Source organism: Chiloscyllium plagiosum, unplaced genomic scaffold, assembly GCF_037043375.1.
Source record: "Chiloscyllium plagiosum isolate Xiang-an unplaced genomic scaffold, Cpla_swu_hap1 HiC_scaffold_39, whole genome shotgun sequence".
NCBI classification, from domain to species: Eukaryota; Metazoa; Chordata; class Chondrichthyes; order Orectolobiformes; family Hemiscylliidae; genus Chiloscyllium; species Chiloscyllium plagiosum.
Window position 1 is genome coordinate 84,653,096 of NW_028270177.1, and position 144,179 is coordinate 84,797,274.

Genomic DNA, 144,179 nt, shown 5'->3' on the forward strand with positions numbered 1-144,179 from the left:
AAGAATTCAGAGGGGGTTTACACTTTGGAATTTGATGCCAGAGACACAATGGAGATCTGTCATTGAGTCTGTTAAAGGTGAAGATTTTAAGATTTCTACAGATGAAAAACAAAATGAAATGTTCATTTGTTAGTGAAGGCAAATGTTGAAATTGTATATTTCAACAATCTACCCATCTTTGCAATGAGTCGCTCACCACTTTCCTCACTCGGGGTCAGAATCACTGGTGAAGATGATCGTATAATCCCCCCGTTACTTGCCATGGAATGAGAGAAACTCGGTTTCCCAAACGTTCAGGTACAACTAGGAATGTGGAGGTAAGCATTAATGTGTTGCTCCTCTGCTGCAGGTGACCAGTGCACGGTATCTCTGTTCGAGTATAGTGGGCTGTGCTGTGCTGAAGTTTTAAGTTTGAGCCTCACATGGAGCAGCTTCAATTTGTCGTCGTCTTGAGGGGTACGGATAGAAGGTGATATTGAGCAAGTCAATTTTATGGGAAAATACCCGTGTTTGTGGATTGAGAAACGACCTTTTCTGGATAATAATTCCTTGATCAACAACATACTGCAAGTATCTAAAACGTGAAGAGACATGTGTGGAGAGAGAGAGCCAAAGGTGATTTTTCAGTAGGTAGATAACATTTCCCATGCGCACTGCATTAAATTCCGGGAAAACTCATGTTACGCAGTTTGTTACAAACTCACAAAGGTTATTGCAATAATAAAAAAAATCACATAGGATCGTTTGAATATTGTATTGAATTGAATTTTGTGCTGAGCATATTCTATCTTCAATGGCGTGCTGCAGAGAAGTACAGAGGGTTAACAACACAAAAGGACAGAGTCTTCTTGGTGCATTTCTTGGGTGGAGTTAAGAATGTATGAAATATTCATAACATCATGTGAATGTGGTCAAATCTTTAAAGTGAGTGTTGCGTCTCCAAGTGACGATTCAATGCCTACTCATTAGGATATAACTTCTGTCTGCAGTTATTTTAGGACATCAGCTACATTTACAGAGTTTCACCTTCAATAATACGCCACACCTTACGAATCCATGAACTTTTCTACTCAATCTTATTCAGTTGTACGTGTTCATGAATGTCTTTATGTCTGAAGACAACCAAATTCGAAATTGTTACGCAACCACACTGACTTTCACTCAGTGGTAAATTCCGTCCTTGTACGTTTGTTCGTGTATCTTGTAAAACACTCTTGAAGTCAGCTTCTACGTGTTATTTCTGGAAAGTCGTTCACGATTTAAATAACTCTATTGAATGGAAGAAACTCTCATCCAAACTTTTCTTAGTCATTCACTGATAGTTTTGAAGCTCTAACGACAGTTATTGATTCACTCGAAAGAGGGAATTTCCCCGATTTAATCTTTCAAACCTCGCGTTATGTGAAAATCTAATTTGTTTACTTCAAACTTGCGTATTTCTGCTCCAGCATTTCCAAATCTCGTGAATAAACTCCTTCATTATCTCTATCATCCCGATGAACCGGTTGTATCTTTTCTGATATTATTATGTCTCAGTAAACAACGTCACTTGGTTTTCTAATATCTTGCTATCCAGGAAACAGCGTCTGTGTCCTTTCTAACTTGTTTACATGTTTTTGGTGGAGAATGAGGACAAGGATGACACACAATACTCCCACTGAGGGTGACCTAAAGATTTCACAGTTACACAATGAACTCTTTGCTTTTTAAATATGACGTCTCTATATATAAACTCCAATAAGGTAACTTATTATCTATCCAGTTCATGAACATCGTCTCCATGGAGACTAAAATTATCTATCACTTCCTTTATTCTTCCACGGAATGTCTGAAAGGTTTGTAAGGCCAACATCTCTAAATCCCCGTGCCCTGAGTCAGTCTGAGCTATTTCTAAAGGCGACTGAAATTAAAATACTTCATAGTGTGTCTCCCATCATTCCAGTGCAGACTGGTTCTGGACAGTAAATGCCATCTCCAAAGGCCACCGTGAATCTGAAATCAACAGTTTTCACAGAGTAATTGTCGTAGCTATTGTCTATCGTATGTCAATGCTCTTGTTCAATTTGTTCATCATTTCATGGGTCCCTGTATTGAATTCTACTGAATGATTAATTTGTGAATGGAGACATTCCCTCCACCACTCATTCGAAACTCCATGGAACATTTTACTCATACGCTTTCAGAGGACAGTCATGCCATTACTGGGATGAATCAGTGAACATTCCCCACGTATCCTCGAAGGCAAGGAATTCCTTTTCCATTTTAAGAGATCATTACAGCACTGAACCCCATGTGTGCGTTCATTAAAACCAAAACAGTTGCAGCAAGACTTTAAAACTAATATTTTGTAATCTGCTTGCATTGGTTGTCTTAAAAATTACAGTCCACATTATGGTATATTTGTGGATGAAAGCACTTTCTGAATCTTGAGCAATTATATTTCAATTTTGGCAAAAAATTATCATTCGCTGTTCTCTTTCCCTTTCAGTTTCCCGTTTTATATCCCGTATTTAATCAGTTTATCTTACGTTTTCAACAATTTCAATCAATCTCGCTCCTGATTACCAATCCGAGCGAATTCCACAATTTTGACAATTTATATGCAGTGCAGCTCTAGGGCGCGGTGACCAAGTGAAAAGGCATTGGTCACCTGAACCAAATAACAGTAGCGGTCTGGTGGAATCTGGCCGTTCCATCGTAGTCATATTTAAAACATTTAACATAATCTTGAGCCAAATCATATTGGCAGAAAATAAGAAAACAAAAATGAAAAAAAAAATCGCCGATGTTGAAAATCAAACAAAAACAGACGTTGCTGGAAAATTTCAGGACGTCTGTCTGCATCAGTGGAGAGACGGACCCAATGGATGTGAAACGTTAACTGTGATTCATCTGCACAGATGCTGCCAGCACACCTGTAATTTTACAGCAATTGCTGTTTTTGTTTCAGATTGGCAGATTTTGTCACAGTTTATGAGAACAGTGCTCACTAGAATCAGACAGACAGCACGGACCTGGTAGTGTGAAATGAGACAATAATATTAAATGAGTCGAGAGTGTTATACTGGAAAAGCACAGCAGGTTAGGCAACATCCGAGGAGCAGGAGAATGGACGATTTAGGCATAAGCCATTCATCAGGAATTAGGCTAGTGAGTCGGATAGAGGGACAAAGCTGAAACCAGGCACCTTTCCTACAGACACCGATCACAAACTCTCCTCCCCTCACCAAACCATCATCTCCAAGACCATCCACAATATCATAACCTCTGGGGATCTCCCATCCACAACCTCCAACCTCATTGTCCGTGAACCGCACACTCCCCAATTCTACCTCCTTCCTAAGATTCACAAACCTGACTGCCCCAGTCGACCTATTGTCTCAGCCTGCGCCTGTCCCATCCGAATAATCTCTTCCTACCTCGACACAATCCTCCCTCCCTAGTCCAGGAAATGCCCACTTACATTCGTGACACCCCTATGCACTTCACCTCCTCCAAGAATTTCGTTTCCCTAGCCCCCAACGCGTTATCTTCACCATGGATATCCAGTCCCTGTACAAACCCATCTGCCATGATAGAAGTCTGCAAGCCTTCCATTTCTTAATCTCACACCATCCCAACCAATGCCTTTCCACCGACATCCTCATCCACCTGGTTGAACGAGTACTCACCATCAACAACTTTTCTTTCCAATCTTACCACTTCCTCCATCGAAACGGGTAGCCATGGGCACCCGCATAGGACCTAGCTATGCCTGCCTGTTTGTCAGACACACGAAACTCTCCATCTTTCACAGTTACACAGGCACCATCCTCCACCTGTTCCTCTGCTACATTGATGAATGTATTGGCGCCACTTGGTGCTCCAACGAGGAGGTTGAATAGCTCACCAACTTTACCAACAGCTTCTACCCCGACCTCAACTTTACCCGAATCAACTTGGCAACTTCCCTCACCTTCCTGGACCTCTCCATCACTGTCTCTAGCGACTGACTAATTACAGCCATGTACTACAAGCCCACCGACTCCCACAGGTATCTAGACTACATCTCCTCCAACCCTATCTCGTGTAAAAACGCCATTCCTTATTCCCAATTCCTCCGCCTCCACCACATCTGTTCCCAGGATGGCGAATTACACCTCAGAAAGACCCAGTTGGTCTCTTTCTTCCACGGTCACAAATTGCCTTCCCACCTGGTTGACAATGCATTCCAGTGCATCTCCTCCACCACCACCCTTGAACCCGACGCCTCTCAAACGCAATGAGGACAGAACCTCCTGGTCCTCACCTTACACCCCACTAACCTCCGCATAAAACGCATCATATTCTGCCACTGGTACCACCTCCAAACAGAGACCACCACCAGAGATATATTTCGCGACCCAGCCCTGCCAGCATTCCGAAAAAAACCACTCCCTCTACGACCCCCTCTTCATGTCCACACATCCTCCCACCAGCCCACAACCCTCTCCTGGCACCATTCACTGCCACCAAAGGAGGGGTGAAACTAGCACCCACACCACTCCCCTCATCTCCAACCAAGGTCCGAAGGGATCATTCCACATCAGTTAGAAATTCACCTGTACAGCAACCAATGTCCTCTACTGCATCCGTTGCGCCCAGTGTGGTCTCCCCTACATCAGGGAGACAGGACACCTTCCTGCAGATCATTTCAGAGAACATCTCTAAGACACCCGCACCCACCAACTTCACCGTCTCGTAGCTGAACACTTCAACTCCCCCTCCTACCCCATCAAAGACATGCAGGTCCTGGACCTCCTCCACTGCCAAACTGTTACCAACCAACGCCTGGAGGAGGAACGCCACACCTTCCGGCTTGGGACCCGAACAGCACACGGGATAAATGTGAATTCGAACAGCTTCCTCATTTCCCCTCCCCCAAGCAGAAGCCTTCAACTCGCCACCGCCGTCTCGACCCATTCCATCACTGCTATTTCTGACCTATTTTCTTCTCCCTCCTATTCATCCAGCTATTGCTTTCCAGCTATTTCTCGTCAACCCCACACCACTTCCATTTATCTCTCAGCCCCGACTCATAAGCCTTATTCCTGATGAAGGGCTTAAGCCTGAAACGTGAATTCTCCTGCTCCTCGGATGCTACCTGATCTGCTGTGCTTTTCCAGCATCACACTACCAACTTTGATCTCCAGCATCTGCAGCCCTAACTTTATGCTTGGAATTATCAATGACCTTGAGTGAAGATATCCCTCGATTGCAGTGATCACAGTGTGACTGAGTTTTCCATTTATTTTGAGTGAGGGCATGCTGGATCTGAGACGAGCGCTTAACACCTAAACAAAGGGAATGGTATCAGATAGCGAGGTTAGGGCGGGCTGAAGTGAAGTGGAAACTTCTGTCAGAGGATGGGTCAATACAACTGCCCCACATCACCCAGATTGTAAAAGACACGCAGAAAGAGCAAAGCACCTTCAGTGCAGGCACAATGACAGGTAAAGTGGAAAGGAGACAATACAACACACTGAGGTGTGGTGGAGTTATTTATGTGAAAGAATTCGATATATAAGCTACACCTTTACATATGGACTGACCTCACATTGGAAAAAGGAATTTCCTGCAGCGTAACGGCGAAATTTGCCTGTGACATCACAATGTTGAGAGACACCGACAAAGCTTCTTCTGTAGCAGCGTGGCCTAGTGAAAGCATGATCGGCCAATCAACCAGAATTCAATACTTCAAAGCTCTCCTCTGCACTGTACAACTTATTTACTGCTCCTGTAGTCAGATCTCAATCGCTTCTTCAGATTCCTGCTTCACGGAAACACTTGAAACGTGAACAAATCACGAGTGTTTCCACTTTCATCAATCTTTTGCAGCTCCCGAGTTGGCACAGGTATGAGTGACCGATTGGCCTTCTCGAGGGCTCTCACTCTGGTATAATCTGAATGATAAAGTGCACTGTGTCTGATCTGCAGAATGTCCCCACGCGGAGACATTCTGCAGATCAGACACAGTGCACTTTATCCCATACCCGGGGATGAGCTGTCTCTATTGTCAGAGTATTCAGCAATTTCCCTCCACTTGCAGGCATTACGAGGAGATGTAAATGCGGATATCCTCTGAAGTTTCCTTTCACGGGCACAGCCAGGTGCAAGAGCGCCGCTGGAACTTAGCAACTTTGATTGTGAACTTCCTCCAAATATCATTTATTTGAGAGAGAGAGAGAAAGATGCTGAGCTGGTGGGAAAGAGAGAAATGGGTTGTGGACTCTCTTCCCTCAGTAAAGTTCCATTAAGTGCATTTTTGTGCTGCCCATTTGATGTTCTGAATCAATCTTCGCAGAACTATCCTGCAGAAAGCCTTTTATTTCAGAGGTGGCGGCTTCTTTGCTGCAATCGGGCATCAGTTAACATCTGAGTCCCAACTGGCTCAGATGAAGCGACTCCAAATGAAACCCTCACTCACTGAGAACCATCCCCACAGCCAGGAGCTGCAGGGCCTGCAGGCAGTCCAAAGCACAAGGGAGGATTAAAAACGAGCCATTATTTTTCCCTCAGCCACTCTGTCACAGAGACAGGCAGAGGGACGGCAGAGACGTGTGACGTCATTCACGTGCCGACAGAAGCCGTTCAGCCCATCGAGTCCATGGCAAATCTCTATCGCTTGCTTCTCTCTGAGATTATTCATCATCCGTGGTGCTTGTTCTAATAATAGGGAACTGTATCTGTCTCACAATGCTGCCTTCAACATACTGATCCAAATGTCATTCACGGCTGTTCATTTCACCAGAGGACTCTGCTGTGTGACACAGCGTGGGGAATAACTGCAAGGCGTCAGGGGCATGTTCACACACCACAACTGATTTCTCTCACCTTCGCCAGTGTATTCCTAGGTCAGGCAAGTGACTTTTCGAATCAGGTCATAACAGACCGACAGAGAACAGCACAGAAAAATCTTCCATAACTTCAAACATATGTTTCCACAAATGTAAAAATGTGGCGGGTGTATCTATTTCAGATACTAGTGAGCGACAGGACGCAGAAGGTTCATCAATATGTATTGCGAAGAACGAAGCACTGTTATAGCGAAACTGTGGCAGTGACGGTACACACACTGAAAGCTGGAATTTTAATCGAGCAGAGGATGCTTTTCACCCATTAATTTCTGGATTATGCGCCCACCTCGATTCCCCTGGGCCGCTCTGTTAGCGCTGACCACAGCAGTTTCACGCAGTCTTCAGGTTTTTGTCGCATGTACCTTCGAGGATGATGTCAAAGGATCTTCACTGTTATTGTGTGATACACTGTAGCACAGATGTGTCCTGGCTGTGTGAATGTAACCACCCTGTAACTTCCCCAATTCTGCTGTTTTAATTGCAAATGCAATCAGAATCAAAAATCTGAGACCATGCCGCCCACCTTCGCTATGCTGGCTCCACGCAGTGAGGAAATGACTGTGCTTTGATTAATTGATCATCACATGGTTGTGGATTAGTGGTGCTGGAAGAGCACAGCAGTTCAGGCAGCATCCAAAGTGCAGCCAAATCGACATTTCGGGCAAAAGCCCTTCATCAGGAATAAAGGCAGTTAACCTGAAGCGTGGAGAGATAAGCTGGAGAAGGGTGGGGGTGGGGAGAAAGTAGCATAGAGTACAATATGTTTCCTCCTCTCTCTACAAGAATGCCAGGGAGTCCCTCTCCCACTGCAACTCCCAGGTCATTTCCTCTGCCCTGAAGCTCTTCAACCATGTCGTGAAACAAAGTCGCCACTCACCTATGGTACTCTATGCTACTTCCAGCACCACTAATCCAGAATCTGGTTTCCAGCATCTGCAGTCATTGTTTTTACCTACTTGATTATCACATGGACCTAAGTACAGTGGAAAGCGTTGTTTGCGATTGGTAAAGGCAGATCATAGTAATCAAGGACATGCAGATAACACCGTGAGAAAAGCAAAATTTGACCAGACTCAGGAATTCAGGTTACTAAGTATAGGACGTGCGCTCAGCAAAATCCACATTGGTAAGATCAGCATTATTACAAGTTAAACAATCAATTTCTCAGAGCAGCAACGGCCGAGAAGAAGCGGTTCTTGAACTTGCTTGTGTATGTTTTCAAGCTTTGGAATCTTTATCTGACCCCGATCTCATCGAAATCATATCTTCTCAGTCAAAAATGAAGTAAAGTACAAATTTCCAAGGCTCATCCGCAATGTGAACTAATGACTGCTCGCACGTATGTCACCTGTCTGAGGCAAGATCACACCCGAGACAAACGAGCCAGAACGGCGCCAGATGTGGTAACCATTATTCAGGTGAGTTTTTTGGTTAACTAAGGCTATGTCTGTTGTTTCAGAGTGAAAGAAGCACAGAGTTTTAAGAACAGCTCTTTTACATTCTGACTCGCTTCTCCCAGGAGGCTGTGCTAGCTGCTTTCTCGGAACAGGGCGGTCTTGATTGGTAACTGGACGAACTCATCTTCTATTGTCACGCAGTGTTGATGGAGAGCAGCTTGAACACGATCTTCAGCTCCCTATCAAATACGGGTTTGTGGAGCGGGGTAGGGGTCTGGCAGGAGTGGGAAGTATGGAAGTTCTGGAAATGTGTAGAAAAGGGAGATCGTGCATGCAGAACAAATCATTTTCTTTTGGGAACCCTTGTCCAAATAATGCCATCTGAGAAAGATAGAAAATGCAGAACTGCGAGGAAAGAGTGAATCTCTCCCCATTATTCGGGAACAGTGTCTGTGCTTCTCGAACTCACAGGGAGGCTTCTGCTGTCTGAATCAGCATGGGTTGTCACTGCAGCGAGTCCCGTCTCTCACGCAGCTGATGTGTGTACATTTTTCCACGTAGCCTCCAGTTCAGATCATAGATTTCACAGCTCACATCATCCCAGAGTGACAGGGAAGAGAAGGAAGCGATTCCGACCATCATCTTAACACAACCTGGGGATAACTTGGATGTGGGAGAGCCGATACTTTCGACTGATTCCAGCATTAACAATCTAGGTCCGTGTGGCAACAAAAGCAGGAACCAGGAACTGTTTATCTTGCTTCTTAAAATAGGTGAGTACATTTTGAAGAGCATAGATATTTCTCCCTGTTGTTCATAAAATAATCAAGAGCAGAGTACGTTTCCCTGAGTATGGTCTGACTTATGGTTTATGGGCCCAGGGCACTCTCACTGTGATATTCTGTTCACAAGATCTGACCACATGGAAAGAAATGACAGTGAAAAGATCTATTGAATCGGATTCCGTGAAAAACTGAAGCCGATGGAATGAAAAGAGCCATGAGGGCGGGAATGTAACATTATCTGGGAGGAAGTTGTTTTCCAGACTCGAGGAGAGCGCACAGTGCTGTTTCCAGGGGTCTTTACATTTTTTTTTACATTACATTAGAGTGTGGAAACAGGCCCTTCGGTCCAACAAGTCCACACCGACACGCCACCCACCCATACCCGTACATTTACCCCTTACCTAACACTACGGGCAATTTAACATGGCCAATTCACCTGACCTGCACATCTTTGGACTGTGGGAGGAAACCGGAGCACCCGGAGGAAACCCACACAGTCAGTCTCCTGAGGCGGGAATTGAACCCAGGTCTCTGGCGCTGTGAGGCAGCAATGCTACACACTGTGCCACCGTGCTGCCCACAATGTACAATGTTGCAAAAGCACGGGCCTTTTGTATAGAGGGGACAACTTCAAAATCCTCAATGATGCAAAGCACACAAATGAGGTGAATAACAAAGCAACCGCAGAAACTCGTGTTACGTCATGGGGTAAAATCCCCTGCTCAAATTCGTTCTCTGTCAAATTCCTGAGCCTGAGATTCGAACAGTGAATGGTCTATGTTAATAAAAACTGCTCTGGTCTCACAACTTCAGTATTTAATACGCCCCTACATGTATGTGTGACAACAGTAATTGATCCCTCACTGTGTTACTTCAGCGCACGTAGAGAAGAAATAAATATAAGAACAACACTCATGTATGTGACTGGGATTTGGCCCGATGCTGCTGCAGACAATCGATTCAGCTGTAATTGAAATTGCTTCCATCTTTCCTGTGCTGGAAATAAGATTGCATAGCTTAGTGGTGAGTTTTCATTCGTTGCATTGGACCCAGTATTCTTTCTCAGGTTGAAATTTACTGGGATATAAAAACATGGTGAAAGACAGTGTAGTGTTTACGGGAAGGATACGTTAGGAAGGATACGGTTGAGTTCACTTGATACAAAGTCGATAGAAACGACAGACATGACGCTTTCTTTGAGATAAAACCACTAGAAAAGGAAAGAGCAGATTTAATGGGAAGTTGGGATAGATAAAGAATCATGTAGGAGAAATCAGGAAAGACTTAGTTGTGTCTGAAGGGAGGTTATCCAGCTGATGTAACGTTGGTAAGAGTAAATCTGAGGGAAATTCCTTCGTTTAGGTGAGTGGAAATTAGAAGTTGGAGTTTCAGAACCAACTGGGAATGATGAAGAAGTTTGGAGCAGACTTTGTTTATTCTGAGAATTATTGAAATCGGAGATGAATTTTCAGAAATAAAAACATTTTAGGATCTGGTTCCATTGTATTTCAAAAGTCGTGTGCAGACACACAGGGAGTGAATTTAACAGCGACAGAGATTCTTGGCTCCCCGGATGGCGAGGCAAAAGGGACATACTCTCGAAGTGGATAACATTCATCGGAAAGAAATTGCATAACCTGCAACTGAAAATGTTAAGTATCAGAAGAGCTGCTGGCGTTGATAGAGGTTGCATCTCATTCTACATGAAATATTATATATTGTAAATACACTGTTCGGTTTAGCTCTGCATTGAATGGAAGTCGGTTAGCTCAGTCCGCTGACTAACTAGTTATGAGAAAAGTGAGACCAACAGCATGGGATTAATTCTCTCACTGTCTCAGGTTTGCATAAGGATCATCATCTATCCCGCTCACCTGATCTGTAATACTATGTTGCCTCTCCTGAGTAAGATTTTGCCTGTAAATATAAAACATCATTATCATTACCATCTGTTGCCTTGAACATTTGGTCACAATCACTCGAAAGAAGAGTGAGTCCATTTAATACTCACTGACCTCCGCTTCAAAAATCCTGTGACAAGACTCGACCTTATCCCAGTTGCACCCTCTGCTCCTCCCAACAGAAAAAAACTACTTGTTATGCCTTTGCCAGATTTACTGACAACATTCAAACTCCCCAAAGAGATAAATTTAATACTTTCGATTAGATAATGAGCTTTGCGTGTTTGCAGGAAATGGAATGATATGAAATTAGTGAACAGACTTTCCCAGAATGTAATCCAGTGCAGGGAGAGTGATTTGAGAAAGGTCATTAAACTAAAATTTCACCTCTTTTTCCCTATCCACAGATGGATATTCACCGGGGGAATATTTGCAGCTTTTCAGATAATAATTGACACAAATGTGAAACTGGAGTTTTCAAATAAATGTTACTTTACTCAACATTGATTTCAATTGTGTTTTAGTATGATGCGCTAATTATCCGTTGTCAATGTCAGTAACAGCATCTTTAGATAAGCATTGAACTAAGAACCGTGTCATTTTACGCACCGTTAAGTAGCAGGCGCTAAAGAATTGCGCGACTGAAGCCGCAGACAGCAAGCTGGTCACATATCCTACTCACACCTTAGGAACGTTAACTGAACTGCTCTACTTTTGCTGTGGTTCTGAAATTAAAGGTAATGCAGACGAGGTGAAATTGACATGGACCTGTGATTATTGAAGTATCAGGTTCAGGAAAGGGACACATAAAAATATGCAAATTAGAATTGGTTGAAAAATGGGTTTCCTTTGGTTCCTGCATTGTTTACAGACAATGTTACATTGCCGCTGTCGCCAGGCCTTTCCTTCGATCGGCTTCAATTCGAATCAATAAAATTTCACAACTTCCTTCTGAAAGTTCATACTGGTAACATGAAACATACTGCATTTATCAATAATCTTCACCATTCCTACATCCATGAACACGTTTCACGGTTTCCATGAATACTTAAGATGTAAGAATGTGATGCAAGAATAAATTCAAATCCAGTTTAAATTGTAAAGTAGGAAGAATGCCCAGTGAGACTCAGAATGTCAGAAATTCATGTACGTCTCCATGTCCAGAACTGCAGCAAAACAGAGGTGTAATTTGTCCCTGAATCTCCACGTTTGCTTGCTCCATGTGTCCAGTTGGAAACCTGTGTGAAGGAGCATGCAGTCTGACAGAGCGCTTGGGAGAATCCTCGATTGTCTGATCTAAACCTTGTCTGATTTCCATTCTGGCTGTGGGAACGGTGGGGTAAACGGGAGGACCTTGATATTCCGTAGTGTAGATTCACATTCCAACATATTATTGTTGAAAACCCTCTGTCAGAAACAGCACTGACAAAGAGGAACAGGAGGACGCTATTCCAAACACTGGTCCTACCCCGCCATTTGACATCGTCATGACTGACCAAATACATCAATATCTTTCCCCCGTCCATCCACAACAGACTGTCGCCGAAAGGGAAAAAAGATATTTAAGCAATCGATAATGCCTGTGCAACTATTGGTGGGGAATGCGTTTAGAGTCATTGGGTTTCTGCACGAAGTTTGTAGGTATCCTGGGTTAGCAGTTGATTCTGGTCTGATCATGCTTCAAATGATATGACTCCGTCAAAACTCACCAACAAGGGAGTAAGGAATTTTCTGTGGTAAACAGCAATTTCGAGAACCCCAGACGATGGGAATTAACGATGTATCAGCAGAATAATAATTGATTCAGCTGAAATCTGAACTCCGATTCTGGTGGAGCCCAAAACAACAAACTTTGTATGGCAATGTTAACAATGCTATCGAAATCTAACGCGCTTTTCATTGCACCACCGAGCTGCGGTAGCCACAATTTTACTGTACCCAAAGTTGTGGTTGTTCTGGAGAAAATGTAATCAATCTCCAGGAGATGCGGGGAGTTCTTCAAGGAGTAGATCGTTTATTAGCAGTCAAAAAACTGTGACACTCAGAAAGCAAATTCTTGAACGACCCCGAAACTCAGGATCCATGGCTCTTTATACCCTTTCTTGAATTATATTTTTGTTAGCTTACCAGGATGCGCAACTGTGTTGGTCAGAATTAACTCACTCCAGGTATACAATAAACCATTATCGCTCTACTTCTGCCAAAAGGGTTTTTCTATTGTCATGATTATGTATTTTACTGCCACCTCTGCTGCAATGATCTTCCAGCCCAGACTAACCTTTCATGATTAGATTTTTAGATACCCCATCTACCACAATGTTTTCCTGTCCCAAGCTGATTAGATATTTAATGTATTTTTTACTGCTACAAGGGTTTCAAGCAGGCTGACTCTACTAACTATCAATTAAACATTTAAAGTCAAGTCCTAAATATTTATTGTTATGACTTGTCCCAACCAGCCGTGATGCTATTTAGCTGGCAAGGCTGACGATACTAATTGCTATTATCTCAGCCTGTCACAGCAACCGTTCAGCCCAAGTCTGACTCTGTTAATTGGTGGACGAGCATTCCACTATGATTATCCAATCCAGCCACAGTGGCCCCATCCTGTCACTGTGACCTTTTGACTCGTGCAGAATTCCACAGATACCTTGTAACAGATCAACAGTAGTATCCATGCTTTTACCCTTCCCATGCTTTCATGCTCCGTATTTTCCATACGGTGTGCGGATCTTTGATCAGATATTTGTTTGTCTTCGTCCCACTTTCCAGTATCCATAGTCCTTATCCATGTGTGCTCTAGCTTCTCAAGTTTTCGGCTAAATACTCCTGAAGCGTTTTGATGATTCATACTTTTTTACCACCCGTTCAAACGGTGAGTTTCAATTATACAACACTCTCAGAATGAAAATGTTCTTCCTATATCTTCTCTGACTATCCTCCCCCTTGCGTTTAACGTAAATCTATGATTGTAAATATTTCCCAGAAGAAATTTATTCCTATAACATGTATCTATCTCCTTCTTGTATACCTTCATCTCTTCCTCAATCACTCCTCTCCGCTCTCAGAGAAAGAGCCTGAGCTAAGCTAATTTATCTTCACCATGACGAGATTGCCGTGCTGGAAAAGTACAGCAGGTCAGCCAGCATCCGAGAAGCAGGAGAACCGACGCTTCTGGCAATAATCTTTCATCAGGGATGAGACGTGTGGGTGGGGGCGGAGAGATAAATGGGCGGCAGTTGGGGTTGGGTGGAAGGTAGCTGGGAAAGCGATAATTGGATGGAGGCGGGGGAGAAAGTGATAAGTCAGAGGGGGAAAAGATTAATAGGTCCGGAGTGTGGTGCCGAGTTGGATGCTTCGGGCTGTGATAATGTGGGGGGAGGGGAATTGAGGAAGATGTTGAAATCCACATTTATCCCGTATGGTTGCAGGGTCCCAAGGCAGAATATGAGGCGTTCCTCTTGCAGGCAGCGGGTGGTAACGGTTTGGCGGTGGCTTATGCCCGAAAAGTCGATTGTTCTGTTCTGCAAACCACATTTCAGGGGAGATGTGAAATACCAAAGACTAAAAGAAGAACAAAGACTTATAGAATCAGAGTTAATGGAATTCGACACAAAGCAGACAGAATCCATTTGGCTAATTGAGTCTGCTCTGTGCCGCCGAAGAGATTCACACTCCCTCACCCGATCTTTCTAAACCCGCACTATTGATCCACCTACAAAAATAGAAATGAGTTCAAAAGCTCAGCGGGTCAGGCAGCATCGGTGGAGAGAAATCAGAGTTAACATTGCGAATCAAAAACTGTTCCAAGGAATGAGCTGTTTACCCCAAATGGTCATTCTGTTTTCCCTGAACTGCAACTCCAACTTTTGTCTTTGATTTTGTCTTTGATTATACAGTCCATTCAGGGTTTTTCTGCCATCTACCTGAAGTGCACACCTTTGGACAGTGAGAAGGAATCGAAGCAGCCAGAGGAAACCCACATGGAAGAGAGAGAAAAGGATCGTGCAAATTCCAGACAGTCAGTCACATAAGTCTGGAATCGAATGCGGGTTTCTGGCCTCTTAGCCCTCCCAAGCTGCAAGCACCCGTCCCAGATGCGAATTGAACCCAATCTCACGCTGTGACAGGCAGTGGTATTATCCTGGAGTTCTATGCAAAAACATGCCTATGCATCAGTACTGAATCAATAATCGATTAACTATCCGAACTCTTTTTTTAAAATCACTTGACCGTCAGCCTTGTAAGTCTTGTCATGAAAGATTCATATCTGAATACTTCTGAAAGTTATGAGGATTTCTGCCTCTCCAACCTTTGCATGCACTGAGTTCCAGATTTCAACCACTCGCCGTTTCAAAGCGTTTGTCTGCGCATTCACTCACATCTTTCCTCCTCTGTTCTTAAATCTAGTACCCCGTGAGTGTTCTCTCCATTATAGGGAAAAGTTTATTTCAGTCTACGCCATCCGTATCCCTGATTATTTTGTATATCTCAATCATGTCTCCTCTCGATCTCTTCTGCTCTAAGTCTATCCAATCTCTCTACATAACAGGAGCTCTTCTACCCAGACACTATTCTGGTAAATCACCCCTGCATCATTTCCAGTGCTAATGCGATTGCAGAACTGCACACAATAGTCTAGATAGAGCCGAATGAGCAAATGAAATAAATGATGTGGAAGTCCGCAGTAAGAACTGTTTTTTGATCACATCATCCTCTTACTCCCAGCAAACACTCCAGTACAGCGTACATCAGTTTCATTCCGACACAGCCACATGTCATATTCTCACTCCCTCTGAGATGATTGGAATTGCCAATGTCATGCTCTGAGATGGAGCAACGTAGCATTGAGATGGTAGTGTAGTGAACAAAGAAGAACAAAGAACACAGAACATTTATAGCCCAGGAACAGGCCCTTTGGATCTCCAAGCCTGGGCTGAACCAAATCAACTGTATAAACCTATCACTCAATTAATCAGCATCTGTTTCCATCTGCTCCCCACTTAGTCACGCATCTATCAAGGCGCACCTTGAATGAAACGACCGTGCCTGCCTCTACTACCTCTGCTAGCAGGCACCTACCACCCTCTGTGAAAATATTTTCTACATCTATCCTCCTTATACGTTTCATCTCTCAACTTGAAGGCATGACCTCTCATTATTGAATCCCTCACTTTGGGAAAAAGCATATCTGTATACACCTGGTCCGTACCCTTCAAGATTTTGTAGACCTGAATCAGGACCCCTCAATCTCGTTTTTTCTACTGAAAACAATCATAAACATCTTAACCTCTCTTCACATCAAGCATCTTCCATACCAGCAACATTCTCGTAAACCTTCTCTGCACGCTCTCCTAAATGTCCACTTCCTTTTGGTAACTTAACCAGAACTGTGCACAGTATTCTAAACGCGGCTGAACCAAAATCTTGTACAATTTTAGCATGACATGCCAGCTCTTACACTCAAAACCCGGTCCTATGACGACAAGCATGCCAAATGCTTACTTGACCACTCTATCTACCTGTGCCGCCATCGTCATTGTACAAAGGACCTGAACTCCCAGATTTCTCTGCTCATCAAATTTCTCCAAGGTTGTTCCGTTTACAGTTTTAGAATTAGGCTTCCCAAAATGCATCACTTCACATTTGCCTCGATTGAACTCTGTCTGCCACTTCTCCGCTCAAATCTCCTGTTTATCTATATTCTTCATTCTTTGACTGATCCCTATGCTTTCTGCTACTCACCAATCTCCGTGTCAAATGCAAATGTAGTGGCGATATACTGGGCTAGCAACCCTTGGAGACTGGAACATGGCAGCTGCTGGTATTTAAATTGATGAATAAAATCTGGAATATTAACCCTGATCAGAGGAACAGAGGCAAAAGGTTTTAATTTGCTGAAAACTCATTCATTCTTGTCCCTTTGAAAGGGGAATTTTCCGTCCTTAACGAGACCTGCCAACATATGACTCCAGACTCACAACAGTGCGGTTCACCCATAGAATCCCTCTGACTCAGTTCAAGGTGAATTAAGAATAAACAACAAATAATGATCAGACCATGATGGCCACACTCCGGGGGAGAATAAAGGAGAATAAAAAACATGGATGACGGGGAAAATTGGGAGTCATCTCTGCGTGGACTCTAAATCAACTGATTATCCAAGCTAAATAGACACATGGATACACACACCGCCAAGAAGTCAGGCCCATAGGGGGACTTCAGGAAAGGATTCAATTACCCGCTGAAGTGTAAACCTACGTGCCCAGGCACAATGTGGACAGGGTAAAAACAATGACTGCAGATGCTGGAAACCATATTCTGGATCAGTGGTGCTGGAGGAGCACAGCAATTCAGGCAGCATCTGAGGACATGCAAAATCGACGTTTCGGGCAAAAGCCCTTCATCAGGAATAAAGGCAGAGAGCCTGAAGCGTGGAGAGATAAGCTAGAGGAGGGTGGGGGTGGGGATAGAGTTGCACAGAGATCTCCAGGCTTCAGGCTCTCTGCCTTTATTCCTGATGAAGGGCTTTTGCCCGAAACGTCGATTTTGCCTGTCCTCAGATCTGCCTGAATTGCTGTGCTCTTCGAGCACCTCTGATCCACAATGTGGACAGGTCATTCACCACTCCCATATGTGAGAACGGATCACTCAGGAGGCCAACTGGCAGAGTCACCATCAGGTTTACAAATGGCATCAGGGGTCTGATTGTGCTGTTATTGCAGGTGTTCATCTCATCCAGCAATGACCATGTTTGGACGCCAGTTTCCAGTGGAGTTCCACTGTTTCCTGATGTAGATCAACGATTCGGACGAAGTTGTAGGAGTCATGATTTAAACGTTTGCAGAGGCTGCAACAATTGGTCGTATATTTGACTATGATGAATAATGTCAGGGCCAGCAGAGATGTATTTATCAGGTGAAAAATAAAAACGGCGAATGGAATTGAATCCAGCACAATAAGTGGTAACGAATTTGGGGAGTTGAAACAATAACAGTGAGGATTCTAAGTGGTGAACAGAACAAAAAGGAACAACGAGATCTTGGAGTGGACATTCACAGATCACTGAGGAGTTTTGAACAGGGAGCTCAGTTGCTCGAGAGTATTTTTGGATATTTTCTGTTGTTGACCTCAGACTGTGGATGATATTCGATCTCTATCAACCGCCAGTTTAGGAAACAACTAAAAGAATGAGCACAAGTCTGGTCAATGCAAGAATCAACATTTTAAAAAATTCTAAGATGAAGAATGGAGGGCTGAAGTATACCACTTTGACCATCAAGACCGCTTCATCACTCAGTGAATTTACCACTGATGCATCTCCATGTCATGCCGGTATGTGCCTTGGAGGGTAACTTGCAAATGGTCGCGCTTCAGTACATCTTCAACCTTGTCCTTATAGTCGGTACAGTATTTGAGCTTTGAATGTTCTGTCAACACAGCCTGGATGACTTACTCCACCGCATCTTGTAAGTGGTGCACTCTACTGCAATTGTGCCTTAGAGGTGAGGGTAATTGAACGTGGTACAGCTAAGTGACTGCATTGTCGTGGAGGATGTCCAGTTCCTTCAGTGGTATTGAAGCTGCACACATCCAGGCAAATGGAGAGAGTTCTGTTACACATCTAATTTGTGCGTTACAGATGATGCAGGCTTCACGGAGACATGAATTGTGTTAATAATCAAACGAAGTCAACTGATGGACTTTTTTTGTAGTCAACTTCTTTATATGGGCGGTCGGGTTCCATTTCTCCTAAATATTAGCTCTGAGGGCGATTACACGGAGGACTTCAGTTACAACGAAGCCATTGAATGTCAATAGAATATGATTAGATTCTCATTTGTCAAAGTTATCATTACTGTATTTGGTCCATGTGTGGACTAATCCGATTCCAATTGCTATCTGATTTCAAGTTCCAGTTCCCGTGCTGTAAGGGACAGCAGAGATTTATGAGGATGTTGTCAACTTTGGATAAAATGGAACTTCGTGGAATGATTGGTCAGGCTGGGATTATTCTCCTTGAAACAAAATCAGGGATCTTGACAGGGTAGATACAGGCAGGTGGCTTGCCCTTTGCTCTGAGGAGAGCACCAGAGGACATAATCTCAGTATGTGATATCGCCCATTTAATTCAGAAATGACGAGTAATTTCCATGCTCAGAGAATCTGTGGTTTTGTTTGGCAACCGAAGTAGAGGCTAAGTTGTTGGGTATGTTCAAACTGTGTCAGGTACTTAATCAGAAAGATGATGCAGTTTGTCGAGGCAAGTGAGCAGAATGGATTTGAAGATTATCAGATCAGCCATGAGTTCGTTGTATGGTGGGGCAGACTCGATGGGCTGAATGGCATATGTCCACTTTGTTTAACATTTGGTCTCATGCGAAATTTTATTCATAAATTGAGAATTGTGAGTGGATGGGATGAAGTGATAGAAAAGGTTTATCAAACAGATCAGGAGCGAAGCTCGTAAGCTCATGAAGAAGAAATATGCTGTGACCTGGGGGCAACAAATGACACTCTGCACAGCACAGCTGGCTGTTTACAGAAACTGTGATTGCTGAAGAAAGTTGGTCGACCTTGTACAGTTAGCAAGTCAGTCATCACGCTGCATGTGAAAGAATGAAAGGTTCGTTTCATTGGAGCAGTTTTCTGTGGTTCCAATTCCGAGTGACTGTTTGAAATACTGATCAGATCATTGTGTGGACTGTTGGATTAAAATAATCATGAACAATCCCATTGGATAAATTTGTGCTCCAGATCACTTGTTAGTTATTTCTCTTTCTGTCGATGTAAATTCATAGAAAGACAAGTTGGAATGAGGGGCATAAAGAAAAAAATGTCTTCCTTCTCATTACACCAATTTAATTTATAACTGAATAGAGCATCTTCTCTCATTCTTTATTTCAACTTTAATATGGTGTTTATTATTCGTGAATTTCCCGTGCAGTGAAGGGCAAGAACAAAATTCTCGATCCAGTGTATACCAGAGGTGTGAGATGCAAAGTAAAAATGCATTAGTGGTTTGTGGAATTAGCAATCAAAGTGTGACTCGAACCCATGAATGCGGAGCACGGTAGTATAATAACCCACCGCCATAATCTCTCGGTCTCCTCAGCACGTTTTGAAAAGGGGTGACATGTGACCTCATCAAGGCTACATGTGATGAAAGTCGTGGATGAGAAATTTCTAGAGCTAAATTGAATCCACACCATTGTGTTTCTGCTTTCACCAGAATTACAATAACAGCAAAATCCAAGAAATAGCCATGCTCGTCGGAATGAACATCTGTCATTGATTCATTCTGAAACAGAACTGTGTCAGAATGAAACAGTAAACAAGAATTTCCCGTCATATTCACACACACACTTTGCCTTGACTCATAATTTCTTCAGTCACGTTCTCTCTCACGTGAAGAAGTAGCCATAGAAAGGGATATAAAGGCGATGTTGTGGTTCAATAGCCGTTCTCATATGGCTTAACTGAATTGGGTTAAATCACAAGAAACGCTGTTTTGTTCGTTTCATTTTATTAATTAAACTGAAAGTCAAATTGTTCATTGTAATAATCGGAAGTGAATTAGATTGATCTCATTGGAACGATTAATGATATATGCAAATTTATTCCGAATTTATTTCAGCTGAAAGAAAATACTGCTTAGAAAAAGAGACGATTAAAGTCCAAAGGAAAAACCAACAGTTTTGTTGCTCGTGCTTTGACAGATTTCACTGATCATTAAATGGACCAAACATCATGGTCATCACATCTTTTAGCCACGTGATTAAAGCAGGAAGTCGATCTCCAAGCAACGGGTCACTTGCAATTCATTATGTTATATCTTTCCTTTACAATAAAAAAATCCACTGAGTTCCATTTGCAATGCTTCAGGTGGCATAGTATGCCAGATCTTTCCAAATCCAGGGTTTTTGAAACAAAATCTTATTCAGCTGTGCACGTTCACGAAATTTCTAAACTTTTAAAGTCAACCAACTGAGACATTGCTTCCCTGCGGCTTCCAACCGACTACATCCCACCCCTACAACTTTACCTAGCCACAGGCTATTTCTATACTTGTGAAATTTTTTTCTTATATGTCACCAAATGTGCCTTTCCAAAAACAGGTTCTCAGAGTGTCAGCAATTCTGCTCTCATCATTTCTTTGTCCCTCAAAGGTTTCATCAAGGGTTTTGAAGGTTTGACGTTTAGATATTTACTAACTAGAAAGAAGGAATTTCCACATATTTACTCTGTCCAAACATATCATAACCTGGAAAATCTCCATTAAATCTTCCTTGGTTCGGGGATAACTGTTCTAAATTTTCCAAGAAAATAAGTGAATAACATCTCGTCTTCAGTAAACTCCATCAGCATCGTCTCTAATGACGTTACTCCCCCGTAAACGCCCTTATTATCCTCTCCGATAGAATCACAGATTCTACAGTTCAGCTTATGATTTCAAATAAACCTTTTGGACTATAATCTGGTGTCCTGTGACTTCTGACCTTATTCCGCCCTACCCGTGGCTAATTCATTTAACTTACTTAATTCACTCCCTAGATACGAGAGGGCAATTTAACTTGGCCAATCTACGTAACCCTCAGCCCTGACAGCGGTGCTAACTACTGAGCCAATGTTCTATAACAGTGAGCAAAATCTGTATCATTTTTAATGGTTTTATACCCTCGTAACTCAGCCTAATCAAGTCAAGCTGCCCATCAACCCAAATTCAATATATCTAAACACTACTCTGTGCTTTACAGTCCCAATAGTGCTGCAGGAAATGATTCTGCACTCACAGAATGATTTTACCCTGATTCTTCCTCCGCCTCCTGTTTCCAGTAAACACTTCAAACCGGAACAAGTCTGTCAAATGGTTTTCATTCCAATACAGACAAAGGATGCAGCTTGCAGAAGTCACATGTTTGCACTTTCACTGACGCTCTGCCTCACTGAGAGCTGCAACCCTTCCCCATCTTGATTCAGGCAGCACTGTCCTTCCTGTGACATGCCCCATTGAGAATGGAAGGGCAAGTATCAATAACCGCACTTGGGAATGGGGCGACAATTTTAAAATATTTACACTGTCCCCAGCAGAGAATTGAGCCTTGTGACAGGTGGGGACACAAACCATTCTCCTGGCGAGAACAAGGGTGCAAAGAGGCCCTTCAGCCAATTGTGGTCATATTTGTCAAAAACTGTTCAACGAACTGAATTCAATTTCACAACGTTTATCCCACAGCCTTATTTGTCTTGGCATCACAAACTCACATCTGAATATTTCTTTAGGTTAAAAGGGTTTCTGCCTCTCTGAACATTAGAGACAGTGTAGTGCAAATTCTGAACAACCCGCAGGCTGAAAAAGCTATTCCACACATCTTCTCAAACCTTCCTGCCTTTTTCCTTAACTCTCTAGCACCAGTCGATCGATCCGTCCATCAATGGGAAATTCTTTCAGTCTACCCTGTCCATACCCTTACTCAATCATGTCTTATCTACATCTCCTTTGCACTGCGACAAACACTTCACTCTGTCCTGTCTTTCTGCCTAACTGAAATTCTATAGTCCAAACAATATCCCAGTAAATATCTCCTGCAAGTTTCTCTGTGTATCACATCCCTGCTCTAATGTGAATTGCAAAACTGCACACAACACTCTTGCAAGAGCCCAATGAGCATTTGTTTTAAATATTCTGTATTAGTATGAGGGCAATTTTGGGTAGGCAGCATTTACTATCCGTTCTTAATTGCCCAGAGGGCTGTTGTTATGAGTCTGAAGTCACATGCAGGTCAGACAAAGTAAGGATAGCAGATGCTATCCCGAAATGACATCAGTGAACCTGATGGATTTTTTACCCCAACAATTATCAATGGATCTATAGTAGTCATTAGATTCTTCATTGCAGATAGTTATTGAATCCAATTTTTACAATCTTGACAAGGTGGGATTCAAGTCCGTATAACCAGAGCATTACCTGGGTCTCTGGATTATTAGTCCTACGAAATTACCACGACACCATCGGAGAAAGCCACAAAAGCTGATCTTTTCCAATAAAATCTATTTTCCCCAAAACTGCCCAGGGTCCTTTTCAAGACCCTGATGCTCCATTGTCTCTGGTCTATGTCAGTAAAAGCTGCTACATGGGGATTGATTTCATAACCGCAGTATCCAAATAGTCCGACTTGTTTGAAGGTCCCGATGATGGGATGGGGGCACTATTCGTGTCCTTCACTGTGAAAACTGTCATGAAATGATTGTTCAGTTTCTCAGCCATTATTTGTTCCCCATTATATCTCCAGCGTTGTATTCTGCGACCAATGTCCATTTCTGCCTCTCTTTTCCCATTTACATATCTAAAGAAACTTACAGTCTTTTATATTACTGGCTAGCTTACACTCATATTTAATCTTCTTCCTCCTATTTCTTATTTTGTTGCCCTATATTGGTATTTGTAAGCTTCCAAATCCACTGGTTTCCCACTGCCATTTGCCATGTTATCTGATGTCTCTTTTGCTTTTACGCTAACCCTGATTTCCCCTGTCAGCCATTGTTGGTTCATCCTCCCTTTACTCTTCTTCTTTTAGCTTGAGATGAGTCTCTGCTGCGTCTCCTGAATTACTCCCAGAAACTCCCGTCATTACTATCCCACTGTCTTTCCTGCTAGCCTACTCTCCCAGTAACCCAGTTCCTCCCTCATGCCTTTGTAGTTGCTTTTATTCAGCGATAATATTGTTAACTCTGCTTCTACCTTCACCCTCTCAAATTGAAGAGTAGGTTCAATGCTATTATGATCACTGCCTCATAAAGCTTTCTTTACCTTAAGCTCCCTTATCAAGTCTGCCTCATTGCACAACTCTAAATACGGTATTGCCCGTTCCCTCGTTGCCTGCACAATAAGCTGCTCCAAAATGCCATCTTGTAGGCATTCCACAAATTCCTTTCCTTGCAAACCACTGCCAACATGATTTTCCCAGTCCATCTGCATATTGAAATCCCCCAATCACTGTAACTTTGACTTTCCTACACATCGTTTCTACCTCCTGATGTGACATCTGACCCAGCTCCTAACTACGGTTTGTGGACCTGTACATAACTCCAACAATGGTTTTTCACCTTTGCCGTTCATCAATTCTAACCACATAAATTCTACACCATCTGCCCTTACTTTGAGTTTTGGGAACTGAGTGATGGGACTGCAAAACACTTTAGCATTGTCACAAGTTCATAGTTTAGACATTAGTTTAAAAATTACGTTGTCAATTCCATTGGAATGTGGCCACAAACTATTTCTTTGGCCAAATATTCTGTGTGTGCTATGGAAGAATGCAGACTTTTGAAACTGTTAGAAAAGCATCATATGAAGAGGACTTGCGTCTATAAAGAGATTAAGGTGGGTCAAGTGAACAGAAAAATATTGGTGTATGGAGCATCGTAGGATGCGCTCAAAGAAGTTGGCGGGTTGAATTGAAAGGCAGTGTATTATTTCAATGGAGAGATTGGCTTGAGGCGCAGAAGAACCGAGCTCCTGGATTACAAAATAAAAACTTCATATGTGCATGAAGTTTTGAGGGTGGTAAGATAAATGTATACATTTTCGGAAACAGAATACATTCAAAATTAGGGAAGATTTTCTTCAGTTTTGCAGAGTAGTGGCGAGACCACATCGAATGAACAATGGTCATACTGACATGCAAATCAGTCCAAAGAAGATTCGCTGAACTGACTCCTGTGCAGAACATCTATTTCAGGTGGAAATCTTGAACTGACTGACTCTGGATCTGCTGGAGTTTAGGCGATCAACATGTGATCTTGGTGACCCCAGGATATTCCAAGTAGTCTTTTCTGTTGAATTCTGAAACCATATTTCAGCTTGTGTGAGAGATTACCAGGAATGGATGGACTAAGAAACTGAAGGTTACCTCAGTTAAGAAGATGTTGGATGTTTTAATCCTCTCAAAGTGTCGTGTATTTGTGAACTCTCTTCCCAGATAGCAATGGAGGATAATACATTGAATATTCCTAAGGCAGAAGCAGGCAGATTCTTGACTAACAATGATGCACTAACATTGTAAGGGCATAGGAGGAATGTGTGATTGATATCAAAATCTGATCATCCACAATCTTATCACATGTCTGAGCTGTATTAGTGACTTACCCCGATGCTAGTTTCTGCATTTCTGTTGACTTTAGATACTGAAAAAAAATGAGATGATTCTCATGAACATGGAGACATTACCTTTCAGATTATTGGGCACAGGTTTCCATATGTGACTTTTAAACAGCACTCAAAAACACTCAGGGAAGTTTCATGGTATTGGAGAAAGGTCAGGAGCATAGGGCAAAGTGAAAGCCTGCCTTGAAACTGCATTAGAGATCAGATTGAGTCGAATGGATAACTTTAATTCTGCTCATTCCTTTCAGTCCTTGTTGTGAGGTAAGTTTCATTAGCAAGGCCAGCATTCTGTTGCCTGTGTTTAATTCCTATTCAGAACATGGTGATAAACCCCAGGGATTCTTGTGACGCACGAACACTAACAGGTATGTTACAAAGAGAGAAATGGGGTTCTCCTTCCATTTGATAGTGAAGGCAGAATGATATAGCTTCAGGCCGATGTGCTGTGTGACCTTGGAGATTGCATTCCTCACCACTTGATGCTCACACGCTTTGGAAATAGTGAGACAACAATTAAAGTGATAGTCATACAGCATATAAACAGACCCTTCAGCCCAATACATCTACGCCAGCCAGAAAACACCAATGTACATTATTCCCAGTTACCTGAAGACCTATAGCCTACTATGCCCTGGCCGTTTTTCTTTAAATGCTGCATTGTCTTCTTATACACTTAATGGTAAGGTCCTAGGGAGTGTTGCTGAACAATGAAACCTTGGAGTGCAGGTTCATAGCTCCTTGAAAGTGGAGTCGCAAGTAGATAGGATAGTGAAGAAGGCGTTTGGTTTGCTTTCCTTCTTTGGTCAGAGTATTGAGTACAGGATTTGGGAGGTCATCTTGCGGCTGTACAGGACATTGGTTCGGCCACTGTTGGAATAATGCATGCAATTCTGGTCTCCTTCCTATCGGAAAGATGTTGTGAAACTTGAAAGGGTTCAGAAAAGATTTACAAGGATGTTGCCAGGGCTGGAGGATCTGAGCTACAGGGAGAGGCTGAACAGACTGGGGCTGTTTTCCTTGGAGCATCGGAGGCAGAGGCGTGACCTTATAGAGGTTTATAAAATTATGAGGGGCATGGATAGGATAAATTGACAAAGTCTTTTTCCCTGCGATTGGGGAGTCCAGAACTAGAGGGCATACGTTTAGGGTGAGAGGTGAAAGATATAAAAGAGACGTCAAGGGCAACTTTTCACGCAGAAGGTGGTACGTGTATGGATTGAGCTGCCAGAGGATGTGGTGGAGGCTGGTACAATTGCAACATTTAAGAAGCATTTGGATGTGTATATGATAGGAAGGGTTTTGAGGGATATGGGCTGAGTGCTGGCAGGTGGGACTAGATTGTGTTGGGATATCTGGTCGGCATGGACGGGTTGGACCGAAGGGTCTGTTTCCATGTTGTACATTTCTATGACTCTATGACTCTATCTGTGACCTGAGCGTTTTTTGTTCGTTTATGTACGAAATGGTTTCATGGAAATAGATAACACAACGATAAAGACAGATCAAACTCATCAGATGAATAAAAAACAGACTCTGCATCTTTCAATAATTATAGAAAATCCAATTGTTGTTTCAATTCATTTGGAATTTTAAAGGAGCTAGACCAACATTAATTGCCCTTGAGAGTCCCAGTCCAGTTGATGTTGGTCCGTCCAAGTGGTTGGTGGGAGCGAGTGCCAGCAGTGCATCTCATGTGCTGGGTTAGCTGGGAGTAAATATTGCTGGTGGTGATGGAGTGTCACACAAGCCGTGATGATGTGATCAACAGTTCGCAGGCAACCAGGAAAACGGACTCATTGTCAAAGCAAACATATAGGATGCAGTTTATTATTTTTCTGAGAAATAGCAACGTTACAGAGACAAGTCTATATAGTAATGAAGGGAAGTTTGTGCCTACGTTGTTGGTGTCCTTAAAATAATGGTGTCAAACAGTTGGAATTATGTTATTGCTTTTGATGGACGATGCATGTGATTTATCCTGGATATTTTAACAGATGGCTGAGCTGTCCTAGGTTGAGTAAGTGCTGATACTCCATGGGATGATGTTGATTTGTTGATTTGTAATCTCGCCTCTTACTGAGCACAGTTCGCCAGAATAAACCAACAAGTACCGCTGGTTGGTGCTTCAGAATGTATCAGAGCTTTCATGCCTGCAACCTCATGGAATCATGTATCAAGACATGGCCAATTGAGTCTGCACCATACAGTGCTGATGTTAGTGCTTTATAAAGTTTGTGAGGTTACCTTACTGAACCACCCTCCCAGGCAATGCATTCTAGACACAAACCATCCTCTGGGTTCAAAACGGATTCCCCAAATCCTCTCTCAATATCTTCTCTTTCGCTTTAAACATGTGTTTGACCCTTTGATTAAGGGGAACAGCTGCTGTCTGTTCACTCTGCCCATACCTCTCATGCTCTTATACACCTCTGTCAGGTTCACCCGTCACCCTTCTCTGCTCCAAAAGCAAGACTAACCTATCTTCTTGGTTTGAGTTCTCTCTTGTCTTGTTACTTCTTCCAAAGTACAGCATCTCACATCTTTCCGTGCTAATTTTTTACGTTCATTGATCTGGCCATCTGAACAATCAATGTACCCTCCTGTAGCCTAACACGTTCCTCCTCACCATGTCCCGTCCGGCCTATCGTTGTGTCATCCACAACATTGTTTATCATTCTCCAACAACCCCCATCCCTGCCCATCTCTCACATTAATATAATCAACATTTCGGAGCAGCGACAGGGGGGAGCCGGGAGGACGTGATTTTGGTGCAAGGTGATGGTCAGGAAGGCCGCTCTATATATTTAAACTTGTTACCTTGAGGCCAGCGTGGGAGAAGCGAGCAAAGGACTTCTGGGAAGGGTAAGTAGAACATATATTTGCGTGGTTGCGTTACCAGAGACACTACTCGGTAACTAGTTTATTTCCTAATCTGTTTTTTTCGTAGTCACTTCGGGAGTTACAATAGTGGGAATGGTGTTTAGGGCAGCGGAATGTTCCTCTTGCAGAATGTGGGAAGTAAGGGTCACCACAAGTGTCCCTGCTGATTTCATCTGTGTGAAGTGTACCCAACGCGAAAACCGCGTTAGGGAACTGGAGCTAGTGTTGGATGAACCTTCGATCATTCGGGAGGCAGAGGGGGTTGTTGGCAGGACTTACAGAGAGGTAGTCACTCCCCAGATAAAAGAAAAAGACAGATGGGTGACAGGGGAGAGAAAGGGAACCGGCAGGCAGTGCAGGGATCCCCTGTGGCCATTCCCCTCAACAATAAGTTTACCGTTTTGCATACTGTTGGGGGGTATGACTTACCAGGGGAACGCAGTGGGGCAACTGCTGCTCAGAAGGGTAGGGGGAAGAGGAGCAGAGCAGTAGTCATTGGGGACTCGATAGTTAGGGGACAGATAGGAAGTTCTGTGGGGACGAGAGAGACCCACGGTTGGTAAGTTGCCTCCCGGCTTCCAGGGTTCGTGATGTCTCTGATCATGTTTTGGGGTTCCTTCGGGGGTAGGGAGAGCAACCCCAAGTCGTGGTCCACATTGGCACCAACGACATAGGTCGGAAGAGAGATGGGGACTTGAGGCAGAAAATCATGGAGCTAGGGTGGAAGCTTAGAGCTCGGACAAACAGAGTTGTTTTCTTTGGTTTGCTGCCCGTGCCACGTGCTAGTGAGGTGAGGAATAGGGAGAGAAAGGAGTTGATCACGTGGCTACAGGGATGGTGTAGGAGGGAGGGTTTCGGGTTTTTGGATAATTGGAGCTCTTTCTGGGGTAGGTGGGACCTCTCCATGCAGGATGGTATTCATCTAAACTAGAGGGGTACAAATATCCTGAGTGGGAAATTCACTAAAGCTATTAAGGTGGATTTAAGTTAATACAGCAGGGGGATGGGAACCAAAATTGTAGGGCATGTACAGAAGAGAATGAGAGTAGGGAGTTCCAAAATCAAGTATCTGACACTGGCAAGCGAGAACCTGGTTTGAAGTGTCTGTACGTCAACGCGAGGAGCATCCAAAATAAAGTGGGTGAACTGGCACCGTGGGTTGGTACCTGGGACTTCGATGTTGTGGCCATTACGGAGACATGGATAGAGCAGGGAGAGGAATGGCTGTTGCAGGTTCCGGGATTCAGATGTTTCTGTAAGAACAGAGAAGTTGGTAAAAGAGGGGGAGATGTGACATTGTTGATCAGGGACAAAATTACAGTTGTAGAAAGGATGTTTGGGGACTCGTTAACTGAGGTAGTATAGGCTGAGGTTAGAAACAGGAAAGGAGAAGTCACCATGCTGGGGGTTTCCTCTCGGCCCCCAAATATTCCCAGAGATGTAGAGGAAAGAATAGCAAAGACGATTCTCGATAGGAGTGAGAGAGGCAGGGTAGTTGTCATGGGGGACTTCAACTATCAAACGTTTGACAGGGATCACAACTCTACGAGTACTTTAGATGGGTCAGATTTTATCCAGTGTGTGCAGGAGGGCTTCCTGACACAGTATGTAGACAGGCCAACAAGGGACAAAGCCACTTTAGATTTAGTACTGGGCAACGAGATTTGGAAGCAGGTGAGCACTTTGGAGTCAGCGATCACAATTCTGTCAGGTTTACTTTAGTGAGGGAAAGGGATAGGTGTACTCCACCAAGCAAGAGTTACAGCTGGGGGAAGGGAAATTACGATGCAATTAGGAAAGATTTAGGAAGCATAGAATGGGGAAGGAAACTGCTGGGGATGAACACATTAAAAATGTGGAGCTTATTCAAGGAAAAGCTCCTGTGTGTCCTAGCTAAGTATGTACCTGTCAGACAGGGGGGAAGATATAGAACGCATGAGCTGTGGTTTACTAAGGAAGTGGAATCCCTGGTCAAGAAGAAGAAGAAGGCTTATGTTGGGACAAAATGTGAAAACTCAGGGCGCTTGAGGGTCACAAGGAAATCAGGAAAGACCTAAAAAGAGAGCTCAGAAAAACCAGGAGGAGACATGAGAAGTTGTTGGTGGATAGGATCAGGGTTAATCCTAAGGCTTTCCATAGGTATGTCAGAGTTAATTTAGGGCCAATCAAGGATAATACTGGAAAGTTGTGTGTGGAGTCAGAGGAGATGGGAAAGCACTAAATATTTTTCGACAGTGTTCACTATAGAAAATGAAAATGTTGGCGAGGAAATACTTGCATCTAGACTAGAAGAGATTGAGGTTTACAAGGAAGAGGTATTAGAAATACTGAAGAGTGTGAAAATACACAAGTCCGCTGGGCCGGATGGGGTCTATCCTAGTATCCTCTAGGCAGCAAGGGAAGAGATTGCCAGCTTTGGCATTGATCTTCAAATCATTATTATCTACAGAAATAGTGCCTGAGGACTGGAGGATAGCAAATGTGGTTCCCTTTTTCATAAAGGGTATTTGAGACAACCCTAGTAATTACAGACCAGTGAGTCTCACTTCAGTTGTTGGTAAAGTTTTGGAAAAAGTTATAAGAGATAGGATTTATAACCATCTAGAAAAGAATAATCTGGTCAGGGACAGTTAGAACGGTTTTGTGAAAGGTAGGTCGTGGCTAACGAATCTTATTGATTTTTTTTGATAAAGCGACCACACAGGTAGATGAGAGTAAACAGGTTGATGTGGCGGAAATGAATTTCAGCAAGGCGTTCGATAAGGATCCCCACAGTCGGCTATTGTACAAAATGCAGAGGAATGGAATTACGGGAGACATAGCAGTTTGGATCAGTAATTGGCTTGCTGAAAGAAAACAGAGGTTTGTCATTGATGGAACATGTTCATCTTGGTGTCCAGTTACTAGCGGCGTACCGCAAGTGTTGGTGTTGGGTCCACTGCTGTTCGTCATTTTTATAAATGACCTGGATGAGGGCTCAGAAAGGTGCGTTAGTAAATTTGTGGACGACACTAAGGTCGGTGGATTTGTGGATAGTGACGAAGGATGTAGTAGGTTGCAGAGAGTTAGGATGGATAGCTGGGCTGACAGGTGGCAAATGGAGTTTAATGTGGACAAGTATGAGGTGTTACACTTTGGACAGGGTAATCGGAATGTGAAGTACTGGGCTAATGGTAGGATTTTTGGGAGTGCAGATGAGCAGGGAGATCTCGGTGTCCATGTACACAGATCCCTGAAAATTGCCACCCAGACTGACAGGGTTGTTAAGAAAGGCATAGTGTTTTGGCCTTTATTAATAGAGGGATTGAGTTCCGGAAACAGGAGGCTATGCTGCAGCTGTACAAAGCTCTGGTACGGCCACACTTGGAGTATTGTGTACAGTTCTGGTCACCGCATTATACGAAGGATGTAGAAGCTTTGGAAAGGGTTCAGAGGAGATTTACTAGGATGTTGCCTGGTATGGAAGGAATGTCTTACGAGAAAATGATGAGGGCCTTGAGGATGTTCTCGTTCGAGAGAAGAAGGTTGAGAGGTGACTTAATAGAGACATACAAGATAATCAGAGGGTAAGATAGGGTGGACAGGGAGCGCCTTTTTCCAAGTATGGGGACGGCAAACATGAGTGGACACAACTTTAAAGTAAGGGGAGATAGGTATAAGACAGATGTCAGAGGTAGTTTCTTTACTAAGGGAGTAGTAAGGGTATGGAATGCTTTGCCTGCAACCGTGATAGATTCGCCAATTTAAGTGCATTTAAGCCGTCATTGGACAGGCATATGGACGTAAATGGAACAGTGTAGATGGGATGGGCTTCAGATTAGTATGACAGGGTAGCGCAACATCGAGGGCCGAAGGGCCTGTACTGCGCTGTAATGTTCTATGTTCTATTTATGAATATCAGATACAAACCTTGATTTTCTACCTGTTCTACAGATCTGTTGCAGAGGAAGAATTGGGAATTCCAGTCTCTTGTTTTTCATATTTTGGTGAATTTACAGCGTGATGCAGTTGAGGTCTTTTTATGAGGAAGTCAGAAATAATATTTTGGACATGGAGGTGAATTCTGCTTTTACACTCCACCCCTCTGCATGTATTATTCATAAGACTTGTATATCATTAATTTTGGAATAGGTTTTGGCACTGTGCACTGCGACAGTTCAATTTGATGTGGGCCTGCAGCTTATTCTGTAATAAATTTGCTGCAATAGTCAGATCTGAAGATTTTTCTTTTCATCTGCAGGATGGACACAGGCTCGTTCATTAAGTTTGTTTGAAAGAGCTGGAGGGATGAGGATAAAGATAAAATTAATTTCTACATTAAAAACACACTATAGAAGATCAATTCACATTCTCATTTCTACGTTGGATTGGAAGCAAATTAAAAGAAAAAGGACCCATCGTTCTGTATTGTTTTAGAAAGTGACATCATGTTGCAATAATGCATTGCGGACAAAGAAAATGTTGTCTGCATTTGATGGAGATACAGAAATGCAGAGTGAATGTACAATATACACAAGAATCAAGTGTTAATAAAAAAGTATGAGAAATCTTTTCTTAATTTTCAAACGAAACCAGAAACCAATTTTCCTTAACAGTGATGTTTGATTGTCCATCAATCTCACTTTTCCAACTATATGCTTTTCCTGCTACTGATGCGCCTTCTGACACACATCATCCTCCCTTCCTACTCGTTCCTTACCCTTCTATTTTCCTTGCATTGCCCATTCTGATACTACATACCCTTCCACTGACCATCTCCCTTTACACTTCTTGCACTGTATGTCACACCACTTCCCCTGACCCTCCATTTCCCTTTTTGCTCTCACACTAGATGCTGGAATCTGCTGATTTATGTGCTACTACTGGTCATCAGTGAATGATGAGTTTGTAATGATCAATGTCAATAACAACAGACAATAGGATGTTTGCCACTGTTTGATGCACCGTGAACAGGATAGTTTTGTTCACTGTTGGTACAGACTGGAGCTTCTTCCTGTCCTTATGTCACAATGTTTAACAAAACCGCCTCATCACCAACAGGACAAAAAACGTCTGTCAGAATCGGAAGGCCAGGTATCAATTTTCTTTTGAATATTGTGAGGACCTTGTTCTAACAAACAGTGTTTGTGTCTTTTGCTCTTTATTCTTTCAAGTGATCTTCCCATGTAATTTGAGGTGAGATCAGAGTGACTTCCCTTTCAATCGAAGCAGGACTTGACTGAGGGTGGAATCAAGGACCTTGAGCAAAACTGTGATTAATGGGAATTAGAGAACATTCTGCAGTGGTAATGGGAACAATGGGAAAAGCAGTCTCTGCAAGTTATCTTCCAAGTTGCATGTCATATTGACGAGGAACTAATTTGCTCTTCCTTCACAAGTATTTGTTAAAAATCTTAGAATGTCCTTACAACAGCTCTGTGTGGATTTGCATTACTTGTATTGAAGAGATTCAAGTAGGCAGCTCTCTGGTGACTTTTCCAGAATTACTGGTGACGACAAATAAACTCTGCCCTTGCTAGTGCCTTCCAAAACCCTGGATAAATATGTCCTGTTAAAGAAAAAAAAACAGGAAATTTTATGTTTGCACACTCTTATCTAAAGTTTCGGGAAAGTAAGACCTTCCTGGATGAGTATGATGCCAGTGACATCAGGAGCATGACAAGACATTGATAACAATTGGAATCGTTAATTCAGTTAGTTATTTACAGATAATTGATTGTGTGATGTCAGTGCCACGGAGTTCAAAATTTTCATTATGCGTAATGGTAGTCATTCTCATATTTTATTTTTTTCATTCAGAAGCCATAATCAAATACTCGAGAGCCAACAGAAATGGCAGCTACACTGTTCCCTTTCAGATCAGATGAATATCCACAGTCCAAAAGACTAAGTAAGTTGAAAATGTTGTAAAACCTTAACAGGTTCTGAGCAGAGAGAAACAGATTTAACTTATTGAGTCGAATATGAGTTTTTCCCAATAGGGCAATATCAGGCTTAATATTCTAACTCTGTTTCTCTCTCCAGATACTGGCTCATTTGCAGTGTTTTGCCACTGTTTTCTGTTTATATTACAGATTTGCATTTTCCCCAGTATTTCCTAGCACAGTGATTCATTGGGGGAAGCAGGGTGGGAGTGGCATGGTGTATCATTGGTTAGCACGACTGTCTCACAGTAGCAGGGGCCTGTTTCGCTTCCATACTCAAGACTATTTGTATTGAGTTTTCACATTCTCCCCCGTCTGCAAGTGTTTCCTCCAGGTGCGCCAGATTCCTCCCACAGTCTAAAGACTTTCAGTGGATTGACCATGCTAAATTGCCCATCTAACACAATTTTGAATAAATGCAAACACACAGGTACCACAGACCTGTGGGGAAGAGAATTCGAACTCAAACTGTCCTGAGAGAGTTTGTCTTTATCCCTGTTCCTACCGAGGTTGGAGAGTCATTGTACCTTTTTCTTGTCCCACTCCTCCATAGGTCATGACAAATTATCAGTGTAACCAAGTGTGTGATATGGAAAATGATATCAGTCCCAGACTGTGTTAAGTCCAGTGTTAGGAACATGTCAGACATGTTTCTTAAATTTGTAAAAATAATTAATCTAAAACAAAAGCAAAGTTACTCAAAAAATGATGGAAAGATAAATGACATATAGTTTGGACATTGACGATACGTGTATCATTCTTTATTTTCCTATAAATCTGAGACACACACACATACGTCAGAAAGTAAACAGAAGAAAAATACAAACTCAGCAGAATATTAGTTTGGAAGACTTATGTCCAGATAATAGTTAATTTCATGGCAAAAGGAAAATTGAGGTGGTCTTAATTGTTATTCTGTCTCACAGATGCTGATGGCAATAGGGTTTCTTCCTGGAATAGTTGGACTTGGCTGACTTCCCCTCTCTGCTGGCATTGGGGAGATTCCAATGAATCCTTAAAAGGAACGCTCCATCAGTGGGAAAGATGCCTGATAAATTTTCTGCTCTCTGTTAAAAAGGCATACGGTGTGTTAGGTTTCATTTGTCGAGCGATTAAGTTAAGGAGCCGCAATGTGATGTTGCAACTATACAAAACGCTGGTGCAACCACATTTGGAATACTGTGTACAGTTCTGGTCCCCATATTACAGGAAGGATGTGGAATCATTGGAAAAGGTGCAGAGGAGATTTATCAGGATGTTGCCTGGTCTGGAGCGAACGTCTTATGTGGATAGGCTGAGAGGGGGTTTGATAGAGGCGTACAGTATGATCAGAGGATTAGATAGGGTAGACAGTGAAAGTCTTTTTCCGAGGATGAAGATGTCAGCTTGTACGAGGAAGCATAATTACACTTTTAGTTGTGATAGATTTAAGACAGATGTCAGATGCAGGTTCCTTACGCAGAGAGTGGTAAGGGCATGGAATGCCCTACCTGCTAATGTAGTCAGCTCAGCCGCATTAGGGAAATTTAAATTCTTAGATAAGCACATGGGTGATTTTGCGATAGTGTAGGGGGACGAGCTGAGAATAGTTCACAGGTCGGAACAACATTGAGGGCCGAAGGGCCTGTTAGGGCCTAACATTGTTCCATGTTCTATGTTCTATATGTTATTGTCGAGATGAACAAGTAAAGTGATGGATAAATGGCTGTGGCTGTTCAGACAAGTTACATTTTCTTCCTCTCTGAGCTGAAACATATAATAATGTTACCTGAACACCAACGTGAACCATGTAATGTCTGGTTAAACATTCCGCTGATTGCATACTCCATCCCTGTTACCTGCTCCATTTAGGAGTGATTTGTAATTTATCATTTGAAAGTATTTTTATATGTGGTTTCATAATTATTGTACAATGAATGCATGTCTTCAAAGTACTGTGCTAAAATGAATATATTGTTTTATTAAATTAAATCCTTAGTTTTATTCTCTAATTCTTTAGCTACGCCCAGTACACTCTCCTCAGGGCCTTTTATGGTTCAATGTGAACATCTCGTATTCTCAGGCCTGAAGTGCCCTGACCTTGTAGAAGCCATGAGGGGCATGAATATGATTATTTTCCAAGGTCGGAGGAGTCCAAACCAGCGGGCATAGATTTAAGGTGAGGGGCCAAGATTAAAAAGATACCTGAACGGGTAACTTTTTTACACAGAGGGTAGTGTGTGTACGGAATGAGATGGCAACGAAAGTGATGGAGGTTGGCACAATTACAACATTTAAGAGGCAATCGATGGGTATGTGAATAAGAATCATTTAGAGGATTATGGGTCTAATGCTGGCAAAGATTACTACATCAGATTGGAATATCTGGTTGGTGCAGATAAGCTGGACTGAAGGGTCTGTTTCCGTGCTGTAATGACACTATGATTCCATCAGGCCTTCATCTAGCAAAGACTAAAGTGAAACATCAGTGAAAAGCTTCTAAAACCATTACGTATTTTTCTTTCAGTTTAGGAGTTCATTACTAGACACAATACATCAGATGTAGTCTCAGCATTGTCATGTTCAAATGCAGTAATACATCCTAATGATTATACCCAATAGAATTTACATAAAACAGCAAGATTCGATACCCTTTTCCAATTATTGGCTGAATCTGCTGACTAGGTTTATGTGGCTCATGTACTGGAATGAACTAATCCTTCTGTACCAATGAGTTCTGCAGTTTTCTCCCCATTTAAGTATGTTACTGTTATTTTCTCTGTTCAACACAACACTGACTTCTCTTAACCCACATTATACTGTTTTCTGCCAAGGTTTTGATCACTAACCTCCCCTGTCTGTATCCCATTGCAGAGTCTCCATGTCCAGTTAAATTACTCTCTTGGTGAATGAGCTAACTGAGCTCCAAGCCAATCAGTCCTCTCATCCATGTCATTGGCATAGATTCTAAATAGTTGATAATCTCACACTGATCCCCGAGGAACTCCACACAGTTACAACTTTACAAACTGAACATCCCGAATGGTTATTCCCCGATAGTTAACTGGGTTTCCCCTATTGTTGGGTAGCAAGCTAGAAAGGTTGGATGGCCTCATCCTACACTGTGTAATGTACTTAGTAGGCTGAATGATTTCGATCTATTCATGTGTAAATCCTTAGAGGGCAGAATGGTCTCCTCCTGTCTCATTATAACGATACTAACTGGCTAAATGTGATCTTTCTTTACCTCTGTAACATTACAGAGTCCTTGAGAGAACAACACATGGGTTAGGAGCAGCAGTTGGCCATTCAGTCCCTTGAGCCTGCTGCACCATTCAGAATGTGTATTGATGATGTGATTGTAACTAAACATCACTTTCATGTCTGTTCCCAATAAACATGGGTCTCCAGTTCATCAGAGTTCTATGGAACTCAACCTTGAGTGTTTTCTGTAACCCAGTTTTCACTGCTCCTTCGGAATGAGAACACCACAGATTACACAACCCTAAAGAGAAAGAAGCATCCCTGTCTGAGTCTGAAATGGAAAGGTCCTTATTCTCAAAATGTGTTCCCCTCAAACCAATCACCACTCTTTTGATATATAAGGAATCGACAATTAGAAACAGATATCGACCACTCAGCCCCTCAAGCCTGTCCACATTCCCACTAACTCTCCTAAACCAAATACTTATCAAATTCAGTTTCCACTGACCTCACGGAAAGACAATTCCAGGAAAGATCATATAAGCAATGAACACTGGAACAGAATCAGGCCATTCAGCCCATCTTTTCTGCCATGATATTTGACCATGGCTAAAATATTTCTGAACCCCATTCTCCTGCCTTCTCCGATTAACCAATTTATAATTTTAATTGGTTATAAAATTATAACCAATTTTATAGCTTATTCATTTAAAAATGTATATGTCTCTGTATTAAAGATCGTGTGTGCCGATATATGGGGTTATGTTTGTGTGGAAATGTCCATATCTACGTGCGTATCTCTGTGAGCATGTGTTATGTGTGTTAGTGTCAGTATCTCAGTTTGTGTGTACCTCTGTCTGCATCTCTGTGCAAAGTTGTTTTTGAAATAAATATATTGAACTTGGAATCAAAATCTTCCTCCTCCTCCTCTCTCTCCGTCTGTCCCTGTTGTTCATGGAGTTTATAGAATCGCTACAGTGTGGAAACAGGCCCTTCTACCCAACAGGTCCACACTGACCCTTCGAAGAGTAACCGAAAGAGACCTGTTCAAATGTTATTTGCCTGAGGGTGGACACGAGCCCGGGTGCCTGGTGCTGGGAGGCAGCAGTGCTCGCCTCTGAGTTTCGTGATTAGATTCATACAATACCTCCCTCTGCTGGACTACCCACACCACTGCATCGGTGCCACAGTTTTTAACTCTGAGAAGATAATAAATCCTTTGTTGTAAATCTGTCAAATTGCATGACTGTTTGATTTTTCAAATAACATCTTTGGAATCACAGAACAGTTTTGTCTGATACTAAGCGATGTTGTTCCTGCGTCATTACCACCACTACTGGGCCTTTTTCAGGACTTCTCAATACTTTCTCACGTAACTTTTAAGCATTGCAAGTCACAGAACGAGAAATAAATTCATCTAATCTTCTGATAAAATGGTTCACTCAGAGGTGAGCATTTTCATTCTGAAAGGGCGAAGTATATTTACAACCCTACACCTACCAGCATTGAGAGTGTGTGTGTGTGTGTGTGTGTGTTTTATGTGTGTGTGTGTTGATGGTGCTGTAAGTTTGGATGGTGCTGTGAGCTGCTACCCTCTCTCCCTCCCAGATTGAATACTCGAAGGTTATCACCCTCTGTCATTGACACTGCAGTAGGTTGGGGAGGCCAGCTGAGGAAGAGATTGTGTCCTTTTAAACACCACAGAGACTGTCAGACCTGCACCCACGTATAGATACTCAGAGGGAAATACAGGCACACAGGTCCGGAGTGTTGGGGGGATAGATAGATATCGGACACTCCACCACCCGGCTTTGCCCTTTCTGTCCTATTCCAAGCTGTTTCTCCTGGAATAGGAGACGGGGAAGGATGGAGTGAGGGTGGGATTGGGTGACCGTGCTGAAAGCGCTGGAATAGGTGGGGGGGGGGGGGTGAGGTGTGCAGTTGGGAGATGGTGGTGTGTCCAGAGGGAGTCAGTCAACAGTGTTGTATCCATGCAGTGCTATTAGTGAGGGAGATATAGTAGAGGGAAAGAGAGAGGGATGGTGCTACATGCAGCAGTGAGAGTGTGGACCATGAGCCTTGATGGGGGTTTGGTGCTATAGCAGATATACAGTGAGTGTGAGGGAGCAGAGAGTATACACTGAGCCTTACCCTGAGAGAGACGGGAAGGTTATTGATGCTTGTCCTGTATTACTGGACATTCCTCCAGACCACAGATACTGCACTGAGCTCAGACCATGCTCGGTGGGTCATGTGGTGTGGCCCCCTCTGAGAAGAGAATGGTCCTTGTCTGTACTAGTCTATCCACCAGGACCTCTGCGCCCCTGTCGACAAACCGTGGTATAATTGCCACTTATCTGCCATGTTTGGGGTGATCTGTGCAGGGCAGCTCCAAACAGAGAATGCTCAATTGTGTGCCCATTGCCCTTTTAAAAATGGCACCAGTGGCAGTGATCACAGAATATCCAGGGATATACGGGCGATGCTGAGTATCTACAGCCATGATAGGTGGGAGAATCGGGCTGGCATTGAATGAGAGGGATCACATGCGGTGACGTGGGTAGATAATTAGTTGAGTTAGATAAGATCGCACCAGGAAACTAGCTCAGCCTTGTGCAGAACATTCCTCTGTCACACTCAATGAAAATGTCACTGAGACAAATTATTGTTAGCATCAACCCAATGAGTCGAAGACTCTGCTGACCCCCACCCCAATTACAACGCTGCAGCAGCTTGACCAATGCTCTCCATCACAGAGAAGGAGCTAAACGTCACCTTACCCTTGGGAAATAAGGCAGTGGGGAGCGGGTGGTTGAGGTAGCAGTGGCGGAGCACTTTATGGAAAATCATCAAAATTCTCTTAGTTTTAAAATAGAGATGGAAAAGGATGAACCTCGTCTACAACTTAAAGTTCTAAATTGTTGAAAACTAGTTTTGATGATTTAACCAATAATTTTCCAAATTCGATTGGGACAGATATTCTCAGAAAAGGGGTCAGTTAAGAAGGGGGAAGGCTTCAAAAATGAGATGTCAGGAATACAGAGACATTATGGCCCTGTTAGGGTGAAGGGTAACGCTGGTGCGTGTAAGGAATGCTGGAGCATTGTAGAAATTGAGGCTCTGGTCACGAATAAACGGGAAGCATATGTCAGGTATAGACAGCAGGAATTGAGGGTTTTTTCTTAATCATTCACAGGATGAAGGTGTCCCAGGCTAGATAAGCATCTATTACCCATCCCTAATTTCCCAGAGGGCAGTTAGCAGTCAACCACATTGCTGTGAGTCTGGAGTCACTTGTAGGACAGACCAGGTAAGAATGGCAGTTTGTTTCCTTAAAAGGTGTCAGTGAACCAGATGGACTCTTCCGACAATTGGAATGGTCATTATTAGCCTCTTAATTCCTGATTTAAAGTGAATCACTAGACGAGTCTGAAGGCAACAAGAGTATACTTAAGAGGGAAATTGGGAGCATAAAAAGTGGACATGTGATAGCTTTGGCAAATAGAGTTAGGGAGAATCCAAATGAATTCTACAAATACGTCTAGGACAAAAGAATAACTGTGGAGAGAATAGGACATCCTTCAAGATCAGCAAGGCTGCCCATGTGCAGAGCCAAGGAAATGGAGGAGGTACTGAACGAATATTTTGTATCAGTATTTACTGTGCAGGAGGATATGGAAGTTAGAGAACTTGGGAAAATAGTAGTGACATCTTGTAAAGTGTCTGTATTACAAAGGAGCTGCTGGAGGTCTTAAAACATAAAAAAGAAGGAAAATGTCCTGGCTTTATTGATGTACGCTAGACCTCTGTGAGAAGCTAGGGAAGTGATTGCTGGGCCCCTTGCTATTATTAATAACCACAGGTATAGTGGCGGAAGACTGAAGGTTGGCTAACGTGGTGCCATTCCTTAAAGGATTTAAGAAGGGTAATAAGGAAAAGGTAGTGAGCCTGACGTCAGTGGTGGGTAAGTTGTTGAAGAGGATTATGAGTCATCGGATTTTCACGCATTTTGAAAGGTAACGATTGATTAAGGATAGTAAACATGGCTTTGTGCAAGCAATATTGTGTCTCACTGACTTGACTGAGATTTCTTTGAAGAAGCGACTAAAAAGATTAATTGAGATGGGGTGGTTGATATTGTCAATCTGGACATCATTAAGGCGTTGAATAACATTGTGCATGGTCATCTGTTTAACAAGGTTGGTTCATATGAAAGTCATTTGGATACAAAATTAGCTCAAAGGTCAGAGACAGAGGGTTGTCATATCTGTTTGTGTCTTAGGCTGGACAAGCACACCCTCTCACTCTCCCCGTTACATACAATGATACACATTCTCCCTTCCTGCCCCTCACACACACTCGCACTACCCCCTCTCACATTTCACACACGTACTCCACTCTGTCACACACACATGCACACACAGCCACTCTCTCTCCCTCCCATACTCACACCCACACTCCACCTCACTCTCTCTCACATACACACAATGTCTCTCTCTCCTCTTCACACAGACACGCCCCTCACACACACGAATGCACATATAAACCTGTGGGTTGAATTTGCATTTTCCCATTTGTATTTGCAGATGCATTTTATTTTGTTCCAAAACATACAATTTGTAGACATTCAGTCAATGTGTTATTTTACAAATCGTACTTTGTAAATGAAATCAGTCTAACTCCAGGTCAAGATACAGACAGATTCCAAACAAGGCCTCACGCTTAGAATGCAATGTCTGATCGCACGTGTTACTTCATTTACATCGATAATATCTGAAGGTATCTCCAGGAAGTGACTTGAAATAAATTCTGCAATTTGCATATTAACCAATCAAACTCGCACCTCCATTCTAACTGATTAAGTATTTAAGAGCCATCGTAGGTGTGTACAATTCATGAGGTGTACAGCCCTTTGATCTTTTCCTTATAACTTCTGTGTTTAAGGTCTTCCTCTCCCTCTTATACCTGATGAAGTAGCAGCGCAAGGAAACCTTGTGTTTACAAATAAGCCCATTGGACTCTAATGTGGTGTCGTTTGATTTTTGACCTTGTCCAATTCAGTCCAAAAGCAGTGGCTCCATATCATGACTTTTACTGGTTAGCTAATCCTCTCCCCTAGCAAATGGATTGTTCCTAATCCCATGTGTTCTTGTCTTGTATATTAACCTTTTTCAAGACACGTTACGCACTGATGGCTGGAAGTCCAGATATAATACATCTATAGGACCCCCATTATCCACCTTGCTTGTTACGCTTTTTTTAAAAAAAAGTTAGTCAAATCATTAAAACATGATTTATCGTTCACAAAACTATGTTGAATATACTGGATTGTGGCTTGACTTTAGAAATCTCCTGTTATTAATTCCTTCATAACGCATCCTAACAATTTGTCTTCAATCCCAATAATTTTCACACCACTTTTCATTTCCGAGTGAAGCTGGTTATTTGAAGTCCTTCCCTTTCTATAACGATTATGTTCCCTTTCAAATTTCCTGTGTAACAGGCACAAGGCTGTAAAAGATTTGCTCGAATTGCTATGTAAGAGGCTGATTGGATTCACTCTGTTCCTGCTTTACACACTCGCTGTGCTGAATGTCCTCCTGGTGTTCCTACATTATAGTCTCAATGGACTTGGCATGTCCTGCTCCTGTTCCTGACCAAGCCGTTCAATATCTCAATGTCCTCCTCCTGTCACTAAATGAGAGTTTTGGGGACCTATGGAATCTCCCTTCTCAAATGTCACTTTTCAAGGGCAGAACTATGGAGCCAAGTTTTGTTGGCCACACCGGGTAGCTCAGTGGTTAGCACTGCTGCCTCACTTCACCAGAGATCCTAGTTCAATTTCAGTCTCCAGGTTCCTCCCACAGTCCCAAGATGTGCAGGTTAGGTGGATTGGACAAGCTCAATTACCCATAATGTCCAGGATGTGGAGGCTAGGCTCATCAGTCGTGGAAAACGCCAGATTATAAAGACTAGGTGGGGTAGGTGGTGGGGATTGGATGACATAGTCTTCGGAGAGTCAGTGTGTTGTCGATGGGTCAAACGTCCTGCTTCCACACTGGAGAGATTCGATTATTAACAGCTTTGTTGCAGAAGTCCGTTGAGGGAACAATCTTTGAGTTCATTACAACATCCTTTCCACAGTGAGGAGATTAAATCTGTGTGCACTACTTCGGATGTGATCTCACTAAGATCCTGTACAGCAGCAGCAGCACTTTACCAGCCTCCTGTAAGATTCCCATCCAGGTTACAGCAGTTCCAGCTCTCTAGGGAATACACAGCATTACTGAAAGATCATTGTCCTTCTCTACTCCACCAGCATAACGGGTGATCTGGAGAAAATCTCACAATGCCGCTTGAGAAGAACGGGTAAGATGTGGTGAGATAATATCCATGTTGAGATATGCCTCGCCAAACATCTCGTCTGAATCTGCCATTAACCTCGCTAGAGCCCACGTCACTCAGATTCCACAGAATCTGTTGAGGTGATCTTAGAAACAGCAAGGAGAAGCAAACCTTCATGAGAGTTATGTATCAAAGTGAAAGCTGCAGTACAATTGTTGGGTATGTTATAAAACAGGAAATAAGACATACAGAGTTTGGGGTGCTGCAGTAATAATGGGCAGCTTCAAGTTAAATCTAACCAGTGTTTATCCAAGTGAATGTTAATGTTGGGAAAATGGATTTCATGAGCATGTATGAGACGGGTGGCTTTAGTAGTATGTTGAGCACCGAGCTGTTGATCAGGTAATTTTGGAATTGGTGTTGTGTGATCAGAAGAGCAAATCGAATACTTTGCTCTTGAGGATCTTTGGGGAATAGTGATTTTAATACATTGAATTTTACATGACGTCTGAATACAAGCAGTTTTTTTTTACATTACGGGTATATACCTGAGTTGTGCAAGACATTAAGTTACGAGAATAAAGTTGGCTTTAGAGAATTTGGAAAGTACATTAAACTGACTGAATGAACGATAGGCAATATATGTTATTTACGGTAAGGTCTGTAATATACATATATCCCTCCAAGGCATAAATCGCAAAAGTCAAAGGTGACTCAACGATGGTGAACAAAAGAAGTTAAAAATTACATTAGATCGAAGAAAGTGCTTTAGAAAAGGGTCATATATTGTGGATTCATTGAAATTTTGGACGCAACAAAAGAGGAATGATTAACTAATAAGTAAAGTATAAAGAGAATAGGAATACAAACTAACCAGAAGCAAAAAGACTGATGAAAAACTGCCATGAATATTTGAAAGGAAAATAAAAGCAAAGTCAAATGTGAAAGAGTGAATGTGTGGACAGGATCATTTATTGTGGAGAACAGAAACAGTGACAGGGGGAAACTAACCAGTTACTTTATGCGTGTCTTCACGGAGGAAGGGCCAGAAAATCTCCCAGTAAGTGACAATGGGTCTTGTGCAACTGAAGACTAAAATCATTCATATCAGTGACCAGGTAGCATTTGAAAACTGTATTTTTCCGTATTCAGGTGGAAGGCTATAAATGCATTGCAAGGATTTACAAAAGGAAGAAGAGGGAGAATGGTGAACTACAGACCAGTTAATTTATTGTTCACAGTGGGGAATCTGTTTGAATTTATTGTAAAGAATGTGATATTGGACACTTGGAAAGTTATAGCAAACGTCTAGAGAATGATGCTAGATTTCTGAAAGGGAAGGCAACATTTCCAAAAATTTTGTTTGAAGATGTTTATTGTCGATATGAACAATGGAGAATCAGTGGATATGGTATAGTTGGATATCAGGAGGATTTTTAAAGAATTCATAGGTAAGTTAGACCTAAAACAATAAAGCAAATTGTATTGATAAGAACATATGCAAATGGAGGAAGGTAAAGTTAAGTTTCCATTTGTTGGAAGGGAATCAGATTATAGGCAATGAAGAGCTCTGTGCTCCCTCTCTCCACGGATGATGTCTAACTCGCTGTGATAGTGTTGGGCAAGCTAATGGAGCCAAAGGTAGATAAGTCTCCTGGCCCTGATAGAATGTAACCCAAGGTAATAACAGCGGTGATGAGAGAAATAGCAGTTGCACTTGTGGACATTTTTCAATTCACTGAACTCTGATGCAATTCCAGCAAATTAAAAACAGGAGTTCACACACCACTGTTTAAAAAAGGAGGTAGATAAAAAGTGGGGAATTATAGATCGGTTAGCATAACAGCTGTAGGGGAAAATATTTCAATCGGTAATCAAGGAATAAATGGCAATGCATCTTGATAGAAATTGTCCCGTTGGGCAGACACAGTGATGGTTCATGAAAGGCAGGCCACATTTAACTAACCTACTGGAATTCTATGAAGACATTACAACTGCAGGGACCCAGTAGGTGTGGTGTACTGAGATTTCCAAAAGACATTCGATACAGTGACGCCAAAAAGGCTGCTGCGTAAGGTGTGGCATTACGAGTAATGTATTAGCATGGATAGAGGCTTTGTTAACTAACATGAAGCAACGAGTGGGAATACATGATTGTTTTTCTGGTTGCTGATCAGTGACTAGTGGAGTGCCTCAGGGATGGGTGCTGGGACCGCAATTATTCACAGCTTGCATAAGTGAATTGGAATAGGGGGCACGTGTAGTGTCTCAAAGATTACAGATGATAATAAAATGAGTGGCAGAGTAAAGTGTGCAGAGGACTGTTAAACTTTACAAAGGGACATAAATAGTTCAAGTTGGTGGACCATGTTCTGGCAGATGGAGTTCAATTATAATAAATGTGAAATCGTCCATTTTGGTAGGAAAAATAGTAAAGAGGATTCTTACTTGAATTGTTTAACAAAAAAGCAGCATGCTCTTGTGCAGAGGGACCTGGGTGTCCTTGTGCATGAATCACAGAAGTTGGTCTGCTGGGCCAACAGGAAATTAACAAGGCAAATTGAATTTTGTCCTTCATTGCGAAAGGGATTGAATGTAAAAGCAAGGAGATTATGTTGCAGCTGTACAGGGTGGTGGGCGACCACACCTGTAGTACGTGTAGTTTTGGTCTCCCTACTTGAGAAAGGAAAAACTGGCACTACAATGGATGCAGAGGAGGCTCGCTAGGTTGGTTCCAGAGGTGAGGGGGTGGTTATGAGGAGAGATTGAATAGATTGGAATTATACATTAATTGGAATTTGAAAGAATGAGGGAGGAAAGACTAGAAACATATATATTTGCGAAGGGAGTAGATAAGATAGAAATATAAAGGGTGTTTCCAGAAGCACGTGTAACCAGGACAACAGGGCAACGCCTCAACATTAGATGGAACAGATTTAGGACTGAATTGAGAAGGAACTTCTTTACCAAGAAGATTGTGAATCTGTGGAATTCTTCGCCCAGTGAAATAGTTGAGGATTTGTCAATGAATATGTTTGTTCTCAGATAATTTTTGAACAGTAAAGGAATTAAGGATTATGATTGGGCGGGTAAGTATAGCTGAGGCCATGAAATGATCAGCCATTATCTTATTGAATGGTGGCGGAGGCTTGAAGGGCCAGATGGCCTACTCCTGCTCCTAGTTATGTAATGGGTAAACATGAAATGGGAATCATATTTGGGAAATTGATTGGTCAATACATACAGAGAAAAAATGGATGCAATGCATTTAGATTTCCTGAAAGATTTTGATTAAAAAAATCTATGGCCTAGTGAGCAAACTCAAATGTTACAGGATTGGGACTAAAATATGAACAGGGTTTTAGATGAGGAGAATTGACACGAAGCACTGAACAGTTTTGAAGTGGAAGGATCATGTCAAGCATTTAGTTGAGGGAATCAAATGCAATATTTCTCAGTCTGCTGACAGCATGAAACGATGTTGGATTGTCAGTGGATGAGGAGGATATCAAAAAGCTCCAGGATGACTGAGACAAGTGGAGTGAATGGGCAAATACGTGGCAAATGAAGATGTGACGGTGTGTACTTTGATTGGGAACAATAGAACAGCAACCTTTCATTTGAAAAGGGATTGGATGAAACATGTTGGTCTTTAAAGGGAATTATATTCTTTTTACTTTCCTGCTGTGACCTCCGAGGTCAGTGAAGGGCAGTGAGTTCTGAAGGCAGGAGTCAATACTGGGAATGGCATTGGCACGCTGACCAGTGTATACAGACCCAAGTGGGGAACTGTAACATTGAAAAGGATCTGGATCTCCTTGCACACCAGTCACTGAAAGCAATATTGCAGGAGCAGAAAGCAGGCAGGAAGATAAATGGTGTGTTGACATTCATTTATAGGGGCTTGACTTACACGAGCAAGGGTGTCCTACTGCAGCTGTACAGGGTCTTGGTGAGAGCCCACCTTGAACATTGTGCAGTATTGTGTGTAGTTTTACTCTCCTAACCTAATAAAGGACAAACCTGGCATTGAGGGAGAGCAGTGAAGGATGACCCAACTGCTCTCTGGGATGACAGGCTTGTTGTGAGAGTAGCGTTTGGGGCGACTGGGACTGTATTCCATGGGATTTAGGAAAATGAATGGAGATCTCAGTGAAACATACAAAACTCTGACAGGGTGAAACTGATTGGAAGCAGGGTTGATAATTCCCCTGGCTCGGACATCTAAAACAAGACGCCACAGTATTAGGTTAGGCAGGTCACTCTGCATTGAGATGCGAATAAATGTCTGCACTGAGAGACTGTGCTTCCCGTTCCCTTTTCTGATACCGAGGCTGGTGCTGGGTGTTCTGTTAGTTTTACCCTTCCAAACATCGGAGAAGTTTGATACAATTTAGTGTCTTGCTTTACCGTTTTAGAGACTATTAAAAAGTTTATCACGTGTGTGTGTGTCTAGAGTCACGTTCAGGCCAGACCAGGAATGCATGGAATTCACCAGACCAGAATTCACTTCCTGAAAGTACATTGGTGAAGCAAATTGGAGTTTGCAATTGACATTCATTTCAGCGTCATGGTTACTGACACCAGATTTTAGATCTTGATATTTTATTAATTGTTATTAACTTCCATCAGCTGCCAGAGCATTAGCCTGGTCTGGACTGGTAATCCAGTGACATTTCCACAACAAAGTACCATCTCCACATGGGTAGCTATCTGGAACCATACTGAGCAGGTTATAACTGTGCTGTTTGACAGATCTGGCGAAAAGAACTTCTACTAGTTTAACTATCGTGATGGAACTGAGGGGGTGGTAATGGGTCAGATTTTAATTATTCCCCGCTTAGCGAACTGGACATAGCTAAGTAATTTTCCACATTTCTATGGAGATGTCAGATTTGGAGCTGGAATGAAACAGCTTCCCCAGGGACACAGCTTGTTGTGCAGCACACGTCTTCAGTCCTCTTGCAGGAATGGTGTCAGGGCCCATTGCCTTTATCCTATCTGCTTTGTTCACCTGTGTCTTCAAGTCACGTGCAGCAAATCAAATTGATTTAAGACGGGCATCTGTGATTCTGTGGACATCATGGCGAGGGTGAGGTTAATAATCCACTAAACACTTCTGGTATAGTATCGTACCAAAACTACATTCTTAACTATTACACTGATGTGCAGGGCTGTTCCATTATTTAGGATGGGGATAATAGTGGAGCCCTTTTCTCCATGAAGTTGTTTATCTGTCCATCACCTTTTATGGCTGGATGTGACAGGATTGTTGCTTTGTTGGTGTTGGGATCATTGCACCCTCTCTATCAGATGTTAGTTCTGCTGTTTGGAATGCAAGCAGTCAATTTTGGTAGCTTTAACGAGTTGTCATCAGGTTTAGGTACACATGATTCGGACACTGGCACGTTCACCAATATATCACTTAACAATAGATCAATATAGTTGGAATGGTAGACTGAGGGATCATCCCAGGAAAAACGTTACAGATTGTGCTTGAATATAATTGTGCTTCTGCTGCCTCTGTGGTCTACAGAACAACATCTATGCCAGCAATTCTCTATTTAAGAAAGTTTGGAGAGTGAGATCATTTAAAGTATTTACAGATGAGTTTTGACTTGGAAGTGAATTGAGTGCAATGAAGGACTAGTGATGAAGGAGGAGTGAAAGCGTCATGGTCTCTTAGAATGATACAATATGCAAACAGATCTTTCGGCTTAACTCGTCCATGCTCACCTGGTTTCCTAAATTGAATTATTACTATTTTTCTTCTTTTAGCACAGACCCCCTCCAAACATTTCCTATCCATGTACACATCCAATTGTCTTTCAAATGTTGTATTTGTACTTCCCAATGCGACTTCCTCTGACAGCTCGCTACATATACACACCACCCTCTGTGAGAAACAACTGTCCTTTTGATATCGTTTAAATGTTTTCTCTCTCACCTTAAAACTATCCGCTCTGGTTCTGGACATACCCACCAATGGGAAAATATCTTGTCTATTCATCCTATCCATGCCTCTCATGAGGAAATAAAGGTCGCCTCTCAGCTTCCAACGCAAAAGGAACAAAATCCCAGCCTATATCTCAAAACCTCGTATACTGCTTTACCTTCAACTATCTTCCCAATCACCTCTTCAAAAACTGCAATCTAGTTTGTGAGATATGGATTCCTAGACATAAAGCTGTGCTGACTATCCGGAATCAGTCCTTGCCTTTCCAAATGCATGTAAATCCTGCCTCTCAGAATCTCCTACAAACACTTATCAACCCTTGACATCAAACTCACTGGTCTGTAGTTCCCTGGGTTTTCTTTGCAGCCAAATTACAAATAATGTAACAACATTAGTTGTCTTCCTGTCCTCCAGGACCTCAACCGTGGCTGTCGATACACATAAGAAAGTCAAGAGAACTGCAGATTTCATAAACCAGAAACTAAGACAGAAATGTGCTGGAAAAGCTTTGCAGGTCTGGCAGCATCTGTGCAGTGGAATCGGAGTTAATGTGTTACAACACGGGGGAACCCACGCCATCCGCCCCCACCCCCACCACCAACCCGCGCTAATTTAAACTTGCAACACAGAAAAGATTTAACCCGTGCTGCAATCTGTAAAAATTCAGAAGTCCAATAACCATCCTAAAGGTCACTATTTAAAGTAAAAATTGACAACTTTTTTTAAAAAAGTCTAACAGAGAATAATTACCTAACAACTATTTGCAACTCCTTTCTCTGACCTATCTTTTACTTTCCCTTCTACAATACTAGTCCGATCACCCCACCCCACCCCGCCCCAATTAAGATATACCAAAACATTGAAATTTTCAGAACCAGCCAGCTGTCGAATCTTCTCTTTGTATCTTCCTCTCTCTTCGTTTCTTCTCCATAGGTTTTCTGTTTCACAAGATATTGATAAATAAAGTTACATTTCGGAGAGCTATTCTCCGGGCAGTCTGCAGATGTTGGTGGCATAGCAGTTCTTCCCTAACTGGTAAAATGCTTTTTCAGCTTTCTACCCCAAAGCATCAGGTAATTTTAAAAACAAATATTGCCAAATGCCAAATTTAAACTCGATTGTAGTTTAGCTTCTTGGACATAATTTAAACGGATTGATCAAATTTGATTTCATTTTTGTCTCATAGCAACCCATGTACTTCCAGCTGCTGAACCAAATGTTACATTGTAAATTTTCCTGAACTCACTGTGCTTGTAAATCCTTCAACTCCCTTAAAGGTACAGTACCCTTCACACGTTCAGAGCACCTTCTCTCTCAAAAAAGAAACATCATAATGAAACACGGTCTCATTTGCTTTTCTATTCTTCAAACATTGCCAGAACATACAGAAAACTGAAATGTAAGTTCACCTTAACTCCTTCCCATTTACCTATATTTAACATTGGATAAATAGAAATCTCGTCTATACTTTATCAGTTAAATCGGTGAGAACGCATCTGCGATTACATTCTTACTACAAGCTACATGTACGATTTTTAAATGAAAAGTCTGTCACATAATACTCAAATGAAATAGTCTTTAAAGCGTTCAAGAATGTAAGCAGATTGGGCTCCGTGTACACAACTGTCTCCAACACGCTGTTTGCGAATACACATTAAAATGTTATAAGGCTAGTACCAAACTAAACAATTCTTTCTCAATCGTGGAATATTTTCTCTGAAAAGTACGATCCCATCTCATTGTCCTGTAGCAGTACAGCTTCAACTCCTATGTCACTCACGTCGACGGCAACTTTGAAAGGTTTTCAAGCATTTGGTGTAGCTGAAACTGGTTTGGTGGTCAATATTTCTTTTTAATGGTCGAATGCCTCCTGGCATTGTTCTTTCAACCAAAACATTGTGCTCATCTTCAGCAAGTTGGATAACGGTGTCACTACACTGCTGAAGTTTGGAACAGACATCTGATATAATCCACTGACTCCGAACGAGTGAAGCACCTTTTTCTTCGAGGTTGGACGTGGAAATTCCTCGGTTGCTTTTGTCTTTGCGTTCCATGGGATCAACCTTCCATGACCGATATTTTGTCCCTAGAACATCATGTCTGCTTTCACGAATTCTGTTTTGTTTAACTTTATCACCAGTTTTGTTTCTCGTATTCGTTCAAAAAGCTCTGCCAACTGTACGAAGTGATCTTTCCAGGACTTAGTAAAGATCACTACATCGTCTAACGGACTGCACAGTTTATTAATCAGGCCACATCTCTGTTCATGGGTCTTTGGAATGTTTTGGGTGTGTTCGTCATTCCAAAGGGCATCACTTTGTAATGATACAGACCATTTGGCGTTACAATTCAGAAATTTCTTTCACTGTCTCTGATAAAGGTACCTGCCAGAACCCACGCATTAACTCCAACTTCGTGATGTTACTGACTTGTCCAACTTTCTTGATGCAGTCCTTCAATGTCGGTATTGGATATAAGTCTGATTTTGTAACAGTGTTGATCTTCCAATAATCCAAGCAAAATCATTGAGTCCCATCCGGTTTGGGAACTAAGATGATCGGTGAGCTCCACTCGCTTGGGCTTGGTTTGATGATGTCCTCATTGAGCATAGCCTCCACCTCCTTCTGGACCTGTCTGGCTTTGAGAGGATTAAGCCAATATGGATTGTCTTATCGGAACAGCATTCCCTACATCTACTTCATGTACAATAGCATTAGTTCTCCCCCCATACATATGATTCTAACATACGTCTTCATATTGCAATAACAAACCTTTTGAACTGTGTTCTATGCTCCTGAGACAGATAGTTTACTAATCTATCCCATTGCTCAAGGACTCCTACATTTTCGACATATTTTTTGAGGCACATCAAAATGCACGACATTTGGATTTGATTCTGCACTCTGTGGGGTAGTAACTAACACCTGTTTTTCCAATTCTTTCTCTCCTCTATTTTTCAGGAGGGGACCTAAACACTCATTTATAACCCACATAAAGGGGTCTTTGAATGTGGGAATTGGCAACAGAGGTGCTAGTTTCATTACTGTCTGTGACCTACCTACCATGTGGCATGAATGACATGTATGCCAAACGTTAACCACATTTTTGTGCATTCCAGGTCAATAAAAATGTTTTTGTCCCTTAGCCCGAGTCTTTCGTACCCCTAGGTGACCTCCTACATGTAGTTCATATGCTACCTGTAAAACGTCCTGTCTCTATGCTACCAGCAACACAATCTGGTGCACCTCAGCACATTTCTCCTCTGCACTAACCTGATGTGGTCTCCATTTCTGTCTTAAGATCTATATTTCAGACAATAACCCGCGTGGGCGGCACGGTGGCACAGTGGTTAGCACTGCTGCGTCACAGCGCCGAAGACCCGGGTTCAATTCTCGCCTCAGGCGACTGAATGTGTGGAGTTTGCATGTTCTCCCTGTGTGGGTTTCCTCCGTGTGCTCCGGTTTCCTCCCACAGTCCAAACCCACAGTCCAAAGATGTGCAGGTCAGGTGAATTGGTCATGCTAAATTGCCCGTAGTGTTAGGTAAGGGGTAAATGTAGGGCTATGGGTGGGCTGCGCTTCGGCGGGTCGGTGTGGACTTCTTGGGCCGAAGGGCCTGTTTCCACACTGTAATGTAATGTAATTTAAAAAAATGTAATGAATATCTTTTATTGTCTTCTCTGTATGTTGCAAATCCCTTAGCCTTTTTTGCCAAAACACCTCTGTCCACCCACTGCTTGTTCAGGTTTTCCCTGCACCATTACGGCAAACAGGGTGTCCATTAACTGAACCTCAACTCCTTCATCTTTGTCTATAGTTTGTCCTTCGTGCTGTGACTTATGATAGTGGGATATGGTTACTGCACAGCCTGGGAAAATACCAGGACATTTCCGATTTAACACTTCAGTTTCTTGGTCTTCCTTGGTCTTCTCCACAACAAGGAATGTCACTCCCAACTTGGACCCTGCTAAATCCTTCCCAAGAACAAACTGGATTCCTGGATCTGACAGTCTGTTAATCATTCCCACTATAAATTCCCCAGTCTTGAGTAGGCACTCCAACCTGATCTTACATAGGGAAATGCTAAATTTCTGTCCATCTTTCCCATAAATTAATGCACTCATAATTCTGTCCATCGTTCCCATAAATTAATGAAATTCGCTCATGTCTTACTATTAGCGACTGGTTAGTTCATCGACCTCGCAAAATTAACTTCTTGCCCTTCTACCACTGTTATTTCTGAGTAAACTTTACTCACTGAGGCGAATTCTTTATAGAGATCAGGTACTAACTCCATACCCAGCCCCTGCCGAGGCTGTGCACTTTCCTGCAGCTCTTCGGTTCTTGTTGGGGTTTCCTTTAAGACTTTCACTGATGCCACTGGCTTAGCTTCTTTTAAAACATCTTTTCCCACAGTCCCTTCCTTAACGATCAGCACTGTGACCATACATATCCCTCCTTATGGCAGTGAAAACACCTTTTCCCAATGGCCTTCTGAAACCATCGGCACTGTAATTTTCTGTGTCCCACTCCATTACAGTGAAAACATCTGAGGCCTTTCACCTCCTTTCCACTCATCCTTCCTTTGTCTAGACACTTCTTTCCAGTTATGAATCCAATTACTTACAATGTTACTGGTATTCTTCGACAAAGTAATACATTGTGTGTGTTTTGTGAATAATCCTCTGTAATTGAACTGAGATAAAAGAATGAGATGCAATCACGTTCCCATATGAAGAAGTAAATGTGCAACTTTTTCCGAGCTTTCTGATATTAAAAAATATGCAAAAACCTCCTTTGTTCAGGATTAGGAAAGTGAACAAATGACGTTCAGAGACAGACCATGAGTAATTCAATAAAACTTTACTGGAATCATTGAATGACCAAATATTTAGATTTCTCCTGAGAGTTTAAATTCAGCTTTGTTTCAAGTCTGAGTTGCGTATATTTTTATCAATATGTAAATATCATCGGTGACAAAACCAGAAGTTGCTGGATATGCTCAGTATTTCTGGAAGTATCTGTTGTGAGAAAGCAGATTCAACATAGGGTAATAGAATGTGTCTAGGTTGTTTACTTTATTCCAATAGTGTTCAGCGATGTGCCAGTTAGGTGCATTACTCAGGGGCAAATGCAGAATAATAGAGTAGGGGAATGGGTCAGAGTGCGTTACACTACGGAGGGTCAGCGTGAACGTGTTGTGTGAAATGGCCTATTTCCCCACCGCAGTGATTCCTTGATTCTATGAATTCTTCATACAAAGGGCGATTGGTGCGAGGATCAGGGGTGTCACCGAGCATGTTCAGAGCACACTGAAGGGGGAGGGTGAACAGCCAGCGGTCGTGGTACACATTGATACGAATGATGTCCGTAAGAGGAGTGAAAGGTCCAGCAAAAAAAATGTTTAGGAAGCGAGGCCTGAGTTTAAAAGCAGGATGTCCATGGTTGTGTGGGAAATAGAACTCACTGACTTCAGTAATTTCCGTCCGAGACAAGATCTGAAGCAGCAATATCGTTTACTATATTGCAAGAGTGGTGCCTATAAGTTAGGCACACTGAGTTTAACAAGTACACAACTTTTTATATAATTCATTCCTGTTTTACTCCTCTCCCACTTATTCCATTGCGTCTCCGCTGTTTACATCTCCCACTTCTCTAAACATGGCTGTTTATCTCTTGTCTCATCTGGCCTTGTTAGTGACAAAAATGCATTTCCTGCTTGGCTGCTTCACCACAAGGCCTCTGTGGCCCATTGTTATATATCCTCCTTGACTGCCATCTGCTTCCTTGCATGCTAAAGCAACATTTCCTTCCATTCTCTGCCCATACAGAGTCCTATGACCTCTTGATTGTGTTTTTTTTTTGCAGAAGCGGGAAACGGATACTTATAACTGTTTATACAAGCATATCTCGCTTAACCTGCACCCCTCTTCCTCTTTCAGGATTCAGCCTTGTGATCGTTGCAAATAACAACATGTATAATTACTCCTCACAATTCCCCCTTTTTGTTTTTACATTCAATTGTTGTTTCTGCAACTTTTCCTTTAAGCCTCCCCCCCCCCCAAAATTCGCAAGCATCATTCCTGAGACTTCATCCATCTTGGTCTTTCTCATCCCCTCATTATTTACTAGAAAAAGGTCCTTCTGCCTGATTCCCTTCTAAGGGCATCTGTTTCATTAAGGCTGTCTCAATCAGTCTTTGGGTGAGCTCTCGTATACAGGGTATGATGCAACTGCCAATGGTTACCAATACCCCGGCTACTACTATCAGGGAAGTAAAGATGGAAACCACCACCCCCTTCCATTTTCCAAACCATAATTCAAGCTATCCCGTGAGAGATGTGCCTTCTCCGGAATTCTCAGCCAGTTCTTCTGCTAAGGTAGTCAATCCCCTTAAGACCCGAGTAATTAAACCATCAGGTGCAGTGTTATTAGGAATGAAGGTACAACAACTTCCTCCTAACATCACACACACACACCCCTTTTTTGCCACTAGAATCATATCAGGGGCCATTCTGTTTTCCCATGCCATCCAACTTGTCGCATCAAGCTGTTCTGATGTTCTTTTAACAGCATCTCTTGTATAATTTATAAATCGCTGTTGATTATAGAAAATGTAAATTATCCAATCTACATTTTTGTTAACTGTTACCAACCAAAAGAGAGTTGACTCAAAGCCTGCTGCAATCTGGTTGCGAGCCTTGAAAATCAGGTACCCCTCCCCCTCCCGGGACTCCTATAGAATTGAGATAAATCCTGTCATCGAAAGAAGAATCTAAGAGTGATCTCTTACTCCTTCTCTTTTTTCCTACTATCTTTTCCTTCTCAAATGCCAGGGTAAATGGAATTGCCAATTGTACACTTGCACTTACTCTCTCCAATCTGGAGGTAGGGTGGGTCTCCATATTTTGCCTCCACAGTACCAGCACAGATCCGCTCGGGGAACCTTAGTGCTGAGTAGTTACCTCCATTGTCTGTATTGGTGACATTCTTAATCTCTGTACATAATTTCAGTTTCCCCAAATCTCAAGACCAATTTGTACCTCGTCTATGCACATATGATGTGTGATTTCCGACTGCGGCTGAAAACGTGGCGGGGGGAGGGAACATCAGAGATAGGGAGGTCCAATTCCTATCATTCCATGCAGTCTCATCCTGATACAGGGCTATCATACATTTCATGCCCTTCCTGTCTCGCTTCCACCTGGGCCACTGGTCTATTGGAGGCACATGCATAGCAATTGCTCTTATTCAGACTTTTACAGTATACTTTACCCATTCAACCCAGACATTTGCATCCCGGTATCCAGTTTCTATTTCGATGGTCGGTTTCAAGTCCTTTACCTTTATATTTTTTACTACTTTACTGTCATCGGGAGGTGTGTAAGGTTGTATCTTCTTATCCAGTTTTCCCTTTCCTACGACAATTCGAAAACAACAGTCGAGAAGTCATTCCCGTTTGTTGTCATTTCTATCCCAAATGTTTCATTTAATTGTACCTGATAGGTGCCACCCCCACACCCTTCCCCCCGTGATTTCCTTCGTGCCATGTGGTTTTCTTTATCGTGAGGTATATTGGGTTACACTCTTTATCGGGACAATTGAAAGCTGGTCGGAAGAGGGCCCGGTGTACTGTGACGAGACCATTATACGAAGTACCATCCCCAAGGCCATTCCCATAGGATTTAAAATGTATCTCTGAGCTGCAGTACTGTCTTTGATTATCTACATCCCCACAATTTACTAAGCTGCATGCATCAGCGTCTATTACTTGTGGATTATCAGACTCAGGAACCATTAATAACACATATGAAAATGATGTTTGACAAAATCCCAATACTAACAGAGCTAGTATCATAACTCTAAGCATCCCCGGCATTCTCAAAAATCATGCTTAAGCACCAAAAGACTTAATATAAAATCCTACGGAAATAATCCCGCGCTCACGTCGCCACTGTATAATCACTTACTCAAAGTTTCTTTAGCCTGAGTTTCAGCGGGTCTTGCGTAGATCCGGCTGTCCACAAGTCTTCCTTACCTGAAGATTCCACTGGCCCTTTGATCCGAGTGTAGTGAGTCCAGCCTTTCTCCGCCATCCTTATTGCCGTTTCTGTCAAAAGAGCCTGATACACCCCTTCCCAGTCTGGCTGCAATTTAGTTCCTGTCCATGATTTTACTAAGACCCAATCTCCCGGTCGAATCGGATGAACAGCGAATTCAAGGGGCGGAGTCTGTGCCAATAAACCCTGTTTCCTGAGGAAATACAAAGAGGAGGTCAAACTCAGTATATACTTATTTAAAAACAAATCTTTAGTTTCTGCGTTTGGCAGTGCCAGAGGATATGCCTCCATCCATCCGGATAAATGATCAACTATTACCAACATATATCTTAGTCTTCCCACTCGGTGTAATTCGGTATAATCTACCTGGATGCTCTGGAATGGTCTTAGCCCAGGTTCTTTCCCTCCTGGAACTTGTTTCCTTAACACTTCCTTGTTTACTTTTTTAAGTGTTATGCATCCCTCACATATCTGTTTGGCTACCGTATGTATCCCGTTGCATCCATATTTCCTTCAGACTATATCACACATTGCTTGCACTCCCCAGTGTCAGACAGCCATCATTTCTCGCATCATCATTTTGTTTAACATTTCCCTTCCATCAGGTAACATCCAATGTCCGTCTGCTGTTTTTACACCCCCAAAATCTTACAATTCTTTTTCCTCTCTTTCAGTGACTATTGGAGCTTCCCAAGGACCTGGGACAGTCGGTATTAGGGAATAAATCACCGCTTCTTGTGGGTTCGGGGTAGCTTCGTCAGTTACTTCATCGGTCATTAATGTACCTTTCCATTCTTTAACTAACAATGAATTAATGCAGTCATGTTTTAAATTAACTGTGAATCAATATGACAGGTCACTGAGAATGTGGGAAGCGATCCTGCCAATTAATATTGATTCAGGCTAACACAATCGATTTATTAAAAATATTAAATATTAATTATATATTATATAAATAAAGTAATCATTATCTGTAATTCAGGGTTGAAACTCAACAAGTGACCAAAACATTTTTTTTAAACTGTAATTGCGCAGTTCTGTTTGTGTACCTGTCACTTGTGACTTCTCATTCTGTTTCTGTAATTTTGTTGCTCGAGCACATTCATTTTTAAGAACCTCGACAGATTTCAGAGCACCATTTGCAGTTAATTCAATCCCCAATTTTGTGGCAGTGTTTTATCATGAGCGCAAAACTGATTCTATGTGCCTCTCATCACAAAACTGTCACCATAATCCAATTAACACTTTCGTTCCTGCTCCCTTGGGCTTAAAATTTAAGGATGACCTTGCTGCCCCTGTATCGACTAGGAAAATGACATCCTTATTATAAAGTCGCACCTTTAAATTTATCAAGTGTTCCTGGTAGGCCCCAGGGGGCAGGAACCCCTGACACCCCTACTCTTCATCGAAATTCATAAGCAATATCGGCCTCTCTTCCCTTTTCAGATCCGGACACTCCCACTTAAAGTGATCTGCTTTTCCACAGTAATAACATCCCGCCTGTGGGGATTTCCACCTCGATCCCCGTCCCTGTCCACCAAACACCTTAACATCTCCTCCCATTATTTTCAACATGCTGCCCACCACCATTCTGGTTTCTTTCTCCTTTTAGTTTTGACCTTTTTTTTTATTAACTCATCAACCGTTGCTACCATTATTTTTGCCTTTTGTTTCTGCTTCTTATGTTACGTTGCCAGATGTTTGTTTGCTCCCTATAACTTCAAATACCAATTCATCAATTTATGCTTGTCTAATTTTACAGCCTGTTCCTAACTATGCATTTTGGAATCTTACTTATAAATATATATTTATATATTATAAATTCATTTATTCATTATTTAATACTTAAAATGTAAAATGCATAGTTCCCAACTTTGAAATCTACTATAATCACCGGTTTTTAACACTAAATTAACTTAATTTAGTTTTAATTTAATACTAAAATTAGCTTTCTTAAGTAGTCCTGACCAGTCATTGCTCAATTACAATGCCATAGGTCGTGAAATAACCGGAGGTGCCTTAAAAGGATTTGTCGATTCAAGTTTAAAAAAAACTTCTCATGCATGAATAATGGCCGAATCCAAGGTCACAGATATTAACCATAGGAATTTTAAAATTACAATCTAATGTAGAACTGAAATGTCAATTGCCCTCCATAAATCTCTTATATGTAAGGATAAAAGAGATTAGTTAGAAACTGATAGTGAGGCAGTCATGACCTGTAAAAGAACAGGAGTTAACATTTTATTTCATAATCACTGTAAAATCCTTAACCTTAAAATAATTCATGTTAAATTTCTGTAATAGAAATCAGATTCAAAACAGTCTCAGATCTCAAGCTCCAGGGAACAAAGCACAAACACTCAGTCACCAACAAACAACTGTGCATTCAAAGTAAATCACCAGCTGTACAGAAATTGTGATTAGAGTCCCCTGGGTGTGGTTGGGGTTACAGTCTGCTAGGTTTGACTGGATAAATCAATCGGCAATGGGAGCCTCAAAGAATGATCATCGAACGTATGAGGGATTATTTCTTCGAGTAACATCTCAAGGAACCAGAGAACTGCTTTGTTATAATATAATCAAGAAGGAGTGATAAATCATATTGTAGTACGAGATCATCTTAGAAAGAGTGACCACAACATACTGCAGTTTCACATTCAGACTGAAACAGTGAAGAAAGAGTCACAAATGTGAGGTTTAGTGTTGGATAATGATAATTTTACTGGCCTGAGGAAGGGCTTGGCCTGAGTGGACATCGCAAAAAACATTAAAGAGCGGGACACTGAAGAACAGTAGCAACTACTTCGGGAGATAGTCCAAACTCCTTAATTAAAGTATAATTCTGAGTAGAAGAGGAATTTTAAAAAGGTGAAAAGTGAACCATGTCTTAACAAGGTAATCAATACTAGCATGAAGGTGATGGCCTGGTGGCATTATCACCGACTGCTGATCCAGATAATGTTCTTGGGACTCAGGTTCAAATGCCGCCATAGCAGATGGTGGAATTTAAATTCAATATGCTTTTGGAATTAAGAGTCCATTGATGATAGTGAATCTATTGCTTATTGTTTGAAACATCCATATGTTTCATGAATGTCCTTTAGAATGGGAAACCACCATCCTTACCTGGTCTGACCTACACGTGACTTCAAACCCACACATATTTTGTTGACGCTTAACTGCCCTCTGGGCAATTAGGGAAGGACAATGAGTGCTGTTTAACCAGCGACGCCATCATCCTATGAATGGAATAAAGAAAAAAGATTTAATTGTTCGCAAACTTTTTCTGAAAACAAAATCAAAATAACTACGAAGGAAAATGAGTAGAAAACATAAGAATTGATAGATAACACTTCTCCAAGTAGATAAAAAGTAAAAGAAAAAGCTGAACGTAAATGTTGGCCTTTTAGAGAATGAAAACGGCGGGGCAGTAATGGGAAACTCAGAAGTAGCAGAGGTAAAGCCAATACTTCCTGTTTTCACAGTGGAAGATAATTTCTTCCCAAAATTTACAACAACTGCAAAGGATCTTGATGGAGGTACGATGCTGAGGGAAAAGGTATTAAACACATTGATGGGATTAGAGGGAGTTCAGGCCCTTGGCCTGCAGTCTATCGTATTAAAGGAGGTAACAGCAGAGGTACCTAATGTGTTAATTACGATATTCAAAAAAAATCCTTTGATTCTGGAACTGTGCTGAACTATTGGAAAATTAATAATGTGACACTTGTATTCAAAACAAGAGATAGAAAAAATGGCAAACTTTATACCAGTGAGTTTTAACTCTGTGGTGGGGAAGTTTCTTCAGTCAACCATAAAGTAGGAAATAACTGAACATTTGGAAACCAGTTAGATATTTGGGTGACTGTCAGGAAAGATAAGAAGGTAGTTCAAATGTCTCAGATGGCTATTCCTCTATCAAAATGCTTTTCAGCTTTTCGAACAGCTGAAGGGGATTGTCTCTCTGAGGAAAACGGAAGAGCAATCAATTATTGGAGAATTGGAATGATTCTTATGTGCAGCAGCGTTTGAGAAGAGTTAGTAGAATTATTGCTTCAGTGGACTTTTCTATCAGGACTATCAACAGGAGATTCTGGGAAAGTGACCATCAATTTAGGATGGTTTGTTGCTTTCCCTGTGCGAGGATTAAGAACGTTTCGAAACATTTCAAGCACGTTGCTAAAGGTGAGATTGAATAGCCAAACATTATTGTAGATAATGGCAGGACTGACATTTTTAGGGAAAGATTAAAACAGTACAGAGTGAACTTAAGAGGTGAGGTAGAGTATCAAAAATAAAACCGTTAAAGCAATACTTTCTTGTTTACTCTCAATGCCAAACTCAATTGGGAAGGAACAAAGGTTTAAAGGAGAAAAACCAATGGCTGAAGAGCTATTGTGTTATTGAGGGATTTAGATGTTTGGGAAATTGGAATCTATTTTAAAATAGAAATGACCTGTTCAGAAAATATTTGTCTTCTCTAAACTCGAAAGTAACGAATACCTTAGCAGGGAGATTTGCTCATTCTATGTAGGGAAACTTTATATTGATAGAGACGGCAAGGGGGATATTCCAAGTAGCAGTACAAATGGCAGGATGCTTTGAGACGTTTATGAATGTGAGGAGAGCACGTCAATTAGAAAAAAAAACGAAAATGTCAAGAGTATATAGTAATTCTGAAGCACGAGACTGCATTTATTTCAATGTAAGGGGTCTTACAGGGAAGGCTGGTGAACTCAAGGCATGTTTAAGAACATGGGATTGGGACATCATATGTATTGCAGAAAATTGGTTGAGAGATGTCCAAGTCGAGAGTGTAGTTCTGGGAAAGCACAGCAAGTCAGGCAGCATGTGAGGAGCAGGAAAATCAACGTTTTGGGCAAATACCCCTCATCAGGAATGGGCTGATAAAGGGTTTTTGCTTGAAGCATCGATTTTCCTGCTCCTCGGATGCTGCCTGACCTGCATGCTTTTCCATCACCACACTATCGACTCTAATCTCCAGCATCTGCAGTCCTCACTTTTGCCTGAAAGATGTTCAAGACTGGCAATTCAATATTCCAGCTGGTAAGGTTCATAGAAATGATGGAAATAGACATGCGGAGGGCAGGGAGGGGAAGGTCTACCATTTTTGATTAAGGAATAAATTATTGCTGTAACTGGGGAAGATATTTCTGAAACATCATCCAGTTAAAATATGCATGTAGTATTAGAAATAGGAAAATAAAGTTCACTTTGAACAGATTGCACCATTATATTGGTCGAAATTAAAAATAAGAAAGGAAAGAGCACGTTGGTTGTATTGTACCATATGCTCTCCAACAGTAAGAAAAAAATTGAGAAACAGACATGTAGGGAGATCTCGGATATATTTAAGCTTAATAAGGTTGTAATAATGGGGGAGTTTAATTTTCTAAAAATTGATTGGGACTACCACAGTGTTAACGGGTTGGATGGTGAAGAATTTGTCAAATGTGTTCACGAAAATTTTCTTCATCAACATGCGGATGATTCTAACAGAGAAAGAGCAAAACTAGGCCTTCTTTTGTGCAATAGGCAGGGCAAGTGACTGAAGTAAACATGAGGGAATATTTTCGGTTTTGCAATCATTACTCTATTAGTTTCATAATGGTTATGGAAAATAATAAGCCTTTCATTACTGTTTGTTTTAATTGGAGTACCATAAATTTTAATGGCATGGGAGAAGGACTTACCAAGTTTAATTGGAGTAGACTGTTAGCAGATAAAACGATGTCTGACAAGTGGGAGGCATTCAACAGCGTGACGACGGGAATTGAGAGTCATTATGTCCCTGCTAGAGTGAAGGATAAGGCTGGCAAGCTTAAGGAACGATGGACAACTACAGTTATTGAGCTTTTATTCAAGAATCATAGAAAACCTCACTTTAGATGTAGACAACTTTATTCAATTTCATCCGTTAGTCAATATAAAGAGTGTGGGGCATTTTTTCGAGAGAAATCACGAAAGCAAAAAGGAGATATGAGACAGCATGGGCAGATAAGGTTCAGGATAATCCAAAGATATTGTGCAACTACAGTAACAGCAAGAAGGTAATCACAGAGAGGGTAAGGCCTCTCAAAGATCATGAAGGATATCGATGTTTTGAACCAATAAGTTGGGGAATAAAATCATCCCATTCCCGATTCACTAGACAGCAACAAACACACACTATTGCCTGCACCTCACATTCATCCAGCTTGAACTCTATCTGCTATTTGTCAATCTCTTGACCCATTTGCTCAAGATCATTTTGTATTCTTAGAAAACCTTCTTCACTGTCCATGGTGCCAGTTTTGGTGTCATCCGCAAACTTATGAACCATGTCCTCGATATTTTCACGCAAATAATTTACATAAATGACAAACAATGAAAACGCAGAACCAACCTCTGTGGAACACTGCTGGGCACAAGTCTTTAGTCCGAAAAGCAATCACCCACCATTACTGTCTGTCTCTTGTCATTGCACCAATTGAAAGTGCTGGAGAGAAACCCCACAGTTCTGGCAGTATCGGAGCAGAGAAAAATGGAATTAACTCTTTTTGAGTCCAATATAACTTGTTCAGAACAGGTTCATGTAAGACTTGATATGTTAACTCTGCTTCTCCGTCCAGATCCTGCATCATCTGTTGCATTCCTCCTTCATATTGCGTTTGTATTTCAGATTTCCACTATCTCTAATATTTTGCTTTTTCTTGGTTGCGCTGGATGTTGAAAACGAGTATATTTGGACAACATCCTCCATTCCTGTTCCCATCACTTGTGTTAATGACACGTGCAATAAGTACAATAAAGGTGGTTGTCATGCAGCCCATCATCTCTGTACCAGCTCGGTATGAGCTGTATTCTCACTCTTACTCTGCTGTAACTCACAATAATGAAATACATTTTGTTATCTATGTATGTTTTATTTCTGAATATCCCGTCCAGATATAAACAATCTTAACAACCTGTATAACCTGTGATTAAAAAGTCGATATATAAAATATAACTATGTACTTTACATTTAAAATTGCCCTATTCCATTCACATTGTTGCTCAACATTCCATATACCGGGGTCACTTGTTATCTTGCTCTGCATTGCATTTCATTCCATTTGTCAGAAACAGTGATGACTGAATATTAGTGACTGGGAGATATTGCTGCACTCCCCTCAGGTCACTTCAGCCACTGGTCGCAACCCTTTCTGTCTCATAGCCATCATCATATTCATTCTATCCCTTACTCGTTAATTTATGACTTTTAATAAACAAGGTTATTGTTATGGACCAGGCCGGACCCGTCACAACATTCTTATGCACATAGCCCAGTCCGCAATGTTGCCATTTGTTGAAGGGAAGTGTATAATGGATATTCCCAGAGTGAATTAGTTGGTCTGACAGTCGACTTTTAAACCAACAGAATGTCTTTGCAAATATAAGGAATGAAACACCGCGAACCGAAAATACCGTACCTGAATAATTCATCCTGCCCAAACTGACAGGATATCTCCAATTAATGATGCTGATCCAAATTACTTGCAACAATCCTAATAAACAAACCCCTGAGCACAAAGAGTAAAGATTACACCAAAAAAGGCTTATAGGTTACAAAGTCAGAGGGCTGAAGGAGGGGGAGAGCGTCCAGTTTCAACACTGAACATGACTCAACTAACCCTCGAACTGAACTGACCTGTACAGCTGGAGAGCTGGTCACATCCCCTTGAATGCGCCAGTTTTTTTAAAGGCTTGAAAGTCCTCTGTCCGAGGCATTATCTGTTAGGCAAACAACAAAGGACCCCAATGAAGCATTCAATATTGAGACATGTTGGAATCTTGAGATGTTTAGAACCTCTCTGAAAAAAATAAATGGACAACATAACCTTATAAAGAGACTCCCTGTGTGACAACTTCCCCAATATGAAACCGAATCTTCAATATCCAAAGATGGCTTCAGTTATCTAAACCACCAAAAATAGTGGTTCGTACTCTGAAATGTGCATATACATTTGTTTACAATAAACATGCGAACAGGCACAACTACATCCAGGTTCAGTATGTGGCACTTCCATCATTGAGTGTCTCCATTTGCATTGGCAATCATGTTTTCAAGACCTCTACGTGCACAATTTTCAAATTGAATGGCTGTAACAACAGGCCCCAGCTGAACAGTCTCGCATTTTTGTCCTTACATTTATCCAAAAAGACTTCATTGAGTTATGATCATTGCAAATGGTTGTCTCTGATACGTTGCTGGCAACGTAAACATTGAAATATTGTTGTGACAACACAAAGCTCACAGTCTCTTTCTCAACTGTTGAATATTTCTACTAATGAACATTCAACTTCTTGGAGAAATACCCAATAGGTCTTTGTGTCTTATTGTCGATTTCCTGCAGGAGCCCAGCACCGAAATCCACATCATTCGCATTTAAATCCACCTTGAATGGTTTTGCATATTCTGGTGTGTCTGATCGTGGGGCAGTGGTTAACACATATATCAAATTCCGTCAAATGACTTCTGAAAGTCCTCTGTCCAATGGAACTTCTTGCCTTTCTTTAACAATTTAGCGTGTGGAACACTCACACTGCGAAAATGAGGCACAAACATTTGATAAAATCCACTTCGTCCCAGGAACTGTTTCTTTTGTCAACGGAATGGGAAATTCCCCAATTGACTTCGCTTTTAAATTTCATGGCACCGTTGATCTATGACCAATAGTATGGCCAAGGAAGATGACTTTTGCTTTGGCAAATTCACTTTTCGCTAAGTTTACCACCAAGCCTGCCTTCCGAAGTCGATCAAACAATTCCGATAGATGCTGTAAGTGTTCCTTCCACGACTCACTAAAAATCACAAGGTCATCAATGTACACCACAGGTTGGATAATCCGGCAATATATTGGTTAGTCCCTGTAATGTGGCCGGCACATTTTTCATACCAAATGTAAGTTGCTTGTCCCACATTTTCAACACAGTCTTCCAACCATGGAACTGGGTATGCATCAATGTTTTTAACTGCATAGACGTTACGTTAGTCCACACATAATCGTTGGGTATCATTTGGCTTTGGCACCATGACTATGGGTGATTTCCAGTCACTGTAACACATATTGATTATGTCATCTTAGAGCATGCATTCAATCTCCTTCTGAACCTGTGCCAACTTTAGAGGATTATGCTTGTAAGGATGTTGGTTAATCGTAACGGCATCTCCTATAGCAACATTATGCACAATTAGGTGAGTACTTCCAAGTTAATGTCTGCATATCTCCCCATGTGATAGTAATAACTCTTTCTAGTCATTTCGATTTTTCTCAGAAAGGTACCTCAATCATTTATCCCAATTTTAGACAACTACCTCATTGCCCACTTTAATTTGAGGAATATCCGATTCAGAATCCGCTGAAATTGTTTTTTTCCTTCTGTGCCGTAATCGTTAACATCTTGTCTTCTCGCTGTCCTTACCTGTCAAAGTACCTTTTGAGCATATTCATATGACATACGCTGTGAGATTTCTTTCCTTCTTGAGGCCCTATCAAGTAGTTACCCTCACTCAATATCCGTTATGTTTGATAAGGTCCACAAACCTTGCTTTTCAAGGTTCACCTATAACTGGAAGTAACAGTCATACCTTATCCCCGATCGCAAAATTTCATTTTTTATATTGCCTGTCCGCTTCCTATTTTATTGCATGTTGCAATACTTTTAAATGCTGTCTAGCCAACTCCCCAGCGCTTAATCGTCCCTTACGTTTTGAGACCTAGTCCAAATGTGTGGCCTTTGAACTCTGATTTACTATTTTCTCCTTTATCAATTTTAATGATCCTCTCACTTAATGCCCCAAAAATAATTCCAATGGAATGAATTTACTCTGTTAATTTGGGGCATCCCTGATCACAAAAAGTGAAAATGGAATTCCCTAATCATCTGGATAATCCTGATTATAAGCCCTCAACATAGTCTTTAATGTTTAATGTCACTTTTTTAGCGCTCTCTGCAATTTTGAATGGTATGCAGTAGATTTGAATTGCTTTATTACGAAGACATTATCGTGATAAATTAGATGTGAAGTTTTAACCTTGATCTCACTGTATCTTCATTGGTAGTCCGTATCTATTTTTTTAAAAAAAGAATAATTCCTTTGCAATTCTTTTAGCTGTGATACTGCACCTTGGGATGGCCTCTGGAAATCTAGTCGAGGCATCCATTATTGTTAACAAATACTGATGCCCACTTTTTTGTTTGTGGTCGGGGACCTAGCCAATTAATTAAGACTCCTGTAAAAGGTTCCTTAAATGCTGGAACCGTTAGGAAAGGTGCTTGTGTTTTTTCCAATTAACTGACATGTATGATGCATCTGGCAAAATTCAACTGCATCCTGTTGCAGTCCAGGCCAGTAAAATGTCTCTGTATTCAGTCTGTTTTTCCTCACTCCGAACTGACTTCTAGGTGGTAACTCATGCACCATTTCCATCACCTCCTTTCTGTAGCCCATTGGCAATATGATTTGATGAATCTCGTCCCATTTATCATCTCCTTGAATATATGTTAGCCTCCATTTCCTCATTTTTAAGGTAATAACACTTAGGGATACATTCAAAAATCCTAACGTATATGCTTTTTGATACAACTGCTTTAAACTTTTATCTTTCTGCTGTGACTCAATTAGTTTAGCTGAGTAAAATTTATTTACATGATCCCCTATTTGCTCCTGATTTGTCTCAACTTTCTGATGGAACAAAGTATCTGCTCATGCCACTTAAGCTTCCTTATCTTTACGTTTTTGGTATTTCTGTTTCAACTGGTGACATTGGGACTTTATTACCCACAATCAGGAAGGTTTCCAGGATAAGATTCCTACATTGATTCAGTTGCCTGCATATCCACTGGCTTTTGAACGAGAGTAGCAGTGATCCAACCACCGAATCAGCAATATTTTCCGCAAGGACAAATTTTATTCCTGGAGCTGAGAGTTTGTCCAATACCCCTACCACAATTTCCCCACACATTTCTGGACACGCTATGCTCACTTTATATACTTTTGCACTTTTTGTCTCATGGTGAATTCCCTCTAGCAGTACCTTTTCTGGAAATATTCCTTCAGGAGTATATATCTCCTTATCTTTTCACAGAGGATCCTGCGTCTCTTAATATTGCATCGTCTTTACCTGCCCTATGTGAATAAAATTTCCCTTTGCAGGTATATTTTCTAAGCAGATCTGGTACTTCCTCCTTAACAAACCTCCAATCAGCTTGTACACTCTGATGCACCTTTCTAGATTCCACTGTGCTTTCTGCTACCACTCCAACAAAACTCCCAGACTTATCTTTTCTCCCGCATCTGTGTTTGTTTTTCTGACCCCACCAAAACGGTGATTTCATGTGTCCTAATGAAAACGCCAGAGCTTTTTATCTTCTTTGCCTCCTTCACGTATTGCCTTTTTACCCTATAGTAAGTTCTTCACCGAGATCTACATCTCCCTTTCTACGTGGGGATTTCTCTTTGCCCCAATTTCTATCCATCATGGATTGAAATTGATTCTGGAAGCCAAAGCAAGTTCTATAATCATAATCACTCGTCATAATCATCAGCCTCTTCAGCTGCCAGTTTTGGCTTTATAACTCTATGATCTTCCAAATGAGTTTGCACAATGTGAATGCTTAAACTCCTTCAAAGTAATTGTCTCTCGAAGAGCATCATATGTTTGCTCTCTTTTTAAAGCTCTTATCCATGTATCAAAATTAGTTTGTTTGATCCTTTCAAACTCAATATGAGTTCGACCAGGATCCTTCCTTAAATTCCTCACGTTGTCTGCAGGCTTTTGGCACATGCTCATATGTATATTTTCCTCTCCTAATACTCCCCAGAACACTCCTCTGATCGTGCTGCGCATACCTCACTAGCTCTGCCTACAAGTTTTGTTTGAGTCAACAAAACCTACATGGTCACTGGCCACTGAAATTCTTTAGCCACTTTCCTACTCATCAAATGTAGGCAAGCTGTGAATATACAGACGCACGTTTCTCACCAGGCTTTGGACTACCATGGGTTTGACCATCCTCAGTCTGTTCCTCACTAAGCTTACCTTCAGCCTTCATCCTCATCCTTTAAAGCTGACTTTCCATTCTCGGTGTCCATCTTTTTCTTTCTTTCCTGCTGAAGCTATTATTTTTTTCTCTTTTCTCTGCTAAACCTATTCGTTATCTTTCTTCCTCTTCTGACTTTACTCGTAGCTCAAACTGTTCCATCTCTGCTTCTAACTCAAGCTGCTTCTTTTGCGATTGACGTTTAGTCATCCCACAGATCCTGATGGAGTTTCCAGCAAATTGGAATGCTGAGCCACTGCTGCAATCATCTCATCTTTCCTCACATCAGACGTAGCTTCAACTCCCTTTGTCTACTAATTCCCGCGGCTTTAACTTATGTGCATTCTGTAAAACCCCCCAAGGTAATTTTCTCCACCTCCAAAACAAGCTTGGTTCCTGCAAGAAATGTACACTACAAAATACCATGCAAGGACTGCACTAAACACTATATAGGACAAACAGGAAGACAGCTAACAATCCGCATACATGAACATCAACTAGCCACGAAATGACACGACCAGCTATCCTTAGTAGCCACACACGCAGACAACAAGCAACTTGAATTCGACTGGGGCAACACTACTATCATAGGGCAAGCCAGACAGAGAACATCCAGGGAATTCCTAGAAGCATGGCATTCATCCACAACCTCCATCAACAAACACATCGACCTGGACCCAATATACCAACCACTACAGTGGACAGCTGAAACTGACAACCGGAAGCGGCAGGGACAGACCACTATAAACACCGGAGGAAACATCAAAGAAGCGCTTCGCAGGAGGCTCCCAAGCACTGATGATGTCGCCTAGCCAGGGGACGAAACGTTTGCAACAAAAACTTCCAGCTCGGCGAACAGAACCACAACAACGAGCACTGAGCTAAAAGTCTTCGCACAAACTTTGAACCATTACTATCTGAAGCTCTGTTTACTCACCAAATCAACACACGAAATAAGAGACAATAACACCTGCCACTCGCTGTCTAAATTCTGCAAAGGCACCCTAATTTGTTGCGGACCAGACCCGACCCCTCAAAACATTTTAATAGGTAGCGCGGACCTTAAATTTGCTATTTTTTGAAGGTTAGTGTATAGCTGATATTTCCAGAGTGAATTAGCTGGTCAGACTGTCGAGTTTTAAACAAATTACATTTATTAGCCAAATTACCAAATGAAACATAAGGAACCGAAAATAGAATACCTGAATAACGTATCGTATCCGAACCTGACAGGCTATCCCGATTTAAGGATGCTGTTCCAATATACTTGCAACAATCCCAATGAACAAAACCCCTTAGCACCAAGGGTAAAACTGACAAAACTGCTTACAGGTTATAAGGTCAGAAGGGCAGAAGGAGGCAGAGAGCGTCCAGTGACCCTGACTCAACAAACCCCCGAACTGATCCAACCTTGCCAGCTAGGGAGGTCCTCTTGATTAAAGAGGCTACTTTTTAAGACTTGAAAGGCTTCTGTATGCGGAATTATCTGTTAGGTATAAACACAAGGACCCTAACGAACCTTTCAAAATTATGAAATATTGGAACCTTGGGTCGTTTACACCCTCTTTACCAAAATCAAGAACAACATAACCCTGTAAAAGGGCTGGCTTTGTGAGAACATGCCACATTTGGTTTTGGACTGAATTCCAAAAATGTAAGTCTTACCACTTTGAAGCCAATATAATGTATTAAGGTGTTAGTTAGTTGAAGATTCAGCATGGTCACGAGTGGATTGTCTAGTTAGATCCACACTTCCTGTGTATGGTCAGGGCAAGTATATCCACTGAGAATCTGTTGCTTGGCAGCTGTTCTAGTCGAGGAGAGACCAGCATGGAAACCACATCTAGATTGTAATTTTTTTGTGGATGGTCATGATGGAGCGTTCAGGTGGTTACAGTATTGCAAATGAACAACACAGCAGAATCATCTAGCATGCGATAAGAAAACGTCCATAATTATCCCTCACAACTAACTTCACGAGAGCAGTTGGTGATGGGAGATGTGACCATTAGTCAGCAATGTCAAGATTCAATTCAATCCAGTTGTTATTTTGAACTGAAGGTCGAATTCTGAAATAAATTATCTGCATATGTTTGTTCAGTTACTGTGATTGATGTCAGTCTCCATGGATCCTAATTGTGTCACTGGATGGTTTTCCTCTTCTATTTGTACAGGGCTTCTTCCAATGATTTATCCCATTATTGCTGCAGATGCATCATCTACAACACTGACTAGGATCAGCAGTTGCAGAAACAGGGAGAGGAGAGATCAGAATCTGAGAACCATAGAGTGGAATATTCTAGCAATGGACCAGAATCTGAGAATAGCAGACTGGAATGTTTCAACAATGGATCAGAATCTGAGAGCATTAGACTGGAATATGTCAACAATGGACCATAATCTGAGAACAGCAGACTGGAATGTCGCACCAATGGTTCAGAATTTAAGACAAATAGACTGCAATGCTGCAACAATGAACAGGAGTTTATCTTCGGGTCTTCTCTATTTTTCCTGGTATTGGCACATATTACCATTTCGGATACACGGTGTAATGTTGATTATTCAGGCTGGTTACTATCCTATGCTCGCTATTGTTGGTGTTCCTGGTAAGTCTCCCCATCTCTATCGATTTATTAATTCCATAAGCCATGGTGAACTTCAGTGCTTTTTCTGTTATCTATATTTAGTAAAGACTGAAACTATTGTCTTCAGTTTCAAATGCAAATCTATTCATTCTCCATAAATTTCAGGACAACCCACACCCTTGCCCTCACAAACATCTGAGAACGAGACTGTTCACAATCCCAAAGTACCTATTTGCCCCGAATTGATTTATGTCTTGGTATTATCTCCATCACTAAAGCTACCCACTACCAACTTCATGATATCCCCAGACCCCATCTTGACGTCAGTGCGGGTGCTAAATAAACCATTATCTATTCCTTGGTAAAAGTCAGACTTTATGGTTCCTGTTCTCTTCTAATCGCTCTTTCCGTTACAAATGTTTCCATCAAAATCTTGTTCTTGTCTGTAAAGTAAATTCATGACAGGGACACTGTGTCGGAGTAGTAATGTTGCTGGCCACGTAATTCAGTGGCCCAGGTAACTACACTATGGACGCTGTTTCAAATCCTATCTCCGATGATAACATAACTTAAATTCAAATGAGAGGAACTGGAAATAAAAGTGAATTTTACTAATTTATTCCCACCAACACTTTGTCAATAAGTTTATCTATTTCACTGTTATCCTTTGGTGAAGAAATCTCACATTATTGCCTGATCTGAATTAAGACTGACGTCAGACCCAATACCTTAAGGAATGACCCCATAGTTAAAGACATTTAGTGAGGTCCACAAATGCTGCTCTGCTGGTGATGCAGACATCCCATGCAATAACAACATTTACGGTAGAGGAAAAAAAAATCCAAAGAATTATGCTAGAGATCAGAAACAAAAGGAACGAGTATGTGCCAGAGAAACTGAACAGATTTGGCAGCCTCAGGTCGAGAGAAAAATAGAAGTGAAACTTCGCGTCCAATCACCATAGATCAGAACTGAATGCAGCTGGGAAATCGTGTGTTTGATGTTGATGGATGGCTGCTGTGAAATGGAGGAGTGAGTTGAATAGATAGAGAAAGAGAGAGGTAGAGAGAAAGAAACAAACGGGGGATTGTTGATGATCAGCTGGAATGGAAATAAAAATCCAGACTAATCATATTTATTTTTCTCCTGTCCTCATATTACTGAAATTCATGCCCATGTAAGGTGTACATCAAAGTCTCGGTTTGAAGTGAATTATGTCCCTTTGTCTCTCTTCCTTGAGTGTGATCATCTTCTTTTATTCAGTAATGGGATGCTGGGCCAGTATATAATTCCCTTTCCTCATTGTTCTTGAGAAGATGTTGGTGAGCCGTCTTCCTGACCCACTGCAATCTGTGGGCTGTAAGTAGTCAGTGCTGAGGTCCGCCCGGCTTCATTTCTTTGAGAATTTGTAGTGAGTGACACAACTGAGCGGTTGGCTTGGACATTTCAAACTACGACTGTGTGTTAACCACAGTGCTGTGGGTCTGGAGTCACATGAAAGTCCTACTGGGTGAAGATGGTAGCTGTCCTTCCCTGAAGTGCACTAGTGTGCCAGGTAGGGCATACACAATGGTTTCATTGGATTCTTAATTCCTGATATTTTATTGAATGCAAAATCCAACATTTGCCGTGGTGGGATTCGAATCCGGGGTCTGGGTCATCACCTGGTTCCCAGGGTTAATAGTACAGGGATAATGCAGCTAGGCCATCATCTCCTCAGCATCTCAAACTCTCTCCAGTGGCAATAGTGGTGTTGCTATTGGCGTTGCTGTGCTTAAAGCATAGCATTTGCAAGGCAACAAAATGATTTGGCAAAACATATCATCCTTGTCATTTTGTATTTATGAGAAGGCGAGATGATGGGAAGTGCTCTTGGTGAAAAGGAGGTGGATGTCCTTGGCCATGAGCCACTGACAGAATTCATACGGAGCAGTAAGTAATGAGCATCATGTTGTTCAGAAACATACCAGCAGCCACACTCTGACAGGGTTAGTCATTCTCAAAAGCTTCTGACCTCCATGCAGAAGACTAGCCTGTCTTCTCGGAGATGGAAGATGCCTCCTTGAGACGTGGCACAAATCATCCACTGTGCCTCCTTACCATCAGCAAACCATGTTAATATAACATGCGTGAAACATTAGTAATGGAGCCAGAAGGCACAACATGGAGCAATCTGTCTGAGCAGTCTCTGCTTCATTGATTTGTAATGTTACAGCATCGATTACATCCTCCTAGTTCAGTGTAACAGTTTGGAGGGGCTGAATGGCCTCTTCTGTTCGTATGTCAGTGTCTCGGGTGGCTGAATGTCCTCTTCCTCGTTCCAGGGAAGAGAATCATTATTGGGTGACCCGTGGTAGCTGTTTACTAGCGTGTTGTGCTGACTAGATTCCTTATCTTCCTGTGTAACAACAGACAAACAGGAACCTGGAAGAAACAGCGAGCCAGGCAGCATCAGGAGGTGGAGAAGTCAACATTTCAAGTATACCTGTTCTTCAGGACTGCGGGTGGGGGTAGGGGGAACTGCAGATAAACAGGGAAAGGAGTGGTTGGGGTGGGGAGAGCAGCAGGATGGTGAGGTAGCAGATAGGTGGATACAAGTGGTGGGTGCAACATGGTTGGTCGACGGGAGGGATGAATCCAGTTGGGAGCTAGAAGGCGGGGTCATTTGGTGGAATGGAAGGGAGGAGGCGGGGCTGGAAATGGAGTAGGGCCATGGCTGAGAAGGGAATTTCAAATTGGAGATCTCAATGTTGAGTCCTCCAGGCTGTAGGCTAACCAGGAAGAAGGTAAGATGTTGTTCGTCCAATTTGCGATCTGACTCACTGTGGCAACAGAGGAAGCCAAGGGGGTCATGTTGGAAAGGAATTGGGAAGGAGAATTGAAATGGGTGGTGACTGGGAGCTCAGGTCAGCCCCTTTGGACCGGGCGGTGATGCTCGGTGAAATGTGCACTTAATTTATGTTGCTCTCCCCGATGTAGACAAGACCACATCAGGATAATCTAATGCATTCAACTAGGTTGAAGGAGAGGCAGGTGAACGTCTGTTTCACCTGGAAGGACTGTTTTGGGCCTTGGATGAGGTGAGGAAGGTGTGTGCCAGCAGGTGATGTATTTTATTTTTCATCTGCAAGTGTCAGTTGCCCATGGGGATTGACAGGTTTGGTGGGGAGTATGGCACGAACCAAAATTAGTGAAGGGATCAGTCCTTGTGGAAGATGTGCCAGGTGATCGGATCCAACCTAGTTTACTGTATCTGCCATTCCTGATGTGGTCTTCTCTATATCAGGGAGACCAAATGTAAACTAAGAGGAATGGTTTGCTGAGCATCTCAGCTGGACCTGTAAGGGCTGACCTGACCTCCCAGTCACTGCTTATTTCAATTCCACCTCCCACTCCCATTCTGACATGGCCATCCTTGACCTCTTCCATTGCCACAAAGAACCAAAGCACAAATTGGAGGAACAACGCTTCATATTCCACCTGTGTAGCCTACAGCCAGGGGTCTCAACACTGAGGTCTCCAATTTCTTGTAACCTCCCTTCCAATCCCGGACCTCCTGCGTAGCCCCTCCCCCTTCCGTTCCTCTGATCAACCCATCTTCCAACTGTCAACTGGATTCATTCTTCCCATTGGCCAACCCGGTAGTACCCTCCACCTGTGTTCCCCACCACTACACGCCACCTCCTCCTACTTCCACACCTCGCCTCTTTATCTGTACACACCCTTGCCCCCACCTCCAGACATGAAGAAAGGTTATACCCAAGATGTGGACTTTTTCTCCTGATACTGCCTGGCTTATTGTGTTCTTCCAGTCTCCTGAATTCCAACATTTGTAGTTTTTTTTTTTAAGTCTCTTCTTGTGTAATAGGTAAGAGAGTTTGAATGCGGTGTGCCTCTACTTATCCAATAGCTTCTATGGGCTGAATGGCATTCTCATATTTCTGTGAAACCAGCTTGAGATGCTGAATGACCTCCTCATTTTTAGTCCTATGGAAATGTTCAGGGTCCAGCAGTGCTGTTACATGAATGTTGCCTACACATCAACAGCATGACCTTGAACGTTGTCCAGGTTTTGATGTTTTATGCAATCTTTTCTTAGCATCCTCACTTCTGATCGAATGACGGAGGGTAAGACGTTGCTGAAGCAGCTGAAGATGTTTGTGCCGAGGAAGCTACCCTGAGGCCCGTCCACAGAGATATCCAGGGACTGAGAGGATTGATCTCCACCAGCCACGTGGTGCTCCAAATGGCCCAACCACTTGGGAGTTTACAACTGATTCAAATTAGGTGCAATTTTATTCAGTCTCCTTGACATCTTGTTCAGTCATGTACTGTCAGGGCCAGTCATTCTGACGCCGTGTTCATATCTTTTGATTTGGAGATGCGTGTTTTACTGGGGTGTATAAAATTAAAAATCACACAACACCAGGTTATAGTCCAACAAGTTTAAGTGGAAGCACGGTAGCTTTCGGAGCGTCGCTCCATCATCAGGTGTTAGTGGAGGGCTCAATCCTAACACAGAATTTAAACCAAAAATTTACAGTGTGATGTAACTGAAATTATACATTGAAAAATTGATTGTCTGTTGAGTGTTTCTTCTGTTTGAATATCATGGTATTCAAACAGATGAAAGACTCAACAGACTATCAATTTTTCAATTTATAATTTCATTTACATCACGCTAAAGTTTTTATATAAATTCTGTGTGTTAGCATTGAGCCCTCCACCATCACCTAAAGAAGGAGCGCTGCTCCGAAAGCTAGTGTGCTTCCAATTAAAACTGTTGGACTATAATCTGGTGTTGTGTGATTTTTAACTTCATAGATTTTGTTCATGTCAAAGGCCAAGGTAAATGTGTGGGGACTGTTTCCTTCTCTCAGAGGGTAGTGACTGTTGGGGCCTCTCTATCCCAGACAGCTACAACTCTGAATGTTTGAGGGAGGAGGGTGATGTTAATGAATTTTGACACATAAGGGAGTTAAGGGCTACAAAGAATTGGGCATGAAAGAGAAATTGCGGCCAAGAGAGATCAGTCCTGACCTTACTGAATGGAAGGACAGGCTTGACGGGCTATATAGCCTGGTATTATTACAATAAACCCTATAGTCACTTTATTGCATCTTCCATTTCCTGTGGTACTTCAAGTAGCTGAATAGGCTGATACTGTTGCTGCATGATCTAAACTGGGTCTAGTTCTATCGACTAGAGGGGCTGATTGGTCTCCTCCTGTAAATGTATATCATGGGTCCAGTGGCTGAGAAGCCTCATCCTGTTCTGGTGTAACTGAAATCCATATAGACCAGATCGACCACCCTTGGAGAAAGTCATCACCGCAGATGCTGGTGATCAGAATTGAAAAGTGTGGCACTGGAAAAGCCCAGCTGGTCAGCCAGCATCCGAGAAGCAGGAATATCGATGTCTTGGACATTCCTGATGATAGACTTGTGCCCAAAACGTCGATTCTCCTGCCATTCGAATTCTACCTGACCTGCTGTGCTTTTCCAGCACCACACGTTTGGATGTCTACCTGCCCGCCCTACTCAACCTTCCTGGTCACGTCATCAAAGAACTTTAACAAATTCATCAGGCGTGAACTTCCACTCACAAAGCCATTCTTACTATTACTAATGAAACCCTGTTTTCCGAATGCATGTACATCTTATCCCTCAGAATCTTCTCAAGTAATTTACCTACCACAGATATTAAGTTACTGGTCTGTATTTCCCGGACTTTATTTTTCAGTCTTTCTTGAATAAGGACACGACATCTGCTTTCCAACGGTCTTGTGGGATCTCACCTGTGGCAACTGATGATCAAAATTATCAGCCAGGGCCCCCGTAAGTTCTTCTTGAGCCCCTGCACTGTTTTTGAATATATCTGAAAGGACCGTGAGATTTATCCAACTTCAAACATTCTAGTAGATCCAATACCTCCTCTACTGTGATATGGATTATCCTTAAGTTATCACCGATAATTTCCCCAATTTCCCAAGTACTCATGTCTTTCTCCACGGTAAACATAGAGGAGAAATATTTGTTGAGGACATCGCTCATCTCTTATGGTTCCACACAAACATATCCATTTTGGTCTTTCTGAGGGGTCCTATTCTCTCTCTAGTTACTGCTTTTCCTTTAATATACTTAATGCACCTCTTTGGATTCATCCTGACCTTCTCAGGCAAGGTTATCTCATACCCCCTTTTCTCCCTCCTGATTTCCTTCTTCAGTAAACTCCTGTATCCCCTGTACACCTCCAGGGATTCGCTTGATCCTAGCTGCCTCTACCTGAGCCACGCCCCCACATTTCTTTTGGTAAAAGCCTAAACATCTCTTGTCATCCAATGTACCTCATTCCTGTCAACTTTCCATTCACCTTCACAGGAACATATAGATATTAAACTCCCACTTGCTGGAGGTCCCTTTGCTTGCAAACAGACTACTCCAATCAACCACTGCAAACTCCTGTCTAAGTCCATCAAAATTAACCTTGCCCCAATTTAGAACTTGAATCTGTGTACCAATTTTTTCCCTCTCCATAACTATTTTAAAATTAATAGATCTATGGTCACTGGTCACCTCACTCACCTGTACTGACCTATTTCTGAAGAGTAGGACAAATTTTGCTCCTTCCCAATTAGGATCCTCTACATTTTGCTTGAAGAAACTTTCCTGACGCACTCAATTGATTCCATCCCATCAAATCCCTTAATGCTCTGGCAGTGCAAGTCTGTGTTATAAAAAAGTAATAAAGCCCCTATTATGACAACCCAAATGTTCCTGAAAGTCTCCGCAATCTCTCTACATATTTTTGTTCCTGCAATTTCTGTTTACAATTTGGGGGCCTATCGTACAACCCCAATAATGTCACCATCCCCTTCTTATTTCTTAGTTCCACCCACAAAGCCTCATTGGATGATCGATCAGTTATTTTATTTCTGATCACTGCTGCGATACAGCCTTTATTCAGAAATGCAACTCCCCTCCTCTTGTTCCACAATCTCTGTTCCTCCTAATGCATTTAACCCTGGTACATTAAGCTGTCAGTCCTATGCATCCCTCAGCCATGTTTCTGTAATAGCTAGACGATCGAGCGCCGAGAACCTATCCACACCCTGAATTCATCGGCCTTATCTGTCAGCTCTTTTGCTCTGAAATAAACACAATTTAATCCATAGGCATTTCTTGTTCCCCATCGTGTTCCAGCCTGATATGTCTCCTCAACGTACTATGTTTGATTACTGTATCTCCTTCCAGCCTCTCACTTGCCTCCCTGCTCTTGAGAATACCACCTCTTGCCAATCTCGTTTAAACACTCCCCTGTTGCACTATCAAAACTGGCTGCGAAGATATTGATCCCCCCTCCAGTGGATGTGCCACCAGTCCCTCCTGAACAGGTCAACTCTGTCACAGAAAAGCTCCTGATGGTCTAAAACTATGGGTCCCTCCCACTGCACCAATTCTTTAGTCATAAATTTATTTTGATATCCTCCTATTCTTACCTTTACTAGCTCATGACACTGGAAGTAATCTGGAGATTATCAGTATCGAGGTCCTGGTTTTTAACTTTTCTTCTAGTTCTCAGTTAATTATTCTATAGAAAAACATTCCTATAACTAACCGTGTCATTTATACCATCGTGCACAATGACTTCTGGCTGCTCACCAGCCCCCTTGAGAGCTTTCAGCAGCCACTCAGAAACATCCTGGATCCTGAAACCTGAGAGGCAACACACCATCCTAGTTTCCCGTTTGAGGCCACAGAATCTCCGATCTGTCCCCCCTAACAATTAAATCTCCTATCTCTAAGACCCTGTTTACCTTTATCCTTTCCTGCTGCTGCCCAGATCCAGTGCAACCATCTTGGCTACTGCTGCTTTCCCTAAAACAGTCATTCCCTGACACTTATCGCCCATCTTCCAACATACACAAAACCAGTATCCAGAATGGTATACTTGATTCGAGAGGAATAGCCACGGGGGATTCCTGCACTTCCTACCTACTCCCTTCGCCATTCCTGGTGGTCGTCCAGCTACTCTCTGCTTGGAACACGACAGGAAGCAAGGAAATCCTGTTGGATTAAATTGCTTTTAATTAAATGGAACTGGGCTGACAGGTAAGGCAATGAACTCAGGGCGTGGATCTTTACATGAGACTGGAATATTATAGTCCTTACAGAAACATGGCTAAGGGAGGGACTTGGGTGTGATCACCTCACTAAAGCTTTTATCTATGAAGTGTTCCGTGTCTCGGATGATCCAGAGTGCTACTGAACACGGTCTCCCTGGAGCTGCAGCAGGGTGCACAAACCGCAGGAGGAAAATGCAACTACCGTAACTGCCATCTCCATTGCTGTCAGACTAGCGTTAAAAAGAGTTTACCTGAGCTTACCTTTACCTTTTGCTGAACCGCTGCTCACCGATGTCTCTGGAACCAAAGCATTCCTACCTATTCTGCCACTCACAGTACGTTAGTAGACCACTCCACATTTAGGTTTGGTTAGGGAAGGATGGAGACACTACAGTGATTTATTGTTTGGGCCTTAAGCACTCCTAAACACCAGGCCCATGCTTGGATTTGGGGGTGGGGGGTGGGGTGTTGTCTTGCTGAGGTCTTCCTCCTAGTAGTGGTGACTACGCTGATGCAAATATTCACCCTGACAGCCCATCCGCGTTGTCGCACTCCTCTGGTCTTTTATGTCTACTAGTTCTGCATTTATGAATTCCTTGTAACTATTGATTGTATTGGAAACTGTGTCTCATTCCGGAGGGAGAGATGTTGATGTTCCAGTGAATACAGTCTATTAAAAAAGGTTTGCCATTAGACATACGAGCGACAGTATGCCCATCCGCTCTCTGATTCTGCTTTTACTTTCAATGAGTGTACATTTATTCTGATAACATTCCATTCCGTTTTCCTGTGTATTCCCTGTAACCCTTGTTTAAAGATCTGTGCATCTCAGCCTTGAAGATATTTAGTGCTAATTCCTCAACAGCCTTCACAATTTTCTACAATTGTTTCCCTCCCACTGATGTGAGACTTAGTGGTCTTTAATCCCATGGCTTTTTTTCTCGAACTCTGTGTGGAAGTTGAACCTATATTAGATGTTGTCCTGTTCGGTCATACCACCTCTGTGGCCAGAGGCAAAACAAAATAAAGCGCAAAATTTAACAGCCTGTAATCTCCTCCCTCATCATCCACATCAGTCTAAGATACAGTTCATCCAGGTCTGGAGATTTGCCCACTTTTTAATCCTGCATCAACTTCCAATTATCCCTCAGCTTCTGTCCAGGAACTGCTTCTCCAAAGTGAAGACCAATATGTAGTAAGTGTTTGACATATTCTCAGTCTCAATGCACAGGTTGCCTCCTCGGTCCCTAATACTCCCTATTCTTTCTCTTATTACCCTCTTACCCTTAATGAACTGATAAAATGTCTTTGACTTCTTGATAATACTGCCCATTAATGTTTTTATCACCCCGATTTTTGCTCTTCTACTTACTTTCTTGAGTTTAGCCCTACACGTTCTCTACTCTTCTGGGACCTCCATTGACCTGCTCACTTTATGCGTGCTTTCAGCTTCTCTTTCATTTTTAATTCTGTTCTGAATATTTGTCGACATCCCATACTCTCTGGGCTTGTATTCCTAATTTTCATCTTTGTTGTAACATGTTGTGGTGACACCCTCATCAATTCCATTTTGAGCATGTGATCCCCACCACCCCCACGCTGTTCTGCTTCAGTTTCACCCAGGAGTAACTTTACGGTTGCCAGGTCCTGTCTTTCTTTTGATAAGATCTGCCTCTATCATCCAAACTATTTTTATTTTTCAAACCTTTTTTTTCTTTTGGTATTTTACTTATTATGCTAAAAACGCTTGAGTCACGGTCACTGGTCCTGCAATGCTCTCCCAATCCTGCCTGCAACACCTAACTGGCTTCGTTCCCACAGTGAGGCTCGGCACAGCCCCACCCATTGTTATATCTGCTACATGTTTATATGAGGTGCTCTCTGGAATAAATGTCAAGACATTTTTGCCCTCTTAAGAATAATTATCGTTGCCGTAATCAATGTTTGTAATTGAAATGCCTGAATATAATGATCCTATTATTGCATTTACACACCTCAGTGAATTGATTGTGTACCTGCTCCTGTATTTTCTTTTATCTGGGGGTCTATAATATATCCCCAATAGTGTGTCTGTCATTGATTTGAACCTACTTCCAACCCACAAAACGTCATTTGACTGCCCTTCCAAGATATCATCCGTCTTTACTGCAGTCTTTGACTCCATAATAAATAAGGCAACACCTTCTCTTTTACCCCTTTCCTCTGCTGCCTATAGTTCTTGTACCACAGAATATTGAGTTGTCAGCTCTGACCTCCCTCAAACGCATCTACGTGATGGCAAAAATATACACTTCCCCATGTCACCTCGTTCCCTTATCAAATCTGAAGATCTGATAATATTCCCAGCATTATGGTAAAGGACATCCAGCCTGGATTATAGCACCTGGAATACTCTATGCCTCGGAGTTCTTCAGCCATTTACTTTTTGTTATCAAGCTGCCTTTCCATGAACTAAAACTGTAACTCTGGGACTGAATGAATAATTGTTGAATTGTAATTTATTTTTAAATTAATGTGGTAATCAAATGCAACGTTCCAGAACTGAACAGTCAGCTCCAAATACAAGGAATTCCTGCTGATTAATTCCCTGCTCAGTGTGCAGCGGGATCAGCCCTCAGTAATGGAGAAAGTGAGGACTGCAGATGCTGGACATCAGTGTCGAAAAGTGTGGTGCTGGTAAAGCACAGCGAGTCAGGCAGCATCCGAGGAGCAGGAGAGTGAAAGCTTTGGGCATAAGCCCTTCATCAGGAAGGCATTGGCGTGTTCACATTTTTTCCATTCCATGATTCATGGAATATTTGGAATTGTACTTGCTCAGGAGGGCAGCACTGTTTCTAGCCCTGAAATGGAAAGCAGTCAATCAATTGGCTGGAGAGGGAGTAGATAAAGTGAGGTGAAGTACAGAATGAGTGAAGTCCAAACAAGGATAGATAAGTCCCCTGGATCATATAGGAAGCACTCAAGCTTACCAGAGGAATTGAGGGAAGAGATTGCTGTGCCTTGGCTATGATCTTTGTGCCCCCACTGTCCAGTGAAATACTGCCTGATGATTAGATGGTGGAAAAAGTTATTCCCTTATTCAGGAAAGGCAATTGGGATAATCCTGCGAAATACAGGCCAGTCAGTCTTACTTCTGTATTGGGCAAAGTATTGGAATGGATTCTGAGAGACAGAATTTATGATTACTTGGAAAATCATAGTTTGATTAGAAATAGTCAGCATGGCACTTTGAGGGGCAAGTCGTGCCTCACACAACTTACTGAATTCTTTCAGGATGGGAACAAACACATTGATGAAGGTAGAGCAGTGGATGTGATGTACATGGATTTTAGCAAGGTGGTTGATAAGTTGCCATAAGGTCGGCTCATTCAGAAAGTAAGGAGGCATGTGATGCAGGGAAACAGGGAAATCTGTCTGTGTGGATACAAACGTTTCTGGCCTGTCGAAGACTGATGGTGGTAGAACGTGGAAAGTATACAGCCTGGACCTTGGTGACCAGTGGCGTTCTTCAGGAATCGGTTCTGGGACTATTCTTCGTGATTTTTACAAAAGACTTGGATGATATAGTGAAAGGGTGCTTTAGTAAGTTTTACGATGTAACAAAGAATGTTGGAGTTATGGATGGTTTGGAGGGCTGTTGTAGGTTGTAATTGGACATTGACGGGATGCAGAACTGGGCTGGTAAATGACAGATGGAGTTCAACCTTGATAAGCGTGAAGTCATTCATTTTGGAAGGTCGAGTTTGAATGCAGAATACAGGGTTAAAGGCAGGATTATTGGCAGTGTGGAGGACCATAGGGATCGTGTGTTCCATATCATAGGACGTTCAAAAGTTGTCACCCAAGTTGATAAGGTTATTAAGATGTATGGTGTTTTCATTATCCTGGGATTGAGTTTCAGAGCCGCAAGGTTATGTTGCAGAGCTAAAAGGCTCTAGTGAGACTACACTTAGAATATTGTGTTCAGTTCTATTTGCCTCATAACTGGAAAGACATTGAGGCTTCGGAGAGGGTGCTGGGGAGATTTACCAGGATGCTGCCTGGACTGGAGGGCATATCTTACAAAGAAAAGTTGAGAGAGCTAGGGCATTTCGCCTTGGAGCAATGAAGAATGGGAGATGACTTGATAGAGGTGTATAAGATGATGAGAGGCATAGGTAGAATGGGTAGCCAGAGTCGTTCTCGCAGAGTGGAAATGGCTATCGCGAGCGGACATAATTTTAAGGTGATTGGAAGAAGGTTCCAGGAGATGTCAGAGGTAGGTTCTTTACACAGAAAGTGGTGGGTGCTTGGAATGCATTGCCAGCAGCGTTAGTAGAGTCAGCTGCATTGGGGATATTTAAGTGACTATTGGATAGGCACATGAAGGGTATGTCAGTTAGTCTGATCTTCGAGTAGGATAAAGGTTCGGCAGGACGTCAAGGGGCTAAGGGTTGTATTGTGCTGTACTGTTCTGTGTTTTATGTTTCACGCAGCCTGTGGATTCTTATCAATTGTTAATGTGTGAGGGAGTGATCTGAGTGAGATGAGGAAGTTATGTCGTTCATTGTTACATTCACCTGAATGCCAGTACAGTATGTGTGGTGTCCTACACCAGGCAGGCTCCGCCAAGTTCAGTTATTAACATGATTCTTGACTTGTCATTTGCTGCTGTTTTCTTCAGATACAATCTGTTGTGTGACCCATGTAATAATCAGATATGGGCTAAGTTTCGTGAATTGGGCAAAAATAAGACGTCAACTATGATTCGACTGAACTATAATCTCTGAAAAGAATTAGGTTGATTCTATATTTATGGCACAAAAATATAAACACCTGTGAAGATTTTCTAACACAGAAATAAAGTATGTACATTTTATTTTGTGTCGAACAAACAACATGGATGTAACTCTTTTGGCGATCAGAATTACATACACAATGTCAGGATTCAAAACAATGCATTGTCACTCCAACGTTTTGAAAGTGGGGTTGGCTTCTGAATGATTACATGTTCAGGGTGAGCAAACGATTGAACAATCAAATAGAATTAGCGTTCTTATACACATATATAATCAATCCGTTTAATTTCTCACTGAAATATACAAGCTTCAGCCATTTACCAGCGAATTAGAAATGGCTATAATTCAATATGCACTGTGAATATTCAACTAAATAAATGATTTGTGCTATCAAATTTTAGTGAACAATAATTTGAAAACTTTTAATTTTTAGAAGGAATCTTATTTAATATGAAACGTGGACAGTTAACAAAACGATGAACATATTATCGTGTGAGTGAAAAGAAAAACCTTTTCAAAGAGATTTATGCCAAAGCAATGACAGATTTGTTTGAGTAATTGGAATACAACATTTAAAATATTCATGTTCTGAGCAATAATTAGACTACAAAATGAAGCTGGCCTTGCAATACTTGCATTTTAAATGCTTATGCTGCATTAAATAATCAGATATTTGCGAGCATTTACAATGGGAAATAATCTAATACTGACTTTCTTCTCATCAGACGCATGATAGAGAGCAAAACTTTAAAGTACAGGAGGAGGCCATTGACCACTGTGCTTACATCAGCTCCGGGAATGTCTCCCAAGCCCCTCACATTTGCCAACCCCATCTCAGCAGCCTGTTGAATTGATATTTCCAAATACTGTACCGGTTCTCTTTTTAATCTTCATCCGAAACTCTCCCAGGCAGTCCATTCTAAATCCAATTCTAAATCCAATCTTTCTCAATAAAGAAGTTTTCCTTATCTCATTCCTGGCTCTTTTGCTGACAATCTTGAAATTAGAATTCCTTGGTGCTGTAATGCTAACTAACGGAAACAGAGTATTCCTGTTTTACTCTACAACTTTTTTTCATACTTTTGAGCACCGCAATAAGTTCACATCTTTGGCTGTTCTGCTCCAAGAAGAATAAGCCTTGCAAGAACTGTAACAAGCACTACATCGGAAAAACAGGCAGAAAACTAGTCACTTGGATACATGAACAACAACTCGCCAGAAAAATGACATGACCCACTATCACTAGTATCCTTACATACAGATGAGGAAGTACACCATTTATACTGCGTCTGCACATCCATCTCGGACAAGCCAAACAGAGACACGCACGAGAATTCCGAGAAACATAGCATTCCAAACGGAATTCTATCAACAAACACATCGATTTTGATTCCATCTAACACTCTCTGAGAAAAAGAACGGACATAAATACACAAAAACTGGAAAATACATCACTGACTCAAGGAAACCTAAACACTTAAATAGCAAGTGGGACATAATACCTGCACTTCACCAGAGGCTCACTGATAATGTTCCCTAGTATAGTGATGAACCATCTGAAAATGAACTCTCCAGCTCAGCGAGCAAACTGACATCCAGAAGAAGCGCAATTTCTCTCATCCGCCCTTTAACTGAATCCTTCATTCCAGTTATCATTCTGATTATTTTAAGGTTATTTGTATTCTTCTGCAAAGTAATGTGGTGTCTGTCTGTCTGTGTGTGTGAGATTGTGTGTGTGTGTGAGAGCGAGAGAGCAAGAGAGAGATTGAGAGAGAGAGAGAGAGAGAGAGAGAGAGAGAGAAATCCTCTGTAACCTCTGGATTACTCCCCGTGCCATGTGGAAAAGAGGGAAGGATGGGGAACACAGTATAGCTTAACATGTTGTTAAAAAGCTAGTTCAGGGTTGATGGTTTCAGATTTTTGGATCATTGGGATCTCTTCCAGGACAGGTGGGACCTGTATAAAAAGACAGGTTGCATCTTAACTGGACGAGCACCAACATCCTTGATGGGAGGTTTGCTAGTGCAACTCAGATGGATTTGAATAAACCAGGAGAGTGCGAGCCAAAGCAGAAGATCAGGAACTGAGCAGAAGGTCGAGGTGAATAGGACATCAGGCACGGTCAGTCGAATGACAATGCTGAGAGAAGGAATCAAATCAGTCCAAAATGTGAGTTGGGAGTTGGAATAAATTATTGAGATTAGGCGCAAGTTTTTCAGGGATTAATAAATAAGGATGGAGAGTGTGCGGGATGTGAGGGATTAAAGTGTGTGAGATCAGGAAGACAGTGCACAAGAAAATATTAAAGGGGAAAGAGGTTGAGGTGGAGTGGGTTGGGGAATTCTGTGATAAACAACTGGCAGCAAAACACAGGAAAACTTGTTTGTCAAAGTGAATATCTGGGAAAGAATTTATTATGCTTCAAAGAAATAGCAATCTTATTGCTAGAGGTCTGTATTATAATGAAGGGAAAGCTGTGCTTATGTTATGGTTGTATCTATAATAATTGTGGCAAGTAGCTAGAATAATATCAGTTGTGATGTTGGACAATGGTTGCACTGAGCATATGAATTACCCTGGATATTCCCAGAGATGGCTGGGCTGCCTTTGGTTGAGTAAGTGCTGAAGCTCCATGAGATGATGCTGTTTTGTGATGTAGCCACTAATTAAGTTCAGTCAAAGGAACAAAGCAGCAACTGCCATTGTTTATTGCTTCAGAATATATCAGAGTGTCCGTGGCTGCCACTGCACACAATCATGCAATGAAAACCAGGCCTATCACGCCTGTGCCAGCAAGTGCATATCCAAAGGTTTTATAAATGTTTGTGAGGTTACTTGCCTCAACCACCCTCCTAGATAATGCATTCCAGATTCATACCACCCTCTCAGTACGAAACACATTCCACGAATCCTCTCTCAATCCCATGCCTTTCACTTTAAAAGTCTGTCCCTTTGTTTTTGATTATTTGACTAAGGAATACAGCTGCTGTCTATTCATCCTCTCCATACCCCTATTGTTCTTGTACACCTGTAGCAGGTTCCCTCCTCAACCTTCCCTGCTGCAAAGAAAGAAACGAACAAATTTTGCCTTCCTCTTTCATACTCACTTTTGAGTACTCACTTGTCTTGTTACTTCTGACTTTCAGCTTCCCAATTTATCGGTGTTAAATTTCATTGGCCATTGATCTGGCTATCTGAATAATCTGTTTATATCCTCTTGTAGCCTTACATTTTCCTCCTGACTGTGATCCACCCAGCTTATTTTTGTGTCATCCACAACATTGATCATCATTCCACTGCCCGCCACCTTCCACATTCTCACAATCGTCATTTCTGAATATCGCAAACAACCCGTGATTTCCTTCCTGTCCTCCAAATGTTATTCAGAGGATGATTTGACAATTCCAGTCTCTTGCCTTTCCTATTTTGGTGAATTTATGAGTGATGTAGTTAACATATTTTATGAGAGAGACACAAATAGTATTTTCGACACAGAGTTGAATTCACCTTTTACACTCTGTCCCTTTGCATATTTTATTTCTAAACCTTCTGAACAATTTCGGACAAACTACGGTTTGGCACCTTCGGCTGGAACATTAGCATTTTGCGTGGCACTGTGCTTTGTAACATTCCCTACAATAGCCAAAGCTGAAGACATTTTTCATCTGCAGGATGGACACGGACTCATTCATTGTTTGTTTAAGCGAGTGTGATGAGGATAAATGTTCAATTAAGTTCCATGTTGGGGCAAACTGCAGAAGATCAAATCATATTCTCATATCCACCTTGAATTGGAAGCAAATACATACTAGAAAATAATCAAACATATTGAAACACCACAGTAGGGGAGAAAAAAACATGTCGTCTGCTCTTGATGAAGATATAGAAATATACAGTACATGTACAACCTGAACAGGAATCAAGTTTAGAAGAAAAAGTACAAGAAATCGTTACTTAATTTTGAATGGAATCCAGATCCCGATTTTCTTAACAGTGTTTTTTTCTCATCCAATCTCACTTCCTCGAAAACAAGCTTTTCACTGTCACTAAAACTTCATCTGCCATTCGTCCTCCTCCGTCCTATTCTTTTCTTATACTCCTACTTTGTTTGCACTGCCCCTTCTGCTGCTATATACTCTTCCACTGATGATCTCCCCTCACACTCTTCTTCTGCCACTCCCACTGTAAGTTACACCAATTCCCCAATTACTCCCACTTTCTCTGGCCATCCCTTCCCCTTTTTGCTTTCCAACTGTGATGATGGGAGCCGCTGGCTTCTGTGCTGCTATTTGTCATTAGTCAATGATGAGATTCAGATGATCAACGTTCAATAGGAACAGACAATAGTGCATTTCTGTCATTCTCTGATGCACCGTGAACAGACTGGTTTTTTTCATCATGATACAGAGTGGAGTGTCTTGCTATCTCTGTCACAGCACTTAACCAAATAACCTCATCACAAATAGGACAAACCTCTCCTCAGAATCAGAAGTCCATGCATCAGTTGTCCCTTAAACATTGTGAGTAGAGTGAGCACATTGTTCAAACAGGCTGTGTACTGTCCTTTTGTTCTTTATTCATTTAACTGATTTCCCAATGTCAGTTGAGGTGAGGTCAGAGTAACTTGCGTTGCCTCAAAGTAGTATTTAACTCATGTGACATCAGGGATCCTGAGAAAACTGTGGTCAATGGGAATCGCAGGAAATTCTGCGCTGGTAATTTTTATCACTGAACAATGACACTTTCCCCAGAGCTATTGGGAATGACAAATAAACTCTGCCCTTGATAGTGCCTTCCAAAACCATGGATAAATCTGTCTTTATAAAAACATCAAGACATATTATGTTTTCACAGTTTGGTCTAAAGTCTCTGAAAAGTAAGGCCTTGCTGCTTGAGTGTCAGTCCAGTGAAATCAGAACGTTACAATAAGATTAGCTTCCCAATTATTTTCAGTCGAGCGATTTCAGTGCCACTGAGTTCAAAAGTTTCTCTGTCCAGCAGTATTGCATCACATTAACTCAAGGCTGCACCACTCCACAATTCTAATTTATTCACCGGCTCATTCGCCGTGCTGACTAGATGTACTGGGCACACAATTTGCAACAACGTGGAGATGCCCTTGACCCTCTGGAACCTTCCTGCCCTCCCATACCCTGCCTCTGACTCCATCCTCTCCTCCAATTCCACCTCCTGTTCGTTTATTCACCATCCCTGCTGAACTTTCACTCTCTGATGCTGAATGTTCTGTACTAATCAAATGTCTGAACTTTACCTCTCTGTGCCCCCACTTTAATGAATTTTAGGCATGACATTTAGTTGAGCTCTTCCGCTGCCTTCGCCTCAATGCACATTTGTTTCAGCAAGATTCATCTCCCTGCCCCATAGACCCCGTTACCCAGCTGCAACACACTCCCTCCTCCTGGAACCCCCCTTCTAGCTTTTGCCTGAACTAAATCGCTTCATTGAGAAATCTCAACATGACATTGATTGTCTTAGTTATTCTGCACTCCCCTCACCAAATCCAATCTATCACTGTCTGAACAGCCGACACTCCATGTGCTTAGATCCAATCGTAACTGTGTTATTCAGGCTGTGCCAGTAAGGATGATGCTGCTGTAGCCTGGTGGACTGACATCGACATTGCAGAGGTTGAACGCCCAATCTCAGATACCTACTCTAATCTCCCCCGGACCATGACCCTACCATTGCACATCAAACCATTGTGTCAGCTATGATAACTTGACCACCTTTCATCTGGAGATTCCTGCCCCACTCGCCTCTTCCCCCATAAGTGCCCCCGAGCTGATGGTCCTCTGAAAGCAGAGCTCGCTTCTATCTCCTTATATAAGTTCACAAACAGAGCTGCCAGGACATACCCATTGCTTCAGCCTGCATCTGCCGCATGGATACACACGTGGGCCCCAGTTATGCCTGTTCTTTTCTTGTGGTACGACGACTATTCACTGTTCCAGTTCTATTCCAGCACCCACCCACAACTCTTTGTCCGGTACGTAGATGATATCATCGCTGCTGCTTTTCTCTCTTGTCCGGAATTGGAAAAAAATTATTAATTTCGCTTGGAATTTGAAGCCCTCCATCCCTTCCACCTGGTCTCTCTCTGACTACTCCATTCCTTTCCTCAACATCTCTGCTTCCATTTCTGGGGATAGTCAAGCCATTGATATCCAGTATTAACACACCGACTCCCACAGCTTCCTGGAGAATATGTCCTCACACCTGGTTTCCTGTGTAGACTCAAATCCATTACCCCAATTCCTCCATCTCCACCGCATTGCTTCTGATGACACTAAATTCAATAATGAAGCCTTTGAAATGTCCACCTTGTTCCTCCATCAAGGGATTCCCCAACATTGTTGTCAACAGGGTCCTCAACCAAGTCTGACCCATGTCCTGCACTTCTCGCTTCCCCCTCCCCTTCCCTCTCGCAACAGAGTTTCCCTTGTCATAACATACTATCCCAGCAGCATTTACATGGAGAGGATCATCAGCCCACATTTTCCCCACCTTCAGCGAGATGCCCCTTCCTGCGCATATTCACCTCTCCTCCCTTGTCCACCTTCTGGAGGAATCATTCCCTCCAGGACACACTGGTCTACTCTTTATTCACTCCCAACACAGGTCCACTTCACTTTCCCCCGCCGGAGGTGTAACACTTTCCCATTTACCTCCCTCCTCATCAGTATCCAAGGGCCCAGCCATACATTCCATGTGAAGCAGCCCCTTACCAACATTTCCCACAATCCAGTCAACTATATGCGCTGCTCACAATGTGGTCTCGTCTACATTGGGGAAATGAAGGGTAGACTGGGTGACAGCTTCATAGAACATCCAAGTTGTACTGCTGCAAAAGACCCTGAGCTTTCATTTGCCTGCCAGTTTAACAGATCGTCCTTTCCCTAACCAATATCTCTGTGTCAGGCTTGCTGCAGTGTTCCAGGCAAGTTCAGCGCAAGCTGGAAGAACAACACCTCATTTTCCATGTGCGGACCCTGCAGCCCTTTAGACTCAAAATCAAGTTCAATAATGTTCGGGCCTGAACTCCCTAATGTCCTAGCCCCCTATCCATACACCGGGCCTAGTTCTCACATTCTCTTCTAGTACTCACACCCTATTGTTAGCTATAACAGTCTCCATTAAGAGCTATCCAGTCTCTTCTGCATATAAACCAACATTTTCCGTGTTAACTGATGAGGAAGGGGCACTGGACCTGAAACATTAACTCTGATTTCTCTGCACAGACGCTGCCAGACCTGCTGAGCATTTGCAGCAACTTCTGTTTTGTTTCAACATTTTCAACGCAAGGTCTCACAATGCAATACGTCACCGATATTTAGAGCCCTGTCAAACATAGGAACTTTGTAATTTATCATTTAATGTCCATAACAAATTACTCGAGATTCATGTGAGATAACAACTTTGCGGTTATCATTCAAATCAGACACTTTGTGACAGTTCAGAAAGAAGAAATAAATCAAAAGAGCTGGAGCGAAACTCAGTGGATCTGGCAACATCTGAGCAGAGATGCAAAAAAACCCTTTGATTCTAATATGACTTTTCAGAACAGTGTCACATCATATTACACATGTTAATTCTGTTGCTTTCTGCAGATGCTCCCTCATCTTTTTCGTTTCTCCAGCATTTTCTGTTTGTATTTCATGTTTCCATTATCTCTATATTTCATGTTTCTTGACAGGTCTACATGTTTAACTTGGTTATATTTGGACAATGTGGTCCTTTCTTGTTTCTATTACAGTTGATGTGTCTGTGACACCTGAGGTACAGCCAAAATCTCTTTCTTCTTTAAGATAGAAAATAAAAAAAATTCTGAACATCCTGTAAATCTCAGGAAATCTATTTTGTTTGAAAATAAATTTTAGGGCAGTTGAACTTCATGAAATAATAGGGATAGATTTTTGATGATGGAACAATCTGTGCCCTTCATTGAACAAGCTTGTCTCACCAATCTCCAAAAGCTTTCAATGCATAACATAGAATTATTAAAGCAAAAGTGGTGAAAATTCAGCCCATTGTCTCTTCCAGTTTGGAATGAGCGTTATCTCTAGTATTATTCTCCTGTATTGTCCCCATAGCCCTGCACAGTTTAGTATGTGCTTTTAATTGTAAGCTTCCTGCCAGATATAAACAATATGATCAATCTCAAACAAAAACAGACGTTGGAGGGAAAGCTCAGCAGGTCTGGCTGTATCTGTGAAGAGAAATGAAAGTTAATGCTTCAGGTGCGGTGAACTTACTCAATCTGTATTCCCAATGATTACATGGTGTGTATATGAAATTTAGTCCACTTTATCACATTTAAAATTATCGTATTCAATTCACATTTTCATTCAGCATTGCATCTCCCTAACGTTGGCTCTTTCCTTGTTGTGATCTATATTTAATTCCAGCTGACGTTAAGAGTGATGATGACTGGGGAATATCACTGTACTCCCCATTGCAGTCTCCACAGCCACTGCCCCCATTCCGCCCTATCTCCCTGCCAAACCTGGCTCATTAATTCATACGTCTTAATGATTAAGTTCACGTTTGGTTTTGGACCGAGGGGAAAATGCGTAAAAATTACTGCTTTACAGCAAATAAAACTGCATTAAGATGTTTGTCAATTTTTATATAAATTATTCACTGAAGCATATTTTGTATGGAAGGTCCAACGTTTCTGTATTAAAGCAGTGAGAGGAACATTCAGAGAAGTCTACACTTCCTGTCTATGTTCAGGGCAACTGTGCCCGTGGGCGGCACGGTGGCATAGTGGTTAGCACTGCTGCCTCACACCGCCAGAGACCCCGGTTCAATTCACCGTCTCAGGCGACTGACTGTGTGGAGTTTGCACATTCTCCCCGTGGGTGGGTTGCGCTTCGGCGGAGCGGTGTGAACTTGTTGGGCCGAAAGTAAGTAATCTAGTCTGTTGGCTGGCACGTGTTCCCGTGGAGGAGCGATCAGCACAGTCACAACATCCTGATTGCGTTTCTTTTTTGTGGAGGGGCGGAGATTTGGCGTAAGATGGTTGCAGCATTGCAAACGTACAACAGAGCAGAGTCATCTAGCCTGTGATAAGAAAACATCTATCATTTTACCTCACAACTGACTTGACTAGAGGAATTGGTGATGAGAGATGTGACCAATAGCCAGCAATGCCAGCATCCAGTCCAGTCCAGTTATATTATGAACTGAATGTGCTGTATTGGAAGCTAGAACTGTTTGCTCAGTGACGTTGATTGATGTCAGTCTCCGTACATTGTAACTGTGTCACTGGAGGGTATCCCTGTCCTATTGGTGAGGGGCTTCACTCAGTGCGCTATCCCAGTGTAGGAGCAGATGCATCAGCTCCAACAGTAACAGAGATCAGCCGCTGTACAGACATGGAGAGGACAGATCTGAATCTGAGAATAATGGCCTGGATAATTACACCAATGGAGAGGAGGCTTTCCTTGAGCCTTTTCAACATTTCCCACTGTTGGGAATTTCTACCATATCGGATAATAGCGGCGCTGATTATTATTTTGGGCGGGGTGGAGGGTGTGTTATACACCTATTCTCACTGTTGTTGGTGTTCTCTAACTCTGTCCATTCATTAATCCCATAAACAATTTTGAAATTCATTGCAATTTCTGTTACCTATACGCGTCAAAGAAAGAAACTTTTATCTTCAATTTTAATTGCAGTCTCCAGTCATCTGAATTGCAGACCACTCCCTCACAAACATCTGAGAACAAAACTGTGCACAACCTCGAGATCCCTTTTTACCCTGAACTGATTTATGTCTCATGTTGTCTCTGTCACCAACGCTGTCCACTACCAAGTCATAATATCTCCAATCTCCATCTCTGCGTCAGTGCTGTGGCTGAACAAACCATTGTCTGCACATTGGTAAAATCCAGACTTTATGTTTCAAGCTCTCTTCTGGCCACTTTTCCAGTTACAAGTATTTCAATCACGAAATGTTTCTTGTCTCGGAGTTACTTCATGATTAGGACAATGTATCAGAGTAGGAATGTCATTGGATGTAATTCAGAGCAAAGCGTATTAAATGAAAGACATTGTTTCAAGCGATTTGTTTCAAGTCCTACCACAGCTGATGGCAGAACTTAAATAAAAATGATAAGAATTGAAATAAAAGTGAATTTCAGAAAAACATATATAAAACCCACATTTTGTCTGAAAAATTTCCTGCTTCACTGATGACCTTCGGTGATTAAATCTAATGTTACTACCCGGTCTGGGTTAAGTGTGACTTCAGACCCATATCAATGTTCATGACTTTATATTGGGGTGTGCAATGGCCTCACAGTCAGGGCAATTAGTGATGAGTAACAAATGCTGCCCTGGGCAGAGATGCCGACTTCCCATGGAATAACACATTTGAAGGTTAAACCAAATTAAAAAAAGATGCTGGAGATCTGAAATTGCATAACAAATGAAAAGAAACGAACAGAAAGTGCTGGGGAGCTTTTCTGAACTGAAAGCAGTTGGAAAATAGTGTGATTAATGCTGGTGACAGGGAAGTCTGCTTTGAAGTGGAGGAGGAGTGAGTTAAATCGATAGAGAAAAAGAGAGATAGAAGAAAAAGAGCAAACAAAGGGAATGATGATCAGCTGGGGTGGAAATAAAATGTGAGATTCACCTCATTTATTTGTAACTTTTCCCATCTTCCTGAATATCATGCCCATGTCTGTACCTGTATCCACCGCTTTTCAAAAATTTGCTTTCTGCCACTTCCCTTTCCGAAACCCATTCATTACGTCCTGTTTTCGCTAGCCAAAAGAAATCCGAAGAGGATTTTCACTTTTACCAAGAAAGGTGATTCTTTTCCCACTTAAATTTATGTTACTTCACTTTACGCCATATCAGCTTATGAAAGATTTTGTAGGAACACTCTACCTTCAGATACCGTATATACCTAAGATCATGTTTAAAGCGATTTGATCCCACCTCTCTGTGTTCCCTGAGTGTCGTCATCTTCTTACATTTATTAATGGGATATAGGTATCGCTGGCTGTGCCAGCATTAGTTCACTTTTTTGATTGCCCTTGAGAAGACCTTGAGTCTCACATAGCATTCAGACAGAGTGAGGCGTACAAGGTGACAGCTGCACAGGAGCTGTGCAAAGCAAGATCGACGTTAGCAAGATTAATATTATTTGAAAAGTTAGAGATTTCAATTCATCAGTGTAATTACGGTAGGGAAAAAGGTATTCCTGAGCATGCTGGTCCATGTTTTCAAACCTCTGTATCTCCTCCCTTTTGGAAGAGGTTGTAGGAGATCATTACCTATTTGATGTAGCCAGCTTTTCGCTGACAATGAGAAGTATAAATGGATGGAAGATTGTCTTCCATGATAGTATGGGCTGTGCACACAACCGTCTGTAGTTTCTTATGGTCCTGTGAAGAGCAGTTACCGTCACTCTATTATGCACATGAATATAATGTTTTCAGTTGCCAGTATGCAGAGCACTGAGAGAAGGCAGTTTCAAAATATTTAGATGTAATAATTGGATGGTAAATGGATATCCAAGTTGTGGTTGCTGTTTTGACAACAATTGAAATTTAACCAATAAATTTAAATTATGTCCAAGATACCAAAACACAATTGAGTTCATTGTATTGCCAACATCCAACCGAAGAGCCATCACATGCGTCAAAAGAATAGAGAAGCCATCGCCATCACGAGGGAAAAATAGACAGACACGTATAAGGAGAGATAGAGAACACAGCGAGGCAAACAGAAGGACAGTCAGTAAAAAAGAGAAAGGAAACAAAACAAGAAACAAACAGTCACATGGACAGGGAGTAGGGGAGATAGTAAGTTCAGGGAAAGAAACAGAAGACAGAGAAAAGGAAAATACAAGGAAACGGATATTGTGAGAGAATTAGTGAGATACAAAACACACAGGGAACTGGGAATGGGGTAACGGTGAGCTGGGGATGGGGAATGGGAGGTGCTGGGGGTGAGGACCAGAGAGAGTTCGGAGTGAGCACTAGAGAAAGCTGGGGGAGGGAGGTGAGGATTTACTTTGACTATACCAAGATGTACAGTCAGATCATAGTAAGCAAGGATATACAGAACGATGGCTGTAGAATACGTCTGAGAGGCATGCAGGTTACGCTGCACAGAGCGTGCACGAGGCGAGATCAACATGAACAAGATCAGCATTATCTGAGATTAGAGAGTACATTCATCAGTCTAATAACAGTCAAGAAGAAGCTTTTTCTGAACCAGCTGCTCTGTGTTTTCAAGCTCTATATCTTTTAGCCTGATGGAAGAGGTTGTGGGAGACCAGTACTGGGGTGTGATGGGTCATTGATAATGGTAGAACAAAGAAGTTCCAGCACAGAAACAGGCCATTCGATTGTCCAAGCCTGCGCCGATCCAAATCCTGTATCTAAACCTATCGCCTATTTTCTAAGGTTCTGTATCCCTTTGCTCCCTGACCATTCATGTATCTTTCCAGAAATATCTTAAATGAAACCATTAGTCACAGTTCTCCATTTTGATAAACTCCCTTCCCCTACTATTCTCTGCCTCCTGTTGCCCAGCCAGTTCTTTATCCACGTAGCTAGCGCACCATGTTACTTCACTTTCGCCATAACCCGACCATGAGGAAACTTAACAAACGGCTTCCTGAGGTCCATTTACATGACGACTACAGTCTCTCCCTCATCAATCAACTTTGTCACTTCCTCAAACAATTCTATTGAGTTGGTAAGAAATTACCTTCCCTGCACAAAACCATGGTGCCTATTACTGATAAGATTATTTTGATCCAAATCAGAATAGATCCTAAACATCAGTATCTTCTCTAATAGGGTCCCTACCCCTGACATCAGTCTCACCGGTCTATAAACGACTTGATTATCCCTATTACCTTTCTTAAACAAGGGAATTAACAATTGTCCAGTCTTCTGGGACCTCAGCCATGTTCAAGGATGCTACAAAAATATCTATTAAAGCCCCAGCTATTTCCTCTCTCCCTTCCCTCAGTAATCTGGGGTAGATTTTGGCAGCCTTTCTGCAACAAGGAACCATGTAAGTGGAATCATTGGTTGGGATGTTAGTGTCCGTGTTATCAGAGTTGTGCATCCAACCATCTGTAGTTTCTCATGGTCCTGAGTAGAACAGTTGCCCTACCAGGGTGTTATGCACCAGGACAATACGCTCTCAATGGTGCATCTGTAGAAGTAGCGCATGCTGAATTTCCTGAACAACATGAGGAAGGAGAGGCATTGTTGAACGTTCCCGACCGTCGGACCTATGTGAGAGGTTTAGGACAGGTTGTCAGTTATCATCACTCCGAGGGACGTGACGCTGTGCAATCCCTCAAGCGGTTGATGTAGATGGGATGTGTTCCCTCCTGTCTTCCTAAAGTCAATGATCAGTCCTTTATGTTTGCTGGATTAGAGAGAGACGTCATCAGCGATACACCATTTCACCAAGCTCTCTATCTCCTTTCCACATTCTGACGTGTTTTTGTTTAATATCCGTACGGCTATAGTGATGTCACCAGCGAACTTGTAGCTGGCGTTGTTTGGAATTTGGAAATTCAGCCGTGGCTGTACAAGGAGTACGTAGGGGGCTGAGAACACAGCCGTGGGTGTACAGGGAGAACGGTAGAGGGCTGCAGAAACAACCGTGTGTGTACAGGGGGTACTATAGTTGGCTGAGGGCACAGCCACGGGTGTATACGGCATACAGTAGGGGGCTGAGATCACAGCTCTGGTTAGATTAGACTACTTACAGTGTGGAAACAGGCCTTTCGGCCCAACAAGTCCACACCGCCCCGCCGAAGCGCAACCCACCCATACCCCTACATTTACCCCTTACCTAACACTACGGGCAATTTAGCATGGCCAATTCACCTGACCTGCACATCTTTGGACTGTGGGAGGAAACCGGAGCACCTGGAGGAAACCCACGCAGACACGGGGAGAATGTGCAAACTCCACACAGTCAGTCGCCTGAGGCGGGTATTGAACCCGGGTCTCTGGCGCTGTGAGGCAGCAGTGCTAACCACTGTGCCACCGTGCCGCCCACAAATTCATTCATGGGAAGTGGGCTTTCCTGACTGGGCCTCATTTACTGCCCACTGTGTTTGTACAGTGGCTACAAGAGAAGTGTAGGGGCTAGATTAGATTACATTATATTACAGTGTGGAAACAGGCTGATCGGCCCAGCAAGTCCACACCGACCCGCCGAAGTGTAACCCACCCATACCCCTACATTTACCCCTTACCTAACACTACGGGCAATTTAGCATGGCCAATTCACCTGACCTGCACATCTTTGGACTGTGGGAGGAAACCGAAGCACCCGGAGGAAACCCACGCAGACATGGGGAGAACGTGCAAACTCCACACAGTCAATTATTGGAGGAGGTGATTTTATCTATCTTCACGATTGCAGTCTGTCGGTCAGAAACCTGAGGATCCAGTTGCAAAGAGTCGAACCGAGACCAAGGTCGCAGAGTTTTGTGGTTAGTCTGTAAGGGATAGTGATTTTGAAGGTGGAGCTTTAATCAATCAGCAGGAGTCTGGTGTAGGTGTCCTTGCTGTCCAGATATTCCTGGGATGCGTGCAGGACTCGGATATGGCATTCGTTGTGAGCCCGTTACATCAGTTGGCAAATTACGGGCAGCAGGTTAGGCTGGGTGACTGGAGTTGGTGTGGGCCATAACCAGCCTCTCAAAGTATTTCATGATTATTGAGATCGGAACCACTGGGTGGTCGTCTATAAGCGCATGTTCCACGTGCTTTCTCACTTACGAGGATGAGGATGGCCATCTTGAATTAGGTTGGGACTTCAGCTTCAGGATGTAGAGGCTGAAGTTGTATGTGAATACCTATGCTAATTGGTACAAGCAGGATCTGAGTGCTCAGCCGGGAACTCTGTCCAGGCCCATCACTTTCTTTGATTTGACTCACTGAAAGACTGACCATGCCTGCAGCGGGGACAACAGACACAGGTACAAATGGGGCTTTCGTGGCCGGTGTCAGCCGTCAGTGACAGTCACACAGTCATTTATGAACGACATCCCCTCCCCCACCTCCCTCTGTCGTCTTCAACACACAATGACATTGGTTGGTGTGAGCACCACAAAGTCAGCATTGAGACAGATTGCCATTAATAGACTGGGATCGTGCGCCATCAAGTTATGTATCACCGTAATGGGGTAAATCCATAATAAAATGGTGGGCAGGGTGCCAGTGCCAGTGGTGCAAGAAGTGAAGACTTTGCAGGTGTAATTCCAGTCAAGCGACTGCTTAAACCTGAATGGAATCACGCATCTTGAGCGTTGTGCCTTTTCAATGGTGGACAGTCCTTCGGTAGTCAGGAAGTGTTATTTACGTGAACCATCTGACCTGACGGCAGTTTTACTAGGTTTGCAGATGATACAATGATGATTGGATGGGCAGGTGATGTTGAGGAAGTGGGCAGGCTGCAGAAAGACTTGGACAGTTTAGGACACTGGGACAATACATGACTGACCGAACACAATATGAGACCATGTGAGATTATGCACTTCAGTAGGCGGAATATAAGCAGACACTATATTCCAAAAGGCTTCATGAAATCTGAAACACAAAAGGAGTTTGCAGTTTTCGTCCTTCTTACAGTTGATGTGCAGGTTCAGTTGGCAGTTAGGAAAGCAAATACAACGTTAACATTCATTTCAAGAGAGTGAGAATACAAGAGCGGAGACATACTGCTGAGAATGTAATGCGCTATGGACAGATGGCATGTGGATTACTGTGAGCTGTTCTGGGGAAGAATCGACGGGTGTTGGACATGATCTATCCTGGGAATGATGGCTTGTCATATGAGCGGCAGTTGAGGGCTCTATGTCTGTACTCAATGGAATTTAGAAGAATGGGGGGCGCATCTGATTGAAACTGATCGATTACTGCAAAGATTGATACAGTTAGACTATAGAAGACATTTCCACTAATCTAAGAGACGATGAAAAAATGGCACAGTTTCAGAGTGAAGAGATAGGCTGAATGGCCTAAATCTATTGCTATATCACATGCCCATATTGTCACGCAGTCTATTAGTCAGTGCAGAATTGTAAATCTCAGACCTGCTCTTGTAACCGTTGTATCTGTACGTTGATTTGACTTCACCTTCTGGTCAATGGTAACCCCTGTAATATGCACGGTGGCAGGATTCAGTGTTAACCAGTAGCGCAGTAATATGTTGAATATAAGCTGCTATCTGTGTGTCTCATCTGGCGGGAGTACATTTTCTCGACGATAATTGTCGTTTTCAGTCTGGTATTTTTGAATCCTGTTACACTAACATTGTTGCATTTAACAAAACAGGTGCAATTTATCACAGCACTCAGCAACAATATGCCATGCAATACTGAACACATTTCTAATAACAGAAAGGTCTAAAATGTTCAGTATCAGAAACACTGCTTTCCTGTTCATGTTCAAATCAGAAAACCTGTCCCATCGAGGTGTTCAACTTGGAAATTTTTAAACATGTTTTTTGGTTATGGGAATCGCTGGATGGGCCCACTATTTCTTGTCCGTCCCTAGTTGCCGTCTTGAGAAGGTGGTGCTGAGCTGCCTTCTTATAACGCTGCAGTCTACCTGCTGGGCGTTGATCCACAATGCTACGAGGGAGGGAATTCCCGTGTTTTGACCCAGCAACAGTGAAAGAATGGTGATATACACCAACTCAGGATGCTGACTGGTTTGGAGGGAGTTCAAGGTGGTGGCGTTCGAAAAGGTCTGCTGCCCTTGTCATTCAAGATGGAAGTGCTCGTAGGATTGGAAGGTGCAGTCTTGTAGATATTGCACACTGCTGCTACTGAGCGTTGGTGGTGAATGGAGTGAATGCTTGTGGATATGGTGCCAAACAATTGGGCTGTTTTGTCCTGGATGGTGTGAAGCATCTTCAGTGTTGTTGTGGCTGCACTCATTCAGGCAATTGGGGAGTATTCCACCTCACTCCTGACTTGTGCCTTTTAGATGGTGAACATGCTTTGGAAAGACAGGAGGTGAGTTAATCGCGTAGTATTCCTAGCCTTTGATCTACTCTTATATTTATGTGGCGAGTCCAGTTGAGTTTCTGGTCAATGGTAACCCCAAGTGTATTGATAGGGTGGTGGGGAGGGGAATTTAGTGACAAATATGCTGCTGAATACCAAGTAGTTATATTGTTTCTTATTGGTGATAGTCATTGTCTGGCATTTGTTTGGTGCGAGTGTTACTTGTCACTTATTAGCCCAAGCCTGGATATTGTCCAGATTTTGTTGCATTTTGGCATGGACTGCTTCTGTAACTAAGCATTTGCGAATGGTGCTGAACATTGTGCAGTCATCGTCGAATACTCACACTTCTGACCTTATGATGGAGAGAAGGCCATTGATGAAGCAACAGAAGATGTTTGGATCGTGGTTTCATCCAGAGGGCCACTGAAGATGTTACCTAGTATGGTGACGAAACGTCTGAAAATGAACATTCCAGTTCATGGAGCAAACCTACGTCCACATTATCCTGAGGGACTACTGCAGAGATATTCTGGAAGTGAGGTGAATGACCTCCAACAACAATGACCGTTTTCCTATCTGACAGGTATAACTCCAATAATGAAGTACTTGCTCGCAATATCCTTTTTGCTTGGGTTCCTTAATGCCACATTTGAAAGAATGCAGGCTTGATTTCCAGTGCTGGAATTAAATTCCTTTTTCTATGTTTGAACAAAGGTTGTGATGTGGTCCGGAGCTGAGTGAACCCAGTGGAACCGAAACTGGGCGTCACTGAGCAGGTTATTGCTGAGCAGGTGCTGCTTGATAGCAATGTTGATGAGCCCTTCCATCACTTTATTGATGATGGGGAGTAGACTGATGAGGTGGTATTTGGCTGGATTGAATTTGTCCTGCGGTTTATGTACAGAAAATACTTGAGCAGTTTGTTTCCCAATGTTTCACTCTCTATTTCACTTTGGTTAATCCTCTGGCTTGATGGTAATGATCGAGTGGTTTATATGCTGTGTCATGACATTAAAGATTGTGCTGGAGTATAGTTCTTCTGCTATTAATGGACCACAGCGTCTTATGGATGCTGAGTCTTGAGTTGCTAGATCTGTTTGAAGTTTGTGCCATTTAGCATGAGGATAGTGCCACACAACACAATATAGTTTATTCTCAATGTGACCGTGAGACTTTGTCTCCTCAACGACAGTGCGGTGGTCAGTTTTACTGACGCTGTCATGGACAGATGCATCTGCAGTTGGTAGATTGGTAAGGATGAGGTCAGGTATGTTTTTTTCCCTCTCGTTCATTCCCTCACTATCTTCTGCAGACACAATCAAGTAGATATGTCCTTTAGGACCCGACCAGCGTGATCAGTAGTACTGCTGCCAAACCATTGTTGGTGGTTGACTTTGAAATTCCTCAGCCAGAATACACTGTGTCACCTTTTAACAGTCAGTGCTTTCTCCAAATGTTGTTCAACATGGAGGAGTACTGATCCAGCTGAGGAATGACGTTACATGGTAATCAGTAAGGCTGCTTTGCCCACATTTAATCTAAAGCCATGGGACTTCATTGGATTTGGAGTTAATTTTGGGGACTCGCAGAGCAACTACCTCCAGAATGTATCGTACTAAGCTGCCCCCTCTGCTGGATCGGTCCTGACCTTGGGCCAGGACATATCCAGTGATGGTGATGGTGGTGTCTGGGGTATTTCTGTAAGGTATAATTTCATGAGCATGACTATGGCAGGCTGTTCCTTAACTAGTCTATAAGGCAGTTGTCCCAGTATTGGCACTAGCCCTCAGATGTTAGTAAGGAGGATTTTGTAGATTCAGCAGTGATGTTTCCAATTGACTTTTTCGGTGGTCAGATCGATAACTGTTGGTCCACCTGGTTTCATTTCTTTGAGATTTTGTAGCGATTGGTATAACTGAATGACACGCTAGACCATTTCAGATTGAGAGTCATCACATTACTTTGAGTCTGGAGTAAGGATGGAAGATTACTACATCGGAGGATATTAGTGATCCAAGTGGTCTTTCTTTTCTGACAATCGGCAATGATTTCATTCTCATCAGTAGATTCTTAATTCCAGCTTTTCTTTTAATTATTGAGTTAAATTTCCGCCATCTGCAGTGGCGGGATTCGGACCTGGTCCACAGAACAAGAGCTGATTTTCTGGATTGATAATCTAGCGATAATACCATGAGGACTACTTGGTACCACATGGTGTACTCATGTGCTATTTCTTGTGTTGCCCTGTTTTTATTTCATTGCTTATGTTATTCGGGAATTTCATCCTTCATTAAATCCTAATTGAAATACACCGTCATGAACGTCTTCTGGACTGCTCGAATTTCATTCAGTCTATTTTGTTTGCACAGGCATTTCAAGGCAACTGTACATCAGAGAAGAACAGGAAGAGATAATGGGTGATTGTGCATTGTACCTGTCACCGGACCAGTTTATCTGTCCAGGCACTTAATGTATTTATTGTGGGTCAGAGAACTGCCGAGTTATGTTAGAGCCGGTGGAGGTCAGTCAACCCATTGTGGGGTCACATGCTCTTCAATTGCACAATTGGAGATAGTGAGAGTGTGTGGAGATAGATGGTGTGAGAGAGAAATAAACAGAGGAAAAGAAAGTGAACGGAGATAAACTGAGAGAGGATAGAAAGGGGAACAACTGACTGAGTGGGAGAGGAAGAGGTGTTAGATGAGGGTGAAGTCAGATAGATCAGAAGGCAGCATGAGGGTAGATAAATACGGACAGACAGAAGTTGGAAGTTTTATTTAGAAATTCCTCTGAACTGCAAGTCCTTTGTCTGGGTGCCATACCCTGTGACCACTCTGCTGATACTGGCTGTCATCCCAGATCATTTCATTCCAATAATATCACAGAGCTATGTTACTGACCGCTAAACAGAACCCAATAGACCAGTAGGTTAGTTACATGGCGAAGGTGGTATTTTTAAAAAATAAACTGTGCCATGAGAGGCAGGAAATGATAACCCCACCCAACACTCCCATCCCACCTCCAGATACTGTGTGACAGACTGGGCCAGAGAATCTCAGAGAGGGGGAATCACTGACATAAAGAAAATCAACATCTCTGCTGTGGATCAAATAATGAGTGATAAAGTTTGCACACCAGTTTCCCAGATTTCTAATCCACATTTCAATTTATATAACTCAATATCAGGAGTGCATTTTCACAATCTTATCTCTTTGTACTTTGCATATTTTGGTCTGTATAGAAAATCGTTTTGTCCCTGCATTTTGTGTTGCATAAATACGTTTCATTAATATTGTCTCTGCTAATTTCTCATTGTAGGAGTATCCTTGAATCTGTTCTTTATTATGAGTTATAAAGAGTAACGTTCCAATACTGATGACTAGGGAACATCAATGTACCTCTTCCCAGTTTGATCAACCATGTCCCCCAGTCCTCTCCATCTTCTGTCTTTTCTCCAATGTCATAATCACAATGTAATTGAAGTCAGTAAATGATACTTCATCACAGTTCTTTAACATTGAAAACATGAACACCCACGCTTGCCCTCTCTGATTCTGGAATAACAATATGAATTGTATTTGTCACGTACAATTCTCTGTTAATATATGCATGCCGTTTGATTGTTATAAACCCACATTGTCTTAGGCACAAGTTGCCATCAGATCATGGACAGAAGATGTTTTCTCAATGTTGTACTGATGTTGCAATGACTGATCAGTAATTATCGGATTTCTTTCTCCATTTGTGAGCAGAGAAGCATGTTTATGTTCAGTTAAACCTCTGGCATTACCTCTATTTCCAAGGCAGACTAAATGATTAAACACAATCAATCTGCCATCTCCAACATTCCTTCCTTCAGTCCCACTCACATATATCATCCAGAATGCATAAATTTCAAAGTTATTTTGAATTTTAGTAAAACAGTAGCAAATTGAAAGGGGTTGGCTGGAGCTACTTGTTCAGTGATTGTGATTATGTCAGTCTCCATGGATCCTATGGGTCCCTAGAGAGTTTTCCTCTTCTATCAGCAAGGGAATGCGTTCAATGTGTTATCCAATAGTATGAGCGGGAACATCACCCACACCAGTAATAGGGATCAGCAGCTTCAGAGAGAGAGGGAGGAGAGATCAGAATCTGAGAACATTAGACTGGAATGTTCCAGCAATGGATCAGGATCTGAGAACATTCGAATGAAAATTTCCAGCAATGGACAGGAATTTATCCTCGGGTCTTTTCTGGCTTTCCCAACCTTGGATCTCATTAGCATCGTGGATTGAAGATGTACTGATGGGTATTCAAGCTGGTTACTATCCTATCCATGCTATAGTTGGTGTTCCTGATAAGTCACTCTACCTGTCTAGTGAAACGGTCTGAACTGAATTGATGGCCATGATATGTAAACTTTGGAAAGGTGCAAGTCAATGTTTTCAGTTCCAATCAAAGATTCCATTCCTTACAAATTATAACTAGCAAATGATTATTTACAAATTACGCACCAATATGCGAGGATGAAAAAGACTGTTCTCCTTGATTCATTTTCTCCTGCACAAGTTTACATTTCCATATCCTCTCCACTCACCAATCCTGTCCAGTACCACTATCGTGACATCCCAGTCTCCGCCTCAGACTCAGTACAACACCTGGATAAACTATCGTTTGTGCCTTTGTTCATCTCGACATACAGCTGTTTCAAATCTCTTCTTACCACGTGTCCATTACAAAATAATTGCACTTGAGATGTTTACGTCCTCTGCACAGAATGAGAAAGATGAGAAGACAGTGTAATCATAATCAAGAGCCACAAAATAATAATCAGTTGATATCGGCTTGCCTCATGCCCATTAAAGAAGGCAATGGGTAATTCTTCTCTGGTCAGGTCTCTGTGTGACTACAAACCTGCAGCACTGTGTTTTACTCTTTACTGTCCTGTGGAACAGCTGAACCAGCCACTAAGTTCAAGGTCAGCATAACATGTTGTCCTGACCAGGGCCGCACACATCCCGTGAGGGCAGATCAAAAGGAAAGATAATTCCTTTCCTCTGCCTGTATCCCATATTCCTGCAGCTGAATTCCTTTCAGGTAGGTGGCCATTCACTATTTAAATGTATGCTTTGTGATTGAGTATCTCCCCAAGAGTTATGTCTATCTCGATACGCACCACTGGTGCTGGCTTTATTGTTGCTAACCTACAGATATAAGGATGTTCAAAATTTGTGAGAAGATTTGTAGGTCGGGTCCACGACAGCGGACAGCTGAAACTGACAACCGGAAGCGGCAGGGACAGGCCACTATAAATGCCAGAGGAAACACCACAGAAGCGCTTCACAGGAGGCTCCCAAGCATTGAGGATGTCACCTAGACAGGGGACGAAACGTTTGCAACAAAAACTTCCAGCTCGGCGAACAGAACCACAGCAGATATAAGGATGTTTTAAGTTCCACATCAGTGGCAATGCATTGTAAATGAATGGTTTCCTGTGTCAAAATGAAGGAAATGGAGCCAGCTAAGTGAGGAAAATGAATTATTGTGATCAACTCTGAGAGCATTGTTGAAGCAGTGTTTGGGTATTGTGGACAGATTTTATCTCCTTTATAAGGAGTGATCTCCTTACCACAGAGAGAATGAGCAGGAGTTCCGCTGGATTAATCCCTGATATTATGGCACCATGAGAATTGAGTAAAGGTTGATCTGTTCCGCTCTGAGATAATAAGAGGTGATTGCTTTGAACCTTGAGGGGATGGGCAATCACTCCTTTTATTCTAAACAGACAATGAGCATGTGATAGGTTCCATCACTGTTGTTTCACTCGGGATAGTTTAAGTGCCTCTGAGGACGTTAGCCTAACCACAAAAAAACCCACTCCCTACGGCGATTGAGAGAGATAGAGAGGTCAAGCTTTTGAATAAACTCTCCCCACATTAATACAGCGCATTGGTGGGTGATCCTACACTGAATGTCATGTTATCCACCACCCCGACAGCAGCCACAATACCTTTATTGTAAAACAGTCAACTATTTCCACCAGCTTCTGACCTTCATGAAGAGCATGAATCGATATTGTTAGAGATGTAAGGTACCTCCTTAAGATTTAGACCATAAGACTATAAGACATAGGAGCCAAAATTAGGCAAGTTTGCCCACCGAGTCTCCTCTCCCATTCAAGCATCGCTGATAAGTTTCTCAAATCCATTCTCCGACCTTCTCCCCGTAACCCTTGATCCCCGGAAAATCAAAAAACTATCTCCGTCTCAAATATATTCAATAACTTGGCCCTACAGCCTCCTCTGGAAATAAATTGCAAATAATCACCATTCCGTGGTTAAATAAGTCTCCTTATCAACATTCTAAAAGGTGTTCCCTTTCAGCTAAGGCTGTGTCCTTTCGTCCTAGTCTCTCCTAACAATGGAAACATCTTATGAACATTCACTCTGTTCAGGTCATTCAGTATTCTGTATGTTTCAATTACCTTTCCGCTCTTCCTTCTAAACTTTATCAAGTATAGACCCAAAGACTCAAACATTCCTCATACAATAAACATTTTCACTCCTATGACTATTCCCATGAAAATCTTCTGAACACACTCCAGAGACAGTACATCCTTCCTGAGATATGGTGCTCAAATGTGCGCGCAACACTCCAAATGTAGTCTGACCAAATCTGTATACAGGAGGAGAAAGTGAGGTCTGCAGATGCTGGAGATCAGAGATGGAAATGTGTTGCTGGAAAAGCGCAGCAGGTCAGGCAGCATCTAGGGAACAGGAGAATCGACGTTTCGGGCATTAGCCCTTGGGCTAATGCCCGAAACGTCGATTCTCCTGTTCCCTAGATGCTGCCTGACCTGCTGCGCTTTTCCAGGAACATATTTCCAAATCTGTATACAGCCTGTTCTTATATTCAATTTCTCTCGTAATAAATGCCATCAATGACAACTGCAATTGCCCTCCTAACTACTACCTCAACCTGCAAGCTTATCAGAGATGCCGGTGTTGGACTGGGGTGTACAAAGTTAAAAATCACAAAACACCAGGTTATAGTCCAACAGGTTTAATTTGAAGCACACTAGCTTTCGGAGAGACGCTCCTTCATCAGACAATCACCTGATGAAGGAGTGTCGCTCCGAAAGCTAGTGTGCTTCCAATTAAACCTGTTGGACTATAACCTGGTAGTGTGTGATTTTTAACTTTGCAAGCTTATCGTAAGAGAACCCTGCACTAGAACGCCCAAATCCCTTTGCACTTCAGATTTCTGAATTTTCTCCCCATTTAGGAAATAGAACACGCCTCTATTCTTCATGCCAAAGAGCATGACCTCACACTTTCAGACGTTGGAATGCATCAGCCAACCCCTTTACCTGGTCAATTTCTTCTTCACCTCTCCACCTCCTCTCTCCAACCTGACCCTCTACGCATCTTTGTTTAGTCTGCAAACTTAGCCAGAGTGCCCTCAGTTCCATCATCGAGATAAATGTATAAGGTAAAAAGTTATGGTACCAATAATGTGCCTTGCTGACCACCACTTGTCACCTACTGCCATCCTGAGAAGGACCATTTTATCCCCACTCTCTGCTTTCTGTCAGACAGACAAGCTTCTGTTCATGCCTCAACCTTGCCTCTAATACCACGGACTCTTATCATACTCAATAATCTCCTGTGTGACACCTTGCCTAAGGCCTTCTTGACTTCCAGGTGGATAACATCCATTGGCTGTACGTGATCGAGCCTGCTCATTTTTTCTTCAAAGATTTCAAACAAATTTGTCAGGCATGACCTTCCCTTGATGGAACCATGCTGACTTTTCCCTACTTTACCAAAGACTTCCAAGTATTCATAAATCTCATCCTTCACAAGGGATTCCAGGATCTTACCCACGACAAAGGTTAAGCATTTTTTTTGTCTTTTCTTCCTTACTCCCTGGGTAAAAACAGATGTCACGTTAGAGGGTTTCCAATGCTCTAGGATCGTTCCTTTCTCGAGCGATTCCTGAAAAATCACCACCATCGCCTCAACTAACTCTTCATCTATCTCCCTTATAACACAGGGATTTCATCCCTCTGGTTCAGGTTATTTAACAACTTTAAGCCATTCAGCTTTTTCCTAGCAAGTTCTCCATGGTGGTGGTCAGTATACTCCGCTCTAGCCCCTCACTCTCCTGAATGTTGGATATATTATTCGTGTCTTCAACCATGAAACTGATGCACAGTAATTATCCAATTCCTCGGCCATTTTCTTAGTCCCCACTACTATCTCTCCAGTGTCATTTTCCAGCAATCCAATGCCCTCTTTTGACTCTCTTTTGTACTTTATATATCGAAAGAAACTCTTACATTTCTTCCTTTATATTACTGGCTAGCTTACCCCGATATTTAATAATCTCCCTCCTTATTTTATTTTGTTTGCCTTCTGCTTTGTCTTTGCAAGTTTCCCAACCCTCTGCTTTCCCACTGCACTTTGCCACATTATATCCTTTCTCTTTTGCTTTAATGCTATACCTGATTTCCCTTGTCAGACATGGTTACCTCATTCTCCTTGTACCATGTCTCTTTTTACTCGGGGTAAATCTCTGTTGCATCCTGAGTTACTCCAAAAATCTCCTGCCATTGCTGCTTCGCTGTCTTTCCTGCTGGGCTCTTCTACCAGTCAATTCTATGCCTCTGTCATTGCCTTTAATACCGTTACCTCTGATTCTAACTTTGCCACCTGAAATTGCAGAGTAAATTCAATCATATTATGATCACTGCCTCCTATGATTTCCTTCACCTTAAGCTCCCTTAACTAGTCAGCCTGCACAAGCTGCTCCATTAAACCAACTCATCGACATTCCACAAATTCCTTTTCCTGCAAACCACAACCAACCTGAATTCCCAGCCCACCTCCGTAATGTAATCCCACATGATCATGGTGACTGTCTTTCCTACACATCTTTCTAGCTCCTGGTATATCTTGCACCCCAGCTCCTGACGACTGTTTGGATGCCTGAACAGAACTCCAACTACATTTTTTTAACCTTTTTGATTCCTCAAGTCTACCGATACAGATTCTGCACCATTTGACCTTACTTCATTTCTTATTATTGATTTAATTTCATTTCTTTCTAATAAGATAGCCCCATCCCCTCTATCCAACTGCCTATCTTTTTGATAGGATGCATATCCTTGAATATTCAGCTGCCAATTCTGATCCTCTTGCAGCGACGTCTCCGTGATGGCGACCTGCAAATTTTTGTATGAGTCGCAAGCGTTTTTACTTTATTCGTTATACTGCATGCATTCCGATATAACAGTTCAACCCTGTATTAGCCATTCCTCTTCTCATTGTCATTTGTTTGTCCTGTGTGTTTGAAGTTTGACTGCTCACACTTTCCATACTCCCTGTGTATGGTGCTGCGTCTGTGTTGGAGATTTGAATAACTTGGAGTCGGAGAGTCCCACAAAGAAATAAGGACGTACCTTTCACTTTAGTGTTGTGCTACCTGTGGTGTCCTCATCCTCAGGGAGCAGTGAAGACTCGTTGATAGAGTCATAGAGATGTACAGCATGGAAACAGACCCTTCGGTCAAATCCGTCCATGCCGACCAGCTATCGCAACCCAAACTAGTCCCACCTGCCAGCACCCGGCCCATATCCCTCCAAACCCTTCCTATTCATATACTCATCCAAATGCTTCTTAAATGTAGCAATTGTACCAGCCTCCACCACTTGCTCTGGCAGCTCACTCCATATAAGTACCACCTTCTGTGTGAAAAAGTTGTCCCTTAGGTCTCTTTTATATCTTTACCCTCTCACCCTAAAACTATGCCCGCTAGTTCTGGACTCCCCGACCCCAGGGAAAAGACTTTGTCCATTTTTCCTATCCATACCCCTCATAATTTAGTAAACATCTATAAGGTCACCCCTCAGCCTCCGAAGCTCCATGGAAAACAGCCCCAGCCTGTTCAGCCTCCCCCTGTAACTCAAATCCTCCAACCCTGGCAAGATGCTTGTAAATCTTTTCTGAACCCTTTCAAGTTTCACAACATCTTTCCGTTAGGAAGGAGACCAGAATTGCACGCAATATTCCAACAGTGGCCTAACCAATGTCCTGCACAGCTGCAACATGACCTCCCAGCTCCTGTACTCGGTACTCTGACCAATAAAGGAAAGCATACCAAATGCATTCATCTTGAGTTCTGCAGTCTTAACCCCTCCTTTAATTCAGGTTTTCTAATTTTCCCTATAACTGACACCACCCCACCCTCACTTAGCTTAAAGTCCAATCTGCAGCCCGAGTTATATGATTTGCCAGGACTCTGGTCCCAACACGGTTCAGATGAAGACCGTCCGATCAGCACAGTGCCCTTCGCCAGTACTGGTGTCAACGTCCCATGATACAAACCCATTTCTCCCACAACAAACTTTGAGCAATGCATTTTGCTTCTGACCGTGTGCTAATTAGCTCATGGCTCAGGCCATAATCCAGATATTATTTCCTTTTTGGTTCTGTTTTCTAATTTAGCTCCGAGATCTTCATATACTTTAGCAGAACCTCTGCCATCGTTTTATCTCTGTCGTTGGTACCTACACAGACCACGACCAATGGATCTTTACCTTCCCACTCCAAGTTACTCTGCAGCACAGATGAGGTATCCCTTATCCAAACGCCAGCAAGTAACACAGCTTTCAGGACTCTCAATCGCGATCACAGAGAACAGTGTCTAACTATACTACCAAGTTACAAAAAATATTCCTCTTCTCTTGTCCCGCTTCAATGTTTCCCTCAACTCGGTGCTGTGGCCAATCAGCTCACCCTCCCTGCAGTCTCCATTCTCATCCACATAGGGAACAAGATTATTGAACCTGTTAGACATGAACAGGTGCTGAGGCACCTGCAAATCTCCCTCCTGGATCCCTCTACCCGCCTCACTCATAGCCACACCCTCCGCTTTCTAACCACTGGCTGTCTCTGAGTCAGTTGATCTAAGGTGTGTAACTGTCTCTTGAATTACAGCATCCAGGGAACTCTCCCCCTCCCTGATGCCTCGCAATGTTTGAAGCTCAAACTCTAGCTCATCGAATCTGAGCCAGAATTCTTCTAGCATGCAACAATTACTCCAGACATGGTCACTGGGATCCACAGTGGGGTCCACCTCTCCCACATTATGTAGAAACAACACATCACCCGACCCTCCATCCTTATTATTTAACTACTATTGAATTGTTCCTTTACAATTTTTAGTTGTTTTTGTACATCTGCTTATGCAAGTTGTAACCAATAAATTAAAATGATTCAATTTAACACAGATTCAAATTTAACACACTCTCTATTAGCAAATCAGATCACATCCTCCCTTTATCAAACCTGCTCATTATCTTCTGAAAGAATTCTGACAGACTTCTCAGAGGGACCACACCTTGATGAAGCCATGCTGACTAAGCCCTTTTTTTGCCATCCATCTCTAAGTACTCTACCATCTCATTCCTAGCAATGCACTCTAAATCCCTAATAACGACCGATGCCATACTAAACTGCCCTATGATTTCCTGTATTTTGCCTTTCTTCCTTCTTACACAGAGATTTTAAGTTGTCCATTTTCCAGTTCTCTGGGACTCTGTCTGATGATAGTTATTCATGAACAGTCAGGACCAATGGTTTCACAATCTCCTCCGCTAATTCCTTCAGAAAATTGGCTGTTATCCTTCCAGTCTGTGTGATTTATCCATTGTCAAACATTACAGCTTCCCCAGTACATTCTCCTCAGCTCTGATCACGACACCCATCTCTCACCAATGACTCACTTGAAGTTCTGGAATGTTCCGAGTGTCTCCCATTGTGAGGATTGTTCAGGTCATTCTCCAATTATTTGTTCTCCATTTCTCTGCAGCCAGCCTCAATTTCTGGTTGTCCAATGTTCACTGTCCCCTTTCATATATCTTAACAAAACTCCTGCAATCTCCTTTTCTAAAGCGAACTAGCTTACAGGTTTTGTGTTCGCCACTTTATTGCTTCTCAAATTGTCCTCTGCTGCTGTATAAGGGCTTCCCAATCTTAGACAGGCTGAGTGGGAGCATTCCAGTTAACTGACTGTCGAAAATAAAATAATGTAACTATACTAAACCTGCTGTGGTTCTGTTCGCCGAGCTGGAAGTTTTTGTTGCAAACGTTTCGTCCCCTGTCTAGGTGACATCCTCAATGCTTGGGAGCCTCCTGTGAAGCGCTTCTGTGGTGTTTCCTCTGGCATTTATAGCGGCCTGTCCCTGCCGCTTCCGGTTGTCAGTTTCAGCTGCCCGCTGTAGTGGCCGGTATATTGGGTCCAGGTCTATGTGTTTGTTGATGGAGTTTGTGGATGAGTGCCATGTTTTTAGGAATTCCCTGGCTGTTTTTTGTTTCGCTTGCCCTATAATGGTAGTGTTGTCCCAGTCAAATTCATGTTGCTTGTCGTCTGCGTGTGTGGCTACTAGGGATACCTGGTCGTGTCTTTTCGTGGCTAGTTGATGTTCGCGGATGCGGATCGTTCGCTGTCTTCCTGTTCTATATAGTGTTTTGTGCAGTCCTTGCATGGGATTTTGTACACTACATTAGTTTTGCTCATGCTGGGTATCGGGTCCTTCGTTTTGGTGAGTTGTTGTCTGAGAGTGGCTGTTGGTTTATGTGCTGTTATAAGTCCTAGTGGTCGCAGTAGTCTGGCTGTCATTTCAGAGATGTTCTTGATGTATGGTAGTGTGGCTAGTCCTTTGGGTTGCGGCATGTCCTCGTTCCATTGCCTTTCCCTTAGGCATCTGTTGATGAAATTGCGAGGATATCCGTTTTTCGCGAATACCTTGTATAGGTGTTCCTCTTCCTCTTTTTGCAGTTCTGGTGTGCTGCAGTGTGTTGTGGTCCTTTTGAATAGTGTCTTGATGCAACTTCGTTTGTGTGTATTGGGGTGGTTGCTTTCATAGTTCAGGACTTGCTCTGTGTGTGTGGCTTTCCTGTGTACCTTAGTGGTGAATTCTCCGTTTGGTATTCTCTGTACCCTCACGTCTAGGAATGGGAGTTGGTTGTCCTCTCTCGTGAATCGGATTCCTGTGAGTGTGGAGTTGATGATCCGGTGTGTATTCTCTATTTCCGTGTTTTTAATGATTACAAAGGTGTCATCCAGAGTTTGGGTTGAATTTGTGGTAAGACTGTTTGTGCTAACCTTTGCATTACTGCTTTTGCTATGAGTCCCGAGATCGGTGAACCCATGGGTGTTCCGTTGATTTGTTCCTATATCTGGTTGTTGAATGTGAAGTGTGTTGTGTGGCACAAGTCCAGTAGATTAAGTATGGCGTCTTTGTTGATGGGTTCAACGCCCTGTTGTCTGTTATGTCTCCTTAGCAGGTTGGCTATTGTTTCTCTGGCTAGGGCTTTATCAATAGACGTTTACAGTGCCGTTACGTCGAATGAGACCATAGTTTCTTCCTTGTCTATGTGTATATTTCTGATGATGTCAAAGAATTCCTGTGTTGATTGTATAGAGTGTCTGGATCCGCTGATCAAGTGTTTCATTTTCTGCTGTAGTTCTTTCGACAGTTTGTGTGATGGTGTCCCTGGTAGTGATACTATGGGTCTGAGTGGGATGTCTGGTTTGTGCACTTTAGCTGGTCCACAGAATCTGGGGGTGTTGTTGCTTTCAGGTTTCATTCTTTGTAGTTCCGACCTGGTTATCTCTCCGTTTTTTTTGTAGGTTCCTCAGTGTGTTGTTTATTTTATTGGTGAGTTGTGGGGTGGGGTCAAACTCCCTCTTTTGGTAGGTGTTAGTATCTGCAAGTAGTTGTTGTGCTTTTTGGATGGACTCTGCTTTGTCCAGGATGACCTTAAACTACTGGACTTGTGCCTCACAACACACTTCACATTCAACAACCAGATATACGAAGAAATCAACGGAACACCCATGGGCTCACCGATCTCGGGACTCATAGCAGAAGCAGTAATGCAAAGGTTAGAACAAACAGTCTTACAACAAATTGAACCCAAACTCTGGGTCAGATACGTGGATGACACCTTTGTAATCATTAAAAACACGGAAATAGAGAATACACACCGGATCATCAACTCCACACTCACAGGAATCCGATTCACGAGAGAGGAAGAAAAGGATAACCAACTCCCATTCCTAGACGTGAGGGTACAGAGAACACCTAACGGAGAATTCACCACTAAGGTACACAGGAAAGCCACACACACAGAGCAAGTCCTGAACTATGAAAGCAACCACCCTAATACACACAAACGAAGTTGCATCAAGACACTATTCAAAAGGACCACAACACATTGCAGCACACTAGAACTGCAAAAAGAGGAAGAGGAACACCTATACAAGGTATTCGCGAAAAACGGATATCCTCGCAATTTCATCAACAGATGCCTAAGGGAAAGGCAATGGAACGAGGACATGCCGCAGCCCAAAGGACTAGCCACAGTACCATACATCAAGAGCATTGCCGAACTGACAGCCAGACTACTGCGACCACTAGGACTCATAACAGCATACAAACCAACAGCAACACTCAGACAACAACTCACCAGAACGAAAGACCCGATACCCAGCATGAGCAAAACCAATGTAGTGTACAAAATACCATGTAAGGACTGCACAAAACACTCCATAGGACAAACAGGAAGACAGCTAACGATCCGCATCCACGAACATCAACTAGCGACGAAACGACACGACCAGCTATCCTTAGTCGCCACGACAAGCAACATGAATTCGACTGGAACAACACTACTATTATAGGACAAGCCAAACAGAGAACAGCAAGAGAATTCCTGGAGGCATGGCACTCATCCACAGATGCAATCAATGAGCTCATCAACCTGAACCCAATATAATGATCACTGCAATGGACAGCTGGAACTGACAACTGGAAGCGGCAGATGCAAATCACTATAGTTGTCGGAGGAAAGATCACAGAAGCGCTTCACAGGAGGCTCCCAAGCACTGAGGATGCCACCTAGACAGGGGACGAAACGTCTGCAACACAAATTCCCAGCTCGGCGAACAGAACCACAACAACGAGCACCCGAGCTACAAATCTTCTCACAAACTTTAAACACATTTTATTACTGAGGAAGAAAGGACATGTTCCGATGGAACAGTCTTTGTCTGAACCGTGCTTGGACCAGAGTCCGCGTGAATCCTAACCAAGGATGTAGACAGAGCTTTAAACTGATTAGGAGTGTGTGTGCATGCGGGGTGGGGTTTCGGTTATAGGTTTTAATTAGAAAAGAGGAGGTTAGAGTACAGAGCTCAGGTGAGTTTATTAAAATCTCCAGCATAGACGCAAATAGGACAGTGTGTATGGAAAGAGTAAGCAATCAAATTTCAAGCATACTGGACAAACAAATGGGAATAGAAGAGGGACCGTTAATACAAGATTGAAGGGTTATATCTGAATGCGTGCAGTATAAGGAATAGGGTAAATGAGATTGTGGCATAGATTGAAATTGGTAGGTATGATGTGATGGGCATCACAGAGAAGTGGCTGCAAGGGAATCAGGATATTCAAGGACATATATCCTATGGAAAAGATAGAGGGCATGGGTTTACATTATTAATAAGAAATGAAATTAAATCAACAATAAGAAAGGAAGTAAGGTCAGAATGTGTAGAATCTGCGTGGGTGGAACTGAGGAACCACAAAGGTAAGACAACCACAGTTGGAGACTTGCTCAGGCCTCCAAAGAGTAGTCAGGAGCTGGGGCACAAGATACACCAGGAGATAGAAATGATCTGTAGAAAAGGCAACGTTACAGTGATCATGGGGGATTTCAATATGCAAGTGCAATGGTAAACCAGGTTGGTAGTGAATCGCAAGAAAAGGAATTTGAAGAATGTCTACGGGATGGCTTTTTGGAGCATCATGTGGTGGAGCTCACTCGGAAACAGGTGACACTGGATTTAATGACGCAGGTTAGACAAGGGAGCTTAACGTGAAGGAAAACTTCAGAAGCAGTGATCAGAACATGGTTGAATCTTTTCTGCAATTTGAGAGAGAACATAGAATCAGAGTTAACACTATTTCAGCTGAAAAAAGGCAACTGGAGAGGCAGAAGGGAGAAGCCGGGTAGAATTGACTGGGGAAAACGCGAGGACTGCAGATGATGGAGATCAGAGCTGAAAATGTGTTGCTGGTAAAGCGCAGCAGGTCAGGCAGTATCCAAGGAACAGGCGAATCGACGTTTTGGGCATTAGCCCTTCTTCAGGAATGAGCAAAGTGTGTCCAGCAGTGTAAGATAAAAGGTAGGGAGGAGGGACTTGGGGGAGGGGCGTTGGAAATGCGATAGGTGGAAGGAGGTCAAGGTGAGGGTGATGGGCTGGAGTGGGGTCAGGAAGCAGATTGCAGGTTAGGAAGGCGGTGCTGAGTTCGAGGGATTTGACTGAGACAAGTGGGGGGAGGGGAAATGAGGAAACTGCGAAATCTGAGTTTATCCCTTGTGGTTGGAGGGTTCCGAGGCGGAAGATGAGGCCCTCTTCCTCCAACCGTCGTGTTGCTATGGTCTGGCGATGGAGGAGTCCAAGGACCTGCATGTCCTTGGTGGATTGGGAGGGGGAGTTGAAGTGTTGAGCCACGGGGTGGTTGGGTTGGTTCGTCCGGATGTCCCAGAGATGTTCTCCAAAACGTTCTGCAAGTCGGCGGCCTGTCTCCCCAATATAGAGGAGGTCACATCGGGTGCAGCGGATGCAATAAATGATGTGTGTGGAGGTGCAGGTGAATTTGTGGCTGATATGACAGGATCCCTTGGGCCCTTGGAGGGAAGTAAGGGGGGAGGAGTGGGTGCATGTTTTGCATTTCTTGCGGTTGCAGGGGAAGGTGCCGGGAGTGGAGCTTGGGTTGGTGGGGGGTGTGGACCTGACCAGGGAGTCACGGAGGGAGTGGTCTTTTCGGATCGCTGATAGGGGAGTGGAGGGAAATATTCCCCTGGTGGTGGGGTCCGTTTGGAGGTAGCGGAAATGAGGACAGAAATGAGGACGGATGATATATGGAGGTTGGTGGTGTGGTAGGTGAAGACCAGTGGGGTTCTGTCCTGGTGGCGATTGGAGGGGCGAGGCTCAAGGGCGGAGGAGCGGGAAGTGGAGGAGATGCGGTGGAGGGCATTGTTGATCACGTCTGGGGGAAATTGTGGTCTTTGAAGAAGGAGGCCATCTGGGTTGTTCCATATTGGAACTGGTCCTCCTGGGAGCAGATGCAGCGGAGACGAAGGAATTGGGAATATGGGATGGCGTTTTTACAGGGGGGCAGGATGGGAGGAGATGTAGTGGGAGTCGGTCGGTTTATAGTAAATGTCCGTGTTGATTCGGTCGCCCGAGATAGAAATGGAAAGGTCTAGGAAGGGGTGGGAGGAGTCTGAGACGGTCCAGGTGAATTTGAGGTCGGGTGAAAGGTGTTGGTAAAGTGGATGAACTGTTCGACCTCCTCGTGGGAGCACGAGGCAGCGCCGATACAGTCATCGATGTAGCAGAGGAAAAGGTGGGGGGTGGTGCCAGTGTAGCTGCGGAAGATGGACTGTTCCACATGTCCTACGAAGAGGCAGGCGTAGCTGGGGCCCATGCAGGTGTCCATGGCTACTCCTTTGCTTTGGAGGAAGTGGGAGGATTGGAAAGAGAAATTGTTCAGGATGAGGACCAGTTCAGTCAGTCGAAAGAGGGTGTCAGTGGAAAGGTACTGGTTGGTACGGCAGGAAAGGAAGAAGCGGAGGGCTTTGAGTCCTTCGTGGTGGTGAATTGACTGGGACAGGCGTTTAGCAGGAAAGACAGGGGAACAGCAAAGGCTGGAGATTCCACGATCATTTAAACGACACTGCAGAGATTCATGCTGAGTAATAGAGGCATGGTACAGGGAGGATGAGGCAACCAGGGCTGACAAGGGAAGTCAGGGATTGCATATAAGCAAAAGAACAAGCAGAGTGAAGCGCAGTGGGAAACTGGAGAATTGGGGCCAACAGAAGGCAAGAAAAAATAAATAAGGAGGAAGAAGATTAAGTATGGGGGTAAGCTAACCAGTAATATAAAGGAAACTGTAAGAGATTCTTTAGATATATAAAGTGCAAAAGAGAGGTAAATGTGAATATGGACCACTGGGAAAGTCAGTAGTGGGAAACAAAGAAATGGCTGAGGAATTTTGCATCAGTCTTCACGGTGGAATATACGAGTAATTTCCCAAGAAAGTGAGAGGGCAGTCCTAAATACAGTGGCCATCACCAAGCAGAACATGTTAGAAAACAGAATGGCCTAAATGAGGATAACTCACCCGGACCAGTTGGACTACACCCCAGCCTTGTAAGGGAGATAACTGAAGAGTTAGTGCAAGTGTAAGTGGTAATCTATCAGGAATGACTAAAATCAGTAAGGGCCAAGTGGCTGTATAATTGCTAACATGACACCCTGTTTAATAAGGGAGTTAGGCAGAAGATGGAAAACTGCAGACTGATTAGCCTTACCTTGGTTGTCGGTAACATCATGGAATCCAACGTGAAGAATGGGATTTCTGATACTTGGAGTTCTTTGGTAAAATAGGACAGTCAGCATGGTTCCATCAAGGGGAGGTCATGCCTGACAAACCAGGTATAATACTTTGAGGGAGTAGTGAGCAGATTTGATCAAGGAGAACTGATAGATCTTATCAATCTGCCCCTCAAGAATCCTTTGACAAGGTGCCATGCATGAGGCTCTTGAGAAAGATTTGGGTCCATGGTGTTAGAGGCACGGTGGAAGTTGAAGTTTGGCTGTCTGACAGAAAGCAGAGAGTGTGGATTAAAGTGTCCTTCTCAGGATGGCAGCCAGTGATAAGTGGTGTTCCACAAGACTGAGTGTTGGTATCACACTTTGTGCATTCATTATCGAGATGAAGGAACTGAGGGCATTCTGGCTAAAATTTCAAACAGTGCAAAGATAGATAGAGGGACAGGTAGCATTGAAGAGGTAGTTTGGCTGCAGGACGGTGCTCTAGCGCATTTTCTCAACTGCCCAAAACTCCGCCCTTGGACTTCAGCCTTCCAACTACAACAAGTTAGAACCTCTCTGGTGCTTCTCTTCCATCCCACCAACTTCAGGATACAATGCATCATCCTCCACCATTTCTGCCACCAACAGTCAGACTCCACCACCAGAGATATACTTCCCTCCCTACCCCTATCATCATACGGCTGAGACCATTCCCTCAGAGCTCCCTCATCAGGTCCACGCAACCCGAACAAGCCACCTTCCACTCCCGACACTTTCCCTTTGCCACTGCAACAGGTATGAAACCTGTGCCAACACCTTCCTCCTCACCTCCACCCAAGGCCCCTTCCACATCAGGCAGATAACATCCTGTGCATCCAAACACCTCTTCTAGTCTATCCATTGCTCCTGGTCCCCACTACATTGGCGAGAAAGGACGTCAACTTGCAAAACGGTTCAGGGAACACTCTAGGACACACACACCCAACAATCCCACTGACCTGTGGCTGAATACTTCAACTCCCCCTCCGACTCCGCCAAGGCTTTGCAGGTTTATGACCTCATCCACTGTCAGATTCTAGCCACCTGACGTCTGAAGGAAGAACGCATCATTTTCTGCCTTTAGACCCTCCAAAAACATGGTATCAAGGACAATTTTACCAGTTTCCTCATCTCCCCTCCCTCCACCGTATCCCAGATCAAACCCTCCAACACAGAACCGCCGTCTTGAACTGTCCTACCTGTCCATCTTCCTTCCCATCTATCCACTCCACCTTCCACTCAGACCTATCACTGCCACCACCCACCTTCATCTAGCTGTCGCCTTCCAAGCTGCCTTCCTCCCAGCACCAGCCCCTCTCATTTATCTCTCTGGCCCCTTCCACCCACCCCACATTCCTGATGAAGGCTTTATACCTGAAACGTCGAATCTCCTGCTCCTCGGATGCTGCCTGACAGGCTGTACTTTTCTATGACTACACCTTTTGACTCTGATCTCCAGTATCTACGGTCCTCATTTTTACCTGCTGAAGGGTTTTTACAGGTTTGGAGAGTGAGCAAAGAAGTGGCAGATGTAGTACAATGTGGAAAAGTGTGGAAAAGCATTTTGCCAGGATGAATAGAGGCATAGACTATTTTCTAAATAGCAAGCAAATTCAGTAGTCTGAAGTGCAAAAAGACTAGGACGTTCTAGTCCAGGAGTCTTGAAAGGTAAAGTTGCAGGTTGTCAGTAGTTAGGAAGGCAAATACAATGATGGCATTTATTTCAAGAAGGTTTAAATATAAAAGAAGGGATGCACTTCTAAGGCTTTACAAGGCTTTGGACATGCTACATTTGCATCATTGTGTGCAGATCTGTGTCCCACATCTCAGAAGGGATGTACTGGTCTTGGATCGTTTTCAGACGAGATTCACGAGAATGGTGCCAGGAATGAAAAGCTTAACATATGAAAAATATTTGAGGGCTCTGGGTCTGTATTTGATAGAGTTCAGAAAGATGTTAGGAGGTCTAATTGAAACTTACAGAATACTAAACGTCCTGGGACAGAGTGGACTTTGGCAAGATATATCCAATGGTAGGACGGACTAGTACCCGAAGGGGCAGACTAAAGAGAAGACCTTTTCAAACAGAGATAAAAAAAAAACCTCTTCAGCCAGAGAGTGGTGAATCTATGGAATTCACTGCCACAGAGGGCTGTCCTGTCCAGATCACTGAGTACATTTCAGAGTGAGACAGATAGGTTCTTGACTGTAAAGGGGATCAAGGGTTACAGGTAGAAAGCGGGAGAATGGGGTTGAGAAGCTTAACAGCCATCATTGAATGGCGGAGTAGGCTCAATGGGCTGAATCGCCAAATTTCTGCTCCTTTGTCTTCTGGTCGTATGGTTTATATTGGCTCTCCTCATTCCTCATCGGAGTTGTATCCTTGAATTTGATCTTCAAATGATTTACAAAGAGTAACGTTTCACTACTGATGACTGGGAAATATCACGTTCCCTCACTCCAGTCTCAGCAGCCATGTCCCCAACATCATAATCACACTGCAATTGAAATCCAATGGTACTTAATCACAGTTGATTGACATCGATAACATTAACAGCATGACTCTCTCTGATTCTCGAATAACCATCTGAATTGTGTATCACGTCATATTCTCTGTTAACATATCCATGTCATTTGTCCGTTATCACTCATGTTGTCGTAGGCACATTTTCCTGTCAGATTCTGGACTAGAAAAGTTCTCTCCATATTTTGCTGACATTATAATCACTGATCTGTAGTTACAGACTGTATGTTTCCATTTATAAACGGAGAAACTTGTTTATGTTCTGACAATCCTTTGTCATTACTTCCATATCCAAGGCAGATTGAATGCATTCAATCTACCATCTCCAATATTCCGTCCCTCAGTCACTCCCACATATCCCATGCCAAATGTATAAATTTTAAACGTTCTTTTAAATTTTAATAAAATCAATATTAAATTGAAAGGGGTTAACTGGAGCTATTTGTTCAGTGACTGTGATTAATGTCAATCTCCCTGGATCCTAATTATCCCAGTGGAGAGTTTCCATCATTGAATGATAAGTGGGCTCTTGTCAGTGTGTTATCCCATAGTATGAGTAGGAGCATCACTGACAGAACGAACCGGGATCAGCAGCTCGAGAGAGAGGGGGTAAAGAGATCAGAATCTGAGAACATTAGACTGGAACGTTACAATAATGGTTCAGAATGTGATGCCCTTAGATTGGAATGTTCTAATAGTGAATCAGAATCTAAGATCAGTAAACTGGAATGGTACAACAATGGATCAGAATCTGCGATCATTAGACTGGAATGGTTCAACAATCGATAAGAATCTGAGAATATTAGACTGGAATATTACAATAACAGTCAGGAGTTTATCCTTGGGTCTTTACTATCTTTCTCGTCCTTGGATATCATTAGCATCACGGATCCAGGATATCCTTTGGATTATTCAAGGTGGTTACTATCCCATGCTCGCTATAGTTGGAGTTCTTGGTAAGTCATTATATTTGTCTACTAAACTGGGTTGAACTGAATTTCTGCTCATGATATATAAAATTTGGAAAGTGCAAGACAATGTCTTCAGTTACAAACAAAAACTCCTTTCCTTATAAATAATCAGTATCAAACTACTATTTCTAAATTACAAGAAGGAACCAGACTGTTCCCAAACTCCATAATCCATTTTGTCCTTCACAGATTTACATCTCTATCTCGTCCCCACTCGCTAATCCTGTCCAATACCACCGTCATGATATCCCAGTCTCGTCTCAGTCTCATTGCAACTTCTGAATAAACCATAATTTATGTCTTTGTTTAGTCCGGATGCAACAGTTTCAAGTTCCTTCTAACCACATGTCCGTCACTAAAACATTGCTCTTGAGGATGTTTAACTTGTTCTCTGTACAAACGGGACGACAGTTTATGGTGTTCAAGACTCATACTCTGGAACCACAGACTAATAGTCTGTTGATATCTCATGAGGGAAATTAAAAGCAACTATTTTCCTTTGCCATAAAAGCCCATCTGCTTGCCCCAAGTCCTTAAGCGACGTAAATCTGTCATTCTTCCCTAGTCAGTTTCAGTGTGACTTCTGTGATGAACATGTGGGTGTTCTGCACCTTTAACAGAATTAAAAGCCAGCAATAACTACCTGACAGCACCAAGTCTTCTCAAAAATAGATCTAATGTAACATTTGGTTGAACGTCTCGATTAGCTTATTTTCTCAAGACAAAAACAAATTCAGCCAAACAGTTTAACTTTTAACCCAAAACGCCCACCTCCAATCAAGTTTAAATTTAGTATATTGATAATCTTAAACGCCAATGATACAGTCCAATGGTTTGGGGGTACAAGACCGCGGGAAACTAACAGTTGAGAGGAGAACTGCCAAGTTACCAGCATGCAAAGACTGCCTGAAAAATAGCTCTCCTCTCGGTAACTTTATTGATTAGTAACTGGGAAAAGCAGAATCTCAAAGAAGAAAAGAAGACAGGAATATAGAGAAGAACCGAATCTTCTTGGTTTTGAGATAAGTTTTGTTTTGTAAATCTTAATTAGGAGACTAATCGGACTAGTATAGTAGTGGGGGGTGGGAGAGATAAAATATAGGTAAAAACAATGACTGCAGATACTGGAAACCAGATTCTGGATTAGTGGTGCTAGAAGAGCACAGCAGTTCAGGCAGCACCCAAGGAGCTTCCAAGGAGATAAAGTATAGATCCAAGGAGATAAAATATAGCTGAGAGGAAGAAGCTATAAATATTCGTTCGTCTATTATTCCCTGTTATACTTTAAGAAATAAAGTTGTTAATTTTTACTTCAAATAGTTTTGGACTCTAGAATTATCATGGATTATTGCAGTGGATAAATCTTTTCCCTGTTGCTGTTTTTACATTAAGCAGGAGAATGTATCCTGTGTTGTAACACTACAATCCCACAGGAATGTGCTTTTCTCTTTCCTGTCCTGTGCAACAGCTGAACCAAACACTCAGTTCAAGGTCGGCATAACATGCTGCCCTGACCAGGGCTGCATACATCCTGTGAGAGAACAGAAGTAAAGATAGCTCCCTTCCTCTGCCTGTTTCCCGTATTCCTATAGCTCATTTCTTTTCAGGTAGGTGATCATCCCCTATTTTATGTGTATTCAATCTCATTGAAATTCTCCCCGAGAGTGATGCACATCTCCATACGCATCTCTGGTGTTGGCTTTATTGATGCTGACGTACAGATGTAAGGAACTTTTACATTCCATGTCAGCCGCAGTGCATAGAGAAGGAATGGTTTTTTGTGGCACAGGAAAGAAACGGCGATGTCTAAGTGAGAGAAAAGGATTATTGCGATCATCCCTGAGAGTGTTGTTGAGGCAGTATTTGGGGTACTGTGGACTTTCTCTCAAGTTTCACCAGACTAATCCCTGGGATGATGGCACCATAAGCAGTGAGTGAAGCTCTGCGAGAGAATAAGAGATGATTGTATTGAACCTGAAAGGGGATGGACAGTCACTCATGATGTTCTTAACAGGCACTGATACGGAGATGAATTCCATGGCTTTTATTAACTCGGGTTAAATGATTCTCAATAGGTTAAGAGCCTCCGAGGACGTTCCCCTCATCCCACCCCCACTCCTTATGTTGATTGAGAGAGACAGAGGGTCAGTCTTTGAATAAATTCTCCCCACATTAATACAGTGCATTTAGTGTGTGATCCTGCACTGAATGTCACAATCCCGACAACAATCCACAATCCTGACAACAGCCACAATACCTAAATTCTAAAACAGTTAACTATTCCCACCTGCTTCTGACGTCCATGGAGAACATGGGTCTGTCTTCTCAGAGATGGAAAATGCCTCTCTGAGACTTGAGACAAAGCATGTGGCTACCTTCCTCACTGCCAGCAAACCACGTTAAAGTGTCATGTGTCCCATAGGAAATGGAGCCATGAAGAACATCGTGGATCCGTCTCTGAGTGCATTCTATGCTCCATTGACTTGCCAGGTTGGAACATCAATGACACCCTTCTGTTCCTGTATAAGTGTCGCGAGGTGCTGAATGGCTTCCTCCAGGTCCCATGGAACAGGTTCATGGGTCTGACTTGGCCCTGCCTATTCCTATTTAACAGCTTGATGTGATTATCAGACCCCTTCTCTTCCTGAGGAACAGGCAGGAGGATTGAATCGGCTATTCCTCTCTTTGTTCAGTAGTTTCGATGGGTTGAATGGCTTCCACATATCCGTTTCTAATGTGCCTGAGATGCTGAATGAGCTCTTCATTTAACTGTGAAAATGTAGAGTAACTGGCCTTGCTGTTACATGAATGTTACCGACACTTTAACAGCACAAGCCTGAATGCTGTCCGGGACTTACTGCACATGGACAAAGACTAGTCCAGGAACTGAGGTGCGACACATTGTTCTGAACATTGGGTGATCTTCAGTGACCATCCCCGTTTCTGATCTTATGATGAGGAAAGACAGTGATGAACCAGCTGAAGATGTTTGTTTTGAGGCAGCTACCCTGAGGATCTCCTGCAGAGATGTCCCAGGACTGAGAATATTGTCGGTCACCGATCACAAACATCTTCCTTTGTGCTGCGAAAGACCCCAACCAGTGGGGTAGGTACACCTGATTCCCATTAAGCTCAAATAAATAGGTGGTCCTGATGCCATCCTCAGTCAAATGCTACCTTGTTATCAAGGCCATTCATTCTTTCCTGAGCCCCTGTGTTCACCTCTTGTTCATATCAATAGATGATGGTGTATGGTTTGGGAGTGTTTTGCTCTCATAGAGGGTAATCAATGCCAGGAAGTATCCGGGCTAGATAGTGAGGGGTGTTACATCATTGACAGTATTCAAAGAGGTGGTACATGATTTTTTTGCCTGTCAGAGAGCTAAAGGGTGTGAAGAATTGGACATTAAAGACCAGTTATTGCTAACAGTAGGTCAGCCATGATGGTATACAATGGGTTGACCGTCCGAGTCACCTATTCTTGCTTCTTATGTTCTCATATTCTGTAATTACAAAGTTAATAATTGTCATTTTCCTGAACGTTCTGTTATTGAATGTTGCAGTCACAGAGACTAAAGTATTTTGTGAGTCATCTCAGGGCGAGGTATGGGGGCTGTATTCACAGTGAATCTGGGACTCCAACGTGACCAACAAATGAAGCACAAGTTGCAAAGAGGAGACACTCTGTAAAGAGACCAGAGGTGTCTTTCGAAACCAGCCTGGTTTTCCAAATAAAATTTTCCAACCCACACCAAACCGTGTGTGACAGTCTTGAGGGATTGAATGATATCTGTGTTACGGTGGGCCAGGTATTTGGAGCAGGTGGCCTCCATCTGCTAATATCAGGAGCTATGAGGAGCTGAATAGAACATAGGGACATAGGACTGAGCAGCAGGAGTGGGTTATTAGACATTTTGTCACGGCTCCACCACTCACAAATTCCATGGGTGATGTGAATGTGTTCTCAGCAGCATTTGTCTGTCAGTACACCATTTTCCTACATTCACTTGTCTGTCAACTGTCACCAAATATTACTTTGAATAAATGCAAGCATCGAGGCACCACAAACTTCTGGGGAAGGGAATTTCCACTTGAACAGCCTTTTGAAAAATTCTCATTTGTGTTTCAACCAACGTTGGAAGGTCACTACGTCCTTTTCCAGTCCCATCCCTCCACTGGTTACACCAATCTTAAATGCAACCAGTTTTGTGATGAGACCAATGATGTAGGTCGCAGAGTATGCCATTTTCTAGAAAAGTGTAAGACACAGAAAGTTGAACTCATAACAAATGGTAAAATGATAGAGTGCCCCAAACGTTATTCTGCCTTTGAAGTTATTCTGCTCACACAAGCTACTGGTAGTTGGATTTCACTCTGGAACAGTTGAATTGGCTGAATTCCCTTTGTTTCAGGCAGTGGAGAGATTCCAGTGAATTCTCACCAGAAATTCTTCACAAGTTGTAAAGATAACACAGGGATTTTATGGTGTCACACTTTGCTATTGGATGGAACAAAGTAAGAGAGAGAGAGAGATCAATAGGCTGCTGCTTCTCAGGCAGGGGACATTTTTCTCCCTCTCTGTGTTGAAACATACGATAATGTCAATTGAACACCAAACTGGACTATGTGTGCTCTTCTGGAACATTCTTTGGAAAACCCAGTTATAGATTATATGCAAATGCATTCGTTTCAATCGCAAAAAATGTCCCCACTTTATAATTTGATGAGATGCTTACATGTGTCTGTGTAAGTTGTAAATAATGGTAGGTGTCTTCATAGTATGTGTGTTAATATCAATGCATCTTTTTCTTAAAGTTTATTCTCTATCTTTAGTCTCCCTGACAAGAGATAATATGCAGTTGAAACTTTATTGCTGGAACAGCACAGCAGGTCAGGCAGCATCCAGGGAACAGGAGATTCGACGTTTCGGGCACAGGCCCTTCTTCAGGATTCCTGAAGAAGGGCCTGTGCCCGAAACGTCAAATCTCCTGTTCCCTGGATGCTGCCTGACCTGCTGTGCTGTTCCAGCAATAAAGTTTCAACTTTGATCTCCAGCATCTGCAGACCTCACTTTCTCCTAAGAGATAATATGCATCCAGTTGATACACTCTTCAGAAAGTCATGGATGGTTCAATACTATTTCTCAGATAAAATCGAAACTGATAATCCCCGATAACAAAAGGCCGGCATTCCAGGAATGAGTAAAGGGAAACCTCTTTGAAAATCTTCGAAAAGAATTAAATCCTTTCATTTTAGTTTCGGGGATCTAAACAGCACACAGTGCTTCAAATGTAGTCTCAGCAATGCCCTGTACAGATGCAGTTAAACATTCCTGCGATCAAACCTGATACCTTTTGCCAAAAACAGCATCATTCCACTTACCTACCAAATCACTTGCTGCATCTGCAGACTGACTTCATATGATTCATGTCCCAGGAAATGGAAACTGCCTGAATCACAGAGTTCTGCAATCTCTCTGCATTTACATTGTTTACCATTGTTTTATTCTTCATGCTAAAATAGACAACCTACCTTATGTTATTTCTGCTGAAGGTTTGCTCACTAAACGTCCCTGTCTGTATCACATTACAGACTCACTACCTTCATTTGATGACACATTAAATGGCCATCTTGGTGTACGAGCTAATTGAGCTCCAAACAATTCCCTCCACTTCTTTCAGATCTTTGATACAAATTGTTGATCAGTGATGACCCCACAGTGATCTCTGAGGCACTCCATCAGTTACAGCTCTGCAGCCTGAAAATAAACATTTGTCTCTACTCTCGATTTCCTGTTAGCGACTGATCTTTGCTGGACAGGAGAGTCAATGTTCCCTGCTCCTGGGTAGCCGTTCAGGCGGGTTGAATGGCCTCCTGCTGGGCTGTGTAATGTACTCAACGAGCTGAATTACTTCATTCTATATTGCTGTGCAATTCCTTAGAGTGACAGAATGGTCTCCTCCTGTCTCATTGTATCGATCCTGTCTGATTGAATGGGGTTGTCCCCTAACATGTAATAGCCTCGAGGGTGGATTGAGGGAACAACACACGGGGTAGGGGCAACAGTTGGTCATTTGGCTGCACCATTCAGAATGCTCATGGATTATCCGAGTGTGTCTGTCAATCCGTCTCCTGTCTGTTACCAATAAACATTGACTATCTTGTCCAACAAAGATCAGTCAAGCGCAGACTTATGCACTTAATGACAAGGTCCTAGTGAGTGTCGCTGAACAAAGAAACCTTGGAGTGTAGGTTCATAGCTCTTTGAAAGTGGAGTCGCAGGTCGATAGGATAGTGAAGAAGGTGTTTGGTATGCTTTCCTTTATTGGTCAGAGTATTGAATACAGGAGTTGGGAGGTCATGTTGCTGATGTACAGAACATTGTTGAGGCCATTGTTGGAATATTGCGTGCAATTCTGGCCTCGTTCCTAACGGAAAGATGTTGTGAAGCTTGAAAGAGTTCAGAAAAGATTTACAAAAATTTTACCAGGGTTAGAGGATTTGAGCTACAGGGAGAGGCTGAGCAGGCTGGGGCTGTTTTAACTGGAGTATCGGAGGCTGAGGGGTGACTTTATAGAGGTTTACAAAATTATGAGGGGCATGGATAGTGTAAATAGGCAAAGTCTTTTCCCTGGTGTGGGGGAGTCCCGAACTAGAGGGCATAGGTTTAGGATGAGAGGGGAAAGATGCAAAAGAGACCTAAGTGGCAACGTTTTTCATCCAAAGGGTGTACTTGTATGGAATGAGCTGCCAGAGGAAGTGGTGGAGGCTGGTACAATTGCAATATTTGAGAGGAATTTGGGATGGGTATACGAATTGGAAGGGTTTAGAGGTATATGGGCCAGTTGCTGGCAAGGGGGACTAGATTGGGTTGAGATATCTGGTCGGCATGGACGGGTTGGACTGAAAGGTTTGTTTCCATGCTGAACATCTCTATTACTCTATCAACGAGTCTTCACTGCTCCCTGAGGATGAGGACACCACAGGTAGCACAACACTAAAGTGAAAGGTACGTCCTTATTTCTTTGTGGGACTTGTTATTTTAAAACTTTGTTAACTGAACATCAAATCACCGGACTCCAAACCTGTCCCACATTCCCACTGAACCTTTCCAATCGAATATGTATCAAACCCAGCCTCTGCTGCTGTCTCAGGAAGAGAATACCTGTTAGCATAGCACTACCTGAAAAAAGGAGCAGAATGAGGCCATTCGGCCCATCGAGTCTGATCTGCCATTCAATAATTTCTTATGTTCCTAAACCTCATTCTCCTACCTTCCCCCAAGAATCCTTGATCCCGTTATAAAACAAAAACTTATCAATTTGTATCTGTGTCTACGTGTGCGTATGTTTGTCCATCTGCTTGTCATCTGTTTATTTGTGCATCTACGTTTGTTTTTCTGTGTATCAGCCTGTGTGTTTCTATCTATGTTTGTGTCTGTTTGTGTGTGACTCTATATGTCTGCGTGTGTTTCTACTTGTGTGTATGCCTATTCCCTTGTATGTATTGTGTTTGTTCGTATATTGTGGTGATACCAATAATTCTGTGTATTTCCTTGTCTGCATCTCTGTTCAGTGAGGTAACTGTATTTGGGGGCGGGCGGTGGGAGTTCAAGGACTGTCGTTCGAAATGCCAGTGTGTTTACAGTGAGAATTATCCTTCACTGACCACAGCTCCTTAATCGGTCAGTGGGACATGGATGTTTCAGAAATTTCACGCGAGGCATCCCAGTCCGCTTCATCTTGTATAGGTTCCTCCCCACATGGCGGTTGTGGAGGAGGGGTGAGGGAATGGATATTGGGCACTCCACCACCCGGCTTGGCCATTTCTGTCCTATTCCAGGCTGTTTCTCTTGGAATAGAAGAAAGGGATGGAAGGAGTGAGGGCAGGAGTGGATGGCCTTGCTGTTAGTGCTGGTGAGGTGGATCTGAGAGGAATTGTGAGGCGTCCGGAATGAGGCATGCGACAGATTTGAATCCATATAGTATTATTAATGTGTGGGCGTATTGCGCAGGTGACAGAGAAAGTGTGGGAAGGAAGTTGCTGAATTCAATGGTGACAGCGGTAGTGCCTGAGCCTTGTTTGGAGATAGAGCATGAGGATTGTCTGGGGGTAGGTGCTATAACAGATATACAGAGAGGGTAACGGAGCAGAGAGAATTCGGTGACCATTATTCTGACAGAGCGGGGAGGATATTGATGCTTTTCCTGTATTGATGGAGATATCTTCAGATCATCTCAGAGTCAAGGTGAGCCTCCCCGAATGTCCTGTCCAAGTCTATCATTAATAATGACACAGACCTGTCCCTCAGATTCCACAGAATCAGTTTATGTAGAACTTATAAATAGCAAGGCGCAACAAATATTGGTGTGTTATATATCGGTTGCAGAAAATCTGAGCATCATATGCTCTGGAAATTAAATATGCAAGTATCATGGATACTGCAGTTTTATTGGATGTTCTCAAATTGCATCTAAACTGCATTAACTAAGTGACTGCTTATGCTGTGCAAAATAAATTCTGTACATGTATGCGAAGTGGGTTGAAGAGTATGTTGTGAAGCAAACTATAGAGCAGTTTATTTTGGGTTTGGTGTTGTGTGATCAGAAGGAAGAATGAATAACCTTGCTCTGAATCAGCTTTGAAGGAATAGAGACGTTAAGAAGGTGCATTTTACACAGTGTCTGCATGAATATAGAATGCTTGATCATTCTGGTTAAACATCATGGTAGCCTGGAGGCTAGAGGGTCAAGTTCGCTCCAGTGAATTGGGAAAGTACAATACAACATACAGTAGGAGGCAAGAAATGTTTGTTGGAATCATTGAGTCAGACAACACGGAGACAGGCCCTTCAGCCCAAACACGTCCATTCCGACCAAAATGTCCAACCACGCTCACTCCATTTCCCTGACATTGCCCTGTATCTTTCGAATCCTTTCATGTCCGTGTATTTGTACAAATGCCTTTTAAATGTTGCGAATGTTCCCGCCTCAACCTCTTCTGCTGGCACATCATTCCATATGCGTATTACCCCTGTGTGAAAAGCAGTTGGTCCTCAGGTTCGCTTTTATTGTTTCCCCTTAAACTTATGCCCTCTTGTCCGTGATTACCTAACCCTGGAAAAAAACTGAGTGCATTCACTCTGTCCGTCCTTCCCATGACCTTATACACTTCTCTCAGATTCCCCCTCAGCCTCATACATCTAAAGTAAAAAGACCAAACTTGTCCAATCTCTCCCAATAACTCAGACCATTGAGTCCTTTGCAACATTCTTGTAAATTTCTTCTGCACTCTTTCCAGTTTAATACCATCATTCCCATAGCAAAGTCAGCACAGCTGAACATAACGCTCCCAGTATGGCCTCACCAGCATCCTGAAAAATTGCAACGTAACTCCCGAATTTACATACTCAGTGATATACACTGATGAAAGCCAGTGTGCCAAAAGCTTTCTTCACTGCCCTGTCTACCTCTGAATGAAATTTCAGAGAACCATGCAATGAATTTCAAGGTCCCTCTGTTCCACAAACACTCCTTAAGGCCCAACCATTCACATGAAACTCCAACCTTAATTTGACTTTCTAAAATGCAGGAACTTACATTGATCTATATTAAAATGCTTTTGCCATTTCTTAGCCACTTCTCCAGGTGATCAAGGTACTGCTGTATATTCTGAAATTTCTGATAATCTTCCTCACTCTCCATGATGCTGCCTATTTTAGTGTTGTCTTCAAACTTACAAATCATGCCAGTTCATTCTCATCTAAACCATGGATATATGTAATATGTAGTGGACCCAGCACTAACGCGTGAGGTTTTCCACTAGTCACAGGCCTCCAGGCTGACAAGCATCTTTCCACCTTTACCCTCTGCTTCCCACCATCAACACAATTTTGGATCGAATTTGGCAGCTCCTCCTCAATTTCTTGCGATCTAACCTTCCAGAGCAGCGTACTATGTGGAACCTTATTGAACGCCTTTACTGGAACCAATAAAGATTACATACACCATCCTGCCCTCCTCAACGTTGCTAGTCACTTAATCAAAGAAGTCGAACAAATTTGTGAGCCATGATCTCCCATGCACAAAGTCGTGCTGAGTTTGAAGACTTTGCCCCAAAACGTTGATTTTCCTGTTCGTCTGATGCTGCTTGGCCTGCTGTGCTTTTCTAGCACCACTCTAATCTTGCTCCTAATCACACCCTGTCTTTCCAAGTGCATTTATATCTTATCTCTCAGAATCTGTTCAAGTAAATTACCCACAACAGATTTTACGTTTACTGGTCGATAGCTCCCACGTTTTTCTTTGTAGACCTTCTTGAGAAAGGACACAGCACTCGCTGTCCTCCAGTCCTTCGTGACTTTGCCCGTTGGCCAGCGATGATGCAAAAATATCAGCCAGGTCTCCGGCAATTCCTTCTATGTCCTCCTGCAGTGTTCCTGGATATATCTGGTCAGGACCAGGAAATTTATAGAAATATTGCAAAGTCTTTTTATTTCAGGTACAAACACCAGAGAAAGGGAAAGTGACACAATGATGTTTAACAGAACAAATTCGAAAATGTATTATTCATAGGAAGTGGCTTCAGAAGAATTTCAGTCATTGTGGAAACCTGAGAATTCTCAGAAATTCACGATCCAGAAACAAGGGCCATGAAACTGATAAGGAAATCAAAAATAGAACATGAATGCTAACAAACAGGTACAAAAACACTGCATAAATCGACAATGTGTATTTCAAAGGAAACAAAGTAAAAGCAAGGTCAAATATGGAAATTGGTAATTGGGAGAGGAGAGTTCATTGTGAAGAACAGGGAAATGGCCAAGAAAATAATCATTTGTTTTGTATCTGTCTTCAAGGAGGAAGATCCATAAAATCAGCCAGTAAAACCAAGTGATCATGTAGCGCTTGTGCAACTGAAGGCAAAAAGTCAATTTATATCAGTAACAAGGTAGTATTTGAAAGTGTAACTGGAGTGAGCATTGCTGAGTATGACAAACCTGACGTGCTTCATATTAAAATGTCAGACATAAATCAGCAACAGAAGTATTAATTGCACTGTCGATGACTGTATTTTATTTTCCTGTGTATTCTGCAGAGGCCGGAAGGCATTCCGGATAAATGGAAGTTAGTAAACGTGGTCCACGCACTATAGATTAATGGAAGGGATCCAAACATCTATAAAGGGAAGAAGACATAGTTTGGAGATCTGCCGACCAATTAACTTGACATCTGCAGGGAAACTGTTGAAATCTATTATGCAGCATGTGATATTGGATATTTAGAAATTAATAGGATCAATGGAGAGAATCCACATGTATTTCTGGCAGATGTCTAACTCGATGTGCTATTAGTTGTTAGACCCCATCTACCACCTCCTGAGAAAAGGAACAGAAAGTGACTTCGCCGCAGGAAATGACATCAACAACCAAAAGAAACCCTTTAAAAAAAAGCAGGAATGCGCACCATCGCTTCATCGGAGGTCCACTGAAGATGTTACCTAGTAAGGTAAAGAAACGTCGGGAAATGAACCTGCCAGCTCAGCGACCAAACCTGCATCCATTGTGTACAGTGTTGGTGACCCAATCTGAGAAAGAATATACTGACCACAATAAAATTGCGATTGACGTTCTCCAGATTAATCCCACAGATGGCGAGAATGTCTGATGAGGAAACTCGGCCTATGTTCTCTCGTGTTTCAAAGAATGAGAGGTGGGTCACAGTGAAATTTTAAAAATTCACAAAACATATGACAAATTGGAAATTAACAGGACGCTTCCCTGGCTGCCTAATGCAAATTCAAGGCAAATATTGGCAAGATAAGGGATTGGCCACTCAAGACCGTAATTTTCAGGAAATCCATCACTCGGTGAGAACTGCCTAAAACAGGGTCATAGAAACCTGCTGACAGGGTAAGATTAAGGAAAATCTCCAGATATTCTGCAAGTGTGTCAAGCAGAAATGTATAACAAGGGAACAGGTACGAGTCATTAGTGACTTGCCAAGTTGCATCCAATTCAACTTAGTGTTAGGAGACAGAGGGTAGTGGTTGAAGGCTGTTCGTGTGACTCGAGACCGATGTGCAATGGTGTATCACAGGGATCAGTGCTGTGATTCGGAGGTGCTAGTGTTGGACTGTGGTGAACAAACCTAAAAATCACATAACACCAAATTATAGTCCAGCAGGTTTATTCAGAGGCTCGAGATTTCAAAGCGCACAACCACCTAATGAAGAAGCAGCGCTTCGAAGTTAGTGTCTCCGAATAAACCGGTTGGACTGTAACCTGGTGTTGTGTGATCGTTAACCTTATTATTTGTGGTATTCATAAACTATGCAGCTGTGAATATAGACGGGGGTGGTGGGAGTGTGACAACTAAGTTTGTGTTTGATACAAAGATTGGCCGGGTGGTTGGCAGTGAGGAGGAAGGTCTTATGTTACAGGAAGATACAGATAGAATGGTCAGATGGGCAAAGCAATGGCAGATGCAATGTAACCTTGATAAATATGATGTGATACACAGTGGATGAAGGAACTGGACAGGGAGTACTCAATGAATGGAAGCACACGAGGAAGCTCAGAGGGTGTTTCTCCACACTTCCCTGAATGTGACTAAATACGTTAATGCACAATTTTGAGAAAGCATAAGGGACCGTAAGCATAATCTTTATTCATCAAGCTATAGATTATAAGAGCTATGCTGAACTTTGGTTTGGCCTAGATGGAATATGTGTGTATTTCTGGGAATCATATTACGGGAAGGATCTGATTGTAATGGAGGGGCTCAGAGGAGATTCACCAGGATGTTCCCAGGGATGGAGCTTATCAGCTATGGAGAGGCTGAATAAGATCGGGTTGTTTAGTTTGGAGCAGAGAAGGCAGAGAGGACCGTGATTCAGAAGGATAGGATTCCGAGGGACATGGACAGGGTCGATAGACAGCAGCTGTTCCTTTTAGTCAAAGGGCCAAGAACAATGCAACACATTTTAAAGTGAAGGGTTTGAGATTTGGAGGGAATTGAGGTTTGTTTTTTCACCCAGAGGGTGTTGGGGTCAGCAATGCCCTTCCTGACAGAGGAGTTATCATGGTAACTTCACAACCATTAGACAATACACGGCTGTGCACTTGAAATGCCATAAGATTCACGGCTACGGGTCTTGTGTCGGAAAATGGGACTAATGTAGACCGTGCTGTGTTGTTGATGGTACAAAGTCTGTGCTTCTGTGTTTGTATGGCTGTGGAAGGTCAATCATTGAGTAGCTTAAGACAGGAATTGATGGGTTTCTGAAGAGTATGTTAACAAGGGTTTTAAGATTGAACTTGTCATATCTTCTGAAAATATGTCAATGGCAAAATTAAGTGGAAAAAGATGCCGCTTTCTTACAGTCTGATAGCAGAGAATTGAGGACAGGGAAAAGGCAGAACTATGGAGCAAATACTTTAGTTATGTCTTCTTAGAAGAAAACAAAACAAAAAATAAAACTTCCCAACAATCCTAGTGAACATTAGTCTGTTGAGAAAAAGGGAATAGAATGAAATTAGCAACTGAACAGTTTTGCAGGAAGTATTGGAACTAAAAGAAATGAGCACAGACAAAGTCAACAGAGATTGATCAAATGGGAATCATGTTTGATAAAGTGACGTTTAGCATAATTATGGAGAAGAAATCAATGCAATATGATTGCATTTTCAGATAGATTTTTGATAAAGCCCCAAGCCTATTATGCAAATTCAAATCCTCTGGTACTGGGACTAATATGGATTTAGAATGGGACAGCTGGCTGGAAGCAGTGAGTAGGAATAAAACAATATATTTTTTTTGAAAGGAAGGCTTGGAGGATATAGCAAGGATCGGGGTTTGGGCTCCAGCATTTCCGAATGCACATCATATATTTTGTTGAGTGGATCAAATTCAATATTTCCTGGTTTGCTGATGGGACTAAACAATATCGGATTGTGAGTGGGTGAGCAGGTTGTCAAAAAACTGCAAGGTGGTTGCGACAAGTGGAGTGTCTGGATAAACACATGGCAGATGGAGAGCAATGGGGGGGGGGGGCGGATATGGTCTATGGAGGATATGTGATATTGTGACCTTTGATGGTAAAAACAGAACGGGAGCCTATCATTTGAAAATGGATTGTTTGAAAAATGTTGATGAATAAATGAACTTAAGCTGCATTTTTGTTTCCTTCTGTGCAGCCCTCCGAGATCAGTGTAGGGCAGTGAGATCTGAATCCAGAAGTCAATACTGGGAATGGCATTGGGACGCTGACGAGTGTACACAGATCCAACAAGTGAGGAGCTGTAACATTGAAAAGGATCCGGACCTCCATGTGCACCAATCACTGAAAGCAATTTTGCAGGAGCAGAAAACAGATAGGCAGATAAATCGTGTATTCACCTTCATTTAAAAGGGATTGGAATCCAGAAGTAAGAGTGTTTTACTGCAGTTGAGCAGGGCCTTGGTGAGGCCTCATCTCGAACATTGTCCAGTATTGTGTGCAGTTTTGGTCTCCTTACCTAATAAAAGAGAAACCTGACATTGAGGGAGAGCAGTAAAGGATAACCAGACTGATCTCTGGGATGACAGGCTTGTTGTTGGAGCAGAGTTTGGGGCGGCTATGCCTGTATTCCATAGGCTTTAGGAAAATTAGTGGAGATCTCAGTGAAATATATAAAACTCTGTTAGGGTGAGACAGATTGGAAACAGGGGTGACAATTCCCCTGGCTGGGACATCAAAACAAGGGGCCACAGCATTAGGTACAGACAGGTCACTCTGCATTGAGATGAGAATAAATGTCTGCACTAAGAGACTGGTGAACCTGGGGTACTATCTCCCAGATCAAGCTGTGGAAACCAAGGCACTGAATATAAATATTGATTTCTGAAAAACTAAAGGGATAGGGAGACAGCAGGGTATGGTATGAAGATAGAGGATCAGATACCATTACAGGTTGTTCTCCAATAACGTGGTAGCTGTGTTCCTGTGCATCACTGTGTTGCAGAAAATCATGCAATATTAATGATGTGGTCTATGGGGAAAAGAGGATAATGGGCGAACTGCAAAATATCAGTAAAAATCAAAAAATAAAGTTAGTCTAACACACACTAGCACAGTCTAATTAAACCTTTAAATCATATATTGTAATGAAATAGTGCTAATAATGACAATGCAGTCACTGGCTGCATCCCTGTACCTTTCACCAAGCTCTTCAGCAGAAAGCGCACAGGACTGACTGACCATGTGATGCCAAAACGGAATTCCAATTCTCCTGAAGATTCTCCCCCGATTTGAAATGAAGTTCCTGCTAATTGGTGAGAGAGCAATTCCCAGTTTCAAGCTCAGGTTCAAAGCTTGCAGAGCGTATTGCATTCCTGTTTTAGCTGAACACTCACAGGGTGCATTTGGCAGACAGAGGATCCTGAAGCTGGGTTTTGTTGTTCAGCTGTTGCCTGGCAAGGAGTCGCGTCACAGTGAACAGGAGTTCATTTTATAGAAAAAAGGGTGCGCAATTCATGAATCGCATTGCAGTCAAATCAGTTTATTAAACACGCGTTATCAGAGAGATTGATGGACCGAAGGGACTACAACAGTTCTTATTTTATATTTCACAATGTTTAAACATATTAATGGATATGAACACTGTGTCGGGAAAACTGCATTGAGGAGATTTTCTCCATGAACTAGAATGGGGAAGGCTCAATGTGTTGAATGCCCTACTCCTTTTCCGATGTTTAGATTAGATTAGATTACATTGTGCAACCAGGCCCTTCGGCCCAACAAGTCCACACCGACCCGCCGAAGCGAAACCCACCCATACCCCTACATATCCCCCTTACCTAACACTACAGGCAATTTAGTATGGCCAATTCACCTGACCCTGCACATCTTTGGATAGTGGGAGGAAACAGGAGCACCCGGAGGAAACCCTCGCAGACACGGGGAGACGTGCAAACTCCCCGTTAGTCGCCTGAGGCGAGACTTGAACCTGGGTCTCTGGCGCTGTGAGGCTGCAGTGCTAACCACTGTGCCACCGTGCCGCCCATACAGTTTGTGAGACGGGAGTGGGGGGGGGGGGGGAGGAGGAAAGGGAGACAGTCTGTGAGAAAGCACTGCAAATGTTGTCACAAACTCTCAGATGTTAGGAAGGAGGTCTCTGCAGGATCAACAGGACTGTGATTCCCGTTCTCTTTTCTGATATCGAGGCTGGTGCCGGGTATTCTGTCTTTTTTTCCTTTAAGACCTCGGAGCAGTGTGATATAATTGAGTGTCTTGCTTGGCCGTTTCAGGGACCAATGAAGAGTTTATCACATGTCTGTGTGTCTGGAGTCACTTTTAGGCCATACAAGGAAAGCACGGGCGATTCACTTCCTGGAAGTACGTTGGGGAAGGAGATCGAAGTTTACAATCAACATTAGATGCAAGGTCACTTTTACCAACACCAGATTCTAGATCTTGATATTTTATTAATTGTGTTTAACTTCCACCAGCTGCCAGAGTATTATTCTGTATTCGATTAGCAATCCAGTGATATTTTCACAACAACACCATCTCCACATCGGAACCTATCGGAAACCACAATGAGCGGGTTATTTCTGGACTTTGACAGCTCTGTCAAAAAGAACTCCCACTAATTTGATTATCGTGAAGGGACTGAGGGGGTTTTAAATGGTCAGAATGTAATTATTCACTTATTAGGGGATCGGACATAGTTAGTAATTTTCCACATTGCCAGGGAGATGTCAGAGTTGGAACTGGAATGAAACAGCTTCCCCAAGGACACGGCTTGTTGTGCAGCATAAGTCTTCAGTCCTATTGCAGGAATGGTGTCAGGGCTCATTGCCTTTGTCGTATCTACTGTGTTCAGCTGTTTCTTCATGTCACAAGCAGCGCATCGAATTGGTTGAACAATGCCACCTGTGATTCTGTGGATATCATGGAGAGGATGAGTTGGATCATTGATTCAACACCTCTGGCTGACGATGGTGCAGATACTACATCCTTGTCTTTTACACTGATGTACAGGGCTGTTCCATGATTTAGGATGGGGATATTTCTGGTGTCCTCTTCTCCAGTAAGTTTTTTAATAGTGCACTGACATTTATGCCTGGATGTGGCAGGACTGCAGAGCTTAGATCTGATCTGTTGGTCTTGGAATCATTTCTCCTCTCTATCAAATGTTAGTTCTGCTGTTGGGAATGAAACCACTCAAACGCCGTAGCTGTAATGGTTTGTCTCTAGCTTTAGGTACACATGGTTCTGACCTTGGCATGTTCACCCACAAACCTCACTGAACCATTGCTCGGCTTGATGGTAATGGTAGACTGATGGAATATCCTGGGGAAAATGTTACAGATTATGTTTGAATACAATCCTGCTTCTGTTGCTGCTGTTGTCTCCAACATCACATGAAAGCCCAGTTTGAGCTGCAATATCTGCAATTTAATTCTACTGACTGTCCCCCAGTTCACATCGAGACCCAGTCACCGATCAGCCGTGTACTCAGTGACCTCACCTGGTCTCTGATGTGGTAATATTTCCATTTTAATATTTTCATTCTGCTGAGGGTTCTCCTTGGTGTCATGCTTCCAATTTAAACATTACTCAAAACCTTTGACATATTCATCTGAATCTTTTCCTTGCTCGTCGTGCCATCTGCGTTTGAATTGAATGTGTTTCCCTCTGGTTTTCTCCCTGACCATGATTAAGAGCTCTGTGGTGTCAGTGATGCCAGCCTTATGCAGTTTCTGAACGAATGTGTACTTTGCATTATCGTTCAGTTCCCAGTGTACAGCGCTCCGTGTTGGACAGGGCGTTTGAGCAGCTTTCACACACGTCATTGTAACTTGTTCAAAAACAGAAATTGCTGAAAAAACAAAGCAGCTTTGACAGCATCTTCTGTAGTGAATGTAGAGTTAATCAAACGAGTCCAGTGGCCCTCTAGTGGGTGGCACGGTGGCACAGTGGTTAGCACTGCTGCCTCACAGCGCCAGAGACCCGGGTTCAATTCCCGCCTCAGGCGACTGACTGTGTGGAGTTTGCACGTTCTCCCTGTGTCTGCGTGGGTTTCCTCCGGGTGCTCCGGTTTCCTCCCACAGTCCAAAAATGTGCAGGGGTCAGGTGAATTGGCCATGCTAAATTGCCCGTAGTGTTAGGTAAGGGATAAATGTATGGGTGGGTTGCGCTTCGGCGGGGCGGTGTGGACTTGTTGGGCCGAAGGGCCTGTTTCCACACTGTAAGTAATCTAATCTAATCTAAAACCCGCAGGTTCTTCAGCAGTTTTTGTATTTATTTTGTATTTATTTCCAGTATCATTAGTTTTTTGTTTCATTGAAAATTTGTGCTGTGCCTATTCGTTTCTGAAGAGCCTCAGCAGGTCTGGCAGAATCTGCAGAGACAGAGAAACAGAGTTAGCGTTACAAGTCCAATGTGACTTGTTATGAACTGAAAAGGGTTGGACACTGGGCTTTTTTAATCCAATGCCGGAGATGGGGGATGGGTGACTTGGAAAAGGGGGCGGGGCAAAAGATAAACGGGCTATTAGCAGTGGTGAACGAGAAGATGATGCAAAATGGGTTTAAATTAAGGTGTAAATAGGGGAAAGGGGTTCTCTCTAGTTGAGTGTAAGATAAATAAGACACAACTACATAGGGCCATAGGGAGAACAGGAGAGAGAATGTTAACAATGTGGTATTATATAGATCTAGATCTATACGTTTTCACAGTATACATCATCACTGCCTTCACACTATGGAATTCAGGTGCTTGACCTCTTATTGGAACGAGTAAAAGTTTCATGCTGCCTTAGTTTTGTAACATAAAGCAAAACTAACAGTATGAAGTTTGGGCTGTTTTCTACACCTGCCATTTTTAATATTCTTTCAAATTTCCAGTGCTGATCGTCAAATGTTTGATCTTGAAGTTAGTATCAGATGGAGTGTACGAGGTTGAGGGGTGGCATTCTAAAAGTTTATAATATCATAGGAGACATGGATAGAGTGAATAGCGAAGGTCTTTTCTGCAGGATCAGGGAGTTCAAACACAGATGCATAGCTTTAAGGTGAAAGAGGGGAAACTTGAAACGGACGAAGGGACAACATTTTTTACACAGAGTGCGATGTATGTATGGAATGAGCTGCCAGGCGAACAGTGGGAGATGCAAGTACAGCTACAATATTTCAAAGATATTTGGACCAACATATGAATGGGAAACGTTTAGAGGCATATGGGTTAAGTACAAGCAGATGGGATTAGTTTAATTTAGAAAACCTGGTCAGCATGGACAAGTTGGACCAAAGGGTCTGTTTGTACACGATATGACTGTATGAGTGTAGAAATTGAGGAAAATGTACGAAAAGATATGATGTAATAAATTGGAAAGACATATAAAAACAAGCATCATTAGCTTTTCTGTCAACATAAAAAAAGCTTGAAGATGTGTTTGTGAGCTGAGGCAGACGTGAAGTGAGGAAAGTACATTGAGGCCATTAGAAGGGTGTGACTGGAGAACTGGACACAGGGAACAGGCAGATAATTTACATTAGTATTTTAAATCACTCCTCATGGGGAAAGTAGTGTAAGCATGTCAATGGTATAAACAAAATGGTAACAGGAGGGAAGTTATTGAACTGTCTCTTACAAAAGGAACAAAGTATTTACCTAACAGATAAGAATAATGGTAGGCAGGTCAGCTGTAATTCATAGTTAATTTTAAAGGAAGTGGTCACAGAGTGACTAGTGGCATTGTGTGAAATATTCCATAACTCTCTGGATTACAGGAGTGTTCCAGTGAAATTGGAGAACCTGCAATGTGGCGCCTGTCTTCAAGAAAGGAATGAGACAAAACGCAGGAACAATTTAGCCTAAACATTATTGCTGGGAATCTGCGAGAGCCTCTTATTAAGGAAGGAATTGCAGGGCATTTAGAAAAGCTTAATGCAGAGTTGGCATGGTTTTGTGAAGGGGAAGCTATTTTTGCTCTGTAAAATCATACAAATTCTTTTTTTGGAGATCCCTGAGAATATCAAGATTAGAGTTATACTGGAAAAGCACAGCATGTCAGGCAGCATCCAAGGAGCAGGAAAATCAATGTTTCGAGCAGGAGCCGTTCATCCGGAATCCC